General features: G+C 43.7%; 3 protein-coding genes across 4 annotated transcripts; all 3 read left to right on the top strand.

Annotated features, from left to right (window-relative positions):
* The first annotated feature begins 35,663 nt into the window (after positions 1-35,663).
* On the top strand, positions 35,664-50,759 carry rcan1b (regulator of calcineurin 1b). 2 transcript variants are annotated; one of them, XM_075478132.1, is made up of 5 exons: positions 35,664-35,914; positions 35,997-36,145; positions 46,248-46,421; positions 46,969-47,128; positions 49,175-50,759. In XM_075478132.1, exons 2-5 carry the CDS (start codon positions 36,026-36,028, stop codon positions 49,357-49,359), a joined length of 639 nt encoding a protein of 212 aa, XP_075334247.1. In that variant the 5' UTR covers positions 35,664-35,914; positions 35,997-36,025; the 3' UTR covers positions 49,360-50,759. The 2 variants fall into 2 exon arrangements, with proteins under 2 accessions (XP_075334247.1, XP_075334248.1); XM_075478133.1 differs by lacking the exons at positions 35,664-35,914; positions 35,997-36,145 and adding an exon at positions 43,608-44,187.
* Positions 50,760-55,189: 4,430 nt separating this feature from the next.
* On the top strand, positions 55,190-75,917 carry LOC142391275 (uncharacterized). Its single transcript, XM_075477045.1, has 12 exons — positions 55,190-55,250; positions 55,636-55,713; positions 60,445-60,608; positions 62,370-62,517; positions 65,132-65,256; positions 69,169-69,272; positions 70,590-70,666; positions 70,767-70,865; positions 72,876-72,965; positions 75,500-75,520; positions 75,624-75,674; positions 75,775-75,917. The coding sequence occupies exons 2-12, from the start codon at positions 55,653-55,655 to the stop codon at positions 75,915-75,917; spliced, it is 1,083 nt and encodes a 360-aa protein (XP_075333160.1). The 5' UTR covers positions 55,190-55,250; positions 55,636-55,652.
* Positions 75,918-79,553: 3,636 nt separating this feature from the next.
* On the top strand, positions 79,554-113,764 carry LOC142391458 (histone-arginine methyltransferase CARM1-like). The gene is made up of 14 exons (XM_075477213.1): positions 79,554-79,659; positions 88,658-88,784; positions 89,708-89,833; positions 89,914-90,041; positions 90,111-90,215; positions 93,489-93,599; positions 96,016-96,193; positions 98,503-98,593; positions 101,514-101,595; positions 101,705-101,790; positions 104,800-104,889; positions 111,343-111,480; positions 113,112-113,204; positions 113,348-113,764. Exons 1-14 carry the CDS (start codon positions 79,558-79,560, stop codon positions 113,370-113,372), a joined length of 1,482 nt encoding a protein of 493 aa, XP_075333328.1. The 5' UTR covers positions 79,554-79,557; the 3' UTR covers positions 113,373-113,764.
* The last annotated feature ends 24,851 nt before the right edge of the window (positions 113,765-138,615 follow it).

The following is a 138,615-nucleotide window of genomic DNA, read 5'->3' as shown; positions in this document are numbered from 1 at the left end:
CGGAGTAATATCAACGAACATCCAGTCTTCCATAGAACTCAATGGGATTTACAAAATGTCAAATAAAACACGACAGAAGCAACTTTTCGCAACGAAATTTGATATGGATTACCAGTGCACACCAGTAACCACTCCGGTGAGTTGATTATTTTGAAAACGGACGTTTATGGTGCTTTTACGGACCTTTTTGGACATACACATGACTTGCCATTCTGAAGCAGGTTGAGAAGAATCAAAATTAGGCAAATACCGGAGACAGCAGTAAACATCAAAAAAGCTGTGAGGGGGGTTCTAAAACATTGCAGACGACTCATAAAAGAGGCTTAATGTTGAAAATACCGCAGTTCTCCTTTAAACAATTAGCTGTTAGCTACCTAGCTTGGAGACTGGGGATTACTGACAGCTTCAGACAGTTTTTGCTCTCTGAACTAATGTTGTTCCACTGTTTCCTTCTAAAGAATAACTATATATCTAGCTATAGTTATGCCCCCTGGAGATTTAAATGAGAAAAGGGACAGGCCGTCAAAACCACACCGAAATAATCTTCTTGGTTTCTGGTCTCAGAGGGAAATAGATTTTTTTATTTGTGGAAAGATTAGCATTTTTACGTCTTCACTCACATAATGATAACGGTTGTTAAAATCTGCTGATACAACAGGAAGGATTCAGGACAGTGAGATTAATCAGCATGACAAGGGCAGAAACGGTCAACAAAAATCACAAAGGACGCTGCACATAATGATAAAACCAGTTTATTAAAGACTCCATGAAAAGAAGATATAAGGCCAGAACATAGCAGTTGGTTTTGTACAGATAAATGGCTGTGAAGTCATAACGGTGTAGTAGAAAAAAAAAAAAAACCTAACCAATTCTGTTCAGTATATAGAAAATGGATTTTATGAGATAACGCCAGACTGACGGATGTTAAGAAGACACAAACCTGAGCATTTTAGGCCTAAATAAAGCTAGATTTAATTAGTAGAACTGTTCCAAATGACTGTGATGGACTGGAGGCCTGTCCAGGGTGTACCCCGCCTCCCGCCCGATGACTGATAGGCTCCGCCCCCCCCCGAGACCCGCCTGACGGATTCAGCAGGGATAGAAAATGGATGGATGTTCTAAATGACTCTATCTTGAGAGTTCTATAATACGTAGGGGTGAGTAAAGTGTAGTCGATCTATCACTGGAGATATGGTGATTCACAAAACCGTCCCAATACTCCTTCAGCCAATCAGAAGCATCACACGCTCAAAAGTAAGATTAGGAAAATGCTCCTCGCTACTGCTTTATTTTTCATTTCAACACTGATTCGTCATTATTAGCAAGACATTTGAATTGAATAAAGAAAACAGAATCACATGATGCATCTTTTAAGTCATCTTCACATCAAACAGCAGATATTTGTAGCATTCAGTTATTTCAGTGGGTTTGTACAGTAGGATTCATAGCATGCTAGCTGCTTTAGCTGCTACATCCCTGCTCACTGATGGAGGCATCCTGATGCAATGTGTGTCCAGTCATTTTGCTGGGAAGTGATCATGATGTGAGTTAATTAGCTTTTTTTTTGGTCCTGCCATCATCTGAAAGTGAGGCCAACCAACTTAAAAGATAAAAGATAAAAACAGGAAAGCAGAAAGAGGATCTGCAAGCCACTTCCTCACAAATGCTTGTCATTTGTTAAATAGTTAGCATAAAGATGCAGCCCAACCTGTGGGTGCAAACACACACACACACTCCTTCTTTACCTTTACTGAGATAGTGATATCTATGTCCTCTTTTATTCATTTTCATATTGTTGTTGCTTCATTCTCCCCCACCTTTGCTCTTATTTTATTTGCTTTGCAACGTTCAAATAAGCAAACTCAATCTCCCTCCCGGCGGGGCAGGTGCTGGTGAACTCCTCCCTCTGGTAGGCACAGTTCAGATACCTCCACACCCCCGTCATCTCCGCAGGGATCTCAAAGCCACGGTACTTCTTAGCCACAACCTGAAAAACAAACAGACGGAGGTGGACACCACTGGCTGTGCCCATGTAAGAGTCCGCGCAGCTGAAATAAGCTGCCCAACATTTTCACTGCGGCTCGGTGAGCAAACCTTCAGAATGTGCAGTTTGGGCAGCAGGTTGCAGTCAGCCAGCGTGAGTTCAGGCCCATCTAGGAAACTCCTGGAGGACTCGGGCAGGTCTCCTAAGGCGTCGGCATCTATCTCATCAGACAGAGGAGTCTTCAGGAAGTCGTCGAGGCGCCGAAGAGACTTCAGCAAAGCTTTCTCTAAGGCTTGAAATGGAAGAGATGCAGACGGTAAGTAGCCCCCATATGGGCTGATCAGGGTTAGGGTTAGGCTAGAATAAGGGAAGTCGTGGGTTTTATTAAAATGTTATTTCATTTAAAATGATTAAGATTATGAAAATTAATATTTCAAAATGTGGCTTGGAGTGGTGGACTTAGGGTTAGGGTTTTAGACCCTGTGACCCTTATGTTTAATGTATGTTGGGAGGGAATGTTGTAATAAGGAAGGTAAGTGGTCTAATTTGGTTTTTAGGAAAAAATTATGAAAATTAATATATATTTTTTTTTTTTCGAGAACATAGTCTCGGTAGGTCATAATATGAAAAATATGAGAAATATATGTGGGCAAAAAGTATATACAAGAATTGAAAATATCAAAGAATCAAAAAATTGAAAAATATATATGTAAGAGTGAAACAGTTCCCCGGTGTGAAAAATGTAGAAATAAAGGGGGGAAGTTGTTTCGAAAAGAGCCAAAGAAAGATTGTCCCAGAAAATAGGTCAAAACCATAATCCTGTCCAGGTGTTCAGGTGTATTTTGTATCTTTAGGCGTCCATTCTGACATTTAATCCGTCTGGGAATTTGCATTGTCGGCGTTTTTCCTTATGTTGTGTGTTGGCATGTAGTCTGGTTGTTAGGGAGTTGCCCGTTTCTCCTATGTACTGTTTTTTGCACTTGTTGCACCAAATGAGGTAGATGATGTTTTTGGTTCTGTGTGTGATTTTATGTTGGATGGGCCATCTCCTGTTCGCTTTGGTGCTTCTGATGGTTGTTTCCATTCCATGTGGGTTTCCTGTTCCTTTTTTGCGGTCTGTGGTGAATTTGGATCGGTTAGGTGTTAGGGTTAGGGTTTGACACACTGCATTACAGGGGTAGGGTTAGGGTAGGGGTAGGGTTAGGGGTTAGGGTCAGGGTTCGACACATTACATTACAGGGTTAGGGATAGGGGTAGGGGTAGGGATAGGGTAGGGGGAAGGGTTAGGATAGGGGTTAGGGATAGGGTAGGGGTTAGGGTGGGGTTGGGGTTAGGGTTTGACACACTGCATTACAGGGGTAGGGTTAGGGGTTAGGGTTTGACTAACTGCATTACAGGTTTAGGGGTAGGGTTAGGGTAGGTGTTAGGGTTAGGGTTTGACACACTGCATTACAGGAGTAGGGGTAGGGTTAGGGTGGGGTTAGGGTTTGACACACTGCATTACCGGGGTAGGGTTAGGGTGGGGTTGGGGTTAGGGTTTGACACACTGCATGACAGGGATAGGGTTGGGGTAGGGGTAGGGTAGGGTAGGGTTAGGGTGGGGTTAGGGTTAGGGTTTGACACACTGCATTACAGGGGTAGGGTTAGGGTAGGGTTAGGGTTAGGGTTTGACACACTACATTACAGGGGTAGGGTTAGGGATAGGGTTTGACACGCTGCATTACGGGGTAGGGGTGGGGTTAGGGTTCAACACACTGCATTACAGGGGTAGGGTTAGGGTAGGGTTAGGATGGGGTTAGGGTTAGGGTTTGATATACTGCATTACAGGGGTAGGGTTAGGGTGGGGTTAGGGATAGGGTGGGGTTAGGGTTAGGGTTCGACGCACTGCATTACAGGGGTAGGGTTAGGGTAGGGTTGGGGTTAGGGTTTGACACACTGCATTACAGGGGTAGGGGTAGGGTTAGGGTTACGGTTTGACACACTGCATTACAGGGGTAGGGTTAGGGTGGGGTTAGGGTTAGGGTTTGACACACTGCATTACAGGATTAGGGGTAGGATTAGGGTAGGGGTAGGGGTTAGGGTGGGGTTAGGGTTAGGCACACTGCATTACAGGGGTAGGGGTAGGGTTAGGGTTAGGGTAGGGTGGGGGTTAGGGTTCGACACACTGCATTACAGGGTTAGGGTAGGGTGGGGGTCAGGGTGGGATTAGGGTTAGGGTTCGACACACTGCATTACAGGATTAGGGGTAGGATTAGGGTAGGGGTAGGGGTTAGGGTGGGGTTAGGGTTAGGCACACTGCATTACAGGGGTAGGGTTAGGGTAGGGTGGGGGTTAGGGTGGGGTTAGGGTTCGACACACTGCATTACAGGGGTAAGGGTAGGGTAGGGGTTAGGGTAGGGTGGGGGTTATGGTGGGGTTAGGGTTCGACACACTGCATTACAGGGTTAGGGTAGGGTGGGGGTCAGGGTGGGATTAGGGTTAGGGTTCGACACACTGCATTACAATAAACACAATGCAGGCAGGGCTGCAGAGGAGGTGAGGGAGTCTTTCTTACCGTCGTTGGTGTCTTTTCTTGGGTTTTTGATGTAAGCTGAAAACTTGGCAAAGACATCAATACCAGCTGTGTTGGCTTCAGGGTGTTTGGGAGCTAGTCTGGGGTAGCTGGTGAAGGCATATCACAGAAAACAGCTGAATCATTCTGCATGCAATGGGTGTGAGCAGCTGACAGTCGGACATAAACCGATTGGAAATCTAAATCAATCTGCATCCTGTGGAACACAATTCTAAAACAGATTGACCTCAGTGTATAAACTTAGCCTCCTCTGGTCAACTTCTGCCAGTGAATGTGTGCTTGTGTACCGCGGTGGGGTCAGTTTCTCCTCCAGGAACTCCTCAATCTTGTTAACATCAACTTTGACCTCGCCGTTAAATGTCATGAATGGAGGGTTAGTTCCTGGAGCGAGGTCCTGCAGGTCGGCTGGCTTTCTGACAGCACACAATTCAAACATAAGCGGTTACAAAAGCAGAGCGAGTCCAACCAGACACAGGCCTGCTGTGCTAACATGGAAACTTTACCGTTTCAGGTCGACTGTGGTGACGTTAAAGATGACTCCTTTCAGCCACAGGATCATGAAGAGTCTCTGAGAGAAAGGACAGTTTCCGATACTCTCACCATCGCTCCCTGCCTGCTCACACACAGAGAAAGATGTGGACAGAAAATACTGAGGTCAAATGATCCTGCAGATATGCAGCCATGTTAAACATTGCCTGTTCCTTCAGTTAGAGCAGAAACATTAGGAAACTAATGTTGATGAGTCTCGTAGATTTGAGAAACATACATAATGGACTACATTCTCATGGACTTACTCATGTACTTATGTTGCTTCAGACCAACTCATTCTTCTCTAAAGTTGGATTTTAAAGGGACAGTTCCCCTCTTTTGACATGAAGCTGTATGACATCCCATATTAGCAACATCGTGCATCAACATTGACTTACCCCCTGCTGCGTCCTGTGAGCCGAGTTCAGAAAATAGGGCAAAGCGATTGTGAGGTCTGACTTTTTCCTGGAGAATCATTTTGTGATGCAAATGTATTACTCTGTTGAACGCATATTGTTTTGAGAAGCAAAACGCTTTATTTTTTAAACCCCAGCCAACTAGCCGGACTACCTTCAACAACACCAAAAGGAGGCTGGAACTCGGCTCACAGGACGCAGCATTTATCATTTATGATCATAAATGATATTGCTAATATGGGATGTCATACAGCTTCATGTCAAAAGAGGCGAACTATCCCTTTATGTTCATAAAATAATGTGACAGTGCTGTATGTTAATTTAACTAATTCCCTCTATTGTATGATGTGCCTGTGAGTTATAAAACACTACCATTGTATTTACTAGTTCTGTTATCCAGCCTCGTCTCAAGATCAGATTTATGGGTCATGCAGGAGGTGGACTGACCCCCTACCAGCTGTCAGTTTCACCAATCTTTTTGAGTGGCGAAATTGGGAATTTAACTGCCAACCTTCCAGTTATTGAACGACCGACTCGAACCACTGAGCCACGGCCACCCAAGCCTGGAATAGTCATGTTGGTCACAGCCAGAACGTAGCATTTAACTTAATTTCAAATACATCTCATTATGTGGGGAAATTGATATTCGATGTCTCCTTATACACCGTGGCTAACTTACAGTTTAGCAGATGTTTAGCTCACACATGTAACAAAGTTGATCCACAGTGTTTGACCTGAAAGAGTTGAACACTATATAAAGTATCTCAGAACAATTGAGCATGACCATGGCTGTATTCGAGACCGCATACTACATACTACATACACCATACTACATACTACATACTCATCGATCAGACAGTATGCAGAGCGTTTACCCACAATGCATTTGGCTCCTTCCCGAGCCGAAATCAGCCGGCCTGAAGCTGATTTCTCTTAAGCTCTAAACTCTGTAAACTTTAGCAACATTTGAAACATTTTCAGGCAAGAAAGTAGTCGTTTAGATCCCCAACGTGTTGAAAACCTGACAAAATACCGGCTGTTTACAATTTGGTTCCCACGAATTCGGCGCTGCCAAAGCTAGCCGCAGCGAGCAACGCACTCTCGGTTATTTTCACAAAATAAAATACCCGTTGCCTTTTATCATAGGGAAAGCCATTACCATACAATTGGTGCTTTTGTTTTGAAAACAGGAACTCGTTAATTATTTAACGCTGATAAATATTTTATCGCATATTAACGCATTTTTTTATTATTATTTTTAGGGCTTTTGTGCCATTAATGGATAGGAAATTTCAGAGAGACAGGAAGCAGGGGGTAGAGAGAGGGGGAACAACATGCAGCACAGGGCCGTCTGATGCGGGACTGGAACCGGGGCCAGCTGCAGCGAGGACTATAGCCTCTGTACATGGGGCGCCTGCTCAACCCACTACACCACAGACCACCCCTGTTTTATTATTTATTTTATTGTTGTAAAAGTCTGTTGCTCACGGGCTTTTATTTTGTAAAAGTCTGTTGCTGTCTGCTGTGGAACAGGAAAAGAAAGTAATCGGCGGATCCACCAAACATGGAGAAGGGTACGGAACTTTTACTCGGCCATTTTCATTTTAAAGTTCTTCCAGACGGCGGAGTCGACAGAACCAAAGTCATCTGTAAACACTGCCAAGTTGAATTGTCTTCTCAGCGTAGTAGTTCCAGTCTAAAATATCACTTAAAGGCAAAACACACAACTGATAGCAGCAAGTCATTCAAGGAAACAGACAGTGGAGCGAGGCTTCTACATAAAAACTACAGAAAGATGCTGATGTTAAAAGTGTGTTTGCACAACAAATGTTATGGCACTTTCATTTATATGGCAGCACATTTAAAATAAAACTAAATGCTAAAAGCTATACACTACTTTTGAATTAATTTTTGGATTCTGCGTACAAATGCGATTAATCACAATTAAACGTTGCCCAGCCCTAGTTTATTTATATCTTTCAATCCTCCTTCTCCTCCAGAACATATTGTTACTGTTTCTTATTGTATAGTGTCTTCTTGTAAATAAAGTTGGTAAAAAATAAAGCAGTGATAATAGCGGTCTGCACCATAATATATAAATAAAACCACCCAAGCAGTTCATTTTCTTAGGTAATTTTTGTCCAGATGTTAACCAATAATTGGGGCTGAATTTGACCTGTGTGTGCCTGCTGGTACGTGTGCTCTGAGCAACAGTTTACTGCGGTGGAAACAGCGCCAGAAAGAGCACCCACCCTTTACATTTTAGTTTGTGCCCTGACTGAGTGTGTGACAGATTGCAAAGACTTCTGAGTGGAGAGTATTATTCCCACAAGGACAGGGAGGCGTCTCTGGATCAAAGTAAGGAGGTGTACGGAGGAAAGCTCCAGCAAAACAATGTGAGAGATGTGTGGTCAGTCATGAAAAAGATGCCAGGCTTTAAGGTGGAAGAGGATCAGGCTGATGGAAGCCTGGACATTTATTTCTGTAGGTTCAGCTCAGATCAACGCTCAGCATGCTCCTCTCCTGCCTCACACCATACCTGGACCCACTGCTGTTGGCTTATCATCCTGGAGTTGCTGCTGAAGGTGCTTCAGTGAGCCCACTGTGAGGATCACGCTCTTTGTTTTCTCCAGTTCTTTTAACCCTAACCCTAACTTAAAGGTTAGCTGCTACATCCCAGCCAGGTGACAGAACCTAACATGATGGAGTACAGAGGTTTTTAAAAGGGTCAGAACATCTTTAAACGGTCCAGTTGGGGCAGGATCCTGCAGATATGGCAATGTTTTTGTTTTTGGATCAACAGCAGAGAAAATCATCCAAATCAGGCCTTTCATCCTTTTCTGCAGCCACAGAGTGAAACATCAGAATCACATCAGCTGTGGGTTATGAATGGTTCATTTATGCTCTTTCATAGAATCACTACTGCTAAGCCCAGGTGGGATCAACAGGAACACCACGGGCTACATAGCATCCTTCAGAGTTAACAGAAAGACGTTTTCTTTCCAGTTTTCTGTTTGTTTTCAGGCCCACAGTTGCTGATTGTACAGGAAAAGCCCCCACTTTTGTCTTATATACGACTATATCAAGAGTAGAATGTAAAGAGACGACAATGTTTGAACCTTTTGATGCGTGAAGATGCCACATTTGTGTAGAGAACAAGGCTTCAACAGAAAACTTTGGCTTTAATGATCTAAAGCTTTGGCTTTTTGAAAATTAAAAAGCCAAACCTACAGCCTGCCGTGTGTGCCAATTGTCCCCAGTTAAATGGGTTTATTACTCAGCTCTTTTTAACCATAGAAATTCATCAATTCTAAGAGAAAAAGCCTGAAAACATGATGAAAACAGAGCTGAGACAGTTAACATCTGATGTAAATTAGCCACCCAACATTAACAAGCCATGCATACTTTAAGAGAGATCATGTGGATGAGTTTGCATCGTGGCTTACCTTCACAAACAGCTCAATGGAAGGGAAGCCCAGTTTTTTAATAGCAAAGTCATACCAGGACATGATGACCACTCCAGGCCGACACCGCTAACCAGAAACGAAGCATCTACACTACAGGAAGACCATCCAAAACAGGAGAAATACAATCTTCCAGAGTCTAAGCCAAAGCCACCACCACCATGCAGCACATCCAGTGTGTCCGTCTGTCTGTGGGATGGTCCATCCGCCTTCTCCTTGTGTCGGTATGTGAGTATCTCCCTCACTCACCATCCCTCTGTGGCAGAGCAAACATCAAGCTCACAAGGAAAGGCTGGAGTAAGAGCTGTGGCTGGATGCGTCCTGGTTCCACCATCATCACCAACATCTGAACAGCTGATACTGTGCACTAATATGGATGGTGTCGTGGTAAGACTGCCACCTTTCCTGTGGGTGACCTGGGTTCAAATCCCCTGCATGAAAGGTACTAACGCCAGTAGGGATCCCTAGGCAAGACCCCCGTTACCCGACCTGCCTACCAGTGTAAGTTGCTTTGGATAAAAGTGTCTGCCAAATGCATAAACACAAATATGTCCCATAAAGTGCATGTGCTGACACGTGCCTGGATCCAAGCCTTCACCTTTAAAATATTTGGTCTCTCTGGATTATTCCTTTTTGGTGTCATGAACATGGGGTTTGGCGCCATGTTTTTAGTTCTTAGTTGTAGTGTTATCATGTTTTAGTTTCTCATTCCTTGGTGTTTAGTCTTTAGTTTTCTAGCTCATGTTTAGTTTTAGTTTTTCTCCCTCTCCCCATGTTCAGGTCATCAGTTTCACTCACTGCACTCGTTCTCTCTAAAGTGAAAATGGCGGAGTAAAAGTTCCGTACCCTTCTCCATGTTTGGTGGATCCGCCGATTACTTTCTTTTCCGGTTCCACAGCAGACAGCAACAGACTTTTACAAAATAAAAGCCAGTGAGCAACAGACTTTTACAACAATAAAAGCCTGTGAGCAGCAGACTTCTACAAAATAAAATAGATAATAAATCAGGGGTGGTCAGAGGCTATAGTCCTCGCTGCAACTGGCCCCGGGTTCCAGTCCTGCATCGGACGGCCCTGTGCTGCATGTTGTTCCCCCTTTCTCTGAACTTTCCTATCCATTAAAGGCACTAAAGCCCAAAAAATAATTATAATAATTTAAAAATTAAGCATTAATGCACAATTAAATATTTATCGCATTAACAAGTTAACGCGATAATAACCAGTTAACTGGTTCTCATCAGCTGCACTCATTCACTCATCAGTCCCCACAGTATTTAGGTTCCCTGTTTTCTCTCAGTCATGGTGAGATCCTTGCGCCTTGCACATTTACCTTTCATGCCACGCCAAGTTAAGTCAAGTCTTTTGTTTTTCCCAGTTATGTTCTTTGTTTTGTCTCAGTCATGTTTGTTTTCATAGTTCTAGTTTTGTCATCCGGCTCAGCCGCGCCTTATAATAACCTTGTTCTGTTTTTGTGAACACAAATCCCGCCTTGTTTTTGAAGTCCGAATTCGTGTCCTTACGCCTCGCTAACCCACGCAACATAACATTTGGTTGGTAACTTCTTCACACACTAAATGATTGTCTGCCATGGGGGAACAGTAGTTCTTTCATTTTCTGGATGAGAGGCAGTGGGTGGCAGTGGAATCTTACGTCGGCCACAAACACATGCATGCATACGCGCCTCATGTATTCAGAGAGAATTCAGTGAGAATGTGTCACAGCAGGAGGAGACAGAGCCTTCTTATCAAGCTCTTAGATTCTGAGTTATTGACACATTTAGAGTAAAGTTTGGCCTGGTCAGCTCTGGGACTAAGGAGTGCAATAAAGCCCGTAACATACTCAGCACACAATGCTGCCACTGTGCCACCACGACCACGAAATCTTCACCCAATTCTCAGATACATCAAACTTTCTGCTCACGTCCATGGGGTTTTCCCCATGTTTTTAGTTCTGTGTTTTATCATGTCTTAGCTTTTAAGTTCATGTTTAGATCTTAAGTGTTGCCATGTTTTAGCTTTGCCATTGTTTTTTCCTCAGTCACCATGTTCAGGTCATTAGCTTCACTCACTTCACCTGTCGATTCTCATCAGCTGCACTCGTTCAGTATTTAGTTTCCAGGTTTCCCCGTTCAGTTGGTGAAATCCTTACGCTGTTTTCACCATGCACCTTCAAGCCAAGCCAAGCCATTTCATGTCAAGTCATACCAAGTTATGCCAAGTCATGCCAAGTCATGTCAAGTCATGCCAAGTTATGCCAAGTCATGTCAAGTCATGCCAAGTTATGCCAAGTTATGCCAAGTCATGTCAAGTCATGTCAAGTTAAGTTATTCCAAGTCATGCCAAGTTATGCCAAGTTATGCCAAGTCATGTCAAGTCATGTCAAGTTAAGTTATTCCAAGTCATGTCAAGTCATGCCAAGTTATGCCAAGTCATGTCAAGTTAAGTTATTCCAAGTCATGCCAAGTTATTCCAAGTCATGTCAAGTCATGTCAAGTTAAGTTATTCCAAGTCATGTCAAGTCATGCCAAGTTATGCCAAGTCATGTCAAGTTAAGTTATTCCAAGTCATGTCAAGTCATGCCAAGTTATTCCAAGTCATGTCAAGTCATGCCAAGTCATGTCAAGTTAAGTTATTCCAAGTCATGTCAAGTTATGTCAAGTCATGCCAAGTTATGCCAAGTCATGTCAAGTTAACTTATTCCAAGTTATGTCAAGTCATGCCAAGTCATGTCAAGTTAAGTTATTCCAAGTCATGTCAAGTCATGCCAAGTTATGCCAAGTCATGTCAAGTTAAGTTATTCCAAGTCATGTCAAGTCATGCCAAGTTATTCCAAGTCATGTCAAGTCATGCCAAGTCATGCCAAGTCATGTCAAGTTAAGTTATTCCAAGTTATGTCAAGTCATGCCAAGTTATGCCAAGTCATGTCAAGTTAACTTATTCCAAGTTATGCCAAGTCATGCCAAGTCATGTCAAGTTAAGTTATTCCAAGTCATGTCAAGTCATGCCAAGTCATGTCAAGTTAAGTTATTCCAAGTCATGTCAAGTCATGCCAAGTTATTCCAAGTCATGTCAAGTCATGCCAAGTTATGCCAAGTCATGTCAAGTCATGTCAAGTTAAGTTATTCCAAGTCATGTCAAGTCATGCCAAGTTATGCCAAGTCATGTCAAGTTAAGTTATTCCAAGTCATGCCAAGTCATGCCAAGTTATGCCAAGTCATGTCAAGTCATAACAAGTTATTACAAGTCATGTCAAGTCATGCCAAGTTATGCCAAGTCATGTCAAGTCATGTCAAGTTAAGTTATTCCGTCATGCCAAGTCATGCCAAGTCATTTCAAGTTAAGTTATTCCAAGTCATGCCAAGTTAACTTATTCCAAGTTATGTCAAGTCATGTCAAGTTAAGTTATTCCAAGTCATGCCAAGTTATGGCAAGTCATGTCAAGTTAAGTTATTCCAAGTTATGTCAAGTCATGTCAAGTTAAGTTATTCCAAGTCATGCCAAGTTATTCCAAGTCATGTCAAGTCATGTCAAGTTAAGTTATTCCAAGTCATGTCAAGTCATGTCAAGTTAAGTTATTCCAAGTCATGTCAAGTCATGCCAAGGTATGCCAAGTCATGTCAAGTCATGTCAAGTTAAGTTATTCCAAGTCATGTCAAGTCATGTCAAGTCATGGCAAGTTATGCCCAGTCATGTCAAGTTAACTTATTCCAAGTTATGTCAAGTCATGTCAAGTCATGCCAAGTTATGCCAAGTCATGTCAAGTCATGCCAAGTTATTCCAAGTCATGTCAAGTCATGCCAAGTTATGCCAAGTCATGTCAAGTTAACTTATTTCAAGTTATGTCAAGTCATGCCAAGTCATGTCAAGTTAAGTTATTCCAAGTCATGTCAAGTCATGTCAAGTCATGCCAAGTTATGCCAAGTCATGTCAAGTTAAGTTATTCCAAGTCATGTCAAGTCATGCCAAGTTATGCCAAGTCATGTCAAGTCATGTCAAGTTAAGATATTCCAAGTCATGTCAAGTCATGCCAAGTTATGCCAAGTCATGTCAAGTTAAGTTATTCCAAGTCATGCCAGGTCATGCCAAGTTATGCCAAGTCATGTCAAGTCATAACAAGTTATTCCAAGTCATGTCAAGTCATGTCAAGTCATGTCAAGTTAAGTTATTCCAAGTCATGTCAAGTCATGTCAAGTTAAGTTATTCCAAGTCATGTCAAGTCATGTCAAGTCATGCCAAGTTATGCCAAGTCATTTCAAGTTAAGTTATTCCAAGTCATGCCAAGTCATGTCAAGTCATAACAAGTTATTACAAGTCATGTCAAGTCATGCCAAGTCATGCCAAGTTATGCCAAGTCATGTCAAGTCATGTCAAGTCATGTCAAGTTAAGTTATTCCAAGTCATGCCAAGTTATGGCAAGTCATGTCAAGTTAAGTTATTCCAAGTCATGTCAAGTCATGTCAAGTTATTCCAAGTTATGTCAAGTCATGTCAAGTTATGTCAAGTTATGTCAAGTTAAGTTATTCCAATGTGAATTCCTTCTGTCAGTAACGGGGGGGCGTGAAGGTGCATGGTACGAGATGCATCAAACTTTCTAGTCATGGCCTGTTCCACCAACAGCTGTCCAGGGAGACCTCATAATTTGTATTAAATGTGGCTTTGATTCACTAAGCTGGGCAAATGAGTGTGTTATTGCAAATAGGAAATAGAACTAATGGGAGGGTTCTGCAGGCGAGCTTCTAAGACGACACTAATCTCCTAAAGCAGCTGTAACCAGTTCATTTCAGTACTGACCAAAGCAGTCTACCAGGAGCAGCACAAATTAAGCAAGTGAGCCTGCGTTAACCACAGTAATGGCCCTGTCACACTGTTGCGTATGAGAGAAGCGTATGAGTTGCGTATGAAAATTAATCATACGCACGAAAAGTCCTTGAAAATAAAGAATGACTAGCGTATGAGTAGCATATGAACTGCGCATGCCCAGCGTACGTCTCAATGCGCCTTATGAGAATGAGGAGTCACGTGACTCCGGTCGGCAGGTCGGCCATGTTGGCAGAAGACGCTATTGGTTGCCAGGTGCAACGCCATTAACTCAGCAGCCTTTCCACATTGCTCCATTATTGCAGTAGACGACGCGCTATCAACATCTCTCGAGACATTCATCTCGATCATGCCTCCCAAGAAGCAATCGTCGTTTGCCCGGGCCCTGGGCCGAGGAAAAGGCAAAAAAACACAAGAATCATTCTCACCCAAACCTGCTGAAATGCCTGATGCACCTGCGGCTGATGAGTTACATGCTTCTGAGCGATCAAGATCCCCAACTCCTCCTCCTGACCACTCCCGTGAATCGTCGGTTGCCTGCCGCCTCCATCTCCGCCAGACGGGCGGAGGCTATAAATACGCCTTCATGCCAACATATGGCAATTTATGTCCAGTGTTCTCGACCTATCAGTAACGTACCTATATCGTACCTCTAGCGTATTCAGCGTATGCCTAGCGTATGCTTAGCGTATTAACCATACGCACAAAAGTTATGAGCATGTTCAAAAATTTATTCCTGCCTCAGCGTATGCCAACGTATGCCACCGTGCTTGAAACGTATACAACCTATGCCTAACGTTCCCCTGGCGTATGTCAGCGTATACCAGCGTATGAGTGATCATTTTCATACGCTAGTGCCATACGCAACAGTGTGACAGGGCCATAAGGTAAGCCTTTGGACAGCTGCTATTCCAGAAAATATCTAAAGCAAAAAGTTTCTCTTCATTAGGTGTTGCATGAGTAACACCATGCACCTCCAAGCCAAGCCATTTAATGTTGTTCCAAGTCATGTCAAGTTAAGTTATTTCATTAAGCAAGTGAGCCTGCGTTAACCACAGTCAGGTAAGCTTTTGGACAGCTGCTATTCCAGAAAATATCTGAATAGAAACCTGCTCGGTCTCACCACCACCGTTTCGTTCTTCTGTGTTCAGGTGCAACTCGGATAAAAAATGTGGGTGATGACGTCACCGATGCACAAGTTATGATGCAAAACCAACATACATAAATAAAGCAAAAAGTTTCTCTTCCTTAGGTGTTGCATGAGTCCTTTTCGTTAGAGATTCGGGGTTGTTGGATGTTTTGTCCAGTCAGTAAAGAACAACATGGCCTTGGGGTGGTCCGTGGCGCAGTGGGTACAGCAGGCGCCCAATGTACAGAGGCTATAGTCCTGGCTGCAGCTGACCCCGGTTCCAGTCCCATATCAGACGGCCCTGTGCTGTGTGTCGTTCCCCCTCTCTCTGCTTCCTGTCTTTCTTCACTGTCCTATCCAATAAATATCCAATAAATAAATAAAAAGCCCCGAAAAATACTTATATACATATACGAATCCAGGAAGTGAGAATCTCTTCCAGCATACAGGGTTAGGGTAGGGTAGGGTAACAAAGGGGTACAATAAAGTTCTGACCCTAACCCAATATCTGCCCCATCTGTGCCTCCTCACAGAAACATCCCGGACAAAAGAAGACTAACGGTGCAAACAGCATTAAATTGGTTTGTAAAGCACTGATTTGAACAGAGAAAAGGAGACTGGAATGTACTGTAGATATGCAACAGAATGTGCCGCACCGTCATGGCAGGAAGCTGCAACAGCTCTGATAAAGTTGTCCTTTTCACTTTTCAACATCTGTTATTATGAGTTACCATGCCGACGGAAGAGTTTTTTGTTTAGGCTTTTCAAATGTCCACGAAAAGCCCGAAAAAAAGACCTGAAATCCCTGCTGATTTGAAGGGAAAATGTGGTGCATGTCAGGCAGCATTTACAGCCAAATTATCCACCAAGGGTGCACGCCTGTGTTACTGTGGCAGCAGTATATATTTTACCCTGTGCCATTTCTGGATGGTTCCCTCTGTTATACTTTCAACGTTTCAACAGTTTGTCAACCGGTCCATCAGCGAGGATAAAAAAAAAAACTTGGATTTGTTCTATACTAATGTAAAGGATGCATGTAGCTTCTTTGTCTGTCCTCTGTTAGGAAAATCAGACCCCAGTCTGGTTTCCCTCACTTCAAGCTATACACCCATTATTCCTTAAAATGACAGTGAGTTGCTTCCCCAAAAACAAACCCTGGATCACCAGTGACATGAGTAAAAAAAAAGCCTTAAGGGATGGAGGGAGTGATTGAGGAATGTTAAAAAACAGCTGAAAAAAAGATAATGGAGAGCAAGGAGGGGTTCAGATGAAAGCTGCAGAGCCAGCTCCAACAGAACGACATGAAATGCCCCTTTTCCACCGCCAAGCTAGCCCTACTCTACTCGGTTCGATATAGCCCAACACTACACTACACGACACGGCACCAGTAACATTTTCTTTTCCACCCAAACTGTGGCCTGGAAGTGGGCGGAGTCGGCCCGTTCACCACTAACATGACGCCGGTTTCAGGTGACTACAAAGTGTCACGCCGCGGTTAGTCAAAAGTAAACACAAGATCGAGTGTAATGTGTAATGCAGTTGACAATCCATATTGTTTAATTAAACCAAGCTCTTTATTAAAAAAGACAGCACAAAAGTAAACAGCAGGAGTTGTCTCAGATACAGGCGGTGACGCCAGTGTTGGTGCCGGTGGAATGCAGATAGCAGCTGTTGCCTCAGCTGCAGATTGCGATGCCAGTGTCGGTTCTGAAGCCTGCAGGATTGGAGGATCTTCGCTGACCTCAGCAACCGAACACTCATCGGTTGCACAAACCGAGTCTTGAGTGAAAAAAAAAAAAGTGTGAACATACGAAACGCATACACGTAACCGCATAGGTGAGACACTGTGCTAGCCTTCCAAAACAGCGTTGTTTGCTAGCTCACTCAGAACAACTTATGAGACACCTGTGTAACTTTTTACACAAGTTAAAGACTGAACATGTATTTGTTACGATATAAAACATGCATTTGTTAAGACATATGCGTTGCACCAATGGGATAAGAACAACTTACCATTTTTCATCGCCTCCAACAAAGACGTCGCCGTATCCATGCCGTTCGCCGGGCTGTGACCGTAAATGCCGTCCATTTGGTCGAACCACTTCCATGTCTTTGGGTTTGACCCACTCCGGCTGTTGTGGTCCTTTACCTGCCGGTAATAGCTCTTCAGCTTGTCTCGGTACTGCTGAGAATTCCGGTGATAGCATGGCTAGCCATCAGCTTGGTTATATCCTGGAACACCTTCTCATTTCATGTCGCTCCGTCCAGTTCCTTCTGCACGCGGTCCTCGGCCACCACACACAGAAAGGTCTGCACCTCGCTCATCGTCCATGGGCTGGCTTTCTTTCTCTGGTCTTCCATCTTCACAATTCTGTTTATTCTCTGGTTCTCTCGCAGTTGTGTTTTCATACATGGCGGGTGTTTCATACATAAAGCTCCCCGAGCTTCGTTGCGTGTATGACGTAATTTCACCTGACCAATCAGTGGACAGCACTGATCATGTGACGTTTTAGCACCGACAAGTACCTACTAGACCCACCTCTGAAGCAGGTACTTGCCGGGGCTCAAAATTGTAACGGGTCCCACCTTCAACCCGCGGTGGAAAAGCTCCCAACCAGGGTAGAGTCGTACCGTGTAGAGCTGTGTTGGTACAAAAATGTTCGGTGGAAAAGGGGCAAAAGATAAGTGCTCAGAGATGAAGGGATCACATGCCGTAGGTGAAAGAGGATCAGACTGATGGAAGTCTGGTCCACCTAAAAGATGGATCGGACAGCTACTGCTGATTCGGAACGCTGCTGCTCGAGTCCTCAGGCAGTGGGGTCACATGGCACTAGGGATGGGAATTGATAAGATTTTTACGATTCCAATTCCATTTTCGATTCTGCTTAACGATTCGGTTCTTTATCGGTTCCCTTATCGATTCTCATTTGGAGAAAAAGGACAACAAACCGGTCGATTAGCATCAACTTTGTTTAGTTTAGAAGTAACACGAGTCATGACCTCACAAACCCAACAGCGGTGAGGTCCACATTGGTCTATCCTGGCCTGGGTAATTTAACTCTTCCTGCTCTGGTGAAAGGAGAAGCTGGAGGTAGAGGTGAACTGGGGATAGTACCACCAGCCTCTGGCTCTGAGCCAGTCAGGCTCTGTCTCTCATGATTTCATCTAAATGTAATGCCTGAGAAGGCATTCATTTAACCTTAACCGTTACTAACAGCAGCTTTTACAATCAGGCAAATGGTGCTAACATGATAGGCAGTGTTTGTTAGTTAGTTAGTTACCTGCAGTGTTAGCCGAGGACATGCTAACGTTGCTAACGTTGCTGGGTTCAGATTCACCAACGTTAATCATTCATTCATAGTTATTGCATGTTGGTAGTATTTCCTCCCTTTGGTGAAATATTCACTTTGCAAGTTGCCCTGTTGTCGTCTTTTTTAGGGATGTGGAACCAAACTTTCGAGCGTTTGTACCGCTTGGGCGCCATGTTTACTGTTGACCGCTGGCTGCGCTGGACTCGCCACGCAACGTTGCATGGTGACGTCATTCACGCCCACTGGAATCGATAAGGGAATCGTTTGCAAAATTGCCAAACGATTCCAAGGAACTGAAACACAGGGAACCGGTTCTCAACAAGAACCGGTTTTCGATTCCCATCCCTACATGGCACTGAAAGGATAGGATAACTGGCTAAATTACAATCAGACTGAGTTATTAAGTGTATGTAGACACCTTAATCTGACAAGAAATTGGATTGAATCCAGTTACTCGCCATCGGATTAAGACCCCGAGATAACTGGGTTGAAAGTCACTCTCCCACCTCATCCTGACTGAACGCGAGCGAGCGATTGATGAAAATGATCAGAATGCGTACTTTTCAATCAGCCTGTCCTGACATGCCGCGAGCGATGTCGCTCCGTCCAGCGATCACGCCGAACCCTTATACAATCGCCCGCGCTCTGTCGTCTCTATTGGGACGACATTTCGCGGCGGCGTCCCGTTCTTATTGGTTGAAATGAACACGCTGCTTCCTGTTGACGAGCTAGTTAGCAACAGGTTAGCATGACTCAGGGAATAATGGACGAGGAGAAGCTGATCTGCAGCGTGGAACTGCACCCAGTGGTTTATGACCCCAAACACCCAAACCACAAAGATCTGAACCCAAGGGAGCCAGAGAGTACTTTCTGAACCAATCAGAATCACTCCCGACAAAATCGTCACGCTGCATATCAGGACACCCTCGCCAAATTTCGGCGTGGTATTGCGTCAGTGTTGCTCGCTTTCAGTCAGGATGAGGTGTAAACCTGCTTGTAGACGCTGAAGCACGTGGTGAATCAGACTTTGCGTTCTGCGCCAGATGTTTTCCCGGGGTCATGACCCGGAAGTCAAAGGAGACGATATTCCTGTTGTTGTCGCCGTCAGAAAGAAAGAAACAACGCGATGGAGAATGCTCCGTTGGGCATCGAGTTTGTGCAACAAGCAGCTCATCACAGACCAAATATAGAGGGACGTAGCTTCATCTTGCTCTGTGTTCTCCATCTTTCTCCAATGCCTGAGTTTGTTGTTGTTGTTGGTGGTGAAGAGGTCAACAGGAAGTGGCTCTATTAGCAACAGTTGGAATGGGTACAGCGCCACCTATCATACCGGGGTATGACACGCTTTGTGCCTCTGATCCCATTCATTCACCGCCATATATCCAAGGAGAATTACCCTTGCTCAGCTCAGTCTGATTGTTATTTAGTCAATAATTCGATCCTTTCAGGGCCATGTGACCCCACTGACAGACTACACTGACTTATGTAAGGAGAGTATTATTCCTTAAAATGACAGTGAGTTGCTTCCCCAATTCAAGGTAAACACAAGAAACTTGTGCTCAAGAAAAAAATAAAATGAAAATAAAAAATGGACCAGATAACAAACCCTGGATCACCAGTGACCTGAGTAAACAAAAACCTTCAGGGAGGGAGAGAGAGAGTTATTGAGTAATGTTAAAAAACAGCTGAAAAAAGATAACGGAGAGGCCTTTATTTGTCTTTCCTTGCCAGAAATGCTCTCCAAATTGTTGAAATCATGCCACTGGTTCTCGTGTCCTGGTTGAGGGTAAAACACAAGAGCAATTTCCCCCTTAAAAAGATCTTCAGTGATAGAAAGAGAAGTAACGTTAGCAAAGAGAGCTCCATCTGTTGGAGATGTTCAGGTGCTGCATGTGGCCCAGCTGGGAAGATCCACACACCGTTAATGTTAAACAGCAAGAGCTGATAAAGTTAGTACGATCGGGTGAGAAAATAGGTGAAATAACATTTGTGTCCACATCTTTTGACAACCCTGGCAGGGGTTAATGAATCAGCAGGAGCTGGAGCCACTGGATGCTGGCTTAACGTAACGTGCATGCAATATGTAATGTGAGGTGAGTATGTGTTGTGGTCAGAGCTCTCAGCACCAAATAGCAGGCTAATCGGCTTACTGAGGGAGATTAACCCTGGATGGTCGTGGCACACTGCAGAGCCATTCGTGGTCTCATCGTGACTCACAGTCGTGCCAAACGAGCTAAACCAAGCTGGAAGTGAAGCAGTTGTGTTGGTCATGTCATGTTGAACTGCTCCCTTCTACAGTCTCAGTAGAGGTGAACATCAGTGTAGAGAAGGGCTGGGCAACGATTACAATTTTTAATCTAATTAATCACATGATTAATTAGATTAAATGTGATTAATCACATTTGTACGCAGAATCCAAAAATTAATTCAAAAGTAGTGTATAGCTTTTAGCATTGAGCTTTATTTTAAATGTGCTGCCATATGAATGAAAGTGCCATAACATTTGTTGTGCAAACACACTTTTAACATCAGCATCTTTCTGTAGTTTTTATGTAGAAGCCTCGCTCCACTGTCTGTTTCCTTGAATGACTTGCTGCTATCAGTTGTGTGTTTTGCCTTTAAGTGATATTTTAGACTGGAACTACTACGCTGAGAAGACAATTCAACTTGGCAGTGTTTACAGATGACTTTGGTTCCGCCGTCTGGAAGAACTTTAACATGAAAATGGCCGAGTAAAAGTTCCGTACCCTTCTCCATGTTTGGTGGATCCGCCGATTACTTTCTTTTCCTGTTCCACAGCAGCAGACTTTTACAAAATAAAAGCCTGTGAGCAACAGACTTTTACAAAATAAAAGCATGTGAGCAACAGACTTTCACAAAATAAAAGCCTGTGAGCAACAGACTTTTACAAAATAAAAGCCTGTGAGCAACAGACTTTTACAAAATAAAAGCCTGTGAGCAACAGACTCTTACAATAATAAAATAAATAATAAAACAGGGGTGGTCCGTGGCGTAGTGGGCTGAGCAGGCGCCCCATGTACAGAGGCTATAGTCCTCGCTGCAGCTGGCCCCGGTTCCAGTCCCGCATCAGACGGCCCTGTGCTGCATGTCGTTCCCCCTCTCTCTGCCCCCTGCTTCCTGTCTCTCTGAACTTTCCTACCCATTAAAGGCACAAAAGCCCCAAAAAAATATAAAAAAAATTTTTTTTAAATGTTTTAAAAAAAAACGTTAATGCGCGATAATATTTATCGGCGTTAAATGTTTAACGCGTTAACGCGATAATAACGCGCCCAGCCCTAGTGTAAAGTTTTTCAGCTTATTTGGAACACAAATACAACATTCCAGCCACACAGAGGGACACTTGAACTGTTCCGTAATATTCTCATCTACCTCCGTCTGAGCCGAGGACAGAGCCCCTGACAAAGGAAGCCATTGTTTGAATGTGAGGTCTCATGGAGAGCGAGCTCGCTGTGCGTATGTGTGGGGCAGCGCTCGGATATTAGTGCATTTCTTTGCAGTTAAACCTCTGCGGTAATGCCCTCTTTTCTTCTTGTGCTGCTTCAGGAATGTGCTGCTGAACCAGAGAGCAGAATGGGCCTCTCTGTATGCAGCAGACACACGTTCAGGTTTAAGCATCCATGTGCAGAAGGTAGAACAGAAACTGACCACGAGAAGCCAAACACAGATCAAGAAGATTGTCTTTTTTTTTTTTTTTTTTTTTATTGATATCAGCAGAGGTGGGTAGTAACCAGTTACATTTACTCCGTTATATTTACTTGAGTATGTTTTTGAAAAAATTGTACTTCTAGGAATAGTTTTAAATCACTATACTTTTAACTTTTCCTTGAGTAGATTTGTGCAGCAGCAGTACGCCTCATTTTAATGTTTTATTCTGACAGAGAGAGAGAGACTTCCGCCAAAGGCTCTACCACCTGACTGTGTTCCACCAATCAGACGCAGCCGTGCAGTTTGGTCACGTGACCATACTCAATCTCAGCGGCGGGACGGGTTAGCTTTAGCATTAGCAGTCGTAGCAAACAAACAAAGAAACAGATGAAAAATGTCAGAACCAACGGTGGGAAATGAAGACGCAGACGAGGCCTCATACTGAAAGCATGTTTACCTTACAAAGAGTGAGAAACAGCAGCTACATTATGTGTCTTCTGTGGCAACCAAAACAAACGCACATTTCAGCAGAAACTCAACATCTAACTTGAGGAAACATGTAGAAAACTCGTTTTTCCCCCCATGGATAGGTGAATGTTTGTTTTTTAGGTTACAAATGGGTTACATATGTTTTAAACATTTCCTAAGTGTCTTTTATTTTTTATTGAAGTACGTGAATTTACCCAGATTATTTTAATTTAAGCTATTTTGTAATTAATTAATACATTTTCATTTTTAAACAAGAAAATGTAGACCCCAGCAATGCCGGTAAAAAAAAAAAGCCTTCAGGGAGGGAGAGAGGGAGTTATTGAGTAATGTTAAAAAACAGCTGAAAAAAGATAACGGAGAGCAAGGAGGGGTTCAGATAAAAGCTATAGAGCCAGCTCCAGCAGAGCGACATGAAAGATATGTGCTTAGAGATGAAGGGATCACATGCTGTAGGTGAAAGAGGTAACACACAAGACAGACGGATGTTCACCGATGCAAGGAGCGCCCTGACAACAAGCTGCAGGGCACGAGTCAGAACGACTTGTACTCACATAAGAGTTTTATACATAAATTCATATTGAAGAGCAGGACTTCAGGCATAAAGTAGAGCTGTAGCTTAGGCAACAGTCTCAGGGCTGCTTGTGAGACCATGAAGAAGCACCATCACAGATGTCCAGTTTGAGCAAAAAGCTCCAAACCCAAGCAGTATGTCAACATACATCCTCTTTGACACAATCTGCATGTGCTGCAGACTTTACTGACTCAGTTAAGGCAGCTTTGACAGAGAGGGAGATGTAAATATTAGGGCTATAGCCTCTGTACATGGGGCGCCTGCTCAACCCACTACGCCACGGACAACCCCTGTTTTATTATTTATTTTATTATTGTAAAAGTCTGCTGCTCACAGGCTTTTATTTTGTAAAAGTCTGTTGCTCACAGGCTTTTATTATTGTAAAAGTCTGCTGCTCACAGGCTTTTATTTTGTAAAAGTCTGTTGCTCACAGGCTTTTATTATTGCAAAAGTCTGTTGCTCACAGGCTTTTATTCTGTAAAAGTCTGTTGCTCACAGGCTTTTATTTTGTAAAAGTCTGCTGCTCACAGGCTTTTATTTTGTAAAAGTCTGTTGGTCACAGGCTTTTATTATTGCAAAAGTCTGTTGCTCACAGGGTTTTATTTTGTAAATATCTGTTGCTCACGGGATTTTATTTTGTAAAAGTCTGTTGCTCACAGGCTTTTATTTTGTAAAAGTCTGTTGCTGTCTGCTGTGGAACAGGAAAAGAAAGATCCACCAAACATGGAGAAGGGTACGGAACTTTTACTCGGCCATTTTCATGTTAAAGTTCTTCCAGACGGCGGAGTCGACAGAACCAAAGTCATCTGTAAACACTGCCAAGTTGAATTGTCTTCTCAGCGTAGTAGTTCCAGTCTAAAATATCACTTAAAGGCAAAACACACAACTGATAGCAGCAAGTCATTCAAGGAAACAGACAGTGGAGCGAGGCTTCTACATAAAAACTACAGAAAGATGCTGATGTTAAAAGTGTGTTTGCTCAACAAATGTTATGGCACTTTCATTCATATGGCAGCACATTTCAAATAAAGCTAAATGCTAAAAGCTATACACTACTTTTGGATTCATTTTTGGATTCTGCGTACAAATGCGATTAATCGTGATTAATCAGGGAAATCATGTGATTAATTAGATTAAACATTTTAATGGTTGCCCAGCCCTAGTAAATATGTCATGATTTATAATTAATCTGCAGAGTTGGACCTATGAACACATCCTTACCTTGACATACAGTGAGACGTGGTGGTCTGGCAGAGTCCTGCTGTTCCTGCGCTCGGTGGGCACTGGGCTCTCCACCCTCCTGTGGGAGATCAGAGTGACCTCCTCCTTCTTCTCGGGGATCATCGCCTCCCGCTGGGGGATGTATGAATGTCCATCCTCCAACAGAACCACACGCTTCTTCTTCACTTGCTCGTCTTTCTTTTTGGGCAGGGATTCTTGTTTGATCACTGACTTTAACTGGTCTTTCTTTTTGGGCAGGGATTCCTGTTTGATCACTGACTTTAACTGGTCTTTCTTTTTGGGCAGGGATTCCTGTTTGATCACTGACTTTAACTCCGTTATCCAGTCCTCCTTTTCTGGAGAACTCTTCTCTTTGGGTGTTGCTTCTTTCTTGGGCAACTCTTTCCCCCCCTTCTCAGCCTCCCAGGTGTCCTTTGGGGCAGGCCGGAGTTCTTTCCTCCAGTCCTTCACCTCTGGTGCTGGAACCTCCTCCGGTTGGTCTTTCTTGATCCAGTCATTATCTTTTCTCCTGGGCGACAGCACTTTTGCCTTTGACCATCCCTCTTTCCCAGGCGGCTGCAGACACAGAATCCCATTCTCCATGGCTTGCTTCAGTCCTTTAATGTTCATATCCAACTCTGTCTCTCTGTTCTCTTTTGTCTGCTCTTTCCCCTCTTCCTTTGCTTCCTGAAATCTGTTCTCATCCTTATCTTCATCTACTTTTTTTACTTCTTTTACCACATTTAGTTTTTTAGCTTGGTTCCCATCCACTTTTTTTCCAACTTCATCGTCATGAAGCTTTTGATTCTTCTCTACTCCTGTCTCATCCGTGGCATCACTACAAGGACTTGAAATGGTAACAGGGATTTCTTCTTTGAGTTTTCTTCTCGGGATCTCTTCGGTCTCATCATCTGAGACCGTTACAGGATCTTCGGCCATCTCCACTTCTCCATCTTCAGTATCTTCCACAGACACCAGGCTTAGTTGCTGTCTGAGGTTGTCTCCCCAGTCTGTCACTAACTCTTTGAGAAGCTTCAGAGGATGCTTTTGCAGATCCCCTCCCACCTCAGCTGTGGATCCATTTTCATGTGCTGGGACCTGACCAATTGTCTGGTCAACACTTTCCTTCAGTTCAAAAACCTCCTCCAAATCTTCAAAACCCACAACTTTCTGTTTATCTGCGGGCTCTTCTTCTGCTTTCTGTTTGTATGCAGGGTCATCTGCGGGCTCTTCTTCTGCTTTCTGTTTGTATGCAGGGTCATCTGCGGGTTCTTCTTCTGCTTTCTGTTTGTGTGCAGGGTCATCTGCGGGCTCTTCTTCTGCTTTCTGTTTGTATGCAGGGTCATCTGCGGGCTCTTCTTCTGCTTTCTGTTTGTATGCAGGGTCATCTGCGGGCTCTTCTTCTGCTTTCTGTTTCTCTGTGGGCTCTTCTTCTGCTTTCTGTTTGTGTGCAGGCTCATCTGCGGGCTCTTCTTCTGCTTTCTGTTTGTATGCAGGCTCATCTGCGGGCTCTTCTTCTGCTTTCTGTTTGTATGCAGGGTCATCTGCGGGCTCTTCTTCTGCTTTCTGTTTGTATGCAGGCTCATCTGCGGGCTCTTCTTCTGCTTTCTGTTTGTATGCAGGCTCATCTGCGGGTTCTTCTTCTGCTTTCTGTTTGTGTGCAGGCTCATCTGCGGGCTCTTCTTCTGCTTTCTGTTTGTATGCAGGGTCATCTGCGGGCTCTTCTTCTGCTTTCTGTTTGTGTGCAGGCTCATCTGCGGGCTCTTCTTCTGCTTTCTGTTTGTGTGCAGGCTCATCTGCGGGCTCTTCTTCTGCTTTCTGTTTGTGTGCAGGCTCATCTGCGGGTTCTTCTTCTGCTTTCTGTTTGTATGCAGGGTCATCTGCGGGCTCTTCTTCTGCTTTCTGTTTGTGTGCAGGCTCATCTGCGGGCTCTTCTTCTGCTTTCTGTTTGTATGCAGGGTCATCTGCGGGCTCTTCTTCTGCTTTCTGTTTCTCTGTGGGCTCTTCTTCTGCTTTCTGTTTGTATGCAGGGTCATCTGCGGGCTCTTCTTCTGCTTTCTGTTTGTGTGCAGGTTCATCTGCGGGTTCTTCTTCTGCTTTCTGTTTCTGTGCAGGCTCATCTGCGGGCTCTTCTTCTGCTTTCTGTTTGTGTGCAGGCTTATCTGCGGGCTCTTCTTCTACTTTCTGTTTATGTGCAGGCTCATCTACGGGCTCTTCTTCTGCTTTCTGTTTATCTGCAGGCTCTTCTTCTACTTTTTGCTTGTGTGCGGGCTCTTCTTCTACTTTTTGCTTGTGTGCGGGCTCTTCTTCTACTTTCTGTTTATCTGCGGGCTCTTCTTCTACTTTCTGTTTGTTTGCGGGCTCTTCTGCTTTCTGTTTATCTGCGGGCTCTTCTACTTTTTGCTTGTCTGCGGGCTCTTCTTCTACTTTCTGTTTATCTGTGGGCTCTTCTTCTACTTTCTGTTTGTCTGCGGGCTCTTCTTCTACTTTCTGTTTATCTGCGGGCTCCTCTTCTACTTTCTGTTTATCTGTGGGCTCTTCTTCTACTTTCTGTTTGTTTGCGGGCTCTTCTTCTACTTTCTGTTCATCCGCGGGCTCTTCTTCTACTTTTTGTTTTTCAGGGGGCTCTTCTTCTAGTTTCTGTTTATCTGCGGGCTCTTCTTTTACTTTCTGTTTCTCTGCGGGCTCTTCTTCTACTTTCTTTTTGTCTGCGGGCTCTTCTTCTACTTTCTGTTTATCCACGGGCTCTTCTTCTACTTTTTGTTTTTCAGGGGGCTCTTCTTCTACTTTCTGTTTATCTGCGGGCTCTTCTTTTACTTTCTGTTTCTCTGCGGGCTCTTCTTCTACTTTCTTTTTGTCTGCAGGCTCTTCTTCTACTTTCTTTTTGTCTGCGGGCTCTTCTTCTACTTTCTGTTTATTCGCGGGCTCTTCTTCTACTTTCCGTTTATCTGCGCGCTCTTCTTCTACTTTCTGTTTACCTGCGGGCTCTTCTTCTACTTTCTGTTTACCTGCGGGCTCTTCTTCTACTTGCTGCATCACTGGTTGTGGAAGAATATCTAGTTTTTCAAGCTGAGAAACAATGTCTTCCTGCCTTTGTAGACCACCTTTTCCAATGTGTATCATCCCAATGACTGACTCTCTAACACCTTCACCAACTGTCCTTCCTCCCTTGTTTCTATTCTCTCCTCCCCTACCCGTTGAAGCATCAAACCCAACCTGCTGTCCTCGCTCTTCTTCTCGCTCCCTCCGATAGATGGTTCCCATTCTTGTCTCCTGGGCCCCCCCCTTTGTGACCCCCCCTCCTTCTGGGTCATGTGTTTCAGTAGGTGTGTGGTCACTGCTGAGAGTTGGGCGATGGCATAGATTACCCTGAATGTCTACTTGTTCTGTTACTACAACGTTAACAGGGTTCACAGCCTCTTCAGAACCTTGTGTTTCACCGGGATCATTGCACAGCAAATATATACCCTTTCCTGACTCCCCTACAGGCGTATCAACGTCCTTAGCTTGTGCTTCCATCCTTACATCTGTGTTTACTTCTTCTATTGCCTCTTCTCCTTTGTGTCCTTTACCTCCTCTTTCTTCTTCATTGAATTTTTCACCTTCTTTTATCACCCCATTAGACAACAGGGGCACTGTGATGATTTTCCCATCCTCGTACTCACTTTGCTTTCTGTTTTCACCCTGAGCTTGCTCCTGTCCTACATCAGCCATCATCAAAACATCTTCACCTACCTCTTCAGCTAGTTCCACCTCCTCATCTTCCTCTACTCCCTCCTCATCCTCTCTGCCCCCCTGGGTATCCAGATCTGAGCAATTGGCCAGCGGGCTGTGGACAATGGCTCCATTGGACAGGTCTTGGGTTGGGCCGGAGCTTGAATGAGCCATGAAGGAAGCTTGAGGAGAATATGGAATTCACGCAGGAAGAAACTGAACCCAGGTTTCCAGGAAAAGTTTTCAGTTTTACAAGATTTCAAGATCATAGAATTGTCTATTGAGTTCCAGAAAAGAGGGTCACAGAACCATCCAGAGAGGACTTGCAGCGTGTTGCTGGGGATTCGCAGATTCCAAAAAGTTGAAGAAAATTGAGTCAAAAGGGATCTTACAGCATCAGTGATGGTTGCGTGAGTCTGAAATACATCTTTCCAATTTCACAAGAGAACCGTAATCCTGGAAGTTGATGGGAGTCCAGATTGTGTCGGAGGTTAGTATCAACCGGGCTCTGATAGGCATCAGAACAGGATGCTCCGACCACAGCAAAGACAATCCAGATTGTGAGATTTCCTTTGAAGACGGAGAATAAAATACACACTCTTAGTGCTGTGCGTGGCCAACAGTTAGACATCAGTATATACAATCTTTTTCTGTGTGCCTCACCCTCCTCTCTCCTCAGAGGATTAAATGAAGGCTGATCCCCACATGACCAGAAGCTTAAACCCCTCTGCCACCGAGGGACCAGCACCACCTGAGTGGGACTTTCAGAAGCACACACAGATCTTAGCATTGCACATTACTTCCTCTCGAGGCTTTTGAGATTCCCCCGGACAGACACAAAAGCTTGCATAACTGTGTTTACACTGAATACTTCCACCTGAATTAGTCTTCAGGTTTGTTACAGCACTGACTGACTGAAACTTTGTCTTGTTTTGAAGAGATGGTTACTATTATAATCACTGTTAACATGTTTCTAATTAGGAAACATGGATCGGTGCATGCATTTATGTCACCCCAACAGAAATGTGCTCAGCTCTCAGTAGCCTATTCAAACACATGGCAGCTATCATTTTAGAGCCGGCCACCAGAGGGCAGAAATGGCATTTTTCTGTGTGGAAAGCAGTGAAGTAAAATGTTACACAAAGCAAAAGCAAAGAGAACAGTTGTTTTATATATATCCTGTCCAATTAAAGCCTGAATCAGTTTTTTTTTCTTCATCTAACAGTGATATTCCTTTGTTTGCTCTGTATAGTTTTGCAGATTGTGAATGATCTCTTCAATACTTGAATTACTGCAAACCAGAAATGCACATCAGCTGCAAATGATATGGAAAGAAGGCCATAATATTTGATTTGAACAGTTGCAGAGGGCTTTAGATAGTAGGGTTTTAGGTAGGGCTGGGCAACGATTGAAATTTTTAATCTAATTAATCACATGATTTCCCTGATTAATCGCGATTAATCCCGATTAATCACAATTGATCGTGATTAATCGCATTTGTACGCAAAATCCAAAAATGAATCCAAAAGTAGTGTATAGCTTTTAGCATTTAGTTTTATTTTAAATGTGCTGCCATATGAATGAAAGTGCCATAACATTTGTTGTGCAAACACACTTTTAACATCAGCATCTTTCTTAGTTTTTATGTTGAAGCCTCGCTCCACTGTCTGTTTCCTTGAATGACTTGCTGCTATCAGTTGTGTGTTTTGCCTTTAAGTGATATTTTAGACTGGAACTACTACGCTGAGAAGACAATTCAACTTGGCAGTGTTTACAGATGACTTTGGTTCTGTCGACTCCGCCGTCTGGAAGAACTTTAAAATGAAAATGGCCGAGTAAAAGTTTCGTACCCTTCTCCATGTTTGGTGGATCTTTCTTTTCCTTTCTTTTCCTGTTCCACAGCAGACAGCAACAGACTTTTACAATTATAATAGCCTGTGAGCAACAAACTTTTACTAAATAAAAGCCTGTGAGCAACAGACTTTTACAATTATAATAGCCTGTGAGCAACAGACTTTTACAATAATAAAATAAATAATAAAACAGGGGTGGTCCGTAGCGTAGTGGGTTGAGCAGGCGCCCCATGTACAGAGGCTATAGTCGTTCCCCCTCTCTCTGCCCCCTGTTTCCTATCCATTAAAGGTATAAAAGCCAAAAAAAATCATTAAAAAAAAAATGCGTTAATGCGTGATAAAATATTTATCGGCGTTAAATAATTAACAAATTAACCTGATAATAACGAGTTAACTCGCCTGGCCCTAGTTTTAGGTTCAGTTGAAAAGATTAAATATCTTATTCGTGGTACTTTTGAAATCAATTGAAAGAGTTAGAGGTATTTGGATGGATGAAGGATTGAATTATCGTGGACAAAATGGTAGATAAATGTGAGAAGAGAATGAATATTATAACTGGGTATTCCTGGGGTGCAAATAGAAATACATTATTGATTTTCATAAGGGTATGATTAGAGCACATATGTCAAAGTCAAGGCCCGCGGGCCAAATCGGCCCGGAAATGAACAATCACATGATCGACACTAGAACCTTAGCTGTAGGGCTCTGGCACGGCTGTCATGGTTCCAGCTAAGGGTCCTCTGGCTTAGGGTAGTACCCTAACCCCCTATCCACATCCAGAACACACTCAGGTTACGTTAAAAAAATTTTATTTAGAAAAGTGAGATGAGGAACTGGTGAACGGGAACCGGGAACTCAGGAACGGGACATCCAGGGTGAGTAGATGATCCCCGCCAGGGAGTGATGAGTGGGGTCCGGGTAATGGAGAAGCTGAATGATCCGGGCTTGAACTGATCGAGACGGCGTGCTGGGTGGCTTGGAGGGTGAGCAGGGTTTGGTTCTAGGAGAGCGATCTTGAGATGCTGCCAGCATGGAAACCTCATGGAAACCTTAAGATGCGTTCGGGGAAAACCCCTATTGAACATGAAAGGTACCTGGACGAAAAAACACAAGGTGGTGAGAGATCTCTGAGGCCAGGAGCCAGGAGCCAGGAGGTAACACATGTACCACTCAGGTTAACACTCAGCAGGATCAGCAGGATCCCTTTAAGCATCTCCTGATGAGGTCTAACTGGAAACACCTGTCCACCTCAGCACCCAGAGAGCAGGCGCCATCTATAGGAGGAAAAGAGAAGCAGCAGCCAAAACAAAGGGAGAGAACTCCCAGACCCCGACAACTGCTCCCTTTCAAGGCCCAGGTCTCCGTTAACCCGGATCCTACGAGTCCTCTGGCTGGCCCCGGATCCTACGAGTCCTCTGGCTGGCCCTGGATCCTACGAGTCCTCTGGCTGGCCCCGGATCCTATGAGTCCTCTGTCCTCTGGCTGGCCCCGGATCCTATGAGTCCTCTGTCTTCTGGCTGGCCCCGGATCCTACGAGTCCTCTGGCTGGCCCCGGTTCCTACGAGTCCTCTGGCTGGCCCCGGATCCTATGAGTCCTCTGTCCTCTGGCTGGCCTCGGATCCTATGTGTCCTCTGTCTTATGGCTGGCCTCGGATCCTATGAGTCCTCTGTCCTCTGACTGGCCCCGGATCCTACGAGTCCTCTGTCCTCTGGCTGGCCCCGGATCCTACGACTCCTCTGGCTTGCCCCGGATCCTATGAGTCCTCTGTCCTCTGGCTGGCCTCGGATCCTACGAGTCCTCTGTGCTCTGGCTGGCCCCGGATCCTACGAGTCCTCTGTCCTCTGGCTGGCCCCGGATCCTACTAGTCCTCTGTCCTCTGGCTGGCCCCGGATCCTACGAGTCCTCTGTCCTCTGGCTGGCCCCGGATCCAACGAGTCCTCTGTCCTCTGGCTGGCCCTGGATCCTACGAGTCCTCTTGTCCTCTGGCTGGCCCCGGATCCTACGAGTCCTCTGGTCCTCTGGCTGGCCCCGGATCCTACGAGTCTTCTGGCTGGCCCCGGATCCTACGAGTCCTCTGGTCCAACCAACCACTTTCACCATAGACGTCGCCAGATTGGGTCGTCTAACGTAGCGCCGCTTACTGATCGGGAGGTGAACTGCCTTGGGTATCCGACAGCCCGACAGAGAACTTCCAAAGGTTTAACAGCCTCTGCGTGACCACGGAGTTGGATTGGCAGATAGGGACGGAGAAGCATACCGAGGCCTCAGTCATACATGCCGTAATCAGGCACGTCACCAGACACTTTTTACCGGGGCACGTGCCCCTGTAAACATGCGTTGTGCCCCTGTAAAAACTCCCACTTACATCCTTCAGACTACGCTACGACTGATGTGCCAAGGAAGGATAACATAGGCCCGATTTTCCCCATTCCAACCCCGTAACCTCCTTTAGCCAATTCTGCACAGGCCTACCAAAGAGTGCAGTGAAGAGGTTGTATTCGCAGGCTTTGGGTGCGTCTGTGCATGCTCAGCGAATGGACCGTGTGTGACGCGTAGCGCGCGACATCAGAGTTGGAAGGTAAGATCCTGCCGCCCGCACGTCATATTTATCAGCGGATAGTAGCCACACAGTTTGCTAATACACACTGTTGGAATGCCGTCATCGTGGTCATGTGTATTATACGTACAGTACAGCTCTTGTAATTAGCGTTAAAATGTATATTGCATATTGTAGTATCCACATTGCCTATCTATTTCTACTGTCTTGTAAATATTTTTGGTAGAGTACCTATGACATGACATGTTACGGCATGTTATGTCTTGTGATGGTGGCTGCTGTACAGTGTCCTGTCCTAAGAATTTCAGTGCCCAGTCCGACTGTTGTTCTGTGCATCTGACAATAAAAGACTAGACTTGACTTGACTTGGACATAAGGAAGCAGCAAGGAGAATTGAGCATGAAGTGGAGGGAGGTGAGAGATTTGTTTTCTCCCACGCCTACCTATAGGCCACTGTCATTTCTCACACCAAATACACAACGTTTGCATTTAGGCTTAAACAGCGTCTGGTTCCATGGCAGATGAAAAACAGGAGAGAATATCCTATTCTGCCTATGATAGCTTATTTACTAAACTATCTTAGGCATTATAAATGGGTAAAAAGTGGGTAGGGTAGTTTAAAAGGCTACTCAATCAGGGGAATAACTTATCAGACCATATCAGCTACTCTTAATTTAAGATTTTGACTTTTTATTTTGCAATATTCCCTCTTGTAGAAGTATTTATTGACTGTGCTACAGTAAGATTAAAACGTGTTCCGTACCTGGACTGAAATATTGTTCATTATTTTGTATCTGTTGATCTGTTGAAAGTTGTAACATTGTGCATACTGTGTTTTTTAGTAATATTGCTTCTTGTAAAAGGCTGACTTGATTATGTTCGATGAGCTACAGAAGGAGGAATTGAAAAGCTAAATGGCTGAACTCAAAAGTGTTTTTATTTGCTTATATAGCCTATAGCTCTGGTAAACATTTCAACAAATGTTCTTATACATCCAGTACAGGCTCATTTTCTGTACACAGTAAGGCAGTGTTGGTGGTGGGGTTCTGGCTCAGGGCCTGTGCCCCTGTACAGCTGTATGCCTAGCAACATCCCTGGTAGTAATCCAAACATATAGGCTGTGTTCGAAACCGCCTACTTTTCCTACTATTCCTACTAGTCATACTTTTTTAAGTTCCCGGATGTACACTAAATGCATACTAGATTCGCCGAAATGTTGAGTATTCATCATGAGGTTACTTGTCACACTCAAACTACCCAAGATGCAACGTAACGTGACGTCGCCCATCGCCATTTGAACGGTCAAATTCCGTTAAAGGATAAGACCGGTTTTTTGACATTGGGCCCTTGATTTCACATTATAACATGATGTTCTACTCACCCCTGCTTGTTGTTGGTCATTTGGAGCTGTTCCGAAGATATTCGAGAGGCGTCTGGCTGCTCTCTTGAGATATTCGGCCATGAAACGGTTTCCTATGGGCAAGCTTATACAGGCACAAACTATGCTGTTTATAATTTATTAATTACTGTACATTAGCACTGATAACGTGGAGATGCGTCGCTTACTAAAAAAAATCTGGGTTACTAATTTTGAATTTTAGCCGAATGAATAAATAGGCAGCAGGTCTGTGGGCTGCCTGTGGCAGTAGCACGACGAGGACGTCAGTAACACCCACTTTACGACAAAAAAATCTAAATTACAATAACCCGGATTTTTTTAAGTAAGCGACGCACCTCCACGTTATCAGTGCTAGTGTACAGTAATTAATAAATTATAAACAGCATAGTTTGTGCCTGTATAAGCTTGCCCATAGGAAACCGTTTCATGGCCGAATATCTCAAGAGAGCAGCCAGACGCCTCTCGAATATCTTCGGAACAGCTCCAAATGTTCAACAACAAGCAGGGGTGAGTAGAACATCATGTTATAATGTGAAATCAAGGGCCCAATGTCAAAAAACCGGTCTTATCCTTTAACGGGACGAGAGCAGTCAAAACGGCATAACCGGAAGTGCGTTGCTCACTGCGGCTAGCTTTACTAGCGGCGAATTCGTGGGAACAAAATTGTAAGTAGCCGGTATTTTGTCAGATTTTCAACACCTTGGGGGTCTAAATGACTACTTTCTCGCCTGAAAATGTTTCAAATGTTGATAAAGTTATATATTTACAGAGTTTATAGCTTAGGCGAAATCAGCTTTTCAGGCCGGCTGATTTCGGCTCGGGCAGGAGTGAAGTGCACTGTGTGTAAACGCTCTGCATACTGTCAGATAGTACCCAGGCTCCGCCCTCGCAGTGACGCAACACCTTCGGCTCTGCTACACTTACTCAGGCCAACTGCTCATTCAGGTGGATTCGAGTTCCCGAAAAAATGGGAACTCCACCCACTTTGTCGGGAAGCAATCAACTTTGAGCAGCGCCAACCAAGGCGGGTTCAAGGTAGTGACGTGGTTGAACTGCCACTCAACCCATGGATTGTACACGGAAGCGCTTCATTCAATATCAACATGGAGCAGCATCAAGCTTTTGACACTGCTGTAGATGCTGTAATGAAAGTGTTCGACGGGAGATTCTCGTTAAAAATCGAGCAAAGAACAGCCCTTGAATCGTTTCTTGACAGGAAAGACGTTTTCGCCTGGCTTGCTCCCTACTGGCTTTGGTAAGAGTTTAATCTACCAGTTAGCCCCGCTGGTAGCTAAATCATACGTCAGAGGAAAGAGTGGTGTGATTGGCTTAAGCTTAGGCACAGCCTTTTCTGGCCACAACCAGTAGCAACCCGAGGGAGGCGGGTTGACCAGGCCATTTCGAATCGTATTCGTTATGGTCTTGGTCAGACCAGAATCTCGAAGAGATTTGAAAGTCTATGTTAATCAGGCTAGTCAGATAGATGAGTATGCCGTTTTCAAGTATGTAGTATGTAGTAGGCGGTTTCGAACACAGCCATAGATATACTCTGCCAGATATTCAGTTAAAAAGCAGCAAGCTGCCATTGTAAAAATTGTAATTTTATTTAGTTGTTCTTCTTTGTGAAGGGAGGTGGGTGGGGGGAATATGAGATCTCTTATCTCAGCAGTCTGGTAGAATTGTTAGTCATACCATATGCTGTAGGTGTGGGACTGCTTGAACAACATGCTCTGTATAATTTTTGTTTATAAGATGAAAAATTCCAAAATAAAGTGTTTAAAAAAATAAAGCAGCTAGCTGTTCATATTCAGCATGTTTTCTTTTCTTTATTATAGCTAAAGTAGAGGACACCGGGAGTTGTACAGTTCAGTAAGATGGAGAATCAGAGCAGCAGTACCGGAGTGTGACAGCAGGGGGCAGCGGTGTACCGGGCGGTGCCTGCTCTGCTGGAGAAGGAAGAGAAGAAGAAGAAGCTGCTGATCAGCTGACGTCACCTCCTTTATCCTCTGCTGTGCTAACAGATCTTGTGAGCCGTGTTTGTGCTCCATGTCAGGGAACATTGGTCCGTGTGAGCTGCAGGGTCAGTGCTGAGCTGCGGCGGCCGGCCTGTGTGAGCCTCAGCGCGGCTGCTCCGTCCGACAGCTCCCGCTCCGCTGGTTTTTCACACGGCTCCTCAGTTCCTCAGCCCCGGCCTGGCATGAAGTAGCTCCTCCGGCTCTGCGGGTAAGTACCAGGGGAGGTGACATGTGAAGAGCTTCGCTGGGAAAGGTGGTTGTTCCTCATGTGTGTGGATGTTTTAATCCAGGAAAGAGCTGAAAGCGACCGACCGACGCGATGCAGCAGGCGGGGAGCGGCGCGGAGGGGGAGGCCACGGTGGATGTGAAGTTCACCGACCTGCCCAACGCGCTGATCGCCTGCAAAGCCCCGGAGGATCTGTTCGAGGGCGTCCTGAAGGTTGGTTCCCTTTGTTCTGGGGGGGGTTAACTCCAGCAGAGAGGGGTTTACAGCAGCAGGTGGAGGTGGGCTTCAGGGTGACACACAGGGGTTAGGATGGAGCTTCCTGTCTGAGCTCAGAGGCTGCACCATGAAGCCTGAAATAAGCCTATCATTATCAGGACTATTCATCAGGGTTATCCACAGGTTTGAGTCTTTCTTCCTCTCCTCTGCTTCCATCCTCACTGAGCTGCATTCCTGCAGATAAACTCAGAGCATCCCTGGGAATAAAAAGCTTCTGACAGAATAACCCAGCTGGGCCTGTTGAAATGGTTCAAACCTGCAGGTGATGGTTGGTGTTGGACCCTGTTGGACTGCTTTAGTGTTCAGGGGCTTCAGTAACTCTGCAGATCATCTGGTTTAATGTCCCCACAGTCCCCACAGAGTTTGTTCTCTTGACTTTAGTCCTGTGAGTGTTGCTCCATGTTTGAGTTTCCCTCCTGCAGCTTGTGTTGGCCACAGCTGGGATGCTCCATGTTTGAGTTTCCCTCCTGCAGCTTGTGTTGGCCACAGCTGGGATGCACCATGTTTGAGTTTCCCTCCTGCAGCTTGTGTTGGCCACAGCTGGGATGCACCATGTTTGAGTTTCCCTCCTGCAGCTTGTGTTGGCCACAGCTGGGATGCACCATGTTTGAGTTTCCCTCCTGCAGCTTGTGTTGGCCACAGCTGGGATGCTCCATGTTTGAGTTTCCCTCCTGCAGCTTGTGTTGGCCACAGCTGGGATGCTCCATGTTTGAGTTTCCCTCCTGCAGCTTGTGTTGGCCACAGCTGGGATGCTCCATGTTTGAGTTTCCCTCCTGCAGCTTGTGTTGGCCACAGCTGGGATGCTCCATGTTTGAGTTTCCCTCCTGCAGCTTGTGTTGGCCACAGCTGGGATGCTCCATGTTTGAGTTTCCCTCCTGCAGCTTGTGTTGGCCACAGCTGGGATGCTCCATGTTTGAGTTTCCCTCCTGCAGCTTGTGTTGGCCACAGCTGGGATGCTCCATGTTTGAGTTTCCCTCCTGCAGCTTGTGTTGGCCACAGCTGGGATGCTCCATGTTTGAGTTTCCCTCCTGCAGCTTGTGTTGGCCACAGCTGGGATGCTCCATGTTTGAGTTTCCCTCCTGCAGCTTGTGTTGGCCACAGCTGGGATGCTCCATGTTTGAGTTTCCCTCCTGAAGCTTCCAGTGAGGACAAGCTGGAGGAAAGCCCACAGTCTTTTTTTTTTTTTCCTCATTAGTTATTCATTTAAAGATGCTTGTACTTAGACTGTTACTGCTCAGGTAATCCGGCTCCGGCAGCAGGTTTTTATGGAGCATTTCCAGTTTAGTAATGAGCCTCTGAAGTGAAAATTAGTGGAAGTAACGAGTCATTGGGAAGTGATGCTGGTAATTTAGCTCATTTGCTGGGTTGCAGCCTTAGGGTTAGGGTTCCTGTGGATAATGGTTAATGTTCTTGTGGATAAGGGTTAGGGTTCCTGTGGACTAGGGTTAGGGTTCCTGTGGATAAGGGTTAGGGTTCATGTTTATTAGGGTTAGGGTGCCTGTGGACTAGGGTTAGGGTGCCTGTTTGTTAGGGATCCTGTGGATAAGGGTTAGGGTTCCTGTGGATAATGGTTAGGGCTCCTGTGGATAAGGGTTAGGGATCCTGTTTATTAGGGTTAGGGTTCCTGTTGATTAGGGTTCCTGTGGATTAGGGTTAGGGTTCCTGTGGATAAGGGTTAGGGTTCCTGTGGATAAGGGTTAGGGTTCCTGTGCAGTGTTTCCCGCAGGAAATTGCTTAGTCAAGGTGGTGAGTTGTCGGCCGGGAGGGGTGTGGTACTTGGAATGGGACGGGGGCTGTTAGAGCAATAACTGAGCTGTTTAAGAGCTGTAACACTTTTTTATTTACATTATTAACTATTTACATTAACAACCAGTAGGTGTCGCAATTCAATGTTATCAATGCTGTCTTTTAATGTCTGAGCCTGGCAAAGCATTAATAATTCGGTTTAAAAAAAAAATGTTTTTTTTTTTTTTTTTTTGGGAACATTGGTAAGGCGGCAGTGCGAGTTTGCCAAGGTGGCCGCCTTAACTATAATGCGCTGCGGGAAACACTGCTTTGGATAAGGGTTAGGGTTCCTGTGGATAGGGGTTAGGGTTTCTGTGGATAGGGGTTAGGGTTTCTGTGGATAAGGGTTAGGGTTCCTGTGGATAAGGGTTAGGGTTGCTGTTGATTAGGGTTCCTGTGGATAAGGGTTAGGGTTCCTGTGGATAGGGGTTAGGGTTTCTGTGGATAAGGGTTAGGGTTTCTGTGGATAAGGGTTAGGGTTGCTGTTTATTAGGGTTCCTGTGGATAAGGGTTAGGGTTCCTGTGGATAAGGGTTAGGTTTCCTGTGGATAGGGGTTAGGGTTTCTGTGGATAAGGGTTAGGGTTGCTGTTTATTAGGGTTCCTGTGGATAAGGGTTAGGGTTCCTGTGGATAAGGGTTAGGGTGCCTGTGGACTAGGGTTAGGGTGCCTGTTTATTAGCGTTAGGGGTCCTGTGGATAAGGGTTAGGGTTTCTGTTGATAAGGGTTAGGGATCCTGTGGATAAGGGTTAGGGTTCCTGTTGATTAGGGTTCCTGTGGATAAGGGTTAGGGTTCCTGTTGATTAGGGTTCCTGTGGATAAGGGTTAGGGTTCCTGTTGATTAGGGTTCCTGTGGATAAGGGTTAGGGTTCCTGTGGATAGGGGTTAGGGTTCCTGTTTATTAGGGTTAGGGTTCCTGTTTATTAGGGTTAGGGTTCCTGTTGATTAGGGTTCCTGTGGATAAGGGTTAGGGTTCTTGTGGATAGGGGTTAGGGTTCCTGTTTATTAGGGTTAGGGTTCCTGTTTATTAGGGTTAGGGTTCCTGTGGATTAGGGTTAGGGTTCCTGTGGATTGGGGTTAGGGTTCCTGTGGATAAGGGTTAGGGTTCCTGTTGATTACGGTTCCTGTGGATAAGGGTTAGGGTTCCTGTGGATAAGGGTTAGGGTTCCTGTGCAGTGTTTCCCGCAGGAAATTGCTTAGTCAAGGTTGTGAGTTGTCGGCCGGGAGGGGTGTGGTACTTGGAATGGGACGGGGGCTGTTAGAGCAATAACTGAGCTGTTTAAGAGCTGTAACACTTTTTTATTTACATTATTAACTATTTACATTAACAACCAGTAGGTGTCGCAATTCAATGTTATCAATGCTGTCTTTTAATGTTTGGGCCTGGCAAAGCATTAATACTTTGGTTTAAAAAAAAAAAAAAAAATTTTTTTTTTTTTTGGGAACGTTGGTAAGGCGGCAGTGCGAGTTTGCTAAGGTGGTCGCCTTAACTATAATGCGCTGCGGGAAACACTGCTGTGGATAAGGGTTAGGGTTCCTGTGGATAGGGGTTAGGGTTTCTGTGGATAAGGGTTAGGGTTGCTGTTGATTAGGGTTCCTGTGGATAAGGGTTAGGGTGCCTGTGGACTAGGGTTAGGGTGCCTGTTTATTAGGGTTAGGGGTCCTGTGGATAAGGGTTAGGGTTCCTGTGGATTAGGGTTAGGGTTCCTGTTGGTTAGGGTTCCTGTTGATAGGGTTAGGGTTCCTGTTATTAGGGTTAGGGTTCCTGTTATTAGGGTTAGGGTTCCTGTGGATTAGGGTTAGGGTTCCTGTGGATAATGGTTAGGGTTCCTGTGGATAAGGGTTCTTGTGGATAAGGGTTAGGGTTCCTTTTGATAAGGGTTAGGGATCCTGTGGATAAGGGTTAGGGTTCCTGTTGATTAGGGTTCCTGTGGATAAGGGTTAGGGTCCCTGTTGATTAGGGTTCCTGTTTATTAGGGTTAGGGTTCCTGTGGATAATGGTTAGGGTTCCTGTGGATAATGGTTAGGGTTCCTGTTTATTAGGGTTAGGGTTCCTGTTGATAAGGGTTAGGGTTCCTTTTGATAAGGGTTAGGGTTCCTGTTGATAAGGGTTAGGGTTCCTGTTGATAAGGGTTAGGGTTCCTTTTGATAAGGGTTAGGGTTCCTGTTGATTAGGGTTCCTGTGGATAAGGGTTAGGGTTCCTGTTTATTAGGTTTAGGGTGCCTGTGGACTAGGGTTAGGGTGCCTGTTTATTAGGGTTAGGGGTCCTGTGGATAAGGGTTAGGGGTCCTGTGGATAAGGTTTAGGGTTCCTGTTGATTAGGGTTAGGGTTCCTGTTGATAAGGGTTAGGGTTCCTGTGGATAATGGTTAGGGTTCCTGTGGATAATGGTTAGGGTTCCTGTTTATTAGGGTTAGGGTTCCTGTTGATAAGGGTTAGGGTTCCTTTTGATAAGGGTTAGGGTTCCTGTTGATAAGGGTTAGGGTTCCTGTTGATAAGGGTTAGGGTTCCTGTTGATAAGGGTTAGGGTTCCTGTTTATTAGGGTTAGGGTTCCTTTTGATAAGGGTTAGGGTTCTTGTTTATTAGGGTTAGGGTTCCTGTTTATTAGGGTTAGGGTTCCTGTTGATAAGGGTTAGGGTTCCTGTTTATTAGGGTTAGGGTTCCTGTTGATAAGGGTTAGGGTTCCTTTTGATAAGGGTTAGGGTTCCTGTTGATAAGGGTTAGGGTTCCTGTTGATAAGGGTTAGGGTTCCTGTTGATAAGGGTTAGGGTTCCTGTTGATAAGGGTTAGGGTTCCTTTTGATAAGGGTTAGGGTTCCTGTTTATTAGGGTTAGGGTTCCTGTTTTATTAGGGTTAGGGTTCCTTTTGATAAGGGTTAGGGTTCCTGTTGATAAGGGTTAGGGTTCCTGTTTATTAGGGTTAGGGTTCCTGTTGATAAGGGTTAGGGTTCCTGTTTATTAGGGTTAGGGTTTCTGTTGATAAGGGTTAGGGTTCCTGTTTATTAGGGTTAGGGTTCCTTTTGATAAGGGTTAGGGTTCTTGTTTATTAGGGTTAGGGTTCCTGTTTATTAGGGTTAGGGTTCCTGTTGATAAGTCATCTGTGTCAGCCTTCAGGTGGACTCTTATGTAGAAATATTCAGGAGTTTCCTGTTCCCTGTTGAGGAGCAGCACTGAAACTGGCTGCTGAAAAGTGCAGCTCTATCTCTATCTATTTATTGCTGACCCTGTGGGTCATGTGATGCAGCAGCCTTTCCAAAGTCTAAGCTGCTGTAGCTCCTTCCACATTACTCTGCACAGGGAGAGTTTTTGCTTCAATGCTAACGAGGTTAGGGCAGCAGGCAGTTTGCAGTGCAAAGAGTGTTCAGGAATCGGAGACCACCTGGAGCCCCTTCAGTTTACCTGTTGGTCAGTTTACCTGTCAGGTTACCTGAGGGTCCTACAGAAGCTCATCCCCATTTTTCAGCAGGGAAAGGACATCTTTATGGGACTGACTCTGGTCTCAAATATTTGCTGATGGACTCTTTAACAGACGGTTGAGGGTCCTCTCTGATGTCTCCCCAGGGCTGTGCTCTTTCACCACTTTTTTCAACGTATACACCAAGGATTGCTGCAGCCAGTATCCACAGCATCACCTTTTACAACATCGCTCTGTGGTCCTGTCCCTCCTCAGAGGGGGTGTCCCGGATCACTGGTCGGTGGTCTGGGATTCATTGGCCGGTGGTCTGGGATTCATTGGCTGGTGGTCTGGGATTCATTGGCTAGTGGTCTGGGATTCATTGGCCGGTGGCCTGGGATTCATTGGCCGGGGGTCTGGGATTCATTGGCCGGGGGTCTGGGATTCATTGGCCGGTGGTCTGGGATTCATTGGCCGGTGGTCTGGGATTCATTGGCCGGTGTTCTGGGATTCATTGGCTCGTTGTCTGGGATTCATTGGCCTGTTGTGCTGTACTGGTCAGCAGCTGAGGATGAACGCAGCCCTGCATTGTGCACATCTTCCTGTGTGTGTGCTCGGCTGGTTTTCTTGTGAGGGAATGGAAACATGGGAAGATGAAACCCAAACATAAAGATGGAAAAAGTGCAGGGCTGCTTTCTGCTCACATACACCACAGTTGCTGCTGTCGGCTGGAGATGATTCGCACCGACACACTCTTAGAGAATTGTTTTCCATCAGACCTTCCACACACATTTTCACACAACCGTGTTGGTCATCCTCTCGCTGTGCTTTCACACTGTACTCAGGTGGAGGGTCAGTGTAATCCTTTATTACGTTGGAGCTCTGTTGGAGCTGCTCAGTGTGACCTCATTGTTGGAAAAAGACTTATTTCTGGACTTTTGGGCATTTATTTGGAATCTCTCTGATCCAAGCCCCCGTCCTGAGCGTGCACGAGGCGACTGTGGAGAGAAAAAAAACCCTTTGAACAGGAAGAAACCTCTGGCAGAACCAGGAAGGGCAGCCATCCGCCTGGACCAGCTAGGGGCTGAGAGGACAGGAAAGGGGGGACAACAAGCACCGTAACACCAGGCCAGGGATACCTGCTGAGAGAGAGAAACACAAGTTAATGGCTGTGTTCGCAACGCACTTCCGGTTATTTTCACAAAATAAAATACCCGTTTCCTTTTATCATAAGGAAAGCCATTACGATACAATTGGTGCTTTTGTTTTGAAAACAGGAAGTGAACCTACCCTCGTTGTAGGTAGCTTGAAACTGCCGTTTTGACAGGAAATGACGATCGGCGACATCACGTTACGTTGCATCTTGGGTAGTTTGAGTATGAGTAGTAACCTCATGATGCATACCCAACATTTCGGAGAATCTAGTATGCATCCAGGAACTTCTCGCTTACTCAAACTCGCAAACTAACTCCTAAGTATGCGGTTTTGAACACAGCCAATGACAACAATGTGTCACATGTACATGGAGAGGAAAGAGAACAGAGGGAGGAGAGGTGCATCATGGGAGTTCCCCCAGCAGTCTGGGCCTATAGCAACAGAACTATGGGATGTTTCAGGCTCACCTGAGCCATCCCTAACTATAAAGAAAGTGTTACACACACCTGGCCTGTCTGTCTGAAGGTGATTGGGTGGGTTTGTTGTCTGTAAAATGGGCAGCAAAGCACATTCACCCCATTAATTCTCTCCCACAAAGCACCAGTGTAAGCAGTGATTGTGTTTTTCCAGCTGCACACACCTCCTTCCACTTCCAGCTGTCTATTAATACCCATAAAAGCGTGTTATCAGAGCGCATACTTTCCATCAGGACCCCCTCCCACCCTCTGCTTTGCATCCCTTCATGTGTCGGCTCTGCATTCCTGCAGCAACTCTTCTTCTTCTTCTTCTTCTTCTTCTTCTTCTTCTTCTGCTCTCAGCTGCTGCCCTGGTTTTTACGGAGCAGATGAGTGGCTCGCAGTGAGGTCATTATTTTCCTCTCCCCGTCTGCGCACACACCCATTGTCCTTGTTTCTGAGCGATTAGTCAGCTCTGGGAGGTGTGTCCGAGGAAGGAAAAGGAAAGAAGCAGAGAAAAGCAGCTGGCCCGCCTCCCGGCGCAGCCCATTGGCTGCAGGGGATGACACCAGGAAGAGGGTGGGAGGGGACTGGGGCTCATGCGTCATCGGCTGGCAGGAGCTCATTTAAGTGGCTGTGGACGGAGGGAGAGAGCCGACTGACGTTTTCTGCTCTCCACACCCAAATCTGTGGAAAATTCCTTCAGTTTGCAGAGCCGCCTGGACGGGAAGCAGCCGAACTGAGGGCTCAGACGGAAGCAGCAGCGCTGGATGTTATTATATCCTTCAGGCTCGGATGGTGTAACCTTGAAATGAGGGTTGGGGGGTCTTTGAACCGTAGTATGGTGGACCTCATCCCTGAGAGGACAAAAGAGGAGGTGCAGCGCTGGAAATAAAGCTGGCCTGTTTCCAGATTGGAAGCATCTGGGACTCTCTGCTCGACGGTCACCCTGGGGAAGGCAACGGTCCTCCGACTCCCCCCTTCCTCTTCCTCCCCATCTTCACCCTTACTGTCCTCGCCACCCTTGAAGCCCGTCTCGGGCTCTCGTCGGGCCCTGACCTCGCTCATCGGGTGGAAGAGGTTTCAGCTGCCTGGACTGCCAGTCATGCACATCAAGACCACCAAGTGTAACCGCTTTTGTCTGGTTGCCTCGGTGACCAACCAGGAAGTGTTCTGCTGTCCTGAGGCGCAGGTAAGGCAGCGAGTTCCGGTTGGTTTCAGATTCATCTTTTGTACTGTTGCAGCTTATGTGTCTGCATGCCGCCTTCAGGTGTTAGACCCCCAACCTCACATGGTGCAGCGCCATCAGAGATGTCCCATTGGTCCAGAACTCATCCTTCAGGTGTTAGACCCCCGACCTCACATGGCGCAGGGCCATCAGAGATGTCCCATTGGTCCAGAACTCATCCTTCAGGTGTTAGACCCCCAACCTCACATGGTGCAGCGCCATCAGAGATGTCCCATTGGTCCAGAACTCATCCTTCAGGTGTTAGACCCCCGACCTCACATGGCGCAGGGCCATCAGAGATGTCCCATTGGTCCAGAACTCATCCTTCAGGTGTTAGACCCCCAACCTCACATGGTGCAGCGCCATCAGAGATGTCCCATTGGTCCAGAACTCGTCCTTCAGGTGTTAGACCCCCGACCTCACATGGCGCAGGGCCATCAGAGATGTCCCATTGGTCCAGAACTCATCCTTCAGGTGTTAGACCCCCGACCTCACATGGCGCAGGGCCATCAGAGATGTCCCATTGGTCCAGAACTCATCCTGCAGTGTGTCTGGTTGGCTGTGGAGTTTGTTTCTGCTGCATTTAAAAGGATCTTCAATGAAATGTTGTGCATTAAGAAGTTTTTTCCGTCGCACTGAGACATTGCTCTGAACTTCTGTGTGGGTGTACACATGGAAACATGGAAAAAGTGTTTTTAATGACTGTGTGACATCAGCTGCTCTGACACCGAGTTACTTTTTCAGCAGTTCAATTCAATTTTATGTAAAGAACGCTGAATCCCAGCAAATGTCATCTCTAACACTTCAAAGTATGCAGTGTGTGAAATGTTGTTTCATTTGGGCCCTTATGGGAGCAAGACAAAACTATAACTATTACTGAACTACAGTATAAGATAAGCACTACCATGTTGACCACATTCAGTGTCATACAATCATAATGACTTCAAATCAAGTCAAGACTGGGCCTATAGCAGCTTAACTATGGGATGTTTCAGGGTCACCTGAGCCATCCCTAACTATAAGCTTTATCAAAAAGGAAAGTTTTAAGCCTGGTCTTAAAAGTGGAAAGGGTGTCTGCTTCCTGAAGCCAAACTGGCAGCTGGTTCCACAGAGAGGGGCCTGATAACTGAAGGCTCTGCCTCCCAAACTGGCAGCTTATTCCACAATAGAGGGGCCTGATAACTGAAGGCTCTGCCTCCCATTCTACTTTTAGAAACTCTGGGAACCTCAAGTAAACCTGCAGTTTGGGAACGAAGTGCTCTGTTAGGAAAATATCTTACAATCAGATCTTTAAGATATGATGGAGCTCGGTCATTAAGACCTTTATATGTAAGGAGAAGAATCTTAAATTCTATTCTGAATTTAACAGGGAGCCAAAGAAGAGAAGCTAAAACTGGAGAAATATGATCTCTGCTGTTAGTTCTCATCAGAACTCTGGCAGTCCTAGAAACCTATTTTATATGAACTGTCTGCACTGAAGGTCTTAACCAGTTCAGTTGATTGAATGAAACAAGTCAGCTGTGCTGCTGCAGGGTTGGAACAAAAACCTGCAGCAGCACCGGCCCTTTCAAGGATCAGTTTGAGACCCCTGATCTAGAGTAACTATATAACCAGACAATTTCTCCCTGAAGCGCTCAGGTCCAAAGATAACGACTTCAGCTTTGTCTGAATTTAGAAGCAGACAGTTCTGAGTCATCCAGGTCTTTATGTCTTTAAGACATGCTTGTAGTCTGACCAACCTATTGGGTTCATCTGGTTTTATAGATAAGTACAACTGAGTATCATCAGCATAGCAATGGAAAGTTATGCCATGCTGTCTAATAATGTTACCTAATGGAAGCATGTATAAAGTGAAAAGAATCGGTCCAAGCACAGAACCCTGGGGAACTCCATGACTTACTCTGGTGTGTGAGGAAAATTCTTCATTTACAAGAACAAACTGAAATCTATCAGATAAATATGATTTAAACCAGCCTAATGCAGTCATCAACACTTCATCCTCCCATCTCCCTCTTTATTTTCAGGCCAGCTTTGAGTCCCTGTTCCGTTCCTTCGACCCACAAGTGCAGTTCCAGTACTTCAAGTCCTTCCGGCGGGTCAGGATCAGCTTCAGTGATGCTCTGGCTGCAGCCGAGGCGAGACTCCGACTGCACAAGACTGACTTCAATGGCAGAGAGATGAGACTCTACTTTGCTCAGGTAATGTCACATTTCCCTCTGCCTTCCTGTTTGATGTTCACTGTCAGATGGAGCTGTTTGCTCACAGGCTGCTGTCCATATATGGAGCCCCAAAGGGTGTCATGTTTCCTGTTAAACAGCAGCGGCAGTCTGGTTTGGGTAAACTACAACGAAGCCCATTGGGTTTTTTTTAGCGGATAATTCACCAACAAGGTGATTCAGAGTGCTTCACAAGGAACAGCGAAGCGTTCAAACCAGATTTCAAGTTATAAAAAAAGCCACAGTAGATGAACAGAACAACAGGAAGCTGCTGCAGGAAATGAACTCTTTGATGGCAGCATCACCTCTCCAGTCGAGCGCAGCTGTGCACACAGCTGTCTGGAAATATTAGCTGATGTGTGAGCTGTAAGCTGCCTGTTAGCTGCCTGTTAGCTGCCTACCCTTCTTGAATGAATAATTTCACCAAAGACTGGTTCATTTGTACATTTTACACAATCTGCTGATGTTATTTACTCGATAAGATTTCTTTAGTATCCTCTCACATCTGTCCTGCTGTTCTCTCCTGCAGTCCGTCCACATAGGGAGTCCTCGACTGGAGCCCCCCAAGCCAGATAAGCAGTTCCTCATCTCCCCCCCTGCGTCTCCTCCAGTTGGCTGGGAGCAGTCTCAGGACCCAACACCAGTCATCAACTACGACCTGCTGTGTGCCATTTCCAAACTAGGACCAGGTACATATCACAGTCGAAGCCCTGGTTTCTATGCCAGAAGAGGCCTATTAGGAGCCGGGGTCAGGCCAGCAGCATAGCATAGCACGATATGCAAGACTACGGCTGCTCAGGAAGGCGTCTTGAGTCTATGCACCAAGTTTGGCATCGATACATCAATGCATCGCAGAGATACGGCCTAACGTCCTGTTTGCGCATTGGCGTAGACTTTGGCTGCCACGGGCAAACGGAAGCGAAATGAAAAAATTCAAGTCCCATGGAGATCGTACAATCTGCGTGGCCTGAAATGCTTTTTGAAGGTTTTTGACAAAATTCAAAATGGCGGAAAATCCAATATGGCACAGATGATGTCATGCGTTACGATGACCTTGTCTGCATCCAGGGATTCCAACGGTACCTCATTTGTGAAATTTGGACCAAGGGGTCTAAAAATGCCTTTTGGCTGTATGTAGCGCCCCCTAAAGGCCAAACATCACCAAATTTCTTGGGCCTCTTAAAGATGTGGTCATGGGCGTGTGTTAGGAGTTTGACGTCATTACATCAAACGGTTGCCAAGATAGGGCCTCACTTCCTGTTTGGCGGCGTCTCCACCGAGTTTAATTAGATTTTATGGAAAAACAGAAGCCTAATTAAACACGATAACCACACAATAACTTTTGTGCCGCTTGGTCTGAAGAGTCTATGTGCCAAAATTGAACAATCTGTGTGACCTGAAATGCTTTTTGAAGGTTTTTGATCAAATTCAAAATGGCGGAAATCTAATTCGACGGAAAATTACGTCATCGGGTTGGACTCAAAGATTCAAATGATGCGCCCTTTGTGAAATTTGGACCAAGGAGTCCAAAGTTGTGCAGCTGAATGCACTTTGAACTTTGACGTGTTTGTGGCGCTAGAGAGTACACTGTTGGGGCATGAGAATTCTTGAGGTTGACTTTGTTACGGTGCTGAATACATGTGCCAAATTTCACAACTTTTTACCATAGCGTTCTAGGGGCTGCCATAGACTTCAATTGCAGCAGAAACGGATCAATAATAATAGGAAAAGCTATTAACACAATGGGTGCCTTCGCTGCTGGGCCCCCAATAATAGGAAAAGGTACTAACACAATGGGTGCCTTTGCAGCTTCGCTGCTGGGCCCCCAATAATAGGAAAAGCTACTAACACAATGGGTGCCTTTACAGCTTTGCTGCTGGGCCCCCAATAATAGGAAAAGCTACTAACACAATGGGTGCCTTCGCTGCTGGGCCCCCAATAATAGGAAAAGCTACTAACACAATGGGTGCCTTCGCTGCTGGGCCCCCAATAATAGGAAAAGCTACTAACACAATGGGTGCCTTTACAGCTTTGCTGCTGAGCCCCCAAATGGCTTGACAGTTTCTCCCTGAAGCGCTCAGGTCCAAAGATAACGACTTCAGTTTTGTCTGAATTTAGAAGCAGACAGTTCTGAGTCATCCAGGTCTTTATGTCTTTAAGACATGCTTGTAGTCTGACCAACCCATTGGGTTCATAGGACTCATTCAGCGTGGCTACAGATGAGGCGAGCCACAGTTACAGCTCGGCTCGGCCGTTTAACTGGACCGCCATCCTCGTTCCAGAGTACATGTGCGGAAGATGAATTGAGTGATTAACTGAAGTATGTCTGTGAGAAAAGGGTAAAGGCATCCTGCTGCCTGTAACCTCCTCTGTGGGAGTTCCTGGTCCATGTGAGTCCAGCTGAATTCTCTGCTCAGACGCCGTCTTTGAGCTGCTTTAACGCTGATTCTGTGGTTCTAAAATCAGGATTTTATTAGCGCAGAGCGACCGTCTGGAGATGCTTTCAGTCAGCTGACTGTCTCAATGGGCTGATTTTCAGTCCCAGTTTCTGACAGAAGAAACCGGTCTGGTTTGAGAAGCTGGATTTCTGTCAGGTTTCATTGGGACTAACATGTTTATATGAATGTATTTACAGTCATTGCTGGTCCATAAGAGCGTCTGCATGGCTCCCAGCAGGGGGGTTCCAGACATCTGAAATGTTAACGTGACGTCCTTCCTCTCTGTGTGACCTCTAGGGGAAAAGTACGAGATCCACACCGCCACGCCCACCACCCCAAGTGTGGTCGTCCACGTGTGCGACGATGTGCACGGCCCCGGCCCGGCTCCCGGCGACAGCGACCAGGACGACGAGCCCCGCCCCCTGCGGCCTAAGATCATCCAGACCCGTCGCCCTGACTACACGCCTGGAGTGGAGCAGTGAGCAGGAGGACGGGGAGGCGCGGTGCGACGGCTGACACGTTTCATCCTGAAGTGATCGTCTCTCAGAGATGGTTTGGGACTTTGAGAGGGCGCCTGGAGGCGCTGCGGCGCCCCCTGATGGGCATTTTCATAAGATGGGACGCTGCATTCATTTCCTGTGGGAAAGACTTGGTTTAGTGGTCAGACGGTGAACGTAGTGTGAATGTAGGAAATCCTGTGAGCTATGTTTGGACGAAGATTCTGAGATTTAGCCAAAAGCTGCCGGGGTTTGATGGTGAAGCTGTTCGGGCAGAAGCTATTGGAATCGTTGCTTCATTCCCATATGACATGAATGCAGCATCGCTCCTGAGAGTTTGGCTCTGAACAGACCGAGGAAACTCCCACTGAATAATGTTAGACATAACTCTGCGACTGTTGGTGTGTGTAAGGGTGCTACATATACATGTATGTCAGTGAGCTGTGGAGCGCAGGCCTCAACTAGCCTCAGCTAACTTCAGCTAGCCTCAGCTAACCTCAGCCACGCAGATCCGACCTCCTTCAGGGTTGGATGTGCAGCATTGGAGCTGGGTTAGGGTTAGGGCTGTGGGGAGACCAGTGAGTGAAACCATGGCTGGTTAGGGTTAGGGCTGTGGGGATAGGGTAGGGTTAGGGTTAGGGCTGTGGGGAGACCAGTGAGTGAAACCATGACTAGGTAGGGTTAGGGTGAAGGCTGTGGGGTTAGGTTAGGGTTAGGGCTGTGGGGATAGGGTAGGGTTAGGGTTAGGGCTGTGGGGTTAGGTTAGGGTTAGGGCTGTGGGGAGACCAGTGAGTAAAACCATGGCTGGTTAGGGTTAGGGCTGTGGGGATAGGGTAGGGTTAGGGTTAGGGCTGTGGGGAGACCAGTGAGTAAAACCATGACTGGGCGGAACCTGTGAGTGCCTGCAGCTCAGTCCTCCTGTGTTCACATCTGACTTGTACAATGTTTGTGTGCGTGTTAACTGTCTGCTTCTGTAGTAAGATGCTATGTATTCATTCAGCTTTTTAAAGATGTGTGCAGTGCTGGAGTTTAGTACTTGGGTGGGACTCCGCTGCAGCCACTAACCCTGTACTGTGCAGCTCAGTCCCAACACGACCGCCCCCACAGAACTGGAGCTAATCTGTCTTTGTGGGATCAGGCTTATATCTGAATGGGTGTGTAATCTTCACACTGTTGTACATCCTGTAAATGTGCTGCTTACTGTAAAGAGCTTGTCACCGTGAGTGGTTCCATGCTGAGTTTTCAGTCGCCATGGGAACCATCAAACATGTCCACGTCATATGATTGGAGTGTTTTAGCAACTTTTTTTCACTCTTGGTGAATTTATTTACAAAAAAAAGCTGTTTCTGTTATTGATTACCACTTAATAAATCTGTGACCCTCTACATTTCTCTGTCTTTGTGTGTTAAATATGTATGTATGTAAGGACTCCTGTCAACAGTTTGATGTTAGCTCATGTGGACTGGATTTACTCCAGACAAATGGGCTACCCGACTCTTCTTAAAACCTCTTAAAACCCAGCAGCTAACATCAACACGGAGCAGAATACACAAAGCCATTGTTGGTCAATAATGTTTCTTCATACTTCCATACCAGCCAGGCAATATTGACTGAGACAGCTGATGGGTAGTAATATTTGGTTCCAAAGCTCAAGTCAAAGAGCCTACAGTGATTGCAGTGGGAAAGTGTTGCTGTTTCCCTCCTCTGAAAAGGCCACAGCTCCCCCTGCTGTTTATGGAGAAAAGTGAGAAGACAGAGGTGGAAAGATCGGGGCTCCGTCAGCAGTAATGAGGGCGCTGCTCCGGTCCGTCGTGGTGAAGAGGGAACTGAAGAAAAAAAGAAATTCAACCTCATGTTAAACTCAACCTTTCCTCATGTTAAACTCAACCTCGGCCAAAGACTTTCCTCATGTTAAACTCAACCTCGGCCAAAGACTTTCCTCGTGTTAAACTCAACCTCGGCCAAAGACTTTCCTCGTGTTAATCTCAACCTCGGCCAAAGACCTTCCTCGTGTTAAACTCAACCTCGGCCAAAGACCTTCCTCGTGTTAATCTCAACCTCGGCCAAAGACCTTCCTCGTGTTAAACTCAACCTCGGCCAAAGACCTTCCTCGTGTTAAACTCAACCTCGGCCAAAGACTTTCCTCGTGTTAAACTCTACCTCGGCCAAAGACTTTCCTCGTGTTAAACTCAACCTCGGCCAAAGACTTTCCTCGTGTTAAACTCAACCTCGGCCAAAGACTTTCCTCGTGTTAAACTCTACCTCGGCCAAAGACTTTCCTCGTGTTAAACTCAACCTCGGCCAAAGACTTTCCTCGTGTTAAACTCAACCTCGGCCAAAGACTTTCCTCGTGTTAAGCTCAACCTCGGCCAAAGACTTTCCTCGTGTTAAACTCTACCTCGGCCAAAGACTTTCCTCATGTTAAACTCAACCTCGGCCAAAGACTTTCCTCATGTTAAACTCAACCTCGGCCAAAGACTTTCCTCATGTTAAACTCAACCTCGGCCAAAGACTTTCCTCATGTTAAACTCAACCTCGGCCAAAGACTTTCCTCATGTTAAACTCAACCTCGGCCAAAGACTTTCCTCATGTTAAACTCAACCTCGGCCAAAGACTTTCCTCATGTTAAACTCAACCTCGGCCAAAGACTTTCCTCATGTTAAACTCAACCTCGGCCAAAGACTTTCCTCATGTTAAACTCAACCTCGGCCAAAGACTTTCCTCATGTTAAACTCAACCTCGGCCAAAGACTTTCCTCATGTTAAACTCAACCTCGGCCAAAGACTTTCCTCATGTTAAGCTCAACCTCGGCCAAAGACTTTCCTCATGTTAAACTCAACCTCGGCCAAAGACTTTCCTCATGTTAAACTCAACCTCTGCCAAAGACTTTCCTCATGTTAAACTCAACCTCGGCCAAAGACTTTCCTCATGTTAAACTCAACCTCAGCCAAAGACTTTCCTCATGTTAAACTCAACCTCAGCCAAAGACTTTCCTCGTGTTAAACTCTACCTCGGCCAAAGACTTTCCTCGTGTTAAACTCAACCTCGGCCAAAGACTTTCCTCGTGTTAAACTCAACCTCGGCCAAAGACTTTCCTCGTGTTAAACTCTACCTCGGCCAAAGACTTTCCTCGTGTTAAACTCAACCTCGGCCAAAGACTTTCCTCGTGTTAAACTCAACCTCGGCCAAAGACTTTCCTCGTGTTAAGCTCAACCTCGGCCAAAGACTTTCCTCGTGTTAAACTCTACCTCGGCCAAAGACTTTCCTCATGTTAAACTCAACCTCGGCCAAAGACTTTCCTCATGTTAAACTCAACCTCGGCCAAAGACTTTCCTCATGTTAAACTCAACCTCGGCCAAAGACTTTCCTCATGTTAAACTCAACCTCGGCCAAAGACTTTCCTCATGTTAAACTCAACCTCGGCCAAAGACTTTCCTCATGTTAAACTCAACCTCGGCCAAAGACTTTCCTCATGTTAAACTCAACCTCGGCCAAAGACTTTCCTCATGTTAAACTCAACCTCGGCCAAAGACTTTCCTCATGTTAAACTCAACCTCGGCCAAAGACTTTCCTCATGTTAAACTCAACCTCGGCCAAAGACTTTCCTCATGTTAAACTCAACCTCGGCCAAAGACTTTCCTCATGTTAAACTCAACCTCGGCCAAAGACTTTCCTCATGTTAAACTCAACCTCGGCCAAAGACTTTCCTCATGTTAAACTCAACCTCGGCCAAAGACTTTCCTCATGTTAAGCTCAACCTCGGCCAAAGACTTTCCTCATGTTAAACTCAACCTCGGCCAAAGACTTTCCTCATGTTAAACTCAACCTCTGCCAAAGACTTTCCTCATGTTAAACTCAACCTCGGCCAAAGACTTTCCTCATGTTAAACTCAACCTCAGCCAAAGACTTTCCTCATGTTAAACTCAACCTCAGCCAAAGACTTTCCTCATGTTAAACTCAACCTTTCTCAACATTTATTGCCTCCCTCCCCGATTAAAGCATGTAAAACTGTGCAGAAATGTAAGGCCACTAACCAAACTGAGGTCAGAGCAGACATGAAGAAGTAAGAAATGCCTCAGTCACTAGTCCTAGTCACAGTTGACTTTTTGGTCAGGTTTGTACAGTTTTCCCGAAGGAAGCTGAACGCACCATGAGCTATCCAGTGATGGTAGAATCCTCCCCAACAAGCTGCACTATACTCATGCCATCTCAGGTTTCAGAGAGCTGACAGGATCCAGACTCAAATGACATAACCTCCCTCCCTCCCTCCCTCCCTGCCTCCCTCACCTCCCTCTCCCTCCGTCCCTCCCTCCCTGTGCAATGTTTTAGGCAACTGAGAGGATGAGTTTTTCTTTAAAAATGTACCTCCATGCAGAGGAAAAAGTAAGTAACCTTTAGGTCTCCCCAGTACACTCAGCACTCTGAGGGTTTGGGCTGTCTCTGTGTCCTCATGTAATTCCACACTAAATAAAAGTACCATCATCAGGAACAGGTCCATGGTCAATTTATGGAGCAAATTACATTCAGATTATTTTTAGGGCTCGGCGCGTTAACTCATTATTATCGCTTTAACTTGTTAATTATCTAACGCTGATAAATATTTTATTGTGCATTGACGCAGGTTTTTATTATTGTAAAAGTCTGCTGAATGCATCGCATTCACACAGTTACAGCAAACACCACGAAGCATGGAGGAATAAAATAAAGATAAACTAGCAGCTAACATCACCGCTACAGGTGTGAAGCTCACTGAGGTAACCGGCGCTACTTCCTGTTTTACTCGTTTCAACATAAAAGCACTTATTTCAAAATAATTTTTTTTTAAAAACTCCTGCATTTACAGCCAAGTTGAATTGTCTTCTCAGCGTAGTAGTTCCAGTGTAAAATATCACTTAAAGGCAAAACACACAACTGATAGCAGCAAGTCATTCAAGGAAACAGACAGTGGAGCGAGGCTTCTGCATAAAAACTACAGAAAGATGCTGATGTTAAAAGTGTGTTTGCACAACAAATGTTATGGCACTTTCATTCATATGGTAGCACATTTAAAATAAAGCTAAATGCTACAGGCTATACGCTACTTCATTCATTTTTGGATTTTGCGTACAAATGCGATTAATTGTGATTAATCAGGGAAATCATGTGATTAATTAGATAAAACATTTTAATTGTTGCCCAGGCCTAAGTATTTTACACTGACATGTTGGATTTGAGTATTTTTTTCATGCATCCCGATCAACCCCTTCAGTCTTAGTATTTCAACAAAATGAGATTTACCTCACTGGGTGTGTGTTCTGTGTCAGCCAGGGCTAACGTTACCATACTGTCAAACACATTCTTCCACACAAGTCCTCCACATACTTCCACTGCACTCTGAATGTTATACCGTTACAAGAGTCCTGCCACGTGCCTCTTGGTGTCCAATTCCTGTGTATAGGCTGCCAGCTAAGCACAATGTAAGCTACTGGTGTGGCAAAGCATTTTTTTAACTTGAATTTTACTGTAATAATAGATCTAATAAGAATCAGGATGGAGGCAGCTGTAAGCCAGGTGGGAACCAGCAGCCACTTTAACCAGCTTTAAGAGTAAACTTAAATGCATTTACAGTCAATAAGTGAGCATTCAGATGAAGAAGGTGAATTTGGGTAGAGGGATAAAGAGCACGTGATAAATTCTCCCCTTTCTCGGTGGTCTAATGTACCGTGGAATAGCGATATTACCCACTGCACTTGAAGGTAGCATTTGGTGTCATTGAGATTTAAAGGCTGTCTTGTAAAGTGAGAGGGGGCAGCTGCTGTTATTTAAAACATACTGATGGCCATGGCATCACATCATCTCTGCCTCAGAAGATCCTTTAGTCGCATGAACGTTTGTTGGTAAGAGCAACCTCTTTTCTATCTGTTCCATCTTCTTTGAACTCTACTGCACTTTGCACTCCCACCTCCAGATCAATTAGTTTTATTACTATTTTAAAAAGTAGCTTCAAACAACAGCTTCACACTTGCATTAACCGACAATGAGTTTAAGTCACACTATGAAACCTGACACTGGGTGATCATTTTAATAAAATGGAGAATAGGTGATGTGCTATTGTGAGCCAACTAAAGCTCTGAGTGGAGTTTAATGACAACATCAATTAGTGAGACTTGGTACTTCTTTGTAAATGTTGTGAAAAGCGTTTGTATGTGCTGCTCTCGGTTTCTGTTGCATGAAGCTGAAATCATGCCACAGGAAATTGACGAAGCTCTGTGTCTTGATTAGGAGCATAAGAGGACGAGATGTTTCCTCTGTGTGCTTTGGTGATGCTGCTGTGTCTTCCCTATAGAGGGCTCTGCATTGGTGAGTCTCTGCTTTTAACCCAACACAAATGTTCTGTGTTCCCCTCACTCTTAGGCCTGAATTGGACTCAAACTATTAGGGTATTTATTTCCTATGACACTAAACACAACAGTCCTCTTTCTGTTCTGTTTCAATGAGGATCTGATCCTCTCAAGCTTTTTCACTGTTATTCAACGAGCTATGAACATTTTTCCACTCTCGTCTACCCCACCCTATTAAAAAATTGAAAATTTAAGACATCTTAATCTAATTATAAATTTACAGATTAAAGATATTTTAGTAGTTTGGTAACTATTAACATTTGTATTAATGTTGTACTTTTAACAAGGTGCTAATATCGTATCACTTCGTTGTTGTTGCTGTGAAATATTAAATTGGTAAAACTTATATGTGAGTGCATATTGTTTCAGTTACCACTGGGCCAGCAATTCAATTCAATTCATTTTTATTTATATAGCGCCAAATACAACAAATGTCATCTCAAGGCACTTAAATAATAAAGTCCAATTCAAGCCAATTGGAATTCAATTAATTGTAATCATAATTATTTTCAAAATAATCCAATTCGTTCATATAGAGCCAATTCAAAAACAATTTCCTAGCTAAGGAAACCAACAGATTGCACTGAAACTTTGTCTTCGGTCCAATCTCCCGGCCTGAGCGTGCCTGAGGCGACTGTGGAGAGAAACGACTCCCTTTGAACAGGAAGAAACCTCTGGCAGAACCAGACTCAGGAAGGGTGGCCATCCGCCTCCACCAGCTGGGGTTGGAGAGGACAGAAAAGAGGGGACAACAAACACTGTAACACCATTCAAAGGATACCTGTTGGAACAGGGAAACACGAGTTAATGACCACAATAATGTCACATGTACATAATATCATTTGAGAAATTAAACGGGGAAAAAGAGAGTAAAGTGAGGAAAGGACACATTGAGAAATATGAGGTCTGAATATAAAACAAAACAGAACAAAAAAAGAAGCAAAACAGTGAAAGTAGGGGCTTTGTTGGCATAGAGATGATATTAGAGGTGGTATTCTTAATACTGAAAGGCATCCATCCAGCATCCATGCTGCTATGGTCAATTCAAATTCTCAATATTAGCTTGAACTGTGAGGAAACTGAAGCACCCTAAACAACACCCAAAGAACACCAATGGTGGGGGCCTGGGCATGCCGATCCTTGGCGTTTCAAACTATCTCTAGGGACAAGGAATGTTACTTTGCTGGTGGGGAAAGAGCCTGAGCTGGTGTGTGAGGTGGAGCGGTACCAACTGGATATAATTGGGCTCACCTCCACTCACAGCATTGGCTCTGAAACCAAACTCCTGCAGGGGCTGGACTCTCACATACTCTGGAGTTTCTCATGGGGAGAGGCGTGGCGGTGTGGGGATACTCTCAAGCCCTTGAGTCAGCGCCTATGTGTTGAAATTCTCCCCGGGGAGCGAAAGAGTCGCCTCACTCAGCATGGCTGAAAGGATCAGATCATTGTCTAAATTACAATCAGACTGAGTTATTAAGTGCACGTAGACACCTTAATCTTAATCTTAATCTTAATCTTAATCTTAATCTTAATCAACTTGGTTGAAAGTCACTCTAAACCTGCTTGTAGACGCTGAAGCACGTGGTGAATCAGACTTTGCGTTCTGCGCATGCTCCAGATGTTTTCCCAGGGTCGTGACCCGGAAGTCAAAGGAGACGATATTCCTGTTGTTGTCACCGTCAGAAAGAAACAAACAACGCGATGGAGAATGCTCCGTTGGGCATCGAGTTTGTGCAACAAGCAGCTCATCACAGACCAAATGTAGAGGGACGTAGCTTCATCTGGCTCTGCGTTCTCCATCTTTCTCCAATGCCTGAGTTTGTTGTTGTTGTTGTTGGTGGTGAAGAGGTCAACAGGAAGTGGCTCTATTAGCAACAGCTGGAATGGGTACAGCGCCACCTATCATACCGGGGTATGACACGCTTTGTGCCTCTGATCCCATTCATTCACCGCCAAATATCCAAGGAGAGTTACCCTTGCTCAACTCATTCTTATTGTAATTTAGCCAATAATCTGGTCCTTTCTGTGGCATGTGACCCCACTGAGTGTGGCTGCAAGTTGCCGGAAGGAAGGTTGTTTGTGCGTATGCACCAAACAGCAGTCAGATTAACCAGCCTTCTTGGAGTTTCTGGTCCAGCAGAACTAAGACTGAGACTTTACTTGCATCTGTGTTCAGGCGGATGTCATTTGTCACCTTGATCAGAGCTGTTGGTATACAACTTTTTCTAGGACTTTGCCTTAGAATGGCAGGTTTGATATGGGCCGGTAGTTGTTCAGTACTGTGGCATCAAGATTGCTCTTCTTTAGAAGAGGCTTAATGACAGCAGTTTTTAAGGCCTTTGGAAATGTTCCAGTCTGGAGTGAGATGTTGACTAGATGAGCGAGTTGTGGTAACAAACTGCTCAGCACAGACTTTAGGAATCTAGTGGGCAACTCATCAAGGCAGCACGTTGATGAACTGACTGCAGATGGTCTCTTCGACTGTTTTGTCAGTAACAGGTGTGAAATGTGTCAGCTCTAGGTGTCCAGCTGGCTGCAGAGTAGTTATTTGTGTTGTGGAAATTATTGCATTTTTAATGCCTTGAACTTTGTCATTAAAGAATATTACAAACTCATTACACTTGGATGTAGAAATGAGTTCTAAAGGCAGTGAAACGAGCAGGCGCAGTGTGGTTTTTGCCCAGGTTACAGTGGACCAAACCAAAGAGTTACTAAGGGGGGTCATGGGAGTGTGACCATCAAGTCTACATGTGTTTTGTATATCTGGAAAAGGCCTAGCTCAGCTTGGGCTCAGCCTTAGAGATAGGATGAGAAGTTCGGCCATCCAGACAGAACTCGGAGTAGAGTCGCTGCTCCTCCACATCGAAAGGAATCAGCTGAGGTGGTTCATCTGGTTAGGATGCCTACTGGTCACCTCCCTTTGGAGGTTTTCCGGGCACATCCAACTGGGAGGAGGTCCCGGGACAGGCGCAGGACTCGCTGGAGGGATTATATATCCCTTCTGGACTGGGAAAGTCTCGGGATCCCCCAGGAAGAGATGGAGAGTGCCGCTCAGGAGAGGGAAGTCTGGGTTTCTCTCCTGGACCGCGCTGCTACGTCAGCTCCAATAGGCAGCGTCAGTCTATGAGGCGTCTGTGTATATTATATCTATGGTTGAGACGCTCTGACAGTACCACCACATAACAGGAAATACTAAGCTGTTATTTTTTACCATTTTTTTTTTAAATATTATAGTTCTGATAAAAAATAAATAAATAAATAATGAGAATAAATATACATATATAGATAGGCTACATATCCGATCCCTGATCGGGAGGAAACGTCTGATTTCGATCGAGTCAGAAACCACGTGATCACCCGATTTTTGGGACATCCCTGCATGAAATGTTTAAAAAAAATAAGCAAATTAACAAGAAACCTAAAGATATCTTTGATGACTGAAAAAAAAAGATATAGAGAAAAATCCTACATGGACTAGTTTTTCTGCATCACTCTGAGACAAGATGTTCCTGATTTTAACAATATTACGAAGGTGAAAGAAGGCAGTCCTAGAAACCTGTTTTATATGCGAGTCAAATGATAAGTTCTGGTCAAAAATAACTCCAAGGTTCCTCACTGTAGAACTAGAAGCCAAGGAAATACCATCTAGAGAAACTATATAGCTAGACAATTTCTCCCTGAAACGCTCAGGTCCAAAGATAACGACTTCAGTTTTGTCTGAATTTAGCAGCAGACAGTTCTGAGTCATCCAGGTCTTTATGTCCTTAAGACATGCTTGTAGTCTGACCAACCTATTGGGTTCATCTGGTTTTATAGATAAGTACAGCTGAGTATCATCAGCATAGCAATGGAAATTTATGCCATGCTGTCTAATAATGTTACCCAATGGAAGCATGTATAAAGTGAAAAGAATCGGTCCAAGCACAGAACCCTGGGGAACTCCATGACTTACTCTGGTGTGTGAGGAAGATTCTTCATTTACAAGAACAAACTGAAATCTATCAGATAAATATGACTTAAACCAGCCTAATGCAGTTCCTTTAATCCCAATAACATGTTCAAGTCTGTGTAATAAGATACTGTGATCGACCGTATCAAATGCAGCCCTGAGATCCAACAGGACAAGCACAGACACAAGTCCGCTATCAGAGGCTAAGAGGAGATCATTGGTAACTTTCAGCAGTGCAGTTTCTGTGCTTAAAAGTCTGAGGTACATATCCTGTCAACAAAGACAGATTGATCAAATCCAATATGGAAGTGTCAATTAATGGGAAAACCTCCTTGAACAGTCTGGTTGGGATTGGGTCTAAAACACAAGTTGATGGTTTAGAAGAAACTATTGCTGTTGTTAGTTCAGAGAGATCAAGAGAGAAGCAAAGGAAATACCATCTAGAGTAACTATATAGCTAGACAATTTCTCCCTGAAACGCTCAGGTCCAAAGATAACGACTTCAGTTTTGTCTGAATTTAGCAGCAGACAGTTCTGAGTCATCCAGGTCTTTATGTCTTTAAGACATGCTTGTAGTCTGACCAACCTATTGGGTTCATCTTCAGTTCAGTTTGTCTGAATTTAGAAGCAGAAAAGTAAAGTGTTCTCTCTTCCTCTCATTATTGGTGTTCTTTATCCTTTTTTCCCTTTTTATTCAGTTTGTAATCACAGTCATTTCTGTGTTCAACCTTTTTTGTCTAGGCATTCCTGTAGTAATTCTGCAGGTGGACTATGGGAAATCTGCTGTTTTGCAATGTGATGGCTCAGCCTTCAAAGGGGAAGACGGGAGTGTGCTCTGGGAGGTAATGGGAGTGGATGTGGCTATTCTGCAGGGAGAAGAGCCAAAAGTCAAAGAACGTTTTGAGGTTAGTGCTGCCTTTCTTTGATTTGCTGTTTGGCATCTCGAGGAGTTGGTTTAGTTGAGCACTGGGTTCATTACATCAGATTAATTTCATGTTTTTCTTTTTAGAATAACTGTCATTCACCTCCAGAGTAAATTTGTTATTGAGGAGTGAGCCTGAATTAAAGATGCAAATCCTAAACCTTTGCAAATCCAAATGCATCTGAGTCCTGTAATGAATCAGGTGTGAAATATTGGATGAAAATGTGAAAGTGAAACTATTTAAAATATGTCTTTCCCTTAATTCACAATGTTTTTACGATTATTATCATTATTATTACAAACGCTTGGAAGTTCATTTCTCTCTTTTGGTGAAAGCTACATATGAACATAATGATCCAATAAGTGTGTAACCAACAGATAAAAGTAAAGCTCAGAGCCTAATTATTGCTTTTTATGCACACTTACTGAAATGAAGAAAAGCTAAACTTCTGCTTTCTCTGAACACGTGTAGCAACCGATAATGTAAAAACATCCAATAACGTAATCATTTTGGCCATTTTAAATGTAATAATGTTATAACTTAATGTAATAAAGTTTTTGAGCCAATAAGGTAATAAGATATTATCTTCAATCGAGTGTCACTCAGTGGGGTCACATGGCACTGAAAGGATCAGATAATTGGCTAAATTACAATAAGACAAATTACAATAATGTAGCTTTTGGGCAGTACAAAGTTAAGGAAATATACTGGAAGAAGTAATGGCAATTTTATGTTGATGTTTTTCCCTCAGTTCAACTCAACACTTTTTACATTTGTAAATGAGTCTTCATGCTCTGTGTTGTATATTAAGGTTAAGTGTCATATAGTGCCTTATAGTGGCATTCCAGTTGTTTGAATACAGTTTTAAGTTTTAAGTGAGAACTGAATCGTTTTCCCTTGAGAAATGTTTGAAAACAGTTCTAATTCAAAAATAAATGCGGTAAATTCATTTGACAGTGCAACATCCATCAGCGGCACTGACATGAAATTTTGAATTTACATATCCAAGCATATAAACACAATTCTAAATATAAATTTTGTACAACAAATAATTGTGAAATTGGCTGTTAACCATATTTAAGGAGAGAGAGTGCTGCACAATACATACTCTTTATGAATGAATATAACGACTATGCCATCTATTTTTGATGAGTAAACTGCACAAAAACTACAAAAAAATATTTTATTTCCAAGAAATGCAGTCCTATTTATGTGTTATTACATTATCGGCTGCAGTTATTACATTTCAAAGGACTTTTTTAATGTCGCGCCAATAACGTACCAATCAGCCAATAACGTAATAACTTATTACATTATTGGAAAAATGTTATTACATTATTGGCTCAAAAACTTTATTACATTATTGACAAGTTATTACATTATTGGCTTTATTACATTATTGGCAGGTTATTACATTATTGGCATTATTACATTTATAATGGACAAAATTATTACGTTATTGGATGTTATTACATTATTGGCTTAAAAACTTTATTACATTATTGGCTTTATTACATTTAAAATGGCCAAAATGATTACGTTATTGGCAGGTATTACATTGTTGGATGTTATTACATTATCGGTTGCTACAACATGTACAAAGCTTCACCTACCTACCCTGACCCTACCCAGAGCTCGAGAGGCTGCACGCCTCAGTACAACATTATATCTTCACAAAGCAAGTATGTGTTCGCTACTGCATTAAGGTTTCTTTTAATTGTGTTGTGGAATTTTAACTTGTAGGGCCGAGTCCAACTGCCTTCAAAAGAGCAGCTCAGGGAGGGGAACTGGTCTGTGGTCCTCAGCCACGCAAGGTTCAGCGACGGTAATATTTATCAGTGCATCTGGGATGAAACGAGAACTCTATCAACAATCTGGCTCCAAGTCATGGGTAAGTTGGATGCCGTCATAAATGTGTGTTTTGTTTTCACACTAACAGTAACGCTGTTTGTTCTGAGGATTTGTACTCTCAGATTTATTATCAACAGGTTTCTCTGTCTGATATAAGTTTGTGTGATGTTTCCTTTAAAAGTTCATTCTTAATTAAACCTGGTAGCTATAAAAAAAAAAAAAACTGCAGCAGTGTGTCACATTGGTGCTTAAAGACCATGGAAGTTGATGCTAATGGGCTCTAAGAAGGGGGGAAAATCATTGAAAATTGTTTCGTGTTGTGGCACCACGATAGGCTCCTGTGTCGCTTTAGGCTTCCAAAGGCTAATTAAGAAAACAGCCAAAAGACCACGCTCTGTTTGTGCATATGTCTCATTCCTGGTCATCTCCAAACAAGGCTGTTTGATCCAGTATATACAGGTTATGTGTTAATCAGGCACAGATTAAACACAGGCTGCCATCCACCTCCCTGTTTGGAATCAAAACCCACTCTAAACCTCTTTTTTCTGAACTTACAGAGTTGATCTCTTTTGTCACTATTTTATATTTCTATTCTGTTCCCGATTTAAAAACTGAGACATCCTATAAAAGAGATTATTAAGCATGTTTTACATGAAAAAAAACTGTGCACGTAACCTTGTTGGGTGTCTCAGTTTAACACTCAGTGAAACTGTGCTTCCTACATGCCTATGTCAGACGGAGAAACTATTTAAAGATGGTGGTGCCAGTGACGGTAGCAGGGGCTCGGCTCTCTTTATGTATCATGTATGTTTTAGTTTTGTGTGTGTATGTGTTACTATGCTAACTATATCACCCAGGATGGCTCAATTTGCTCATTTCACATATGACTACATTCAGTTATTGTTCACTGGTGACTAATGTAAAGATCCCGGCAATGGCTTTACTATCGTAATCCCATGGGAGATACTTCACCCATCAGACATACGTAGAATCTCTCTCCCAGCAGTGAGGCGACTCTTTCTGTCACACATCTAAAGCATAATCCCTCCTGACCTCAACACACACCAGTTTGCCCGCCAGCTGCACCGAGGATGTTATTATTATTCCTCTTGACTATATTTTTAACACTGATATATTTTGAGAACCTTCAAGGCCAGAATTGTTAACTGCAAATATATTCAAAGTTTCATTCAATATATTCAAGTTTCATTCAATATATTCAAGGTTCACTCCATATATCAATCAATATATAACACTGATATATTGTTAACTATTATTAATTGTTATTGTTTGGCATAAGTGCATGCCAGTTTGATTGAGGTGACCAAGAGACAGGGGATTTAGGGAGAACTTCCACTACAGTGCAAAGACGTCAAAGTCAACACGTCTAAGACAAAATAATGGTCAATGACTTCAGGGTGTTAAAGATCAGGAAACATCTTCTGCCACACATTCAAAGGGAAACACTGAACAGCTAACTTGGTTCATCAACATAACTAAAACAAAGCTCAAAAGAGGCTTATTTTCCTCAGAAAATCTAAAACAGGCCAAAGTCCCTCCTGCTGAACTCAGAGGTGCAGTTGAATCCCTTCGGAGGCACTGCATTACAGGGTGGTAGGGCTAGGTTACAGTTTTTTTTGGAGGATTACATGTCAATCTTTGTTGAGAAAATGGCCATCTGCAGCACTCTCACAGAAGACCATTTTTACTTCCATGAAGATATAAAACGGCTCTAAACCCCGTCTCTGATCATCTAGCATGCCTTCTTATACCGGGTTCACTCATTCAGCTCTGAGTTTTCTTATTTTCTTGACTGACAGACTGCTCTTTGTGCCACATTGCCTCACTGTACATATATACAAATATATATTATGACATGCCATTCACTTCCCCATTAGCTTTCACCTTACCGTGGTGGGGGGGTTGCGTGCCCCAATGAGACTGGGAGCTATGTTGCCGGGGGCTTTAAGCCCCTGGTAGGGTCACCAAGGCAAACAGATCCTTGATGAGGGACCAGACAAAGAACAGCTCACAAAAACCCCCGATGATGCAAAAAATTGGACAAAGTCTTCCTTTGCCCAGACACGGGTCACCGGGGCCTCCCCCTGGAGCCAGGACAGGGGCGTGGCCCAGCAGCGAGTGCATGGTGGCCGAGCTTGTGCCCATGGTGCTCGGTCGGGCACAGTCCGAAAATTCGACGTGGTTCCAACGCGCTCAAGGAGGTCGGGTGCAATGCGAGCTGGGTGGCAGCTGAAGGCGGAGACCTTGGAGCCTGAGCTGGTGCGCGAGGCTGAGCGGTTCCGGCTGGATATAGTCGTACTCACCTGGACGCACGGCTTGGGCTCCGGAACCAGCCTCCTTGAGAGGGGTTGGACTCTCTTCCACTCTGGAGGTGCCCGCGGTGAGAGGCGTAGAGCAGGTGTGGGCATACTTATTGCCCCCCGGCTGTGCACCTGTACATTGGGGTTTACCCCGGTGGACGAGAGGGTAGCCTCCCTCCGCCTTAGGGTGGGGGGACGGGTCCTGACTGTTGTTTGTGCTTATGCACCAAATAGCAGTTCAGAGTATCTCCAGTATTGAAAAGACAATCTTCGTGGCTTAATCTGTGTCTTCTCCCAACATGTGCTGATGACCTTCCTGGCCTCTCCTGAAAGAACCTCACGTGGAACGCTCCATAACTGTAAATGAAGATACCGTGGTGGAACTTCCATGCTATGTTCAACACCCCAGAACCCCGTCCGACAATCTAGAAGTGTGGTGGACCAGGAATGGCAATCTGGTATAGTGCAAACATACTCATAAAAGTAAATGCTATTTTTTGTGTATGTATTTCCAGGTATGTCATTTCTTCTGTTTTATGGGTGGATTCTACTGGCCTGAAACTGGTGTTAGTTGTGTTGGTGAACCTTGCTCAGGTAAATCCTCTGGCACAACAACGTTGGTGGCTTTTGTTATGCAGGGTGTGATGAGTGTGGCAGGTAAACCTCTTAATAAGCGCTGTTAGTAGTATTTTTAGATGTGAGTACAATAGAATAGAATAGTGTCTGTGGTAATATGGGGGTAAACCAGGTGTGAGCCAAAAAGGAGGAAGGAAAACTAAGAGATTTCACAAAGGAAAAATAAAACAAAAGGAAACGTCCCAAAACCAGGATCCTCCCAGATGGAAGTTTCTAGCAAAAGTTGTCCTTTCTGCAGGCTTTCTTTGTGGTTTACTGCAAGAAATACAAAGGCCAGCAAGTTCAGTTAAATTCATAGAGCGCCAAGTCACCACTGATTTAATCTCAAGTTACTTTAAGATGAATCCAATTCAAGCCAATCATAATCCAATTCATTGTAATAACATTTCTATTGCAATCAATTTGCAAAATCATTAAAATTCAAATTAGTACAACATACAAAGCCAATTAAGTTTGAAACAAATAGATGACATCAAAACCTCTCTTGAGAATCAATCACCCTATGATGGGACCTTTTTTTTCTATTTTTTTAAAATTTATTTATTGGTTTTCACAATTGAAAATGATACATCAGACATACAGAAATACAGAAATATAAGAACATATTGTAGGAGGGTGGAGCAGCCTGCTTCCAATTAAGTCAAATTATTCTTCTCGCTATGAGGGTGACAAAAGCAATGCCGTCAGATTGTGCCCTAGGAAGATGGTCATCCTCACATTGGGCCTCATGCAAGAACCGTTCGTACGCACAGATTTGTTCTTAAGTCGTACGTACGAGTGATTTAAGAGAATGTGCGCATTCACCAATCTTTTTGTATTTTACGTTTTCTTTCAGGTACGAACAGAATTTACGAGTGATCCAGAGCTGTCGTAGGAGTTTCCTAAAATAGTCCGCTGTTATTCCAGTCAAGTTTGCTTGACTAATGGATGGTATATTTAATTACTTTGAAGCAAACATAAATAAATATATACATTATACCCCATAATGATGCTAACATTATTCTGTTTAACCTAAATTATGCACTAATTGAAGGTAAATTTGACTCTGTATATAACAAGGTCAATGCGAAGCGTAACCAGCGGCTGACTTGCTACTTTTGGATGCCATAGTGCGTCAGGCTCTTGGAAGAGAGCGTGTGTTCCGAGACCGTGTAGACAGACGAATGGCTGACATCGCGATTTAGATTGCTAAGGACTGTGCTGCTACAAATATGCAGCTTACTAGAGACACAACTCCAGAGAGAAACACGCCGATAAAACCCAATTCCACACACGTCCAGGTCCTCACCACCCTTGGATTTTTGGCCACTGGAACCTTTCAGAGGGAGATTGGAGACAGATCGGGGGTGTCCCAGTCCTCTGTGAGTCGTGCACTCCCCTTGGTCATCAAAGCTCTCATCAGTTTATCACCCATGGTACATCAGATTCCCATATACCGCTGTCCAACAAGTACAGATTAAGAGGGACTTTCATCCCGTGGCTGGACTGCCAAACATAATCGGAGCAATAGACTGCACACATATACGCATCAAAACACCCGTGCTGTTGTGAAGCGCACTGAGCTGAAGGCCAGGTGGGTGTGTCTCCATACAGCATGTATTTTCATATCAAACCATTTTATTTATTTTTTTCGGTGACATTACGAACTACAGGTGACACAGAATTAACAGCACTCATAATAACTTCCCATTTCTTGGCTTTAGCAGGTCCCGTAATTCCACTGCTGACACTGCTAAAAATGACAGATTTTCTTTTCTGGATCTCTGAAAGCAGAACTTCAGTCTCAGAGCCCCTAAAGTTGTTCTTTTTGTGCCTTGATGCCGTTTTCATGACTCAGCACTTCCTGGCACAGGAGAGAGGAAGCACAGCCTTATATGGTATCATTTTGGGCGTGGAGTATGCAAATCTACTATCCTCGTGCACATGAACTTAGATACGCACGGGTGGCATTCATCATTTACGCAGGTCGTTTACACACTTTTTCCCAAGTTAAGAGCGCTTGTTGAATCTGACGTGGCGTGTTCGTACGAGACCTTCATCAAATTTAGAATAAAAATACGAAAATGTTCTTGCATGAGGCCCATTGAATACCAAAAATGGCTGTGAGAGGGTTTGGGTTTATTGTTCTTTTAAATACCTTGGATAGGGTATCAAATATAGAGGACCAATAACCTGAGAGCCTCGGACAAGCCCAGAACGTATGAGCCAAGGTTGCAGGTGATGAATCATCAATTGTTGGATACATCTTTGCGATTCTGGCTTTAGACAAGTGCAGTCTGTGTGCTACTTTGAACTGAAGTAGGTCTGGCACAAATTGATGAGGAGTGTATCCTTGAGAATACATCTGACTATTCAGTATCTGTAATTTGTAGGTTTAGATCTGCCACGCTTCTCTCAATGCATCAAGAGATGCCGTCTGAAAAGAGGAGAGTTTCATATACATAATAGATATTATGCCTTTGTGAGATAGATCTGTTGGGAACAGAGTATCTGTGGGCTGTTGTTCAGGGATTGCAGGAAATGATCTTAAAAAATGTGATTTTGGTAAATCAAATTTAGCTCTGAGCTGGTCAAATGAGGCAAAAATATCTGCTATGTAGAGATCTTTAAATGAGACAATATACCTTTCTCATGCCAGACTAAGAAAGAATCATGTTCAAGTGAGGGGGGAAACTGATGATTTGCCACAATTGGGGCACAATAATAATAATAATGATAACTTGGACTTATATAGCGCCTTTCAGGGTACCCAAGGTCGCTTAACAAGAGAAAAGAATGGGGGAAGGGTAGGGCCGGAGGGGTGGGTTTAAGAAGAGTAGGACATGGAGAAGAGATGTGTTTTTAGATTCTTTTTGACCTGTAGTAGAGAGGGGGCAGAACGGATGTGAAGTGGCAGATTGAGTGGATGAGGGTCTCTGTTACTGAGTCGGATAATGAGGGCCGGAGTCTTGAAATGTTTCTGAGGTGAAAAAAGGCAGACATAGTGATTGATGTGGGACCGAAATGAGAGAGTGGAGTCCAGGATGACACCCAGGTTCCGTACCTCTGGTGATGGAGAGATGGAACAGCCATCTATGACCAGGGCCAGATCACCAACCTTCTTCAGCAGGGGTGCCGGGGCCACCACCATGAGCTCCGTTTTGCTGCTGTTAAGTTTGAGGAGGTCAGAGGTCAACCAAGCTTTGATTTGCTGCAGGCAGTTGTTGAGCTGAGAGGAGGGGTTTGTGCTGATGTACATCTGAGTGTCATCCGCATAGCAGTGAAAAAGCCAACCAGCCTGCCAACCAAAGTGTTTACGCACCTGAGCCCACATACGTAGTGAATGGTAGACTAGGGGGGCTATGATGGGCCCTTTTAACAGGACGAAACCTCCATCAGAACCAGAACCAGAACCAGGAAGGGCGGCCACCCGCCTGGACCAGCTGGGGGCTGAGAGGACAGGAAAAAGGGGACAACAAACACCATAACACCAGGCCAGGAACACCTGCTGAGACCTTGAACAATGTAGACAGTTAGACGGGTACATTCCGGTATCAGAGTTCAAGTTCAAGTCTTTAAAAAAAAGCAGTGAACACCAGTAAACCACAACTAAGCTAACAAAATCAGAAGATTCTAACTACCAGTCAGAACCAAAGAACAAACATCTTCGTTGTCTTCTTTGTCAGTTTTGTGGGTTTGTCTTTTCCTCAAAAATCTAATAATCTTTATTCACTCGCAGTCTTTGTCCTTTACAGCTACCAGGTTCTCGCACAATCCAAGCGGATCGAGAAGATTATTCTTTGTCGGTAGAACCAAAAGTGAATGACAGCGGAGAGTACCAGTGTTGGTATAAAACCAGGTAAGTTCCACGTTTATCTGTAAATTGGTGGGTTATATTTATAACTAAAATACTCCTCCTTTCCACTTACTTTGTGTGATAACCTCTCCCAGTCAGATATTTTACAGTAAGTAGTCTGCATTATGAATGAAACTCCAGGAACACCAATATCAATTGCTTAATTAATCTTAACTAATCCATCCCAAGCGAATAAACTGAACTGAAAGATTCTTATTCATTAAGATTCCTTAAAGAAAAACTGTACTGGTGTGGTGAGAGATAAAAAAAAAAAGCAGTGCTTACATGTACAACTATCTTAGAGGTAGAAGCAGCAGAATTACTTGATTATTGTCTCACACAGTCCACAGAATCACAGCATCCAACTTACTTCAACACTGGCTGAATTTGATTAAAATTGGAATGCATTTGACTATGGCCGCTGGTGTCTCTAATGCCACGTTTCTGACTATAGAGCTGCCAATTACCAGGGTTTTGTCCTCAGCGGGTGTGTCGCTGAGTGGGGAAAATCTGTTTGAAGCGTGGACAGGTCGATGGTGAACAACGGGCTTGACTTTAGAGCTATGCCTCTTCCTGACAGTCACCCAGCCACGTTGTAATCCTGGCTGCTCAGGTTCTGCTAGGGGGAGGCTAATTGAGCTAGCTACGCTAGGTGGCTCCACACTGGCTAAAGGGACCTGGCTCGCTATCGGTTGATTTTCAACAGTGCAGAGCCGAGCTTCCAATTCAGATAACCTCGCCTCCAAAGCTACAAAAAGACTACATTTGTTACATGTACCATTATCGCTAAAGGAGGCAGAGGAGTAACTAAACATCTGACACACGGAGCAGGTGAAAGCAGGAGAAGGAGGAAGAGAACCGGTAGCCATGCTACGCTAGAGAACCAGACACACCGTTAAAAAGTGAGAATAAAGATCTGTAGGAGTGTGTTAGAACAGAACGGTATTGTTTGTGCTGAACAAGAATAAATAGAATTCATATTCGTAAAGAGTCTGTTGTTGGAACAGGTACACTAACATTTCTAAATCTGGGGATAATCTCTGAAATAGATTTTTCATTTTAACTGGTTAGAGGTAAACTGGGGGAACCTCACACGATTAGATTTAATTTTCCTGATAAAGTCCAAATCATAATACAGTTAATCTGTTAAATTAAGGTTCAGACGTAGTAAGAAAAATACGAAACAACAAGATGTAGCACACGATCTTATCTCTTCCTTTAATGTGACCTGAGCAGAAGGATCATTGACTGACTCCGATGCAGTGATTAAAATGGACTATTGTTACCATTACTAGTAACCATTATTGATTATATTTGTAGGAGGTCTGATACTTCCAGCCTTGGGATACCAGAGAGTGTCACATTGACTGTGCTGGAAAAAATCCCTACTGATAATGGTAATCCTTCTTCTTCTTGTTGTAATTGCAGCAGCAGGCAGCCTGCTTAGAGAACGTTGTATCTTTACAGATTACAACCCCCTTTCTCCTTTTTACACAGTGTTGAACCCTGAAGAAAGAACCACCAAAGAGGACTGGGTCTGGACCACCCTGTGGCCTCCGACGCTCTGGGCAGAGGAGACGACAGATTTTACAAACAGTGAGTCTCCACCTCATCTTCTATCTGTTCTCCAGAACGAGTCCAACCCCAAATGTGAGGTAAAGTTTGTTTTGTAAGAATGAAATCTGAACTAAACCAAGTTGCTACGGGTCCGTTCAACAGAAATACACAAGAATCACTGTGGATGATTGTATGATTCAGTCCAGAATCCAGGGGCACATCTCTCTGCTTGATGATCCGTGTGGTTTGCTGGATGTTCTGTTGCAGAACCCCAACCCTAAAAACATCAGAAAGGATGATGCACACCCCGGTCATCGCCTGTTCGAACCCCTAACCCTCCGGCGGGCGTTATAGGTCCATCAAATCCAGAACCTCCAGACTCACCAACAGCTTTTATCCACGTGCTGTGACTTCATTAAACAAACACAGATCACATAGCCTCCCCCCTGCCGCCCTCTGGCACACCAACACTTTAAATTGTTGCATTTGTATTTATTGTGTATTGCTGTATTATATTCATATATATTGCTATATATATTCATATTGTTCGTATGGACCCAGTGGAGTTGCACTTTACTTTACTATGATGTACAATGGCTTTCAATTTAATTCAATTCAATTCAAGTAGGGTCAGTGCTAGGGTAGGAGCCGGGTCTTAAGCCTCGTTTCCACTGTCAGTCCGGTTCGGGTCACTTTGGGGTCAGCTTGCCTTCCCACTGTACAAAGGGGACCCTCAGGGGTGGGCGGAGTGCGTGCCGAAGCGTCACTACGTCGATCGCTCCCAAGCTTCTTCAGCTTAATGCCACACCGGCTCGCGGTCCGGGTGAAATCACTCTCTGACATTTCTGCGGCAATCAGCTGGAAAACTTATTGGTTTGGCCCAGCGCCATCGAGCTCCCGCTGCACAGCCTCCTCACCAACACCGGAGAGCAGAGCCTGGACCCGGTCCTGTGGGCTCGGTACCCCAAGCAGAAGGGTTACAGACATGGGAACGGGTTCCATGGTAACGGGTTCCATGGGACCGGTACGCTTTGGTGGTAGTGGAAACACTGAAATAAGAGAACCGGACTGACCGGCACCGGACTGCATAGTGGGAACGGGGCTTTACGCCCCTGTTCTGGTAGCGCTCGGTAGGTCATTCCACCATCGTGGAAGGACACATGAACAGAGTCTGGATTGTCTGGAGCGTGATGTAGGCACTGCTAGATGGAAATCCTGAGACTCCACAAGAAACAATAATCAAGCAGAGGTCTCTGCATAACTGACCCGGTTGTTAGTCAGTTAAGTGAATCTATACTTTGCTTTCACAGCTGTGAGTGGCTGGTATGCTGTTCACATGGCATGAAAGGTCTGCTCACTCCAGCCAGTGCACATTCTAAGTCATGCAGACCCATTCTGAAGGTTACTTTGATGTTGCCTTCTGGGTATTGGTCACCATCCTGCTAGCAACAATAGTGATCTCAAGGTAGTAGACAGTTAATGTCAGAGAGGAGAAAACCATGCATCCAACACAAGTAAGTGTTTGGAAAGAAAATGTGAGAAAGAGAATAAGATTTATCACAAGTCAGAGGCCAGGGGCCGATACTTGGTTTGGTTTGGAGCCATACTTCCAACCAAGCGTGGAGCAGTGATCTGATGTTCCAATAGTTCCCATCAGTGGTTATTCAGAGTAGTTCAGTGGGTACCGACAGCTTATAGATAGAAAGGGGACTGAGAACGGACGGAATGAAAGACGTTTCCTACATGGTGCTTTTCACAGAATACACTGCAGTGTGAACCTTATCAACCAGCTTTGACCTGCAGAATGAACCTGCTTTTTCCAATGGTTGGGCTGTTGCAGAAGGAGTTTAGCTCTCCCATATCTCCTATTCTGTTGCACCAGCCTAGAAACACAGGTGTAACACCATGTTATGTGGCACAGCTTATGTGTCCGACTACATCAAACCTACAATATTATTATTAGAAATTGTTACATTATATGTTAGAAAAACACACATCTGAAACAGAAATTCGGGTGAAATAGTGAAATTGTTTCACTATTCCCTACAGCTTTGGAGCCTGATGAAAAAACCACAGCAGTGAATTGGGTCTGGACAGTGGCGGGACCAGAAGTGGAAGGGTCCACTCAGCCCATGACAGGTGAAATTTACACTGTGAGAATGAGAATCAGCCAGGGTACAAATTTCACTGTTGGTTGATAAAGAATAGTAATCTCCATATATATATATAGTATATCTGAGAACATTTCAGTATTATGTGCGTAAGGTTTGTGAGAAGGTTTAGTGTCATACGTTTGGATGTAAGCTAATTGTGAATAATGTCCCTGATGGTGCCCCATACAAACTCTAAAGTATCCCTAAGCTGCTGGATGATGGATCATTTAAATGTGATGGTGTCTCAAATGTTGCCTTCTATGGTACATTTTCTTTCATGTTCTTCATTCACAACACCATTGGAAGTAATGATGATGCTAACAATAACCATTCCTAAGAAGCACCTAGAAAAAATAAATAAATAAATAATAATAATAACCTGCTGCAGAAAATGTTTACAGGGCAACTTCCCTCCTTCCTATTATATTATAAGCTGTTTGCTTCATCAGTCAAACACATGTTGATAAAAGTTTATTTATATCGTAATTAGGGCTGGGCAACCATTAAAATGTTTAATCTAATTAATCACATGATGATTAATCGCATTTGTACGCAGAATCCCAAAAATGAATCCAAAAGTAGTGTATAGCTTTTAGCATTTAGCTTTATTTTAAATGTGCTGCCATATGAATGAAAGTGCCATAACATTTGTTGTGCAAACACACTTTTAACATCAGCATCTTTCTGTAGTTTTTATGTAGAAGCCTCGCTCCACTGTCTGTTTCCTTGAATGACTTGCTGCTATCAGTTGTGTGTTTTGCCTTTAAGTGATATTTTAGACTGGAACTACTACGCTGAGAAGACAATTCAACTTGGCAGTGTTTACAGATGACTTTGGTTCTGTCGACTCCGCCGTCTGGAAGAACTTTAACATGAAAATGGCCGAGTAAAAGTTCCGTACCCTTCTCCATGTTTGGTGGATCCGCCGATTACTTTCTTTTCCTGTTCCACAGCAGACAGCAGCAGACTTTTACAAAATAAAAGCCTGTGAGCAACAGACTTTTACAAAATAAAAGCCTGTGAGCAACAGACTTTTACAAAATAAAATAAATAATAAAACAGGGGTGGTCCGTGGCGTAGTGGGTTGAGCAGGCGCCCCATGTACAGAGGCTATAGTCCTCGCTGCAGCTGGCCCCGGTTCCAGTCCCGCATCGGACGGCCCTGTCCTGCATGTCGTTCCCCCTCTCTCTGCCCCCTGCTTCCTGTTTCTCTGAACTTTCCTACCCATTAAAGGCACAAAAGCCCCAAAAAACTATATAAAAAAAACTGCGTTAATGCGCGATAAAATATTTATCGGCGTTAAATAACTTATGAGTTAATAACACGATAATAACGCGTTAGCGCGAAAATAAAGAGTTAACTCGCCCAGCCCTAATCGTAATCTATTTATTTCAACTTACTAAACTGAAATAATTGTAACTTCCTCTCTGGGAACAAACTGGTTACTGCACTCTAAAGAGCTTATATTGATGTAGACTCACCCTTGGAGGGTTAAAGTTGAGGCATTTATTGCTGAACTGATAAATTGATCCCATTTGTGATCAAACATCCTGTAATACATTGGGTGGTTTTTAACCAAATAGTCAGATAAATGTTGTCTGGTCAAACCCTGAGAGTTGTTATTGGTGCTGTTTGTAATAACCCTGAGAACCGCCAGGAACGGGTCCAACGAATGTATGAAGGTTACTTGCTGACCCTAACCCATTAAAGCTGCACTGTAAAATAAAAAATCGTCATTTTAAAGTAAATTGCCCTCATTTTTTACTGTAGTTTTCCTGTTTTTTAAAAATAGTGTAAAAAATTAGTAAAAGTACAGATATTATCTGTAAATTAACAATCCACCTGTTATTTTATGTATTATGCCAATAATGCCAAATTACATTTATTTCCCATTTTTTACAGGCAAATTACTATTATAATTGTACAGTATTTTCCTGTTTTTTTAAACTATGTGCAAATGTATGTAAAATTACGATAATTACCTGTTATTTTATGTTTTGCTTATTATATAAAAGGTTCATCTCCATATTTTCCTGCAATTTCAAGGTAAATCACATTAGTTATATGTGGTTTTACTTTAATAACACAAATGACAGTGGTGCAACAAACACTGTTTATTTTTAGACTTGGAAGAAAAGGCACATAGCAAAATATAGCCTTTGTGTTAACACTCAAGGACCAACCAGGAAATACTGGAACATATATATCATATGTGATATGTGTTAATATTAACTGTATTTATATTATATATCATATTTATACAATGTTCTTGTCTTTTTGCACATTCTATTAACATATTCATAGTATATTATTTATGGTATGTATATCGTGTATAGTCAAGTATTTATTATGCATATATTATACATGTACTATATATCATATCATATTATATTATATATTGTGTGTGTGTACATATAGACACGAATATAGACACTGAATCATGATTCAGATGGAGTCATCACTATAATGCATGTGTAATGAGTGACTTGAAACATTTCAGAAGTTCTTCTTGTTTTCTAGATGCTGATGCGGGTGTTTCAGGTAAAGGAAGATGCCTTCAACAGTTTGGATTTGTATGCATATTTAATGAGCTGCCAGGAGCCCCTTACAGGTGACCTCACAAGTCATTTCTCTCTCCGTAAAGTAGTGACAGAGCCACAGCCAACAGAGAAGGCAACATCATCTCCAGATGAAGGCGAGTCTCTACCATAAAGTGGAGGAACCAGTGCAGGAATCCATCACGATGACACTATAATCACAGATAGAGATGCTAACATCCCATCTTCCTTCCGCAGACCGCCTTCTGGACGCTCCAGAGCTGACCTCCGGTTCTTTCCTATTGGAGACTTTCCCGTGGATTCGGGTCGGACTCATTGGCGGAGTGTTGCTGCTCACATCGGTGGTCGTGTGTGTTCTCGGAGCTCTGAGGCAGATTTAATGGGTTCCCACTCTGTTCAGTTTGAGGGCTTGGGTGAGAGTACACAGGCAGATGTTTCATTGCAGGTGTGCTCGTAGCTCACGGTGTCTCCTACCTTTCATCCACTCTCTGTAAAAAGCTGCTTTGTCAATTAAACATTTTATCTTCTACACAATTTGGTAGAAGCTACAAAGAGTTCATTTCAATGTACATCAGCATTTTGTTCCAGTACTTCACACTCCCTGAGTTTCACTTTAACTGAGGTCACCTGTAAGCTGTGGGATCCTCCGGTGTTTCCAAGGACTGCAGTCAGCCAGTCAGAATGTCTCTGTGGAATTAAAGTCCACATATGTGGACATCCAGCAGCTTACGGTAACGATCGGACATGACAGACATGGATAAAGGTCACTTTGCTGCTAAGATTGAAACATTAAAAATAGGGCTGGGCGAGTTAACTCGTTAGTTATTTAACTAACGAGTTAAATATTTTATCGCGCATTAACGCAATTTTTTTTTTTAATATAGTTTTTTGGGGCTTTTGTGCCTTTAATGGATAGGAAAGTTCAGAGAGACAGGAAGCAGGGGGTAGAGAGAGGGGGAACAACATGCAGCACAGGGCCGTCCGATGCGGGACTGGAACCGGGGCCAGCTGCAGTGAGGACTATAGCCTCTGTACATGGGGCGGCTGCTCAACCCACTACGCCACGGACCACCGCTGTTTTATTATTTATTTTATTATTGTAAAAGTCTGTTGCTCAAAGGCTTTTATTTTGTAAAAGTCTGTTGCTCACAGGCTTTTATTTTGTAAAAGTCTGTTGCTCACAGGCTTTTATTCTGTAAAAGTCTGTTGCTCACAGGCTTTTATTTTGTAAAAGTCTGTTGCTCACAGGCTTTTATTTTGTAAAAGTCTGTTGCTCACAGGATTTTATTTTGTAAAAGTCTGTTGCTCACAGGCTTTTATTTTGTAAAAGTCTGTTGCTCACAGGCTTTTATTTTGTAAAAGTCTGTTGCTCACAGGATTTTATTTTGTAAAAGTCTGTTGCTCACAGGCTTTTATTCTGTAAAAGTCTGCTGCTCACAGGATTTTATTTTGTAAAAGTCTGTTGCTCACAGGCTTTTATTATTGTAAAAGTCTGCTGCTCACAGGATTTTATTTTGTAAAAGTCTGTTGCTCACAGGCTTTTATTATTGTAAAAGTCTGCTGCTCACAGGCTTTTATTCTGTAAAAGTCTGCTGCTCACAGGCTTTTATTCTGTAAAAGTCTGTTGCTCACAGGATTTTATTTTGTAAAAGTCTGTTGCTCACAGGCTTTTATTCTGTAAAAGTCTGCTGCTCACAGGATTTTATTTTGTAAAAGTCTGTTGCTCACAGGCTTTTATTATTGTAAAAGTCTGCTGCTCACAGGATTTTATTTTGTAAAAGTCTGTTGCTCACAGGCTTTTATTATTGTAAAAGTCTGCTGCTCACAGGCTTTTATTCTGTAAAAGTCTGCTGCTCACAGGCTTTTATTCTGTAAAAGTCTGCTGCTCACAGGCTTTTATTCTGTAAAAGTCTGTTGCTCACAGGCTTTTATTCTGTAAAAGTCTGCTGCTGTCTGCTGTGGAACAGGAAAAGAAAGTAATCGGCGGATCCACCAAACATGGAGAAGGGTACGGAACTTTTACTCGGCCATTTTCATGTTAAAGTTCTTCCAGACGGCGGAGTCGACAGAACCAAAGTCATCTGTAAACACTGCCAAGTTGAATTGTCTTCTCAGCGTAGAAGTTCCAGTCTAAAATATCACTTAAAGCTGCCGTCTGCAACTTTTTTTCAGTCATATTAGCTTGAACTGTCATGGGATTCTGGAAGTAGAATATTAAATAGGCTGTTTAGGAAAAATAACGAAATCTGTAGCTCCCTCTAAAGCCTGTAATCATGCTTGCAAAAACCGAGCGCTCCCGGCTGTTTTTAACCAATCACGTTAGGTTTACTATTGATCTATTATCTGAGCAGAACAGTCACCAACCACGTCTTCCATGCTGAGCGTGAGTCTGCCCCAGCTTGTGTGCGAGCACACTGGTGTGAACTCACGTGCACAACCTCGTCCACAGAGGGGGAGGGACCTGAAAGTTGTATCAGTTCGAATTTTCCGACTTTAGACTCGCAATTTTGAAAACCTGCCGACGGCAGCTTTAAAGGCAAAACACACAACTGATAGCAGCAAGTAATATAATAATAATAATACATTTATTTGTATAGCACCTTTCACAGAAAATAAAATTCACAAAGTGCTTCACAATACGATGCAAGTCAACATTTCATATACACATCTTATACACACATAAGAAAACACAGTAATTGCAGAAAAGCATGAGGCTACAGAGCAGATGGGCACTTTAAGTACAGATAAAAGCTATTTTAAATAGGTGGGTCTTCAGAATTTTTTTTTGAAAATGTCTAAAGAAGCTGCAGACCGTAGACACAGGGGAAGAGAGTTCCAAAGAGTTGGAGCCACTACCTCAAAGGCACGATCACCCTTTGTCTTTAGACAAGAGCGGGGGACAGTCAATAAGCTCTGGTCTGAGGACCTAAGAGGCCTGGTTGTGTTATAGGGGTGGATCCGGTCACAGATGTAACCGGGTTCCTGATGATTAAGGGCTTTGTATGTGATAAGAAGAATTTTAAACTGGATCCTGAACCTTATTGGCAGCCAGTGTAAGGAAAGTAGAATGGGTGTGATGTGAGTCATCCTGTTGGATCTAGTCAGTAACCTGGCTGCAGTGTTTTGAATAATTTGTAGACGGTTCAGAGATGATATGTTGAGACATGTGAAAAGTGAATTACAATAATCTAACCGGGAAGACACAAATGCATGAATAATCATCTCCAGCTTAGGCCGGGACACAATGGACCCGAGTTTTGCTATGTTTCTGAGCTGGAAGGAACAATTTTGTGCTAATGATTTTATGTGCTCCTCAAAGCGCATGCTTCGGTCGAAGGTAACCCCAAGGTTTTTTAGCTTTGACTGAGCAGCTGATGAAACAAACCCAATACTCTGGGCAATTTTGGGGGCTGAGTTCTCAGGTGCAAGTCATTCAAGGAAACAGACAGTGGAGCGAGGCTTCTACATAAAAACTACAGAAAGATGCTGATGTTAAAAGTGTGTTTGCACAACAAATGTTATGGCACTTTCATTCATATGGCAGCACATTTCAAATAAAGCTAAATGCTAAAAGCTATACACTACTTTTGGATTCATTTTGGGATTCTGCGTACAAATGCGATTAATCGTGATTAATCAGGGAAATCATGTGATTAATTAGATTAAACATTTTAATGGTTGCCCAGCCCTAATAGGGATTTAAAACTACTCCTTGAAACCAAAACTTACTCAAGTAAATGTAAGTCGTTACTCCCCACCTCCGGCTCCAACCCCTGTGACTGAATTTGATGAGGAGGGTCCAGAAAACGGATGGGTTAGTTGCTCTAGGAGAAAACCAACGCTGTGAAGATGAGCTACAGGTACGCAGAGTTTACTGTGAGTTCCCCCTCTGCTCCATGAGCTTCTCTCTTTCCACATTTACCCCACACTCCTCCCTCCATCTCTCCTCCCCCTGCTCTCTGACCCTCCTCCTCTCCTCTGGGCTCCCTTTCTGACGGCAGCCTTCTCTCACACTGAAGAATGGAGGAGATGAGTGAGGAGCCACCTACTTTCTCTGTGAGGGTCTTCACTCTGCAGGAGGAGGTCAGGACTGAGGAGGCGCTCATGGAGACGCATCAGGAGGTAATGCTGAGGGCACCTGCCCTCTCATTTAGCCTTTTTTAAGCCATGACACACTCTAACTGTCATGTGGTTTCAACTAATTCATGCTCTGAGCCGGCAATCGGGCTGGATTTGTACAAGATGGAGGGGAAAGGAGGAATCTAACTCTTAGATCTTCACAGTCTAACAGCATGTCCAGATTTCTGCCTTGAATCAGATGTGGCTCACGCATTTAAAGGCAGCAGAACGTGATCATCAGGATGTGACGCAGAGCGCAGTGGTCCAACGGTAACGGCAGCTTGCTCTCAGGCTCTACCGTGTGTTTGGGTGCATTTTCTTTTCCCATTGACCTGTGCTTCCTGTGCCTCGGTCCACTATGGTTTCAGCCCCCACAGGGCTGCTGTGCTGCAGAATGGAAAGCATGTGGATTTATTCTGGTGGTGTAGTGTTGTTTTGCTACAGAACTACTCCGCTTGGCACTGGAAGCAGCTTATTATTCAAATGTTGCTGTTTTACTGTTAAAGGAGCTCATAGGTTTGTGCTCCAGATGTGTTCGTTACAACAGATGTGGTTGGGATTGATCAGTGTGTTGACAGTTGGCTCTAACATCATTTGATCGAAGTGGATTTAAATGTAAAAGTGCTGCAGCTATTTATTTGGCCATTGCTGGACTAAATGGAGACAGTGTTACTGTTCCAGCTAGCCTTTCTTTCTTTTCACATCTGTTCAATCAACCAACTCCAGAATCCCGTTTCGGTCGTTGAGTTGGCATGTGGTACGCCGGTCCTCAGCTTTGAACGGCCATAATTCATCTCTGCAGAATCAGTGTGAGACTTCCTGCAGTGGGACTACAGACCCAGTTTATAAATATGAGAAACGGTCCGGATGATCTGGATCCGTACCTTTATTCTTACATCAGCAGCTGACTTTATCGCACCTTCGCTCACATCTTTTCAGTCTGTTGCTGCTCACATATGAAATTCCTTTAGCGTGAATATCAGCCTTTGTTCTTCCCTTGTTTAAAGGAGTTGACCCTGAACAACTACAGGCCTGTCTACAAGGTGTCCGTCTTTGTTGAGGTTCTGGAGCTTGAACAGTTGGAAGAGTTTCTACTTAACATTTTATCAGCGTACAGCAGCTATAAAAGTGACTCCCGAGACAACAGCAACACTGTTCAGCTCTTTTTATTGATCTGACATGGTGGATCCTGCAGTTCTAAAGCAAAGACTCGTTATGTTGGACTGTCTGAACACACTGTGGGTCGGGTTCCATTAGGAATCAGGCTGGTGTGTGCTGGTAACAGGTAGCACTTCTATCTACCCCAGTATATGTTCGGGCGCCATCCCGGGGCCAAAATTAAACTTTTATTCTGATGATACAATGATGTGCTGTTCTGCATCTTCATCCAATCAGGTCCAATAAGGCCCAATCAAGCCCAATAAGGCCCAATCAGGCCCAATAAGGCCCAATCAGGTTCAATAAGGTCCAATAAGACCCAATCAATCAGGTCCAATAAGGCCCAATCAGCTCCAATAAGGCCCAATCAGGCCCAATAAGTTCCAATCAATCAGGTCCAATAAGGCCCCATTAAGGCCCCATGTTCTAGAATGTTCTAGAATGTTCTAGAATGCGCCGCTGAGGGTGGCAGCACGTTGGAGTAGCTCTGTACCTCACATTGAGATTTATTCTTTTTTCTAAATTTCATTCCTGTTTTTGCTTGGAAGAAATTGCATTTTTTGGACAACTGTTCCTTCCTGCCTTGGATGCTGTGCAGCTGGATTGATTTTTCCCAATACTTTTGTATATTTTGCTCTTTTGTTATGATGCATAACCATAGCAACGGGGTGGTTTACAACAGGGAGCAGCTGATTAACATTGGAAAAGCAGAAATAATTCGACAACTGAAGCCAGAAATCCCACTGGAATTGAAAAGGAGGCGTCGTGGATGCAGAGCAGGAGCAAAGAGGAGAGAAAGAAAGAAGAAGTTCAAACCATCTCTGCCATCCGTCATCATGGGCAACGTAAGATCGTTAGCTAACAAGTTGGATGAGCTTCTAGCATTGACAAGGACTCAGCAAGAATATCGGGAATGTAGCATTATGTGTTTTACTGAGACATGGCTGCAGGATCATATCCCTGACTCCAGCGTCTCTCTGCCGGGCTTCCTGACTGTACGAGCAGATCGAGATTTAAAGAGTAGCAGGAAAAGGAAAGGGGGTGGATTGGCAGTGCTTGTCAACAACAGATGGTGTCACCCAGGACATGTTACTGTGAAGAGTCGTATCTGCAGTCCTGACATTGAACTATTGGCAGTAAGTTTTCGTCCATATTATTTGCCAAGAGAGTTCACCAGTGTTGTTTTGGTGGCTGTTTACATTCCACCCTCAGCTGTTGCCGACACTGCATGTGATGTCATCAGTTCCGTTGTTGCTAAGATACAGACACAACACCCCAATTCTTTTGTGGCAATATCTGGTGATTTTAATCATGCCTCACTCTCTGCTACACTGCCAACTTTTCAACAGTTTGTCAGCTGCTCTACCAGAGAAAACAAGACATTGGATTTGTTTTACACAAATGTCAAGGATTCATACATTTCCAAATCAAGACCTTCCCTGGGTAAATCAGATCACAACCTTGTTTTTCTCTGTTCAGCATATAAACCCCTTGTCCAGAGACTACCTGTCACAAAAAGGACTGTTAGAAAGTGGTCAGAGGAAGCTGAAGAAGCCTTACAGGGTTGTTTTGATGCAACCGATTGGATTTCTCTTTGTAAGCCACATGGAGAGGACATTAATGCCATGACTGAGTGTGTGACTGACTATATAAACTTCTGTGTGGACAACACCATCCCCACCAGAACAGTGAGATGATTCCCTAATAACAAACCCTGGATCACCAATGAGCTAAAGGAACTATTGAACAAGAAAAAAAGAGCCTTTAGGGAGCGAGACAGGGAGTTACTGAGGAGTATACAGAAGCAGCTCAAAGTCAAGATCAGAGAGAGCAAGGAGGTGTATAGAAAGAAGCTTGAGAGTAAACTGCAGAGGAACAATATCAGAGATGTGTGGTCAGGAATGAAGAAGATCACAGGCCTCAAGCAGAGGGAGGATCGGATGGATGGAAGTCTGGACAGAGCAAATGAGCTGAACACATTCTTCAACAGGTTCAGTTCAGGAACAAGCTCACCATCCTCCCCTCCTGTTCCCAGCCAAAGAGACATCCCACCCTCCTCTGACCCACAGCTTTCCTGTAACATCTCCACCTCCACCTCAGTCATGGATTCTTCTGCTTCCACTAGTTTGTCATCAATCCAATCAGGAGATGCTGCTGTCCCCTTTGCCTCCCCTCCCACTTTTCTGTTTCTAGAAGTCAGGTAAAGAGGCAGTTGGAGAGACTGAACCGGAACAAGGCTGCAGGTCCAGATGGTGTCAGCCCCCGAGTCCTGAAGGCCTGTGCAGAGCAGCTCTGTGGGATTCTGCAACACCTTTTCAACCTTAGCTTGACCCAAGAGAGGGTACCACTGTTGTGGAAGACATCCTGTCTGGTTCCGGTACCAAAGAAAACTCACCCTTCAGACATCAATGACTACAGACCTGTTGCCCTGACATCCCACATCATGAAGGTCCTGGAGAGACTCCTGTTGACCCACCTGTGTAAGCAAACCAGCACATATCAGGACCCCCTGCAGTTTGCTTATCGCCATGGAGTTGGAGTTGAAGACGCTATCATACACCTGCTTCAACAAACCCACTGTCATCTGGACAAAGCAGGCAGCACTGTGAGGATCATGTTCTTTGATTTCTCCAGTGCATTTAACACAATCCAGCCTGATCTGCTTCGTCTGAAACTCCAGAAGACTTAGGTGGAGGCCTCAACAATCACCTGGATTAATGACTACCTGACAAACAGACCACAGTTTGTCAGACTGAAGAATTGTGTGTCTAACCAGGTGATCAGCAGCACAGGAGCACCACAGGGGACTGTACTCTCACCATTCCTTTTCACTCTGTACACTTCAGACTTCCAGTACAAGTCAGACTCCTGTCATCTACAGAAATATTCAGATGACTCTGCAGTTGTCGGGTGTATCAGAGATGGACAAGAAGCTGAGTACAGAGAGCTGGTGGACCGCTTTGTGGCATGGTGTGGGAACAATCATCTCATCTTGAATGTTAACAAAACAAAGGAGATGATTGTAGATTTCAGGAGAAACAGGGTCAGATCAAACCCTGTTTCCATCATGGGAGAAGAAGTGGAGGTGGTTGAGGAATATAAATACCTCGGTGTTCATGTGGACAACAGACTGGACTGGAGACACAACAGTGAAGCCATCTACAAGAAAGGACAGAGCAGACTGTACTTCTTGAGGAAGCTAAGGTCCTTCAAGGTTTGCAGCAAGACGTTGCAAATCTTCTACAAGTCTGTTGTTGAGAGCGTCCTTTCCTCTTGCGTCATCTGTTGGGGCAGCAGCATCAGAACCATGGACCTAAAAAGACTCAACAACCTGATAAAGAAGGCTGGTTCTGTTCTGGGGACGACTGTGGAACCTCTGGAGACAATAATGCAAAGAAGGATTTTGCATAAAATCAAGAGAATTATGGACAACCCTGAACATCCTCTCCATGAGACTGTTATCGGAAAACAGAGTCTCTTCAGTCAAAGGCTTCTTCAGTTTGGATGCAAAACGGACCGCTACAGGAAATCTTTCCTGCCCACAGCCATCAGCATCTATAATAACTCCCTGATTTAATTGAGCTACATCAACATTTAATTTCCCTCTGGGATAAATAAAGTATTTTTGAATTTGAATTGAATTTGAATTAAGGCCCAATACGGCCCAATCAGGCCCAATCAGGCCCAATCAGGTCCAATCAATTAGGTCCAATAAGGCCCAATCAGGCCCAATTAGGTCCATTAAGGCCAAATGAGGCCCAAACAGGTCCAATAAGGCCCCATTAAGGCCCAATCAGGTCAAATCAATCAGGTCCAATAAGGCCCAATCAATCAGGTCCAATCAATCAGGTCCAATAAGGCCCCATTAAGGCCCAATCAGGTCCAATAAGACCCAATCAGGCGTAATAAGGTCCAATAAGGCCCCATTAAGGCCAAATGAGGCCCAATACGGCCCAATCAGGTCCAATAAGGCCCAATGAGGTCCTCTGTCAGCTACAACAGGACTTTAGTGCAGATTCAAACTTGTTTTGAATGCCAAGGAAACAAAACTCTGATTTCCAAAGCAAAATCAAAGCTCCTGAATCTTCCACCTGTTGTCTCCACTCAAGGCTGTGAGTTAGAATCCCAAATGGATGATTATCTCTCGTTCACACCACGTAACCAGGAAAAATAAAACTGTGTTTTAACCTTGTTTCTCCTTTGAGGCAACTTGTTGCCACCTCTTTTATGTCTGTGCCAGATGATGTTGATGCCATGGATGCTGTCTCCCAGGAGCTCTGAGGCTCCTCCCACACCACTGCACACTGTCTGTTTTGGCCCTCTGTAGATTCAAACATTGGCATATTGTCATTTATTAAGTTGTTCTTGGTCTGCCTTCAGAACAATATCTTTCAGAAAAAGTATAGGAAGTTATGGTCTCCATTTAAAAATAATTAGTCTTTTTATCTAAGCTGGGGAAAAGGCCTTTAAAAATGCTGCTCCCTCTGAATCAGTTCAGTTCAGTTTACTTTATTGGTACCCGTAGGTAAACTGGTTTTGCAGTTTAAGAGAGAGATGGGTGTCCTTACATACAAGCTACAAGACACATGACACATATAAACATGGAATCTAAAAACACATATAGGCTACACAAGAATAAATAATACAAGAACAGTGCTAACATATAACATACAACATATATGTACGCAAGAAGCAGAACTGCAGTGGGATGACCATAAGGCTTCATGCAGTTATTGAAGAACTATGGCAGTTAAAATGCAATTTAAGTGCAAAAGCATTGCTACAAGTAAATACATAACCTGCAAGTGCATTGGAAACATAATAATCCACAGGAAATTTGTCTTACATCTTATTTAGCAGAGTAACTGCAGCTGGGACAAAACTGTTTTTGAATCTGTTGGTTCTGCAACCAGGAACTACCAGCCTCCGTCCAGAGGGGAGGTACTGGAATTCATTATTCAAGGAGTGTCGGCTATCATCCAGGATACCCATTGCTATCCGCTGTAGTTGTCTTGTGTATAGGGAAGAAGGGTGCAGCTGTGTCTCCCCAATTAGTTTGCTTGACCACTTGACAATTTGGTATAGGCGGTTCTTGTGTGTGAGGGGAATATTGCTTCTAATCAGCTTCTAAGTTACCTGAATCTTAAGGATCCGGTCTCATTTCATGGATTTAAGCACATTGTAAACCTGCTACAGGCAGGCTTGTCCGGCTGTAAATGCTCTGACTGACCATCCTGCCTCCATCTGGCCTGTGATGATTAAATATTCTGAGGTTTTGTTCTTAACTCATTGGCTGCCAGCCATTTTCAGTTCAGAGATACCCATACTGCCAAGTGTTTTACAGTATTTTGACTGATTTTCCAAGACCCACAGAAAAGTGTGTCTTATGACTATGTACACACCGAAATTACCAAACGAAAGAGTAGACTCTCTTCTTTCATCAGGAAAAAAAAGTTTGTTTCTTCCATTTTCAGTCCTTTTGTAATAGACAGTAGAACATAGGTTGGTTTCACCAAAAACAGCTGTTTGACCCAAAAAACGGAGAAAACAAGCTTCTTTTTTTGTGCAAAGTGGCACTGCTGCCACCTTGCGGGTAATTTTGCCAGTATATTCTCTGTTTAGTGTTTACAAGCCTAAGATTTAGTGACAAACTCCGCTAGATTGTCCCCCAGCCCGCTCCGTTAAAAAACACAATTGACGTCAATAGACGTCTTTGGCAGTCAGCGTTTTTTTTAAATTGACGTCTATAGACGTCAATGGCACCGAAAGAGTTAAGGTGTTGAATGAAGAATGTGTGTATTGTTGCGTTGTCTTCACTGACTTTAGGTGCTGCCTTTCTTGGCCCGGACATTCTTCAAATACATTTTTTATTCCTGGTTAAATGAAGGTTTGAATGAACATAATGCCAGGAAGCCAAAGTATCGAGAAATCATTTAGTCTCTGAAAACTTAATAATAATCAGAGGTGGGTAGAGTAGCCAAAAAATGTACTCAAGTAAATGTACTGTCACTTCAAAATAATATGACTCAAGTAAAAGTAAAAAGTAGTCATCCAAATAATAACTTGAGTAAGAGTAAAAAAGTGCTTGGTGAAAAAAACTACTCAAGTACTGAGTAACTGTTGAGTAACGTCTGATTTATTTGTTAGTTTTCTATGCTGTGGTCTGCTGGAGAGGGGGCAGCACGGGCAGAGACAGAGGGAGACTGAACAAACTGATCAGGAGAGCGAGCTCTGTCCTAGACTGTCCCCTGGATTCCATTGAGGATGTGGGTGAGAGGAGGATGTTAGCTAAGCTGACATCCATCATGGACAACTCCTCCCCCCCCCCTCCATGACACTGTGGGGTCCCTGTACAGCTCTTTCAGCATCAGACTGTTACATCCACGGTGCAAGAAGGAGAGGTTCTGCAGGTCCTTCATCCCGGCAGCTGTCAGACTTTACAACACATGCACCCACTGATCATGTTGTTGCCTTTCCCATGACAATCATACAGAGATTTTTATTTACCCGTATTATTTATATTTTATTCATTTCAACTTCACAATGTGCAATATTATTTATACTAGGTCACTTCACTTTTTGGTCACTTTACTTTTTAGTACTTGCTTTTTCTCTTTTAAAAAAATGTTTGTCTTTTTTAATTTCTTGTTTCATGTCTATTGTTGCTGCTGTGACAAGTGAATTTCCCCGTTGTGGGATAAATAAAGTACAATCTAATCTAATCTTAACACAAGCATTCAATCAGACAGACAAAAATACTAAATAATCATCTTTAGGCAAATTAGAGTTCATCCAATTGATTAAATAAATTAAAATGAATTAATTACAAAATAGCTTAAATTAAAATAATCCAGGTAAATTCAAGTACTTCAATAAAAAATAAAAGAGACTTAGGAAATGTTTAAAACATATGTAACCTAAAAAACAAACATTCACCTATCCATGGGGGGGAAAACGAGTTTAGGAAACTTAGCGCTACATGTTTCCTCAAGTTAGATGTTGAGTTTCTGCTGAAATGTGCGTTTTTTTTGGTTGACACAGAAGACACATAATGTAGCTGCTGTTTCTCACTCTTTGTAAGGTAAACATGCTTTCAGTATGAGGCCTCGTCTGCGTCTTCATTTCCCACTGTTGGTTCTGACATTTTTCATCTGTTTCTTTGTTTGTTTGCTACGACTGCTAATGCTAAAGCTAACCCGTCCCGCCGCTGAGATCGAGTACGGTCACGTGACCAGACTGCACGGCCGCGTCTGATTGGTGGAACACAGTCAGGTGGTAGAGCCTTTGGTGGAAGTCTCTCTCTCTGTCAGAATAAAACATTAAAATGAGGCGTACGCGGGGGGACAAAAATAATGAGGCGTAGAATACCAAAGAGGTAAGAAGAAAAGTAACCAGCTCATTGTAGCCTAATGTAGCGGAGTAAGAGGACAGTTTCTGCTGCACACATCTACTCAAGGAAAAGTAAAAAGTATAGTGATTTAAAACTACTCCTAGAAGTACAATTTTTTCAAAAACTTACTCAAGTAAATATAACGGAGTAAATGTAACTTGTTACTACCCACCTCTGATAATAATGCCGTTAAAGTGATTAGAAAACAAACAGCACCAGTCAGCCACAACATTAAAACCACTGATGGGTTTGAGCAGTTGTAGCCCCCCCCCCCCAGCCAGGGAGCAGTAGGTCCCTGCGTTGGAAGTCTGAGGTAATCACCCCAGAACACGTTGCCATGTTTTCTCCACATCCCGACTGCTCAGCAGATCAAACAAAAGCCTACAAAGTGCCCAACAGTCAGTTCATAATCTGGTCTAAGGTGAAATGTTGTGCTCTGGTTGTATTGTGAAGGAGGAGAGGGTTCAGATGGAGATCAGGCCAGAGCAGCAGGTCAGTGTGTGCACACAGGGGGATGGACAGGAGCTCACTCTGCTCCTCAGCACAGGCCTGGAGGCTCAACAGCTCACTGTGCAAGATGGTGGGTACCAAACAACACACACACCCTCACACATTCCCACTCTGCACATTTAGAAAGTACCAGGGAAACGGGCTGTGGTGGTGGAAAAAGTGTGTTAAACATGGACCCATGGTCACAAACTGATATCATTGTTAACATCTGTGATAATCCTAAGAGCTCTCATCCAAAAGGCTTCGTCAGTTCTAAACTAGATGGTGGGAAGTATAGTTAGATGATTCATAAATGGACCCAAACTGGTCAGGAGCTGACACTCCATCTAGTTCAGAACTGAAGAAGCCTTTCAGATGAGAGCTGAAACATCTTCTGGATCCAAGAAGAAGTCCAGTTACCCTTATGCAAGCTCTTAGGATCATCATAGACTATTTCCACCACCACAGCCTCTTTCCTCTTTCTCGCTCAAACTCGTGAATGATGAAGATCCCGAGACTCATCCCCGACCCGAAGAGAGCGCTCCAAATTGTTAAGGTTGAGAACCATGGCCTCAGATCTGGAAGAGCTGACCTTCATCCCTGCTGCTTCTCACTCAGCTCCAGAGCAGCTGGAGGTCATGGCTTGAAGAAGCCAACAGAACCACATCATCTGCAAAAAAGCAAAGATGTAAGCCTGAGGTTCCCAAACCAGACGGCCTCCTGTCCAGATCCTGTCCATGAAAACCACAAACAGGATCAGTGATGAGGGGCAGCCCTCCCCCCACAGAATCCCTCGTTGGACAGGGCTGTACGCACATGCAGACTGGATGGTCGAACTCCCATGATCTTTGACTTTTAGAACCTCTTATGAATTAAGTTAGTTTTTAACAAGCAAAAGCCTCCCAACTCACCCATGCTTTTTGACCTCCACACTTCCACCGCCTTCTTTAAATCCCTCCAGAAGACGACCTTCACATGATCAGCTTTCATTCTGAAAGTGAAACGTGTTTTCAGCCAACAGAGCATCCGTCTTCCAGCTGGCGGTGTGTGCGGACATGGACTGCTGTCAGGTCGGAGGCCAGTCCTTCCTGGTAACCGTTGGCACGTTGAGTCTTCTTCTACAGTTCAAAACTCCAGATGGTTAGTAACATACATTTGAATTTATCATGGCTTGTCATCCTGAGTATGCTGAAAAGTATTTACTTTCTTTGACTTTTTAGATCGAAAGAGCTTCCAGAGGCTGTTGAAGAGAGGAGACGGTACGAGAGGTTGCTCAGACAGAGGCCAGACAGCTTCCAGAAGACATCCCATGATGTGTGAGACAGTGACTGAGAATGAGTGCTACCAGGTAGACCAGTTAGGTATCTAAACATTTAAGTTTCATATTTATTTGTGGTTTATATTAGTTTGTGTTTAGTTTCACAGCTGTTTGAGCCAGCAGCAGAGCCTGCTGCAGGACTACCAGAGGACCGCCACCTATCAGAGGGCCATTTTAGCCAATGAGGCTGACTTCAAAGACAAGGTGAAACGCTGCAGAAAACATCCCCACATCAAGCCGTCATCTTCAACATCCGCTTGAGAGTCAGTGAAATGCTGAATGTGATCAATGCCGCTGGATTTTGCTCAGCAGCTGTCTCGTCAGAGTTGGTGGCTGACAGGGGTGACAGGAGGACAGCACAAGGAGGTAGTCAGCTAGGCAGAAAGAGCAGAAAAAGAGACAAATCTGACAAAACAGTAAAAACTCCAGGATCCTAAAGGCTCTAGCATGGTTTCCGCGTCTGCTAGCGCGAGCGGTGTTGATGACGTCACGATTTCGTGCCGGCTGTATATAGTGGCGAGAGTCGATGTGCCAGTAGTTGCAATTTTCTCCGTCACAGAGGTGTTGCTGCTACGGCATCACCACTTGGAGTCTCTGCCCTCTTCTTTGCCTTCACGTATCTGTCCCATAGCTTCTTCCAAATGTAACAGAGTGGTAAGGACCAGAAAAGTTTTAAACTTTAACTTTCAACGTTCTTCTTGCTTCGAACCAGACAACGCCACCCTGGGATAAGATTGGGAACTACAGCCCAGGGACTGTACAAGAACCCCTTATTTGACCCCCACACAAGTTCTACTGCATTAAACAGGAAACGTGGATTCCGTAACAAAATGACTTTTTATTAACAATGTGCACATATAATATTAAAATAGACACTTAAAATGTTTCCCAACCACTGCCCAGACAAATCTGTAGACAGGTAAGGGTCCTCAACACAGGGCAGGTGCACCCGGGAGGGGGGGAAGTTATACTAAGCCCCCTGTACAGGCCTTGGGTAAGTACACACAAACACGCGTGCTCATGCACACACTAAGTGAAGGTGAATTATGGCACTCACTGCTGGAACACTCACACGAAGGTAACACTGCAATTCACTGCACACCACGTGATCGGACCCACCACCAGGAGCTAAGAGGACCTCCCTCCAGGATTACCTGCACCTGTTAACAAAAGAACAAGGATAGGGGAGGCGGGGAGCGCCAGCACGCCAAGTTGAGCTTCGCAACAGATTGCAGTGCAAAAAGCAGACCAAAGTGCATGCATGGATGAATGAGGAAAGGCACGTTGACCGTCAGTTCTTCCTCCTAGCTCGCAAAAGCCGGCATCTCAGCTTGAATGATGTCAGCTGTGGGATCAGCTGATAGGTCGGTGTGACGTAATGACGCACATATCGTGATGGAAAAAGGAGCGTCTATGCCCACCTTGCCACACACACATTCTTACAGAACTCTCCCTCTTTCCCCAAAGTTCTGCCCATCTCTGTGCACCAGTTTTGGGGAGTTTACGTGCTCCCTGTGCTGTTTCACAGCAGTGTCGTACAGGTGCTGTACAAACGCACCTCCTGACTGAGCCTGGTCTCACATTGGTCCATCCGGTTTGTCGTTTTCGACACAGCCAATTTACAAAAATGGACTGGTGTACGACAACGCGCTGCGCCGTCTTTTCAAGGCAAGCGCCATGCCTGAAACATCATTCTGACGTCACAGGTCGGCGGCGCCATGAGCGACGCGTCAACTGTAAATCCAGCTTAACACAGTACATGCATAAGACTGAAGAGGGAACAAGCAAGGATCATGGAACACTGAAACAGAAAGCTTGTATGTGGTGGTAGGGCTAGGACTGTGTCCTAAAGGTGAGTCGTAGCCAGGGCCTTTAAAGGATGGCCTGAGGTCAAGAACAGCAAAGAAGCTGCTTCTCTCCAAGAAAAACATCAAGGACAGCCTGATGTTCTGCAAAAAGCACAGGGATCGGACCGCTGAGGACTGGGGGAAAGTCATTCCTGGCTGTTTAGGGCATCCAGACAAAGGACTGTCCAGAGAAGAAAAGGTGAGCGCCACCATCAGTCCTCCGTCATGCCAACAGTAAAGCATCCATGTGTGGGGTTGCTTCTATACCAAGGGAGTGGGCTCCCTCACAGTTTGTCTAAGAACACGGTCATGGATAGAGAATGGTAGGGAACCTTCCTCAGAGAGCAGCTTCTCCCAACCTCTTCCAGCACGATGGAGCCATGAGGAAAAAGTGATGACTTAGAGGCTCGGGGAAGTAAACATTGAAACGTTGGGTCCGTGGCCAGAAAACTCCATCCATCCATCCATCCATCATCTTCCGCTGGTCCGGGGATCGGGTCGCGGGGGCAGCAGCTTGAGCAGAGAGACCCAGACGTCCCTGTCCCCGGCCACTTCCTCCAGCTCTTCTGGGGGGACCCCGAGGCGTTCCCAGGCCAGCCGAGAGACATAGTCTCTCCAACGTGTCCTGGGTCTTCCCCGGGGCCTCCTCCCAGTGGGACGGGCCCGGAACACCTCACCGGGGAGGCGTCCAGGAGGCATCCTAACCAGATGCCCGAGCCACCTCATCTGACTCCTCTGGATGCGGAGGAGCAGCGGTTCTACTCCGAGCCCCTCCCGGATGACCGAGCTTCTCACCCTATCTCTAATGGAGAGCCCAGACACCCTGCGGAGGAAACTCATTTCGGCCGCTTGTATTCGCGATCTCGTTCTTTCGGTCCCTACCCACAGCTCGTGACCATAGGTGAGGGTAGGAACATAGACTGACCGGTAAATCGAGAGCTTGGCCTTGGCTCAGCTCCTTCTTCACCACGACGGGCCGGTGCAGAGCCCGCATCACTGCAGACGCCGCACCGATCCGCCTGTCAATCTCCTGCTCCATTCGTCCCTCACTCGTGAACAAGACCCCGAGATACTTGAACTCCTCCACTTGGGGAAGGATCTCATTCCCGACCCGGAGAGAGCCAGAAAACTCCTCACACCTCAATCTGATTTAGAACTTTGTTCAGTCCTCAACAGGCAGGTGGACAAAGAAAAACCCACAAATTCTGACCAACTCCAAGCATTGATTAGGCAACAATGGGTTGGCGTCACTCAGGATTTGGCTCAGAAGTTCATTGACAGCAGCCAGGGTGAATTACAGAGGTCTTTAAAAAAAGGGCCCACACTGAATCTTTGTATAAACTTTATGTATTTGTCACTAAAAACCTTTGAAACATATGAAATGCCTGTAATTATACTTTAGTGTACCAAAGAAACATCTGACAAAAGGATCGCAGCAAACTTTGTGAAAACCAGCATTTCTGTCATTTTCAAACTTTTTGGCCCCAACAGTAGGAGCAACCCTAACCCTTCGCAACAAGCTGTTCAATGGACAGTTTTATCCATAAGAAGCAAGACATCTGGATTAAAAGCCACCTGTGTGTGTTTTCACATTAATAACTGGCTGCTTTTGGCCCTCTTCTCTCGACAGGTAGTTCTAGATGTGTGCAGTGGTTCTGGGGTTCTGTCTTTCTTTGCAGTCCAGGCAGGAGCTTCTCGAGTGTATGCTGTTGAATCCAGTCCTATGGCTAAATTTACACAGGTCAGTGTATTTTTTTTTCTCACTATTTTTATTGAATCAACAACAACAAGTGCCCTCTTTGGATACACATCTGCAGATATACATCTTAAATGTTCAGGTGATAGTAGTTCAATGTAGAGACTCTGTTGGCTCTTGGCATCCTGGCCCGGTCGTTCCTGTCCTTAGATAACCTCTTCCTCTTCAGACAAGTCCACCCCATCCACAAATGTCCAGACGGGTCTCCATAGGTTTTCGAATAACTCACTTTTCCCTTGTAGGAGATATGTTCTGCGTTCCAGGGGTAAGGTTTCCAGCATTTGTCTGATCCATGGTGTGATACCTGGCGCTGTTGTTTTTTTCAGTCTTTTAGCTCGCAGTAGACACATGTCGATCGGTAACTGTTCACACTTGGTAAACAAAGTGTTTTTGGGATACACACCTAGTATAAAAAACCCTGGATCCAGAGGAATGTCCTTCGAGACAAGATGTTCTATAGTTTGCCTAATTGTTTTCCAAAATGTTTGAATTTTCCTGCATTCCCAGATACAGTGAAATAAAGTCCCTTTTTCTTCTGAACATTTTGTGCATGTGTCTGGAATATTAGGATTATACCTATTTAAAGTTACTGGTATAATATAGACTCGCATTGTAGTAGCCTTAAGCGTGAGTTAATCGTTTGTTTGTGAGCCTTTGAACAGACTGACTGCCATTGCTCTCATGACAGATTTACCACTAGGTCTTTTTTCCAGGCTTCTACTTTGAGTGATGAGTCTTCTGGGGAGTTTAAAAGTATGAAATTATGAAATTCTGAAATTGCACCTTTGCCTGAGCTATCTTTGCAGACGATTTCTTCTAGATGGGATTTTGGTGGCCTAGTCAGATCTTTATCTAATCTTAATGTCGCTTCTAAGCTGAAGATATTTAAAGAAATATTTTTCATGTATATTAAATTTCTGACTAAGTACTTCAAAAGACATCATGTAAGTTAAACCCGCTTGGTATAAATCTTGGATTTGGCCTTTTCCATTAATGGCCCATTGTCTAAATATAGAATCTGCTCTTCCGAGGGTAAAATCTTGGTTTCCCCAAATTGGAGTGAATTGTGACAGTGTAGTTGGCTCCTTTGTGAATTTCTTTATGTTATACCATCTTTTGATCATGTTTTTAACAATAGGGTTAACAGTTTTTTTTCCAGCAAGCTGGGAACTGAGTCAGAGAAAATATATAAAGGTAAAGGTGGACTTACTGAATCAGATTCCATTTCTAGGTCAGTGTATTTTAATCGTTCACCCAATCTGCACATCCATTTCAAGGGTAGATTTATTTGACTCTATAAAGAACCCGCTTGCAGAACGTGAATGTTCTGAGCTGCAGAAATAGAAGAAGGACGTGTGATTTGGCCATGCTAAAGTCGAAAGAAAAGCCACAACTATGCACTGGAGCACACACACGTCGAGCACATACATCACATGCAGAGCGTGGCATTCTGGGGAGTTAATGAGTTGCAGCAACATCTGGCCCAGATTTAAGGTGCTGCAGGACGCTGACACAGTTTACATCAACTCATTAGACCAAGTTGACCTTTTATTAGAACTGGAACCAGACTGCCAAAAGAATGGAAATGCAATATTTGGCATAAATCTTTGGATCTGTAGGTTGTAAGTAAACAGCAATCCTCAGGTAAACATGTTTCAGAGTTGCTTGGAGCAATGAATTTGACAGACTACACAAAGTCCACATTCTGCACATTATGGTTGATCCAAAACTCTGCAGGATTCACTTTTTCCATGACTGCAGATACATAAACTAAAACTATACGGATTATTCAGGTGAGTTAACCCTTTAGAATCTTGGTCAAGGAAGAGAAGATATAAGAGAGTTGTTGAAGAGTCACAACAGAGATGTGAGGTGGTCCCGGCCAACCTCGGCTTGGGCAGATGGGATTCAAAGTGATCGAAATTAGGAACAAACAGAACACAATGAAAATCCGCCACAAGGAAACCCAAAATGAACAAGATGAGATATGAAGCGTGAGACTAAATGTGATCAAACAGAAACACAGAATGACTGATGTTAGATGCAAAGTTCAGCTAAAAAACGCAGGGTTTGTGATTGTTGCTCTGCTTCTGGGGGCCTGTCGTCTCCTAATTTGTCAAGAAATTGGTTGCCTTTAGTTCCAGGAACAGGGAACGATTCAATCTTCCCCTGGACAACGTTAGCTGAATCACAGACAAAGTACTTCTCTGAGCAGAAGCTGAAGACGATGACACTTTGGAGGCTGGAAACGCAGATGAAATCAGTTCATCTGTAACAGCAAAAAGAAGAGTTCACCACCATGATCTGTGAATCTGCCTATTCGGAATGTTTCATGGCCTTCTGAAGGGAAACTGATTCCGTTTTAAAGGGTGCTGTTTAATGATTTATGTCTTTTGTGCAGATCCTTGTCCAGACAAATCATCTCTCTGAGCAGATCATGGTCCTGGAGGGACAGGTAGAGCAAATCATTCTTCCAGACATGGTGGATGTCATCGTGTCTGAGCCAATGGGCTACCTGCTGCTAAACGAGAAGCTCATGGAGAGCTTCCTGCATGCCAGAAAATGGCTCAAACCCAATGGTAGGAGCTTAAACAAGAAGGTGTAAAGATGTTGGGCATTATCTTCATCATTTAGTCATTTTAACATCAGGCTCAAGGTAATTTTCAGAGTGGAACTACAGTCCTTTTCACACACCCCATTCAAGATAAGTGGGACGTGCCACAGTGTAGCAAACGCTCTTACTAGGGCTGGGCGAGTTAACTCGTTATTATCGCATAAACTCGTTAGTTATTTAACGCCGATAAATATTTTATCGTACATTAACGCAGGTTTTACTTAAATAAAATAAGGCTTTTGTGCCTTTAATGGATAGGAGGACTATAGCCTCTGTACATGGGGCGCCTGCTCAACCCACTACGCCACGGACCACCCCTGTTTTATTATTTATTTTATTTTGTAAAAGTCTGTTGCTCACAGGCTTTTATTTTGTAAAAGTCTGTTGCTCACAGGCTTTTATTTTGTAAAAGTCTGTCGCTCACAGGCTTTTATTTTGTAAAAGTCTGTTGCTCACAGGCTTTTATTTTGTAAAAGTCTGCTGCTGTCTGCTGTGGAACAGGAAAAGAAAGTAATCGGCGGATCCACCAAACATGGAGAAGGGTACGGAACTTTTACTCGGCCATTTTCATGTTAAAGTTCAATTCAATTCAATTCAATTCATTTTTATTTATATAGCGCCAAATACAACAAATGTCATCTCAAGGCACTTAGATAGTAAGTCCAATTCAAGCCAATTGGAATTCAGTTAATTAATAATAATCATAATTCATAAAATAATCCAATTCGTTCATATAGAGCCAATTCAAAAACAATTTCCTAGCTAAGAAAACCAACAGATTGCAGGCGGCACTGTAACACCATTCAAAGGATATCTGTTGGAACAGGGAAACACGAGTTAATGACCACAATAATATCACATATACATAAAGAGAGTAAAGTGAGGAAAGGTGTGACAGATGAGGCCCCCCAGCAGTCTAGGCCTATAGCAGCTTAAATATGGGATGTTTCAGGATCACCTGAGCCATCCCTATTCAAGGTAAACACAAGAAACTTGTGCTAACGAAAAAATAAATAATAAAGTAAAGGAGCAGACTCAGTGAGTAATTCCCTATACTCCCTATATAGATCTGCTCCTCACACCACAACAACCATCTTTTTACAGCCATAAGCTACCTCAGCCTCTCACCAACTGCACACCAGTCACAGCGGGGTGGGGATGCAAACCCTGGTTCGGGTAGGGGGAGAAATAAAAGAGGTAAGATAAGCGGGAATGGGATTCAAACCCTGGTTCGGGTAGGGGGTAATGAAAGTATAGAGGGTGCCAGAGGTGGAGGCAGAACAAGACACACTAGCAGACACACTATCAGATTCAACAGACCTAACTATAAGCTTTATAAAAAAGGAAAGTTTTAAGCCTGGTCTTAAAAGTGGAAAGGGTGTCTGCTTCCCGGACATTTACTGGCAGCTTATTCCACAATAGAGGGGCCTGATAACTGAAGGCTCTGCCTCCCATTCTACTTTTAGAAACTCTGGGAACCTCAAGTAAACCTGCAGTTTGGGAACGAAGTGCTCTGTTAGGAAAATATCTTACAATGAGATCTTTAAGATATGATGGAGCTCGGTCATTAAGAGTTTTATATGTGAGAAGAAGAATCTTAAATTCTATTCTGAATTTAACAGGGAGCCAATGAAGAGAAGCTAAAACTTGAGAAATATGATCTCTCCTGTTAGTTCTCATCAGAAAGTTCTTCCAGACGGCGGAGTGGACAGAACCAAAGTCATCTGTAAACACTGCCAAGTTGAATTGTCTTCTCAGCGTAGTAGTTCCAGTCTAAAATATCACTTAAAGGCAAAACACACAACTGATAGCAGCAAGTCATTCAAGGAAACAGACAGTGGAGCGAGGCTTCTACATACAGTAAAAACTACAGAAAGATGCTGATGTTAAAAGTGTGTTTGCACAACAAATGTTATGGCACTTTCATTCATATGGCAGCACATTTCAAATAAAGCTAAATGCTAAAAGCTATACGCTACTTTTGGATTCATTTTTGGATTCTGCGTACAAATGCGATTAATCGTGATTAATCAGGGAAATCATGTGACTAATTAGATTAAACATTTTAATGGTTGCCCAGCCCTAGCGCTATTACCAACACTGTTGCTGGTTTTGTAATGCCGGCACACGTGCAACACTAAACCAGCTCTGTTGGGGAGTTATGTTGGCCTCACAAGGAGGATTTTTTTGTGCCAACATGGCACAGTCGCCATGTGAAAGGCTTTCTATCCCTAGAATGTATAATATGGTATCTCTGCTTCTGCCTCCCTCCAGGCCTGATGTTTCCCTCCTCTGCCGATCTTCACCTCGCTCCCTTCAGTGATGAACAGCTCTACTTTGAACACATCGCGCGAGCCAGTTTCTGGTCTCACTCACACACTCACTCACACAGACAGAAAATCCATGCATGAGGACACAAACACACTACCTCCCTTTCTCTCTCTATCACACACACATGCGTGTGGTCTCAGCCAGCCATGTTTCCTGTTGGATATTCAATGCTCTGGTTCAGTGTAGTCCTGGCAACTAATGGAAGATTTCTACTTGTTTACAATGTCTTTGATCCCTAAAAACATGGAAAGTTTTCCAATGTTTGTAGTAAAATATTGAACATTGGTATCATCCAAGTGAACATTTTAGCTGTGACTACGATAAAACAGACACAAACCAATAATAGTGAGCAGTGTCTTTCCATTGCCAGATGACAAGACTTCTTTCAACCAGCATTTTGCAGTTAATGATGCAGTCTTTCAGTCTGCGTGTGCGTCTGTTTAGTCCTTCAAACATACCGTTATGGGGGAATTCTTATGAAACGGTCATACAGTGTGTCATACAGTAAATCGTGCATAAGTCTCCAGACAACCAATCCCAACAGACATTATGAGATTCTGACCGTAAACTTAAGCAAAAATAACACAAAATCAAATTAATAAAATAAATGTTTCAATGGAAAAAAAACAAACATTTATTTTAAATTCTTATAGAGAACATGTGGAAAATTAGTGAACTTGTATGTATAGAGCTAATTACACACACATTTATACAAAATGTTACCTGAATTTAGAGGTGGGTAGACTAGCCAAAAATTGTACTCAAGTAAAAGTACTGTCACTTTAGAATAATATGACTCAAGTAAAAGTAAAAGTACTGTTACTTTAGAATAATATGACTCAAGTAAAAGTAAAAGTACTGTTACTTTAGAATAATATGACTCAAGTAAAAGTAAAAGTACTGTTACTTTAGAATAATATGACTCAAGTAAAAGTAAAAGTACTGTCACTTTAGAATAATATGACTCAAGTAAAAGTAAAAGTACTGTCACTTTAGAATAATATGACTCAAGTAAAAGTAAAAGTACTGTTACTTTAGAATAATATGGCTCAAGTAAAAGTAAAAGTACTGTTACTTTAGAATAATATGACTCAAGTAAAAGTAAAAGTACTGTTACTTTAGAAAAATATGACTCAAGTAAAAGTAAAAAGTAGTCATGAAAAGTCATGAAAAAGTCATGAAAAGTACTGAGTAACTGTTGAGTAACATCTGATTTATTTGTTAACACAAGCATTCAATCAGACAGACAAAAATACTAAATAATCATCTTTAGGCAAATTAGAGTTCATCCAATTGATCAAATAAATCAAAATGAATGCATTAATTACAAAATAGCTTAAATTAAAATAATCCAGGTAAATTCAAGTACTTCAATAAAAAATCAAAGAGACTTAGGAAATGTTTAAAACATCTGTAACCCATATGTAACCTAAAAAACAAACATTCACCTATCCATGGGGGGGAAAACGAGTTTAGGAAACTTACCGCTACATGTTTCCTCAAGTTAGATGTTGAGTTTCTGCTGAAATGTGCGTTTGTTTTGGTTGCCACAGAAGACACATAATGTAGCTGCTGTTTCTCACTCTGTAAGGTAAACATGCTTTCAGTATGAGGCCTCGTCTGCGTCTTCATTTCCCACCGTTGGTTCTGATATTTTTCATCTGTTTCTTTGTTTGTTTGCTACGACTGCTAATGCTAAAGCTAACCCGTCCTGCCGCTGAGATCGAGTATGGTCACGTGACCAGACTGCACGGCCGCGTCTGATTGGTGGAACACAGTCAGGTGGTAGAGCCTTTGGCGGAAGTCTCTCTCTCTGTCAGAATAAAACATTAAAATGAGGCGTACGCGGGGGGATAAAAATAATGAGGCGTAGAATACCAAAGAGGTAAGAAGAAAAGTAACCAGCTCATTGTAGCCTAATGTAGCGGAGTAAGAGGACAGTTTCTGCTGCACACATCTACTCAAGTAAAGTAAAAAGTATAGTGATTTAAAACTACTCCTAGAAGTACAATTTTTTCAAATGTTTTTTAAATGTAACTCGTTATTACCCACCTCTGCCTAAATGATAATCAGATAATACTATAATGTTGATTCTGTTATTTCAATGTTGAAGCACACATACAAACAAGGGAAGAAACAAGAAACTGGTCCATACCTAGATCAATAGACCTGGCATAATTACCTGATTATCATAATGCAATTTGGAATAATGTTTTCAAATGACTGAAAGTTACAATCAGCCAACCTTAAGTTAAATCTGCTAATTACCATGTAACTGTACTGAAATTCCTTCGTCATGGCTGAACGTTCTTCTGTGTCCAGGTAAAGTTTAATAAATAGGAAGTTTAATGCTGCGACATCTTACATGTATGTAATAACTATGAATCAGGGGTTCAAACTGATCTGTTTGTATTTTATTTTATGGTAATATTACACCAAAGCAAACATCCACAGGCACACTGATTAGTAATAATGGTTACCCTACCATCGAAGTTTCCAGGTGCCTCTACATGTTTGGGTTTAGTTTGATATGACCATTTAAATAAAATTGAAACACGTGATTGGTCAGTTTAAAGCCCATAATAATTACCTATAGAAAAAAGAAGTGGTTAGTTGGGTTAGCATTTATGTGTTTTGTAGTTTGTATGCGCAGGTCTACCAGCATGTGTGAGTATCGCCATGCTCTGCGCCCTTCACCTCTCCACCACTATGAGCAGGTCAAGCTCAGTTAGCCTTGAGGAATGGCAGTAAACTCTATGCTAGTGTTTTCCACCAAAGCTATTTCAGAAGTGTGGGAAAGAGCCAGTGAGATACTGACAACTGCTGACAGTCAGTATGTGATTTAATTACTGGAAAAACACTGCGGATTAGGAGACATGTCGAGTTCGCACTGCTTATACAGCATTTCCCGATGCGTCAATCATCTGACAATAATAACTATTTATTTTCTTCAGGCAGCAGAGAAGCTTCTACAGTGTGAACCTGAGTGGTCTTCATAGTCCGGCTGTGGATGAGTTTTTTAGGCAGCCTATAGTGGTAAAATGCAGCAAAAACTACATTCAACTGTCAAAACTGCAACCATGCCTCAATATCATTGTGTTGTGACAGTGGCATGTTACCACTGAAAATGAAATGTCTTTTCCAGGACATGTTTGATGTTCAGATACTGATGGCCAGGTCCGTTAAGCACTGCATCAACTTCATGGACATTAAAGAAGAGGATATACACAGGTTACATGCATAATCATATCTAATTCATTTCTCAACAGCACATTATTTTATACCCATTTAGCCTCCTGCATCATTATATCCATCCATCCATCCATTTTCTATACCGCTGAATCCGTCGGTCGGGTCGCAGGGGGGCTGGAGCCTATCCCAGCAGTCAATGAGCGAGAGGCGGGGTACACCCTGGACAGGCCGCCAGTCCATCACAGGGCTCATTATATCCACTTTAAACTTATTCCATAACAAATATCATCCACCATCTTCCTCTTATCTGAGGTGGGTTGCAGAGTCAACCATTCCAGGAGAGAAACCCAGAAATCCCTCTCCCCAGAAACACTCTCCAGCTCCTCTTGGGGGAACCCGAGATGTCCCCAGGCCAGATGGGATATATAATCCCTTCAGTGAGTTCTGGGCCTCCTCCCAGTTGGACGTGCTCAAAAAACCTCGAAAGAGAGGCGACGAGGAGGCATCCTAACTGACCTAGCTGACCTTCATCCCGGCTGCTTCTCCCTCAGCCGAACCAGAGCAGCTGAAGGTCATGGCTTGAAGAAGCTAAAAGAACCACATCATCTGCAAAAAGCAGAGATGCGACCCCGAGGTTCCCAAACCAGATGCCCTCCACTCCCCGACTACACCTCCAGAACCTGTTCATGAAACCCACAAACAGGATCAGTGATGAGGGGCAGCCCTGGTGGAGTCCAACACGCACCGTAAACCAGAACCACTTTGTTCCAAGAATGTGGACACAGCTCCTGGTTTTACAGGGATTGGATCTCTCTCAAAAGCAACTCCAGTACTACATAATAAATGGAAAATACCACCTTCTAATACAAGATCATAAATAACATTCACAGTTCAACACATTCAAAATATGTTCCATCAACATATATAGTGGATGAATCTACAGTCAAAAGTATTAAAATGCAGTCTCTTAAACACAAATTCAAAGCTATCTAAGCTAGCGACCGAGTTGGGCAGTCCATACAGAGTCCATCAAATATATCAATGGCATTAGTCCGTCCAACCTCGGTTTCGCTGAAGGTAAAATCTGTGTCCTCTGAAATGCAGAAGAATCCTCAGAATGCAACCCGACGATCCGGGCTCGGGTGAATGTGTGTGGCTCGCAATCCACGTCAATCCACGTCCATGCCTTGAATATGGCCTTCAAGCAACTCAGCAGTATTATTCCAGCGATACAAGCCTGAACTTAATAAATGATGTAATCCAAAATAACCACAGCCTAACTCTTTAGACAGGAAGTATGATGAACACCTGCAAACAGAGAACAAAAGTTTGTAACACTGGTTCACTTCACGTTCTCTTTGTCGTTCTCTTTCCCCGACAGGAAGCGCTACACCTGTTATGATTAGCTGACACAACTACAGAGGCTTAACAACAGGGTGCTTCTTTTTAAATGACAAGACTGACAGGAAAACTCACTAATAAAATGGAAATGTTCGTTTTAAGTCCTATTTATCTGACTTCATCAAATAAAGCTATTTTCACCTAGGTAACATGTACTGTTTGAATTGAGAAGGTCCTATAAGTGATATGACAATATCCTCAGTTGGGGTCAGTAGTTCTTCACCCAGGCACAACCTGGGTCAGACCCTGCTTTCCCTTTCTGAGATGCCTATTGGTTTGCCAAAACACCCTGGAGGCCAAGTGAAAATTCATGTCCATGGCTTCGCTGAATTCGCTGAAAGTCCTCCTTCTTCCGCTTGACGCTTCCCTCAATGCTGGCATCCACCAGCAGGTCCTCCGATTACCACCATGATAGGCACTGACAACCTTTCAGCCACAGCTCTGGGAAACCACATCCCTCAATGAAGGTCCTGAACATGGTCCATTCAGATTTCAATGTCCCCAACCTTCCCTAGTAGATGAGAAAAATTCTCCTGGAGATGTGAGTTGACGGTTTTGCGCACGGTTGGCCTTGGCCAGACGTTCCCAGTTCATCCTCACAAACCATTTGGGTTTACCAGGACTATCTGGCAGTCTGCCCCACCAACACACCCAACTCCCCACCAGGTGGTTATTGGTTGACAGCTCTGCCACTCTCTTCACCAGTGTCCAAGACATAGATCTGATGATACGACTACGAAGTCGAAATCTTTGGTCGAAGGTAGCCTGCTATCAGGTACACTTATGAACCACCTTATGTTTAAACATGGTGTTCGTAATGGACAATCCATGACTAGCACAGAAGTCCAAAAACAAAATGCCACTCGGGTTCAGATCAGACAGGCCGTTCCACTCCAGGTCACTCCATCATTGCCCACATGGGCATTAAAGTCCCCCAGAAGAACAGTGGAATCCCCAGTTGGCACCCCTCCAAGACACCACCCAGAGACCAGGTAATCAGAGTCAGAACCTTCACTCCTGAAATTTGTAGATGCAGCGAGGCGACCCTCGCTTACCGGAGGAGAACTCCTACACAAAGATGCTCAGCTGGGGGCTTGTGAGTAGGCATGGCTCCAAGAGGGTGCCCGCTTTCCCATTTTCCAGTCAAGTGTTTTTAACTGGTCCCTCTCCATCAAGGTCTTTCAATCACTCTTAGTCTGACCCCTACCTTGAGACAAATTTGCAATGGGAGACCCTACCAGGGGCTCATGGCAATACTCAAACTTCGGACACTGTGTTGAGGTGGAAGTTCGACGTTTCTTCAGCTTATGACGACAAACTTTAAAACATTGTTTAAGCAAATATCAGGAAAACAATATCATAGTGTGTCTTCATGTTGGAACTATTTTAAATACTATACATCCCAGAAATATGTTCTTATATCTGCAGCATTATATTATTATTGAGAATTTACAATATTTGCATTCTGTCTACAAATGATAAAAATATGGGGTGTAAAATGTAAAACATTTTCTTGAAACTTCTGAAGTTGAATTATTCAGTGGTTATCTTTTTTCATATATATAAAATATATTAGATTCTGTGAACTTCAAATGCAAATGTTAAAAACAAGTTGTGAAAATTCAGAAAATGGTTCTATGTTTTCAGAGTGGAGATCCCCTTTGTGTTTACATTTCTCCAATCTGGTCTGGTTCATGGACTTGCCTTTTGGTTTGATGTGGCCTATCTGGGATCCAAGTAAGTGATATTTTCCTTTGACTTGACATATTTGCATTTATTCATGTTATTTGGATCTGGGCCCAAAACAGAGTAGGCAAGGCAAGGCAAGGCAAGGCAATTTTATTTATAGAGCACAATTCGTACACAAGGCAATTCAAAGTGCTTAACAGCTACATAAAATCACAAGAAGGCAATAACATCATTAAAAAGAAATAAGAAATTAAAAATAAAAAAAATAAAAAAAATAATAAAAAATTTTAAAAAATTAAAACACCCATTAAAAGTAATCATTAATTAATTAATTAAAAGTGAAGAGTGCAGATAAAATACTTTCAGGTGTCATATGCACAGCTAAATAGAACTGTTTTCAGCCTGGGTTTAAACATTGTCAGAGTTGAGGCCTGTCACATCTTCTGGAAGACTGTTCCAGATTTTAGGGGCATAAAACTGAAACGCAGCCTCACCTTGTTTAGTCCTGACTCTGGGCACCAGCAGGAGACCCCTCCCTGAGGCAGGAGACCCCTCCCTGAGGTTCTCAGAGCCCGAGGTGGTTCATATGGCTTTAACATGTCAGAGATGTACTTGTACACAAGCAGAGCTGTTTTAAAGTCTATTCTCTGAGCGACAGGAAGCCAGTGCAGAGACCTGAGCACTGGACTAATATGGTCGTATTTCCTGGTTCTAGTCAGGACTCGAGCAGCAGCGTTCTGGATGTACTGCAGCTGTCTTACAGCCCGTTTAGAGAGCCCAGTGAGCAGGCCGTTACAGTAGTCTAACCTGCTGGAGACAAACGCATGGATCAGTCTCTCTAAGTCTGGTTTAGACACTATTCCTTTGATTCTGGCAATGTTTTTTAGATGGTAAAAAGCTGCTGATGTTACTGATTTAATGTGGCTGTTAAAGTTCAGGTCTGAGTCCAATATTACTCCGAGATTTCTAACTTGATAGTTAGGTTTTAGAGAGAGAGTCTCAAGGTGACGGATAACACTTTCTCTTTGTTTCTGTGGGCCACAGACAATGATTTCAGTTTTGTCTGAGTTTAGCTGGAGGAAATAGTTTTGCATCCACACACTGATCTGTTCGATGCAGTACACAGTGTATCTACAAGCCCGTGTTCTCCTGCCGTCAGTGACACGTAAATCTGAGTGTCATCTGCATAATTGTGGTAGGACACATTATAGCTGCGTATTAGCTGGCCTAGTGGGACCAAGTACAGATTGAACAATACGGGTCCCAGGATTGACCCCTGGGGAACCCCACAGGTCATAGCCATTTGGTCTGAGACACAGTTACCAATTTCAACAAAATATTTCCTGTCCTCCAGATAGGACTTGAACCAGTTTAAAGCACGACCAGAGATTCCCACCCAGTCTTCTAACCTCTGTAATAAGATCGCATGGTCAACTGTGTCAAAGGCAGCACTCAGGTCCAGCAGAACTAAGACTGAGACTTTATTTGCATCTGTGTTCAGGCGGATGTCATTTGTCACCTTGATCAGAGCTGTCTCAGTGCTGTGGTGGGGCCTAAAGCCTGATTGGAAAGTATCAAAAGCATTGTTAGACAGGAGAAAGTCACTAAGCTGTTGGTATACAACTTTTTCTAGGACTTTGCCTAAGAATGGCAGGTTTGATATGGGCCGGTAGTTGTTCAGTACTGTGGCATCAAGACTACTCTTCTTTAGAAGAGGCTTAATGACAGCGGTTTTTAAGGCCTTTGGAAATGTTCCAGTCTGGAGTGAGATGTTGACTAGATGAGCGAGTTGTGGTAACAAACTGCTCAGCACAGACTTTAGGAATCTAGTGGGCAATTCATCAAGGCAGCACGTTGATGAACTCAGACTGCAGTTGATCTCTTCGACTGTTTTGTCAGTAACAGGTGTGAAATGTGTCAGCTCTAGGTGTCTAGCTGGCTGCAGAGTAGTTATTTGTGTTGTGGAAATTATTGCATTTTTAATGCCTTGAACTTTGTCATTAAAGAATATTGCAAACTCATTACACTTGGATGTAGAAACGAGTTCTAAAGGCAGTGAAACTGGAGGGTTTGTTAATCTGTTTACTGTAGCAAACAGGACACGAGAGTTGTTACTGCAGTTTTTGATGATTTCAGAAAAATAACTCTCCCTTGTTCTACGCAAAGTCTGGTTGAACACACATAGCTTTTCTTTGTAAGTCTCATAATGAACCTGGAGCTCTGACTTGCGCCATTTCCGTTCGGCTCTCCGGCACTCCCTTTTCTGTGCCCTGACCGACTCTTCTTTCCTCCATGGCGCCCTTTGCCTACTTTTAACCATTCTAACCTTGACAGGAGCAATGGTATCCAAAACATTTAAGAGACTTGATGTGTAAGAGTTCAACAGATCATCAACATTAGAACACAGGGTTTTCTCAAACCTAATCATTTCCATAAACTGTGTCCCTGTTCTGTCATTTATGAGTCTTCCCTGAAAAACTGCAGACCCAGCTGCTGGTTTGGGTGTAACAGACAGGTCGAAGAAAACACAGAAATGATCAGATAAAGCAACATCGACGACATCCACGTTTGAAATAACAACACCCCTTGAAATGAGCACATCTAGAGTGTGCCCTCTGTTGTGGGTGGGCTCAGTCACATGCTGAGTTAGACCAAACATTTCAAGGACAGCAGTGAGCTCTTTAGCATCCTTGTTATGCGCTACGTCCACATGCACATTCAAGTCCCCTGTTATGACTAAACAGTCAAAAGCAGTGCACACAATTGAAAATAGTTCAGTAAAATCATCAATAAAACAATTCTGTGGTGGTTTATAAATGGTGATATAAAGTATGGAAGATTGTTTTATCTCCATTTTGAATGACACATACTCAAATGACGAAAAAAAACCAAATGACAACTTGTGGGTGGGTATATTGTCCCTGAACATGGCACAAACACCCCCACCCCTCTGGTTTTCTCGTGTTTCAGACACAAAATTGAAGTGAGGTGGACTAGACTCAATCAGGACTGCATTTGCTGTGTTTTTGTCGAGCCACGTCTCAGTTAAAAACATAAAATCAAGATTGTGAGAGGAAATAAAACTATTAATTAAGAATGATTTGTTACTTAAAGATCTGACATTGAGTACTGCGTGTTTGAGATTAGTTATAGTTGAACTGGATGCTGTGTTCTTGCAAGGGATATGGATAAGATTTCTCTGATTGGACAGTCTGATTGTCCCTCTCTTCACTCCATCCTTGGACCTCTGGTTGAGATGGTGTTTACCAACACAGAGGCCCTTAGTGTCCTAGACAACAGCATTGACGCTGTTGGAAATGACAGCTGTGGGCACCGGTGGTGGGGACCAAGCAAGGGGGGCTTTGGTCGATGGAGTAGGCTGGGGAGGGAGAGGGGCTCGATGCTTCTTTGAGGATAGAATTCTTGATCTTGCCATGTTTGGCGTGAGAGGAACCATTTAATCCATTTTAAGTAGCTCGTGTTTACCTTTGCGCAACATGGGAAAAAGCCATTGTGGGAAATGATTCACCCTCATGGGTCCGGGTGGCTGTTTGGGTTTGGATACACTGGTTTACTGGCTTGTTATAGGCTATAATGTCATTTGCGATAGACATCCCAAATAGTGAGAAATCTTCTGTCACGGACTGCTGAGTATATTTGGCTGTTTTTTGTGCACCAAATCACAAGAAATTTCAGTTTTCTTGTTCATCAAATTCAGGTAATCATAATCTTATTCCTTGTAACAAAATCATAATTCATTAAAACCAAGTTGTAAAATATGTGTAGGTAAAATGAATGCTGGTTACTAATCCGGTAGCAAGCTCTACAGGGTGTCCGGTCAGAATGAGCGAGAAGCAGATTTCAAAGTAGAGGGTCTTCTTTATTTTCTCTTCACACCCACAACACTAATAATTAAATTCTTCTTCTTAATATGAAATAAAACGTTTGACTCTTGGTATGTGTGTGGTTCTGAAACAAAGGAATGTACAGAGTTGTCTTAACTAACATGGTAATAATTACTGGCTACATCTAACAATACTGGCTAGCTAGCATGACACAGCAATAATTACCTAAGAATTCCTTAAATTGACTAATTTGGTGTTTAGAAGAAAATTACATCACTAATGCAGTTAAACAACACCAAATGATCCTTATAACATTAATAAACTTCACTCACCAATAGATGCACGCACACAAACTATGAAACATCTAGGAGGAAACTGCAGACATAATCCAACTGCTGTTCAACTTGACCTTGCCTTGTTCTAAATGACAATGCAAAACTGGGGTCCTAAAAGGGGTCCTCAAACCTAGGTGGCTAACTAACTGCCTGACTAAAATGTAATAACTGCATAATTGGCATAAGAAAAGGATATCAGATGGGCTTTTGTACACAAGTAAAAAAAGTTAATGACAACAATAATGTCATATGTACATGGAGAGTAAAGAGACAGCTGGCAGCTTATTCCACAGAGAGGGGCCTGATAACTGAAGGCTCTGCCTCCCATTCTACTTTTAGAAACTCTGGGAACCTCAAGTAAACCTGCAGTTTGGGAACAAAGTTTTCTCTGTTAGTAGTGGTGCAACGGATCATCATTGATCCGTGATCCGTTTGGATCAATTATTTCGGTTCGGCACACACATGATCCGCGGATTGCTTTATGAAAAAAAAAAATTGTCCGCATGTTCAGTCCTCACACAGCCGTTACCATTCCTGCTAGTTTCCAGGGACAGAGCTACTTTCCATGCTCTGGGTAAAAGTCTACAACAGTTCCCTCTTCAATAAGCAAACAGTCCTATGGCTCGTTTGTGATTTATTGTCCTCAGCGTACAACATGTAGAACAGTGGGCATGGAAAATAAAAGTAGGCTAGACTTCGGTGCAGACTTTGCAGCGACATCACCCCGGTGTTTCACTGACAGGAGTGAAACCGAAAGCGGGTGAACAACCGCTCATCACCGCGGCATTTAGGCAGCCCCTTCCTTCACAATCTGACCGGGCTAAAGCGATCACAAACGCTATCGGTGTGTTTTTATGTTGCACTTTAAGTTGTTTTTCTTTGATTATGTTGAAAAGAAGATGTTAATTGTGCACTTTAAGTTGATTTTATATATTTCAATTTAATAATTTAAAAGTGTTGATAAACAAAAAGACAAAACATGTTTATTTGTCTTGTCTATTTTTTTTTTTTTTTTTTTTTTGCTGATCCGAAAAATGATCCGATCCGTGACTCTGATCCGAGGAACGATCCGAACCGTGAGATTTTTGATCCGTTGCACCCCTATCTGTTAGGAAAATATCTTACAATGAGATCTTTAAGATATGATGGAGCTCGGTCATTAAGAGCTTTATATGTAAGGAGAAGAATCTTAAATTCTATTCTGAATTTAACAGGGAGCCAATGAAGAGAAGCTAAAACTGGAGAAATATGATCTCTGCTGTTAGTTCTCATCAGAACTCTGGCTGCAGCATTTTGGATCAACTGAAGGCTTTTCAGAGAATATGTGGGACAGCCCAATAATAAAGAATTACAGCAGTCCAATCCTGAAGTAACAAATGCATGAATTAGTTTTTCTGCATCACTCTGAGACAAGATGTTCCTGATTTTAACAAGATTACGAAGATGAAAGAAGGCAGTCCTAGAAACCTGTTTTATATGCGAGTCAAATGATAAGTTCTGGTCAAAAATAACTCCAAGGTTCCTCACTGTAGAACTAGAAGCCAAGGAAATACCATCTAGAGTAACTATATAGCTAGACAATTTCTCCCTGAAACGCTCAGGTCCAAAGATAACGACTTCAGCTTTGTCTGAATTTAGCAGCAGACAGTTCTGAGTCATCCAGGTCTTTATGTCTTTAAGACATGCTTGTAGTCTGACCAACCTATTGGGTTCATCTGGTTTCATAGATAAGTACAGCTGAGTATCATCAGCATAGCAATGGAAATTTATGGCAAACACAAGTTGATGGTTTAGAAGAGACTATTGCTGTTGTTAGTTCAGAGAGATCAACTGGGCAGAAGCCGTCTAAATACAAATCAGGTTCTAAAGATACTTCTAAAGCTGCTGTACTTGATGATACATCACTGATAATAGTGGGAAGGGCTCCATCAATCTTCTCTCTAATAGAAACGATTTTATTAATAAAGAAGCTCATGAAATCATCACTGCTCAGAGTTAAAGGAATAACTGGCTCAGCAGAGTTCGGACTCTTAGTCAGACTGGCTACAGTGCTGAAGAGAAACCTGGGATTATTCTGACTGATTCATTTTTTTTTTAGAGGGGCAGAATTGTTCAATGTTGTTCACACAGAAGCTGTAGCGCTGTCAACAAGATCAATTTGCCAACCTGAGTCATTTAGATATTTAGGTGAAAAGTGAAATTCCTGCAATCTTGGGCACAACTTTGTTTGAAAGTAGTCAATTAAAGGCTATAATTCTATATCCATCATCATATGACCTGATTTAAAAATGTGTAATCTCTCTAACTTTCTGTCTTTGTAGGTCCACAGTGTGGCTCTCCACATCTCCCACAGAGCCTCTGACCCGCTGGTCTCAGGTCAGGTGTTTACTTCAGACACCACTTTTTGCCAAGCTTGGACAAACCCTGTCTGGGACAGTCTTGCTGGTCACGGACAACAGGTACACCTGTGCTACCATCAAAATGGGATTATCAACATAAGGGGCCTGATGTGGTACACTTACAGTGTGAATGCAAACAGACTACCCAGTGAACCAGAGAGAGGAAGTGACAGACATAATCAGTGACCAAGGACAGTCCTGGTGTACTCTAATATCCCTTGTAACTTAATCTGACTTACTTCCAACAATGCAAACAAACAGAGCTTTTGCTTCAGTTCTACAGGGATAGAATGGCTTGTAGCAAAGGGTCTGGTACCCCATAAAAATCCAAAGCATCTCCTACAGCACACAGTAAGGGACCCAGTTGTAAGACTAAGGGTAAGGAGCTATTCCTGAATTCCATAACCAGGATTACAACTGCCTTTGCTCCTACTTATTGAGAGATTCAACTGTTGACCATGCTCTCCTCTCCAGTCTCCCAACATAAACTTTCTGATGAAAGTTGCTACGAAATGTGACCCCTTCCCTTAATAAGCGCTTATCGACACTGTCTGGTATGCTTCCTTACCATCTGAGGCAATGCACAGCCAGGTGGTGATCAGGCGACAGGCCGATTCCTACCTTCATGAAATATATGGTCACACATCTGATGACACAATAACAATCAGTCAGAACTGACCTACGGTGTCCTGGTGCCAAAGGCATTTACAAACATCCATATGCACAATCATGGTGTTTGTCATGGACAGACTGAGAATAGCACAGAAGTTTCACAACAAAACGCATTAAGGTTCAGATCAGGAAAGCTATTCATTCATCCTTCCATCCATGTTCTGGGTCTTCCCCCGAGCCTCCACCCAGTTAAAAAACTAAAAAACTAGGTAATCAGAATCAGGCAGGCCATTCTTCTCAATCCCTCCTGGTGTGTTGCCCACATGAGCAGTGAGGTACTCCTGTAAAACATAAGAGTCTCCAAGCAAACATCCCCCAGGACCCCTCCCAGATATTTGAAAAAGGTTGGGCATTCCAAACTGTCATGAAGTGCACAGTATGAGCACAAACAACCATCCAAGCCAAAGGTACAGGGAATGGCATAGTGGATAGACCTCCAGCCCCTCTCTAGGGGATTGGTTGGAGAAACCCTACTATGAATTTGTTTCTATTAACCTCCTGTTATTAACAGGATCCCTCCCCACCAGTGAAGTCATGTTCTTTGATCCTGCAGTTAATATTATCAGGAGAGCACATCTTATTAAGACCTGCTTGTAGTCTGACCAACCTATTGGGTTCATCTGGTTTCATAGATAAGTACATCTGAGCAATGGAAATTTATGCAATGCTGTCTAATAATGTTACCTAATGGAAGCATGTATAAAGTGAAAAGAATCGGTCCAAGCACAGAACCCTGAGGAACTCCATGACTTACTCTGGTGTGTGAGGAAGATTCTTCATTTACAAGATAAATATGACTTAATTCCACAAAGTACCTAACCCTTAAAGCACCTCCTGCAGGATCCTCGAGTGAACCCTCTACAGGTTTTTTGTAACAACGGTACATGAAATTATCTCCTGTCTTCTGCTCCCAGAATACTGTCCAGTAACAAAAACAGGTTTTACAAAAATTTTATGAAATTAAGATCTCTCATAAGGACTTGTTTCCAGCCTTGTATCAACTTTTGCTTTTCTCATAGCAGACAGAGCCACGACATTCAAATCACAGCCACAGTTGATCAGTCGGGTTTCAAATCTGGAAACATCCTGGACCTCAAGAACCCTTTCTTCAGGTTACTTCTGCTTTTTCTCTGATACAGGAATGCGTTTTTAGCATGGATTAATTGGCCATAAAATGACATATACTGTTATATTATATTCATGGAATATAAACTTTAAAAAGTATGAATGTATGTCCCTGTGACTCCATGTGCAGGACGCCATTGTGGTTCCACAGCTAGAGACTCCATCACAGCAGTAGAGCCAGATGCCCGGGACAGATGGACTCTGAGAGCACGTCCTCCACCAAAGCTGACGCACAGTTTTAACCTGATAAAAATGTTCAAATGAACTCTATTTATATAATGCCTTTCAATTCTTGTTGAAGACTCGACACAGCCTATGCAATATTTTTTTCTCATCACACACAGTCACACATTAATGAAACCAATGTTGGTCCAGTGTCTTTATCAAGGACATTTTCACATGTGGGGGGGAAGCCAGGAATTGAACCTCCGACTGCCTACCTCCCGAGCCACAGCCTATCAGTTCTAGCTTTTCCAGCCTCTAAATTTCTGCCAAGCCTCATGACATTAAGCTTGGTGGTTTCTGTATAACTTTGCCAACTAACAGACAAACATGATCACAAACCTCTACCTCGGCTCCCGACTTGTCAACATGGACTGGTTGCGTACCATTGGAAAATGGGATAGCTTCTTAAAATGTCCACAAGAGGGCAGCAAACAGAACTGGCAAAATTGGACCACATCCCTGGAGCAAGGGCTGGTTTAAATGTAGACCAAGAACATCTAGTTTAAAAAGCTACAAGATCGTTTTCTGTCAGTTATGTTACAAATTAAAAAGGGAAATTTGGTTCTCTCTCTCTTATGGATGACTGCTTCAAAGGAACTCCCAAAGATCATCTGAGCTCTGACTGCTTTTTTGCTCAGATACACATACTGTCAATCATAATAACATGCATCATGACTTCTTATTATGACCATCTGTTCTTTTCTTTCTTTTAATTAAGAGTAGGTTTAGATGATTATCCCATATCCCATCAAGGGTTCACCAAGTATTACTGAATTCTGGGCGGTTCATTTCAGTTCAGTTGTGTTCAAAACATTAGTAAAAGTTGACTTTACCACCATGAGTCTTTTTTAAAGTACAAAATGAACACTGACTGTTTGTATGCTGTGGAGATTCACATGAGTTGCAGATTTGATTAAAAAAAAATAGTGAAAAAAGAAATAAAAGATCATGAAAATTGTGTTTGGTTCTGTGGGAAAAGGATGTCATGACATGCTCATGACTTCTGGCCTAGTTACATCCTGGGCCTTGTTGACTGGTTCATATGAATATTGTTGATAGTTAGAATGAGCGTGTTTATGATAAACTGCGAAAGCTAGGCGCCTCCAGAGAGGGCCACGTACACTTGTTATGATAAAACGGTATAAAAGGGTGTCCCAGAATGAGCTCGTCGGACATTTTGTACATTCTGTATGCACATTTGCTGTGACGGTTTGTTCAATAAATTCCCCAATGGACTGCTAACCGACGGTGTACTCGGCCCTATTTTCTCCACAACATAATGGTGACCCCGAGTGCGTGAGATTTTGGCAGCTGGAGCCCGACGGGACGCGTCCTCTGTGCGCCGACAGCCGAGATCAGTCGTTAAGCCTGCAGGTACGACATATTTTTTCCTTTTTTTTTCTGAAAGCGGCGGTGTCTGTTGGTGGTGTACAGGTGACGGGCCTCCGACAGCTCCACAAATTTAAAAGAACACGGGAGAAGGACGAGTATATTCGGTGAGCATCTCATTGTTACCTCTGCGCAGGGGGGCTGCTGAAATTGTAATTGTTGAAATTTTGGGCCAAGAGGTGCCATATGTGTGAATTGAGATAAAATTGGGTAAACAGCAGCTTGTGAGAGTTGTAAAGCAGACAGCTGTGAGCAGTTGGTCTGGCTTGTGTGGTTGTATTTTTTTTTGTGGTAATTAAGGAAGACTAGTCGCTAATGCTCGGGCAGGGAATAAATCTATGAGTTTAAACTGGAATAGTGGATACGCTTTTAGAGCGGGCAGAGTGGGAATCACTCGTTCATAGTGATGTCATAGAGCCAACGGCCGACCTTTTATGCATGGGGGGTTCGGGCTACCGTGGGACTATGGTTCGCATTAGTCATTAATATATGTGAAAATTATTTTCACTAGTCAAGGAGTAGACGAATGCTGGTAATTGATTGACTTGCGAACATAAAAGTTTGAAGGTGGAATCAAAAGAGCAGTTCAAGAAAACTCCGAAAAAGTCAATTCCAGTTCTATACGGGCACATTTTAAGTATATATGTTTATATCATTTTATATATCTGCCTAGAACTCTTTGGAGTTATCCGAGACCTCAGTATAAAGACATTTTGAGAAGAAAATTCAAATTCGTTTATGAAATTGGCCACAGGAGATTATTATTGAGAGGTCACAGCGAAGCTGGTAAAGTACACGTCAGCATCTGTTGCTTTGGTCAGAGACCATATCACAAGGCTTGTAGGGAAAACACATTTTGTATTTCATATATTGCCTACACCCACATCTCCTGGAAAATTAAAAGTCTAAATGAAAGAAATTGATAATTTAAAAATGTGAAGATTTGAACGGTGACTGACAAAACTTTGATCGACCGACTTGGTGATCGACTGACTTGGTGTGGGTGCATGGGACCGGTCTCTGTTTGTCTGTCAATGTGTGTGTCAATGTGTGTGGAGTCCTGCTGGTTTGTGTGAATCAAGAAAGAGAAGAAAAGAAAAAAGGTTCTGACTCATATCATCCCTTGACTTTTGAGTATTCGTAGCATTTTAAGTTAAACTCAGATTTGCTTCATTGTTATAATTTGCTTCATTGTTATAATTTGCTTAATTGTTATAGTTGCCACATTAATAACTTGGGGAGATAAGGAGTTGTTGCAGTAATGTGCTATGACTTTTAAACGCTGAGTGTTTATTTCTTTGAGATTCTGTATTTTCGTTGAGTGCATCTTGTTATTATTGAATTATTGAGTACTGCTGTGATTGGTGTTAAGTTTCTAAAGTTCTATTCTCAACAGGCGAGTGAAGGTGTTTTGGCTTTCAGGGGGACAGAGGGTGCTGCGCGGGCACGCGGCTGGTGTGAAGGCGCGGGCTCTGTCCTTGAGAGTTTCCTGCTGCTGCAAATGTTCGTGTGTGATCACACTTTCTTTCCTTGTGTCTTCCAGGGGCAATTTATGGTTGAACTGTAATAATTATTAGGTTTCTTTAGGTAATGTGCTAATTGCAGAGTTGTTATCAGTCGAGTAAATGTTGGTTTCGCAATTCCTAAGGGAGAGTTTCTGTCCTTAGGCCATCGATTCATCACGTCGTTCGACGTGAATGTGACATTCCTGATAAAGAAAGTTTTTCGCTTATGCATTGTTTCTGTATCTTTTGATTTGTATTTTCCCTGTCTACAGCGTGTTAAATTGTATTTCTTCCTCTTTCTTAACTTGTTACAAAGTGTGACAAACGCCATTTTGAGTTTGGGTGTGGTTCAATTGTTATGATTGGGAGGAGTTAATAACAGTCTAGGAAGTAGATGTAATGGTGTGTTCATATTTGGTTGGTTAGAAATTCACGGGGTTCATTGGAGGCAGGCTTAGAGGTGTGTTCATATTTCATTGGTTAGAAGTTACGTGTCGTAGACGTGTTTCATTGGAGTTAGACTTAGAGGTGTGTTCATATTTCATTGGTTAGAAGTTACGTGTCGTAGACGTGTTTCATTGGAGTTAGATTTAGGGGTGTGTTCAGATTTCATTGGTCGAAATTGGCGTAGCCGTGACGTGCATTGTATCATCTGGGATTGGTGGAGAGACATTGTGGGTGGATTGGATCAGAAACATCCGGGTGTGAGCAAGGGTTGGGGCAGCGCCAAGCCTGAGTCACTTTAAACAGAGTAAGCATTAACAGAGCTTTTGATTAGCATTCAATAGCATTGATTAGCAATAACTAGCATTGTCTAGCATAAATTAGCATTAAATAGCATTGATTAGCAATAACTAGCATTGTCTAGCATAAGTTAGCATTCAATAGCATTGAGGAGCAATAATTAGCATTAAATAGCATAATTAGCATTCGATTAGCATTGGTCAACAAGGAAGCTAGCGTGATTAGCAATAAGAAGCATTGGTTAGCATCGCTAGCATTTGTTAGCATTGGTTAGCATTTCGTTAGCCATAATTAGCATTGATCAGAAATACAATTAGCATTGATTAGCAATAGCAATAAGGCAAATATTGGGTTAAATCTTAATTGGCAATAAGTTAGCATTCATTAACAACGGCTAGGAAGCCAACATCAATTGACATTGGATAGCGAACAATAGCATTAACAATAAGCTAATAAGAACTTAACTACAAACTAGGAATCAAAATAGCAATGAGCTAAATTAGCTTAACAGTAGCATTGATAATATCCAATAATTAGCTGCATCGAAGCTAAATTTAGCCGAGCATTAAATGAGCATTAGAGTTAAATAATTAGTTAATTTAAATTGATCTTCAAAAGTTGTTTGGGAAAAAAAAAAAAAAAAAAGGGGGGGGGGGGGGAAGGGATAATAATAATTATTATTCCCGGTTCTAAGGAACTAACTAGGTGAGACGATGGATGTAACACCAACAATAATCGTTAGCGCTAGGCATCCAGGACGTTACAAAGACATTCAAAAGTTATCTCAAAAATGGGAAAAAAGAACCAAAAATATGTTCCCACCCTGGCCAAAGGATGGCACTTTCGATGTAGCTGTCTGTGAAGTTATGGAACAAAGAATCAACGACCACAAATCAAAAAACAAAAGCAAAAAGAGACAGAAAAAGAGGGAGCTTGAATTAGAAATTTTGCATTTCTTTGAAACTGAAGGTCGTCGTTACAGAGGGAATTTGAAGGAAGGCGTAGCCATACTGAAGGGGGAACAGCTGGTAGTGGAGAAGGTCAAGCAGCATGAGTCTGCAGGACTATATCCAACACTGTCAGGGGTGATGAACATAAAAGGAGATTTTGAAATGAAAAATCAGGAAGTACCTTATGTACGCCCTGAACCACAGACAGCGGCTTTGAGCAGTCAGGGAGCCCCTGAGCCAGGCGCTGTCGGTGGTTCAGATCAGGTTGCAAGGGGAAACCCCCCACAATATCAGGCAGTGTCAGATCAAAAACCATCATGTGATCAATGTTCATCTTGTACTGAACACAGCAGTCCAACAGCTTCGACATCAGCCCAGGCCTCAGGTTATCCGAAACCACTATCTGTTGTAGAGGTTAGGAGTCCAACAGCCTCAGCTTCAGCAACGGCACAGGCCCCAGATCACCAAAAAGCACTACACCTAGATCGTACCACCACTCCCATAGTAGAAAAGTCTATACTACAGGAAAGGACGTCACAAGAAAAATCCATGTTACATGAAAGGCCTCCCAAACATTGTAGTACGGCCAGGAAGACACCACAGGTTTTAGACTGTTATGCAGAATATGAGGGGAAACTGGCAGAAGATTCATATTGGATAGAGCATACTCATTCCATGGTTGATTTACAGCAAGAGATAAACCAAGCAGAAGAGCAGGTTCAGGAACAGAATCCACCCGGCCAGCAGGGAAACGGCAGGGACAGAGAGAGACAGAGAGTTTAATTTAAGATACCGACCAAATATTCATGCACCACAGAAATATACTGCGGGTAATTATCCGATTTTGGTGAATGGGATGCAGGGACAGTATGTGCCGTGGCAGATGCTCGACCTGGCGGGGCTGGTTGCCAGACTGCCGGACATTCACACAGGTGCAAGCAAATGGATAAGAGCTTTTGAACAAGAAACTGTGGGTAAACTGTTGGCTGTGGGAGACATCAAGGCAGTGTGGGCAAGGTGTTTTGGAACTACTACCATGGAGGGCATTTTGAGAAACAGTATGAATGGCTGGATGGTGGGCCATCGAGCAGATGGAATTGGGTTCGATGCACATCGACCTGCACTGTGGGGAGCTCTGCGAGCTGAGTATCCTACGAAAACGGATCCAAAAGCATTAAAGAGCGACACACTGTTGGATACAGATAATCCAGCGGCGTACGTTGCACGCCAGTTGGAAAGATGGAAACAAGAACTGGAACAAGACATTGAACCTAACACAGTGCTCAACTCTGTGTTCAGAGACTCTATCCTAGAAGCCATGCCCGACCCAGTTCGAGCGAGGCTGGAGGATGTGGTAGAGTTGAAATCAATGACACATGCGGCATTCCGGGATAATGTTGTGCATGCTATTGACAAATACAGGCAAAGTGAACGGAAACGGAAGGAGCAGGATAAGAACTTGCAGAGGAAACTCACACAGATGCAGCTGGAAGAACCAAAGGTAGGAGGCCAGGCCCTGATGACACCGGGGACCACTGAACAGGTACCTCCACCCTTTGCACCCTCTACACCCTCTGCACCCTCTGCACCCTTTCAACCCGTCACACCTCAGGCCTACACGCAACCACCATTCACACCACGGGCAGGAGGACGAGGCCAGTATCGAGCCCACCGAGGGTTCGGGAGAGTCACAGCTGGGAGACGGAGGTCCTCGGGAGCATGTTGGACTTGTGGCGAGTTGGGACACTTTGCTGACAGATGTCCGCGAGCACCAGGAAATCAGAATGTGCGGCAGGACCGCGGCCAGTCCCCGCGGGGTGGATCAAGTGGCCCGGCAGGCCCATGGGTGAGTCCAAACTTTGGTTATTAGGGGTGCCCACAGAGTCCTAGAGGGGAGGATCAGTTTCCAGTCGTAATGGTGGGAGCTGATGAAGAACCAATGCTGCGGGTTCTAATTGAGGATGAGCCAACTACAATGTTGGTGGACACTGGAGCCACCTACACTTGTGTAAGTCAACATTATGCCACACACCTCCCCATGTCAAATAAATTTATTGAGACAATAGGATTCTCGGGAATTAAGCAGCTAGTACAAATGACCGCCCCCGTGCGTATCTCCACAGGGGAAAATGAAATCAGGATGCCAATCGGGGTATCTCATCAGACTCCCCTTAACTTGTTGGGGAGGGATGCCCTATGCAAACTAAAAATTAAGATTTGGTGTTCACCGCAAGGCATAATCTTGGATAAAAGAGGTCTGGAGTTTCCAGAGTCGACACAGGCAGGCACAGCAAGAATCTATTGGTTGGGAGACATTTCTGAGCCAGTAACAGTGGCTTGGAACAAATGGGAAAAATACATTCAAGTCCAGTGCCCTAAAGCAAGGAAACCCACGCTCGATTATCATTGTACAATGTATTATGATGTTTCAAAAAGTGGAGAGTTCGAAGAGCCATGGGACAAACAAACGGAACACTCTGAGATAAATTTGACAACTCAATACATTATCATTGGAAAACAAGGGGCAGCCATGAATGTGGAATCAAATGCATTTATTTCAAAATGGTACAATGTGCCAGAATCTGCTCCACATGTTACTTTGTTGGTGAATGAGAATGTCAAAGCAAAGGATGTGGGGCCCATGATGAAAACAGCGTTAGGAGTAAAGTGGGAGCGAACAGAGAATCCGTTAATTTTCCAATCACAGGATGCCACGATGATTAAAATCCTGTGCAGCGTATCAGCATTGGCGAAACCGCAGGCTGTTATGGCATTGGTGAACCAATCAGTCCAGACAGCAAAGCAAAGTGAGACACAAAGTGTTGAGAATGATCTGTTGAAAGAAATGATAGCTCACGTCCCAAACCAAGTGTGGTCTAAGAATGAGGTCGATGTTGGTTTGGTGAAATCTGCTAACCCAGTGAAAGTAGAGTTAAGACCTAATGTCAAACTTCCTAATTGTCCTCAGTACCCACTCAAGCCAGAAGCAGAGGAGGGGATAAGTGGGACAGTAGAAGGTTTTGTAGGAAAAGGAGTGTTGGTTGAGACAGTCAGTGCGTGTAATACTCCAATATTTCCAGTACTGAAGGCAGACAAATCTAAATACAGGTTAGCACATGACTTGCGCATGATAAACGCGATTGTGGAAGATTGGCCAGCAGAGGTGCCAAATCCATACACACTCCTCACCAACGTGCCTCCTGATGCAAAATTTTTCACAGTAATCGATTTATGTTCTGCATTTTTCAGCGTTCCTCTAGCTGAGGAATCCCAGTATTTGTTCGCATTCACATATAGAGGTAAGAAGTACACTTACACCAGACTTCCTCAAGGGTTTAAACACAGCCCTCATGTGTTTAACCAGGTCCTTGGACACGACCTAGAGGGCCTCGCATTGAACGGTACCCTACTACGCTATGTCGATGATCTCTTGCTGTGCGCACCAACACTTGAGGCGTGTCATCAGGACTCTATGAAGATCCTTGAGAGGCTGGCAGAGGGAGGGTACAAAGTTTCTAAATCAAAACTGCAGTATTGTCAACCTAAAGTAGATTATCTGGGGAGGGTAATCTTGCAGGGAACGATTGCTATTTCCCCAACACACTTGGAGGGAGTAAGTAAAGCACCATGTCCAAAAACAATCGAGGAAATGATGATCTTTTTGGGGATGACAGGTTTCAGTGCAGATTGGATAGAAGATTATGCAATTAAATGCGCTCCCTTGAGAGGGATCATGAAACAATCCAAAGACCAAAGGTTGAAAGCACCACTGGAGTGGACCAGCGAGGCTAAGTTAGCCTTCGAAAGTTTGAAACAGGATTTGCAAAAAGCACCAACACTGGCAACACCGGACTATGAGAAGCCATTTTTCTTATATGTCTCGAACAGACACAACATGTACGCTTCTGCAGTGCTGATGCAGGAAACGTGTAGTGGTCGAAGAAAACAAGCCATTGCGTATTACAGTACAAAATTGGATAATGTTGTACAAGGCTGGCCACCGTGTTATCAAGGGTTGGCCGCAGTGCAGTATGCTTATGAGAAAGCATCCACAATAACAATGGGGTATCCAGTCAACATCATGACACACCATAACATCTCAGAACTAATAAATCAGGGAAAGTATGTTGTGACTCAGGCAAGGTGTTTGCAGTTTATGCATCTGTTGACATATCCGGATGTGAGAATACAGAAGTGTACTACATTGAATCCGGCAGATGTCATTCCACTCGAGTTTGAAGGAGAACCACATGAGTGTGTAGCAGAAACTATGAGATATACCAAATTGAGACCTGATTTAGAAGCAACTCCGCTTGGGCGGGCTGATGTCACCTACTTTGTGGATGGTTCATGTTTCAGAGATCATTTGGGTAATCATGCAGGTTTTGCAGTTGTGAAGCAGGAAGGCGGAGACTTTGTGACGGTGAAGGCTGAGAAGTGTGAACAGCCATGTTCGGCACAGTTGGCTGAACTGAGGGCATTAACGGAAGCATGTCGACTGGCGAAGGGTAAGGTTGCAAATGTGTACACAGATTCTGCATATGCTCATGGTATTTGCTATTTGTTTGGAGCAGTTTGGAAGCAGAGAGGGTTCAGAAGGGCAGACGGGAGTCCAGTGTGACACGAGGTCCAAGTGAGGGAGCTGATTGCAGCCATGATGCTCCCCTCGAAACTGGCAGTGATAAAGTGCCAAGCACATCGGAAAGGTAACGAAATGGTCAGTAAAGGTAATAACGCGGCTGATGAAGCAGCGAAAGTAGCATCAGGATGCCAGGTGGCTGTTTTGGCACCAATGGTGACACTGGAGCCAGTTGTTACGCCAGAGGACATCATTCTAATGCAACAGGAAGCAGGGGTGGGGGAGCACAATGTCTGGACGCGGAGAGGCGCCACGAAGAACGAAAAGGGATTGTGGAGATCACATGATGGTCTCCTGGTGGCACCAGTGGCTCTGCTGACAATGCTGATCTCTGATGTTCACAGTGTGCATCACTGTGCCAGGGGAGAGGTACTGAGAAAGGTAAAACAACAAGGATATTGGTCACCATACATGCATGCAATGGTCGATGAAGTGTTGGGTCAATGTGAAATCTGTGCACAGAACAATGTGCGAAAGGGTGTGAAGACACCAGTGGGACACATTCCGGTGCCAGAAGGACCCTTTAAGTCATTGGTCATAGACTATGTGGACATGATTAAAACAGTACAGTGTAAAAGGTACATGCTAGTGGTGATTGATCGTTTCAGCCGATGGGTCGAAGCAACTCCATCCAAGGATTTGGGAGCAGAGACGGTCGTGAAGTTTTTGGTAAGAGAGGTGATTCCTCGGTTTGGCATTCCGGCAGAGATTAGCTCAGATAAAGGCTCAGCATTTGTTCAGAAGGTTGCGAAAGGCATTCTGCAGCAGCTGTGAATCAAGCAGCGCTGTGGGGCCGTTTATCACCCACAAAGTCAAGGGATGGTTGAGAGAATCAATGGAACTTTGAAAGTGAAATTGAATAAAATCTGTGCTTCAACTAAACTAAACTGGGTAGATGCTTTGCCGCTTGCACTAATGAGCTATCGTATGCAGACTCATAGAGTCACGCACCTAACACCGCATGAAATGCTAACGGGTCGACCCATGCCGGCACCGCAGTTGAGAGGGCCATTTAAAGGGCCCCCACTTGAGCAGCTGCAAACAGAGTTGAAAGCTTACATGAGGCAGCTGACTGCAATCCACAGAACAATCTATCTATGGGAGAAGTCCAGAGGCGTGAGTCTCGAACAGCCGGTTGAGAGACCAGTGGTGCCGGGCGACCAGGTGTACATCAAAATATTCCGAAGGAAGTGGCACGAGCCAAGACGAGAAGGACCGTACGCAGTGGTGCGAGCAACGTCAACAGCAGTTCAAGTGGAAGGTAGCAACACATGGTACCATTTGAATCACTGCACTAAGGTTCGGGTTAAAGGCACAGACGGAGTTCAGTCCGAGGGAAAGGATGAACAAAAGGAAGAGGTTAAGATTTCTGACACTGTGAGCATCCAGGTGTGGGTGTTGGCCGACAGCATGGGCTCAGGAGAGCAAGGCCTGGAGATGTTGGACGGGATCCCGCATCCAGGAGAGGCGGGAAGGGGTCCCGTGATGAAGCCACCCCGCAGGGAAGTAGCCAGCCTGGGTCAGATGAGTATGATGCAACAACACACACCCACTCAGACCATGCCACGCCACAAACTTTGCCAGCATTACACACCAGAGCTACTCATGAAAAGGCAGATGTTAAGCTTGAATTTAAGTATGTTGGAATAAAGGATGGTGAGGAAGTGTGGATCATGGGTCCGGTGGAGGAGACAACCAAATCACCGCCTCCGGACGCTACAACGAAGGGACAATCTGGGAAGAGCAGGGTGTCCTCCGGCCAGAGAGGAGTTGTTCACTATGGTGGTAAGAATAGAAAGATTTCACGGGAAAATCTAGGGGGACTTGATACCATTAGCACTACAGGACGGAAGAATCATGTTAATCCAAGAACATATGGAGGGTACATGCACAGGAAGAGACAGGAAAACAGTGTAAGTGTGGAAGATGGTTTGTGGGGGAAGGCAGCACAGAACATGTGGTATAGATGGGCATGGTACACTACGAGAGAACTAACGGCGACGGAGTGCCTCATATGCGCAGACGCTCCAGGAGCATTGCCTGTTGTTGTTCCAGAACCACACACCTTCAGGGACTGTGCAGTGGTCCAGCAACGGGAATGCAGAGAAGGTAGGTTTACACCTCAGAAGGATAAATGGTTATTGTTTAAGCTTCCTATGTGTGGGATTAAGTGCAGATTGATGTTTGGGGCAAATAAATTACAGGACTTTTTCAAAAAAGGGAGGGGCCACAAATTGGAGTCGTCCTGTGCTGAATTTAATCTTAGTACAACACAGGATGGGCCTCCGACTGATTATAGAGTAGATTACGATGGTGAGTTTGAATGCTTTACGAGTGGTGGATTTACTAATGACAGTGGAACTCACGTAGGTAACACTACCGTTAGATGCAACGTCACATGGGTTTTATCTTGGTTTCCACACGCAAATATGAAACCGATATTTATCAGGAAACCTGTGTGGTATGAAAATCCAGTTCCTTTGGATCAAAAATGTGAGGATATAGAAATGACAATTCCGACTCTCTACGTGTTTGGGGATCAGACACACCCAATAGCGGATAGTTATTGGATGTGCGGATAGGACGTTTTGTTAAACGTGTTACCCAACAGGTGGATAGGCCTGTGTGCACTTGTGAGGATGAAGACTTCGGTTGTGTTAGTGTACGACAAGGTAAACGAGTTACTGGGGTTGGATGTGGAAAACGGGAGAATTAAAAGATCTAGTGGTGACTACATCATGGATAAGCACGTTTACTTGGATGCAATAGGGCAGCCGAGAGGGATTCCTTTTGAGTTCAAAGAACGCAGTGAGATTGCGGCTGGATTTGAGTCTATTTTGCCGTGGATCACGATTAACAAAAATGTGGAGTGGATTAATTACATATACTACAACCAACAGAGAATTCTTAACTACACGAGTGAAGGGCTTGCAGCCTTTGGAGAACAACTACATGAGACGAGTATGATGGCTTGGCAGAACAGACAGGCTTTGGATTGGATATTAGCGGAGAAAGGTGGCGTTTGCCAGATGGTTGGGGAAAAATGTTGTACATTTATACCCGGGAACACTGCAGCTGATGGTACGTTTACAACGGCCATGAAGAAGATCAGGGAGCTGAAAGAGGAGCTGAAGGGTAATGGTGGTGGTAGTGAAGGGTGGTGGTCTGGTCTGGATGGGATTTTGGGAGAGTGGGGAGCGATGGCAGTGAAGGCGGGATTAGCTATGTTGTCAATATTCATAATGGTTGCCCTATTGGTGTGTTGCATTATACCCATTCTGAGAAGGTGTTTGCTGCAAGTGATGTTCAAACAAACAGTGGAAGGAATCAGGAGGCAGATGACCATGCGAGACCAGGTCTGTGGACCAACGCATGGGAGAACGGGCCAACGAATGAAGGTTACCAACGGACGGTTCACATGATTCTTTCCTCGAGGGTGGAACCACGGTTAGTATGATAGGGAGAAGAGATGCTGAAGATCTCTTTGATTGGGAGTGACGTACTGGCGACCTCTCCTCCCAGAGTTAGCTTAGCAGTTCCAGACCCAGCCGGACGGATGTTCGGCCAGAAGCAGACGACACCAGAGTACAGGAGATGGGACGGGACTGGAAGAGCTGCATTACATTGCTTTTTATTACTTTTGTTGTGTGATAATCCATAATTTTATGTATTGTACTCGAGACGAAACTGTGATTAATCGGTTTGATGGTCGTGTATTCATTCTATGTTTATTATCAATCAAAACTGATCACTAATATGTCCATTGCCAATTGTGTCAGTCAACTGTTCGGAGTGCGACCTTGGTAAAGTGGTCGGTCGCCAGTGGGGGGGGCCGTAGGTGAATTTTCCCAAGATAAGAACATGAGTTACGGAAGTAGCAGTCGGTGGGTTTTTCGCACCTATGCACTGCGAACAGTGGACAAGTGTGATGGCAATGTAAAACTTGTAGTGGTATTGAATTCAATATCAATTGATTTAATTTAATCATTTCATGTGATTCGAGTACACATATATATTCCTTTTCAGTTCTTCAAATTGGTCCCGTTGATTGATATTGTAGAATTATTAGGATGATGATCTAGTATTGATTATGTTAATTAATTCTTAATTAACTATGTGGGATGATTTTCTTTATTTTAGATTTTTTCTTTATTAAAATCACTGATAAGTGATTTCAGGGGGGACTATTTGGGAGAAGGATGTCATGACATCCTCATGACATCTGGCCTAGTTACATCCTGGGCCTTGTTGACTGATTCATATGAATATGGGTAAAAGGTAGTATGGGCTGTTTACATTTAGGGCAGACGCTCGGCGTCGCAGAAAGAGATTGAGTCCGGATGACGCATGCATGTTATGATTAAACCAGTATAAAGTTGGTTCACAGTATGAAGACGGTGGACATTTTGTACATTCTGTATGCACATTTGCTGTGACGGTTTGTTCAATAAATTCCCCAATGGACGGCTGACCAACGGTGTACTCGGCCCTATTTTCTCCACAACAAGCACAAGTCTAGAAATGCGTTTTTTCTAGAGGGACAGTCCACGTACTGATAGTATGTGCGTAAGCTCTTTTTCAGTGGGCAATTATTAAAATCTCCAAGTATAAACTTCGGGGCGTCAGGGGAAAGTGCATCAAGTTTCTGGGTGAGATTAAAAATGGCATCTAAGGCCCTGTCAGCGTTGGCTTTGGGGTGAATGTATGCAACTGGGGAAAAAATCTGGGGAAACTCTCGTGGAAGATATGGAGGTCGCAGAGAGACACAGAGCAGTTCAATGTCGGGAGTGCACAGGCTCTCTCTCACCACCACAGTCTTACACCACTCGTCCCGAATGAGTAGACAGACACCGCCCCCGCGGATCTTCCCAGTAGTTGAAGGGTCCTGGTCAGTCCGGAGCACGGAAAAACCGCGGGGTCCCACCGCGGGCTGTCCAGCCACGTCTCTGTGATGGCCAGGATGCAGGCGCTCCGGTACTCGTTCAGGTAGCGGGTATTCGCTGTCAGCTCCTCCGTTTTTGCTCTCAGGGACTGGGCGTTGATCAGCAGGGTGATAGGAAGAGGAAGTTTGTTTCTCAGTCTTCTGAGTTTCTGCCGAATGCCTCCCTTAGATCCCCGTTTGTCTCTCGTCCGGATAGTCCATTTCTTTGGATTTCTTCTGAGGTAGTTTGGTAAGGAATCTATAATTAGTTCGTGATCTGAAGACGTATGATCGCGCAGAAGGAGAAGGAATTCCCTGCTATATTGTGTTACACCTGCCGCGCCGGTAACATGGCCATGGAAGTGGCCACGGGTGAGGCAAGTGTTTAGAAACACTATTAGCAGTCCAATCACACACCAATAAGCGAAGTCCATTGTAGCTTTAGTGTGAACAACGTGCAATGTAAAACACATCCATCCAAACAATGACTGACGAGTAAATAAATAAACAAACAGAACAAACGGTGCCAGACGCGAGAGACAGCAGGGCAGCCGCAGGGCAGCCGCAGGGCAGCCGCAGGGCAGCCGCAGGGCAGCCGCAGGGCAGCCGCAGGGCAGCCGCAGGGCAGCCGCAGGGCAGCCGCAGGGCAGCCGCAGGGCAGCCGCAGGGCAGCGCCCGGAAGCCGGGATATCTTGTATGTTTTGAGGGGTTTGTAGTCGGGATCATGAATCCAAGACAAAGTTCTTTTCGCAGGTGTTTGGTTTCATTTTCTTTAACATTACAAGATAGGGGTGAGGTTCTGTTGTCACCTTACAGCTCTTGTGTCATTGAATCATAAACAAGAGATTTAGAAGAATGCTACTTTAATTTAAACTGATCCTCAGTACACTGGTCAGAGAAATCAACTGGCAACATTAAAACCAGACCATGAAGACCTATCTTACATCACAAGTCTCTCTGAAGTAGGTATCAAAATTCATATTTAGATAGATGGTAAAATTTCATATTGAGATAGATTAGGTAGAAGGTAAAAAAACGTTAACACTTATCACACATTACAAAACTCATTGAAGATAGAGAACAGCCATACAAATCATGACATATGAAAGTGTATCATCTTCACATTAAAACTGGAAACATACCTTACCCTTTGGCAAGGATAAAAGTAAACGCATACAAATCTGAGAACTTTTGGCAAGTGTATAACCTTTGAGACAAACAGCTGTGCAAACATATTAGAAATTAAAAGGAGGTAGTGCCATTGGAAAATAACTGCAAAAATGAATCCATCCCTTGAATGTGCATATCACATTAAATGGAGAAATATATAATTTTACTTCTTTGTAAGATCCAACCATGTATCGCTCTGGATCGCAACATGGCAACCAGTGATTGGTAGTGGGGCTGGGATGAAGCAAAGTACATCGTCATGGAGGTACCAGATAACATTCTCATGACTGGGCCAGTAGAATTTATTTGCCCCTCCACAGTGCATACATTTGACCTGGATTGTGTCATCTGTTGCAATGACAATCCCAGGGTAAATGTCCCCATCATATCTGACCACACACCACTTTCCAATGGTGTCTGTCCTGGTCCAATCAACTGCAGGTAGGCTCTGTGTTAGGTCGGGCAGAAAGGTGAAGGCCCAGGAGCCAGGGCACTGGCATTCAAGCCTCTTTGTGGTAGCTGCACACAAGCAACTGACATCACGGCAGATCAGGCTACCGCTCTCTTGTGTCACGACCTGATGCAGGCGCATTGTTGAAGGGACTGGTGGGATGTTCTGTGGCATGGCCTGAATTGCCTTCTCTATATCCTCCTCTTCCACAAAAAAACAGCTTGATGGAGGTTTCGGTTCTGGCCAATGCTGAAAACAAAGACCTTGCATCTGGAATATCACTGCCTTTGCTGACAAGGTCATGTGCTAGTCTCTTTAATACACCTCCAACTCCATCAGGGGCACCCTTATCGTGATTGGCGTCAAAGAAATTCCAAGTGCCCTTTCCAAAGCCTCTTTGGTACAATTCCGTGCAGAAGAGGTAGAAATTACCACGTTGGCGGTACTGTGAGCAGGGCGCATCACTAAGGAAGTGAAGCACCTTCACCGTGGGGTGCTCTTGCTTGATGTAATTCGTAACAGGCCTGAGATGTTCCCAGATTGCAGCAGGTCCTTTCTGTCGGGACGGGGACACAGTGCTGAAACAGATTGGTTTTGCAATTGGACCTAGATAAAGCACACCTGTATGAAGGGTGGCTTGTTGGTGGGATGCGCCGAAGTGGACATCTTGAATCTCGGAACTGTATTTGCAGCCATAATTCTCGGAAAAATCCACATGAATTATACACTCATCAGGGGACAGCTCCTTTTTCAGTGCTCGGCTAAAGGCAAACTGTTGTCTGATGTTAAAGACGTGCCTTTTGAATTTTGACAGCTGTTCATTGAAAAGGTCAAGGAGGCTTTCCAGTGTCCCCTCCATCTCTTTTTTAATCGTCATTTTATATGACCCAGTTTCTGAACACTTTTTTTCCTCCGTTACCCACTGTGAGTGTGAGACCAGGGTTGTTGGTTCATACGGTGTAATAATGGGGAAGTTGTTGAGCTTGCACTCATCACATTGGCCGTACATACAGTCCTTTTTGCGGGGGTCACATACAACATGTTCTACCAACTCCTCTGTGTTACAGTGTGTTAGTAGCTTCAGGTGGTAGAGCTTGTTTGTGATGAAGCCAAGGTTTTCATGCATCTTGCACAAACAGGATTCTCTCTCAGACAGGGTTGGGGTCACCACCCAAAACGGACGCAAGTCACAAAATAAAGAGTAAGAAACTCTTCTTTCCGGATATTCAGACAAGAACTTCCTGTGTGCATTTACCATTGTGTCCATAAGGAATCGTTTCTGCTTTTTAAGTTTGTTCTTTGTCTTCGTCTGCTTCCTACCAGTCGTCAAACGGCTCACGTCATCCCGTTCAGAGAACAACTTCACACAATTCTTGATTTCATCAGCTGTCCGGGTGTTTCTTTTTCGTTTGAATGTGAGTGGGTCTTTGTCAGAGTGTTTCCACCTTCTTCTTGAGAAGCCCAAAAGTGTTTCTGCATACTTCTGGAGCCTGTACTTCCATACTATCTTTCCCCCTGCACATATTTTTGCAATTAATTGTTTCTCTTTCTCACCATTGGCTTTACGATACCGGTCACTGAGGTCTTTAGTAAAGGCAGTGTGGAAAAGGAGACGTTTTCTGACCACTTTGGGCAAAGGTCGGAACTCACGGTTTATCTTGGATCTTGGAGACAGTTTTTTTTTTTTTCAGCAGTCTTTGGTATCTTTTCTTGAATTTCTCCTTCTCTTTACGTTCCTTTTGCACGTGTTTGTCTAGACGCAGAAGCAGAGAATGTAATTTTTTTCTGGTGTTTTTTTGCTTGTTTTCTTCCTGAACTGCGTTGCCTGAAAAATAAGCGGAAACACAAAAATTGACCTTGATATTGCTACTCAGGCTCATGTGGAATACATACATTTTGTAGTGTACTTGTTCTTATACTCTTCATCTATGTACAGTACTGCATGTACACCTGCACTACACTATCTGTGTAGCCTAGGTATGGCTTGTGTATACCTTACAGTGACATATTATTTTACTGTTCTAACCTTGAAGGACCAGCTTCTTCATTTGCCTGAGCTGATTCTGGGCTCACTGGAGGTGTAGATAAGCTGCTGAGTGCAAAAGTAGCTGCCTTTTTTGATGCCCTGCTTTTTGCCTGGGCTTGCCTCCATTTTCTCCGCTGTAACCTCTGCTCTCTCTCTCTCTGCAGTCCTGTGTTGGTTTCTTCCTCCCCTGCTCTACGTCCTTCCTCCATTTCTTCTTTTCCCATTCAAGGTACTTTGCCCTTCTTACTGGATCTTGGTCTCGGCGAGCGCGATAACGCCTTTGTTTCTCTGCTGCACTTAATGGCATACTAATAACATCTGTAAAAGTGTATTAAAGTATAAATATAAACAATATATTCAAAACATTATTATTACATTATCTTTAGCTAGCAAATAAGGCAGCAACCTCAGTAGTATCACCTTTATTAATTAAATATTAGATACTAACAAATGTTACTAAGACTGTAATAAATGCTCACATGCCACCCACACAGCATAATATGGGTATCAGCTCAATGATACAGACAAGGTTACTTTTAGAAATGTTAGCAATTTATCTAAATAAACTTTTTAAACTACTGTATGTGACATTCAGTAAGTGTGAAACCTAATCAGTGTCACTCCTGTTACTTAAATGTCAAACCTGTTACTCTGGAAAAGTAACAGGACTGACAGTAACAGGGTTGATGGTTTTAAGCTAATTTGCCCCTAGCTAGTTACTGTTGAAGGTCACAAGAGCAGATTTCATACAGTTTGAAAGGATATTCCTTGTACATATGGTAAATATCAAGTTATACAAATAATAATTTTAATGAATATGTAAAAAACTGGTAACAGTAATGACGCTGTATGATGTCCCCCCCCCCCAACAATCTTATAAAACAACAAAATTGTACATTATAGAAGAGAGAAACTTACTTGTGTTTTATCTCTTGAAAATCCTCTTCCTGTTAATGATGTAACTTCCTGTTAATGATGTAACTTCCTGTAAATGATGTCACTGCTGGAATGTGCCATTATTTTATAGGGGTTTTTCGGTGTCAGTAACAGGGTTGACTTGAAATCAGGGGACACTGATAAAATAATTTAAATTTGATAAAAATCACATGTATTCATGCTGAAATCATTGCTTAACAATGAGATCATTTTTAGATCAATATACAAATGTGGGATTTGTATCATTTTTCCAACAATTTACAATTTAAAAGACCTGCTGAAAAATAACTTTCATAGTGTGGGACAGGCCAAAATCCCTGCCTTATGAATATAAATGCAAATTTAACTATGGAAAATGATATTCAATTTACTTAAATTTAAGGTACTGTTGATGATAGAAGACATACTACTGTTGTGTTTTAAAATTATGCCTGTATTTGGTATAATAGTAATTTTATGACAGATTATTTCTCTGGGACGCAAATTGTACCGAATTCACGGAATGACCCACAAACCACCACGATTTTTTGAAAGGTATTTTATGCTGTTTTATGTTTTTTTGGGGGGGAGGGGGGGTGGAAAAGAAAAGGTTAACATATTGATTACAAGACTACTAATTTTTTTTGTCTTTGAGGATTGGGGACGGAGAGAAGGGTAGGGTTTTTTTTTTTTTTTTTTTTTTCAAACAAGAGAACTGATGAAGGTCTCATGACCATTACACTCAAAGGAAGAAGGTCTTGTGAACTTTGCAATTTCATTACATTCACAGGTGTGAGTTAGTTGGTGGTGCCCTTAAACTCAAAGGGCTTACTAAGAATGTACAACATGTCAGGATCATTAAAATGTGTGTAAATGTATCGCAAAAGGTGAATATGATCCTAAACTTAAAGCAGGAATAATGTTCTCTGTTAAAATGTTAGCAGTACATCATCATCGTCATCATCATCACCTTGCACTCTCTCTTCCACAGAGGCAGAAGGAGTGACCTGCTTGGTCTGGGAATGGAAGGAGTACTCTGCGGTGGAGCCAAACTGCCGCGACACCCTGTCTGGCAGTGTGTGAGTGCAACAGCAGTTTCCTGCCAACCTCAAGCCGTACCGCACCTGGAGGATGGCACTGAGGGTGGTGAGGCACATCCTGTTCTGTAGCTTTGACTTAACTACACTCATTTGGCTGAAGAGCCGTTCCACCTCTGCATTGGAATGAGGAAGTGACAATACAGAGATTGCAGCAGATCCAAGTTCAGAGAATGGATTCAGACCTGCTGAGTCTCTGTATTGCCACACCTTGTACCAAAACTCTATGGTAGTTTTTGCATCCCCCTGCCTGAGGTGTATGGTGCGCCATTGCTGCATAGCCCTGTCTATGGCAAGGTCAGAATAGCCAAGCATTTTGAAAACCTCCAAAATTTCATTCCCCTTGTTCTGCTTTAGCGTCTCTGAGATGCTGAAATTGGACATCTGTCTAAGAGCAGCTAAATTTGAAGGAAGCCTAGCCTTCAATTAATGGAGCAGGGACATGATGTAGAGCACACATCTGGCTTGCACGTTTGCTTCGTCCTGGGCTGGGACTTTGAGCTCAGGAACCCATCAATTGACTCCTCCAAAACATTGACCCTAGCCATTGGGTTCAGAACCCGCATTGCAATTGACTCGATTAACCTGGTCAATGTTTGGAGGAGCATCAATGGGTCCCCTTGCTCTGACTCGAATGCCAGTACTGCACCCCGAACTTCTGACAGCACAGAGCGTAAGGAGGTTAGATATAGGAGATTCACAGGGTCTGCGTACATGGCGTGCAGGGTCTCCGCCATGTAGCAGTTTTCCTTCCCCTTGGCAAGGCTAAAGTGGAGCTTCAGCTCTTCCCATTGAGCCAGGATTCGTTCCACAGCCGGCTCTATGGACAGCCAGCGTGTGGCGCACACCTGTGTGATGAGGAGTGGTTTTTCCCCGATGTTGATTGTCCCGTATAGTGCTTGGTAAGCCTCCCTACGCTTGGGCGAGATTGAAAACCAATTGTAGGTTTCCCTCGCCAGGTATTCCACACATCGGGGAATGGTGTCCCGCGAGGCATGGCTCACAGCCAGTTGAAGGGAGTGGCAGACACAGCGGATTAAAACCAAATTTGTGAGTCCAAATTCTTCCCGTAAAATTTTGTGAACCCCATTATTGATCCCCGTCATCACTGAGGCATTGTCAGTCCCTATCCCAATCAAATTTTCCCTCCTCATCCCCGAATTTTCCAAAAAACCCATTAACGCCGTGACAATGGCCCTCGCATCTCCACCCCCTAGCTTGAGCAGTCCCAAATATGTGGACACCACTTTTGCCTCAGCGTGGCTAAAGTACCTGACCACTACGCCCAGGTACTTTGCCACGCCGGTTATCATTTCCCGGCATTTCGTGCGGTGCATTTTAAACTGGGGGGCTGCCGCAGAGTCAGCGAACACCGCTTTGCACGCCTCCCCAAGGTGGTTCATGCTAAGCATGGAGCAGTGGCAGGCAATAAACATTGCCATGGTGGCTTCAGCCTTTTTTGCAGCATCTACCTCATTTGTCATCATGGGCAGCGTTTGCTGCTTTGGCCTATAAGGCTTCGCCTCTTCTTGGTGTTTTTTGGTAGCGGCATGTTTCTTGACGTCACTTATTTTGGCATAGAAGTCCGCCTTACAATAGGCGCAGTATGCCCTGCTGCCATCCCCTTGAAAAGGCTTTAGCCACCCCTTGAATTCAGGCACTGACTCCCACTCAGTTCTGTATTTCTGTTGGTATAATTTTGACATGTTCAATTATTTCAATATTCTGTTTGTTTATTTTTTGTTGTGTAAATAGTTATTTCAGTTCAATTAGTTCAATTCAATCAAATATAGTGCAATAGTTCAATCAATTCTGTTCTAGTTCAATCAATATTTCTGTAAGTTCTCAAGTCTCTGTGTTGTGTTCAAGTTTTCTCTCTGTGTTCAAGTGTGTGTGATTAATAAACCAAATGGAATGTCTTTTAGTAGTACAGTTCTCTGTCTCTGTGTCTATAATTTCCCGCCCTTACACTCAAACTCCACCCACAAATGTTGCAATTTGCCTGCCAGCTGTGGCTAGAGTCAGAGAATGTCTAATGGAAGAGAACTGCCACTCTCGGTAACTTCCGGTTTCTGAACTGGTGTCTCTGTCCATGTGAGGGCGCTCGCGGGCGAGTCCAGAATGAATGGGGGTCTATGGGGGTTGCACCCTAAAAATCCACTTTTCTCAGGATATAATTTTTTGTCAAGTAATTTGAAAGTTGCATTCAAAAGGGGGGACTAAAAAAATACACTCGGCTGAATATTGCATTTTTGAAGTTCACTTATCTGTTCTAAAAAGCTGTTCAAAAATGGTGACGACGTCACAGATTGCGTACGTTCTGCTTTACGGCAAGTTCTGAGTCACTGCAGAGCCCGTCTGGCAATTCAGCACGGTCGCTATGTACCCTAGCCCAGAGCTATATATAGATACTTCTTTCCATAGCTCTGCCCTAGCCAACTTACGGTGGCAATAGCGAAAATTAAAACAAAGTTTAGACAAAGTTTATACCAACAGAGCTCAGTTTGAATGCATGGACACGTTCAGTGAGTTTGATTTTCTTAATAAAACAAAGGACTAATGAATAAATTGACTAAATAAGTAACACTTGTTGCATGTATTATGCAAAATAATAACACAAACTTAAGTAAAGATTCCAAAAGTAGGCCCTTGTTTTTAAACATATATTTATATTTATTTATTTATAATGTCCTAAAATAACCTATTTTACCTAACCTAATCTAACAAACCTAACTAACCCCCTAATCTATCTACTAAACCCCCCCTACTGCCACTGCAATTTACAGTCAAGCTGCAGAATTCAGGCCGTGAAGGAGGACAGCTTTCTTTGAGCTGCTAAGGCGCCTTGAGGTTTGAGCAGCCTCCAGTTCCTCTCACGTATTTCTGCCCCAAGCCTACACATAACAATTTTTTTTATTGCAATTGCCTCTAACAGGCTGTCATGTCATAGTGCAGGCCCTCCTCTTGGAGGCAATCACCAACAGTCTATAAAGTAAGGGAAATACAGTGTTACATCAAATATGAGCATGATCATATGTGGAATGTTTGTTTAATGTGATTCATGACTGTAAAGGTGTGTCAATGCAATGTTTTGTGTTGTGGAGATGACCTTGTCTTCCACAATGTCCGACACCACCATCTGTTCCCCAGCCTCTACCTCTCCTGGGGCCAGTGAGGTCGTTGGGGCTGTTGTGGAGGGGATGGTGTCATCAGACACTGTGGCCAGGAGCGTTGTTCCATCATCCACCTCACAATTGGATGTCACGGATGAGGATAGAGCAGGTAAAATGTTGGACACGCTCAATCCCCTTAGAGCTGCAGTGAACTCGCGTGCACTGGGGTTATATTTGTGCCCCCCTTTCCCCCGGATCAAGGAGAACAGGTTCTGCCAAAAAAAAGCAGATGGTCAAAATCATAGCTTCAGGTGGTTACTTTTTATTTGAAAAGTAATTGGCTGTTCCATTACCTCAATTTTCAATTCAATTCAATTCATTTTTATTTATATAGCGCCAAATACAACAAATGTCATCTCAAGGCACTTAGATAGTAAGTCCAATTCAAGCCAATTGGAATTCAATTAATTAATAATAATCATAATTCATAAAATAATCCAATTCGTTCATATAGAGCCAATTCAAAAACAATTTCCTAGCTAAGGAAACCAACAGATTGCACTGAAAACTTTTTGTTTTTCGGTCCAATCTCCCGGCCTGAGCGTGCCTGAGGCGACTGTGGAGAGAAACGACTCCCTTTTAACAGGAAGAAACCTCTGGCAGAACCAGACTCAGGAAGGGTGGCCATCCGCCTCGACCAGCTGGGGTTTGAGAAGACAGAAAGGGGGGGGGGGGGGGGGGGGGGCGCGGCGGAGGCGGCACTGTAACACCATTCAAAGGATATCTGTTGGAACAGGGAAACACAAGTTAATGACCACAATAATATCACATATACATAAAGAGAGTAAAGTGAGGAAAGGTGTGACAGATGAGGCCCCCCAGCAGTCTAGGCCTATAGCAGCTTAACTATGGGATGTTTCAGGATCACCTGAGCCATCCCTAACTATAAGCTTTATCAAAAAGGAAAGTTTTAAGCCTGGTCTTAAAAGTGGAAAGGGTGTCTGCTTCCCGGACATTTACTGGCAGCTTATTCCACAAGAGAGGGGCCTGATAACTGAAGGCTCTGCCTCCCATTCTACTTTTAGAAACTCTGGGAACCTCAAGTAAACCTGCAGTTTGGGAACGAAGTGCTCTGTTAGGAAAATATCTTACAATGAGATCTTTAAGATATGATGGAGCTCGGTCATTAAGAGCTTTATATGTAAGGAGAAGAATCTTAAATTCTATTCTGAATTTAACAGGGAGCCAATGAAGAGAAGCTAAAACTGGAGAAATATGATCTCTCCTGTTAGTTCTCATCAAAACTCTGGCTGCAGCATTTTGGATCAGCTGGAGGCTTTTCAGAGAATATGTGGGACAGCCCAATAATAAAGAATTACAGTAGTCCAATCTTGAAGTAACAAATGCATGGACTAGTTTTTCTGCATCACTCTGAGACAAGATGTTCCTGATTTTAACAATATTACGAAGGTGAAAGAAGGCAGTCCTAGAAACCTGTTTTATGTGCAAGTCAAATGATAAGTTCTGGTCAAAAATAACTCCAAGGTTCCTCACTGTAGAACTAGAAGCCAAGGAAATACCATCTAGAGTAACTATATAGCTAGACAATTTCTCCCTGAAACGCTCAGGTCCAAAGATAACGACTTCAGTTTTGTCTGAATTTAGCAGCAGACAGTTCTGAGTCATCCAGGTCTTTATGTCTTTAAGACATGCTTGTACTCTGACCAACCTATTGGGTTCATCTGGTTTTATAGATAAGTACAGCTGAGTATCATCAGCATAGCAATGGAAATTTATGCCATGCTGTCTAATAATGTTACCTAATGGAAGCATGTATAAAGTGAAAAGAATCGGTCCAAGCACAGAACCCTGGGGAACTCCATGACTTACTCTGGTGTGTGAGGAAGATTCTTCATTTACAAGAACAAACTGAAATCTATCAGATAAATATGACTTAAACCAGCCTAATGCAGTTCCTTTAATCCCAATAACATGTTCAAGTCTGTGTAATAAGATACTGTGATCGACCGTATCAAATGCAGCACTGAGATCCAACAGGACAAGCACAGACACAAGTCCGCTATCAGAGGCTAAGAGGAGATCATTGGTAACTTTCAGCAGTGCAGTTTCTGTGCTATGATGCATTCTGAATCCTGACTGAAACTCTTCAAACAGATTATTTCTGTGTAAATGATCACAAAGCTGAGCTGCAACTATTTTTTCAAGAACTTTAGACATAAAAGGGAGATTGGA

The sequence above is a fragment of the Odontesthes bonariensis genome, chromosome 11 (assembly GCF_027942865.1).
Source record: "Odontesthes bonariensis isolate fOdoBon6 chromosome 11, fOdoBon6.hap1, whole genome shotgun sequence".
Classification (NCBI taxonomy): domain Eukaryota; kingdom Metazoa; phylum Chordata; class Actinopteri; order Atheriniformes; family Atherinopsidae; genus Odontesthes; species Odontesthes bonariensis.
This window is presented reverse-complemented; position numbering and strand designations above follow the sequence as displayed.

Coding starts and splice junctions, on each gene's coding strand:
- rcan1b (XM_075478132.1), top strand. CDS start 36,026: ATGCAGCAGGCGGGGAGCGGCGCGGAGGGGGAGGCCACGGTGGATGTG. Junction 46,422..46,968: donor TGAGACTCTACTTTGCTCAG/GTAATGTCACAT, acceptor TCTCTCCTGCAG/TCCGTCCACATAGGGAGTCC. Junction 47,129..49,174: donor CATTTCCAAACTAGGACCAG/GTACATATCACA, acceptor TGTGACCTCTAG/GGGAAAAGTACGAGATCCAC.
- LOC142391275 (XM_075477045.1), top strand. CDS start 55,653: ATGTTTCCTCTGTGTGCTTTGGTGATGCTGCTGTGTCTTCCCTATAGA. Junction 55,714..60,444: donor CTATAGAGGGCTCTGCATTG/GTGAGTCTCTGC, acceptor TTTTTTGTCTAG/GCATTCCTGTAGTAATTCTG. Junction 65,257..69,168: donor GGACCAGGAATGGCAATCTG/GTATAGTGCAAA, acceptor TGTCCTTTACAG/CTACCAGGTTCTCGCACAAT.
- LOC142391458 (XM_075477213.1), top strand. CDS start 79,558: ATGGAGGAGATGAGTGAGGAGCCACCTACTTTCTCTGTGAGGGTCTTC. Junction 93,600..96,015: donor CTATGGCTAAATTTACACAG/GTCAGTGTATTT, acceptor TCTTTTGTGCAG/ATCCTTGTCCAGACAAATCA. Junction 96,194..98,502: donor AAAATGGCTCAAACCCAATG/GTAGGAGCTTAA, acceptor GCCTCCCTCCAG/GCCTGATGTTTCCCTCCTCT.